General features: G+C 49.3%; 2 protein-coding genes across 4 annotated transcripts; one reads left to right on the forward strand and one right to left on the reverse strand.

Moving 5' to 3' along the window:
- Positions 1 to 543: 543 nt before the first annotated feature.
- On the forward strand, positions 544 to 102,552 carry ACACB (acetyl-CoA carboxylase beta). Of its 3 annotated transcripts, XM_065904097.1 has the most exons (54): positions 544 to 748; positions 11,091 to 11,746; positions 32,554 to 32,686; positions 32,878 to 33,016; positions 35,650 to 35,759; positions 35,957 to 36,038; positions 37,139 to 37,237; positions 38,211 to 38,320; positions 38,433 to 38,543; positions 39,824 to 40,033; positions 40,324 to 40,494; positions 41,098 to 41,259; positions 42,749 to 42,912; positions 44,312 to 44,462; positions 44,568 to 44,671; positions 46,258 to 46,339; positions 47,071 to 47,216; positions 48,772 to 48,946; positions 50,169 to 50,303; positions 52,791 to 52,937; positions 54,331 to 54,519; positions 56,271 to 56,371; positions 60,258 to 60,346; positions 60,439 to 60,563; positions 62,078 to 62,191; positions 62,359 to 62,472; positions 63,062 to 63,151; positions 63,770 to 63,790; positions 64,910 to 65,028; positions 66,554 to 66,691; positions 67,833 to 67,932; positions 68,032 to 68,139; positions 70,264 to 70,320; positions 70,559 to 70,600; positions 71,901 to 72,116; positions 73,934 to 74,089; positions 74,874 to 75,077; positions 75,420 to 75,575; positions 79,187 to 79,309; positions 79,899 to 80,168; positions 81,707 to 81,804; positions 82,993 to 83,113; positions 85,332 to 85,442; positions 86,715 to 86,858; positions 87,511 to 87,631; positions 89,164 to 89,260; positions 91,098 to 91,194; positions 92,572 to 92,707; positions 93,782 to 93,959; positions 97,209 to 97,321; positions 98,672 to 98,826; positions 99,699 to 99,869; positions 100,189 to 100,325; positions 100,957 to 102,552. In XM_065904097.1, exons 2-54 carry the CDS (start codon positions 11,175 to 11,177, stop codon positions 101,081 to 101,083), a joined length of 7,341 nt encoding a protein of 2,446 aa, XP_065760169.1. In that variant the 5' UTR covers positions 544 to 748; positions 11,091 to 11,174; the 3' UTR covers positions 101,084 to 102,552. The 3 variants fall into 3 exon arrangements, with proteins under 3 accessions (XP_065760169.1, XP_065760170.1, XP_065760171.1); XM_065904098.1 differs by lacking the exon at positions 63,770 to 63,790; XM_065904099.1 differs by lacking the exon at positions 63,770 to 63,790 and having other exon boundaries at positions 48,772 to 48,922.
- Positions 102,553 to 106,222: 3,670 nt separating this feature from the next.
- On the reverse strand, positions 106,223 to 129,730 carry FOXN4 (forkhead box N4). Its single transcript, XM_065904384.1, has 9 exons — positions 129,645 to 129,730; positions 116,645 to 116,790; positions 112,134 to 112,258; positions 111,926 to 112,039; positions 111,492 to 111,619; positions 110,763 to 110,859; positions 109,904 to 110,111; positions 107,784 to 108,176; positions 106,223 to 106,737 (listed from the first exon to the last, which is right to left on the reverse strand). The coding sequence occupies exons 1-9, from the start codon at positions 129,728 to 129,730 to the stop codon at positions 106,478 to 106,480; spliced, it is 1,557 nt and encodes a 518-aa protein (XP_065760456.1). The 3' UTR covers positions 106,223 to 106,477.
- Between the last annotated feature and the right edge of the window lie 12,356 nt (positions 129,731 to 142,086).

Consider the following 142,086-nt stretch of genomic DNA (forward strand, 5'->3'; position numbering starts at 1 on the left):
CCCCCCCCCCCCCAGCTCTGGCTCAGATCTGGATGTGACCTTTGTCCTACAAGCCTCTGGCCCCCTCCCTCCACACACCCCCCCCAGCTGCGGAACACTCTGTAACTGTGGCACAGAGCCAATTTATGTCTTCTCTGCCAGTCCCTGAGACAACCGTCTGACCCTGCATGGGAACGGAGCTATTTGGTTCTGAATTTTTTTCCCCTGAGTCCTGAAAAATAGGAGACACTTCATCAGGTGGCATCTTCCTTCAGAGGGTTTTACAGAATCTCTTGGGGGGAGAGAAGCCAGGAGATCTTTTGAAAGTGATCGTATTGAGCCTTCACTGTGGGCTTGTTCCAGAAGACATTTCACGAACACCCCATGACCTGCTCGGGGTTAATTTTCCGCACGTGTCAGGAGGGCCAAAATGACTTTGTATTGCTGACGGCAGCTTGGACTTTAAATGACCCGTGGTTTAGACGTCTAGGGATTTTGAAATAAAGTGAGGAATGGGATTAAAAAAAGGAGACAGAACTTTCCCCACTCTGCCTGGCTTATGCCTCCCCTTCAGAGCCTTGGAAGTGGAGTGCCCTGGGGATATTTTTAAACAGCAGGAGTTAGTTCATCTGAAAGTGACATTTATAGTCACCACAGTGAGCAGCTGGCTAGCTGACATTCAGGTCCTCAGCAAAAAGGGAACCCAGAAAACTCAGTCTGGATGCCCAGTTGAAAGGACATGGGGAAAGGAAAGAGGCAGAGAGAAGTGGTAAGTGAGCTCTCCTCTCCCTGGGGTCATTGGCCACACAGCCAGTGTCCAGGTGGACAGGAATTTAACGCGTAGCGAGGGCAGCCTGCGGACAGAAGCATGGCTGACTGTGCGAAGCTGGTGGAAAGGGCTGGAAATGCAATGGAGATGAAGGGCCTTTCTTTGCTTCTATAAATGGTTGTGTTGCTGGGGATCCCTGTGCAAACTTTTATCAGAGTTTAGGTTTACCTAAAAGGCAAGGGGGGAGATTTTTTTTTTTTTTTTTTTTAAGATAGTGGAGTACAGTTTATTACACCGGTGGGCCCAAGGCAGAGTCTCCTCTTAGCCAAGGACCAAGGGGGGAGATTTTTGACTCCCAAAGCTTCTGTCTTCAGGAAGAGAATTCTGTTTCCTATAGCTGTCTGATCTCTCAAACTTACTCTTTTTTTTTTTTTTTTTTTAAACGCAGACTCTTAAGAGTCAAGCATTTCTGGTGTCCTCTGTGGCTAGAAAGACATGATTTTGTTGCAGTTTTAAAAAGTGTCGTACCAAGGAAGTCTTGAATCAGCACGTAGTAAAATAGGGCGCCTCCTTGAACCATCCTTTGGTCTGTCTCGCCTCCTTCCAGGGAGCCTTACCTTTAACAATGCACGTGTGTGCATGCTCAGTTGCTTCCGGGTCCGACTCTTTGTGACCCCATGGACCCCATGACCCCGCCAGGCTCCTCTGTCCATGGGATTCTCCAGGCAAGAATACTGGAGTGTGTTGCCATGCCCACTCAGGGGATCTTCCCGACCCAGGGATCGAACCTGAGTCTCTTAGGTCCCCTTCTTAGGCAGGCAGGTTCTTTGCCACTAGTGCCCCCTGGGAAGCCCGTTTACAATGCACAGTTTAGGATAAAACTTCCCAGACCTCACATCCTTCAGACTTTTTGTTCTGAACGTGTACTGTGTTCTTGATCCTGTCTCACGTCAGCCATTGCTGTTATTTTGACACGCACAGGCGCGACTGAGGGGGAGTTCCCAGGAAGCAGGTCTTTTTCAATTTAAAAACTGGAAGGTATAGACATTGTTTTCTAAATAATTTTTGCTTCTAACAGTGTCTTGGGACATCTTTGCCAAGATGTGATTTCTTTACTGACCTCTCCAGGTTTTAAATGGAAAGACCCAGCCCATCCTAAGTCAGGTGATCAGAGTTGCAAGCATCCCCGTATTGTGACTTTATTTGAAGAACTCTGGGAAGGTGTTTTGTGTTCATGCAAAAGAGTTTTATGTGCCCCTGCTTGGGTGTTGTGTGAACTCCCTCAGCCTCTTGTTACCTTCAGATCTGAGATAGAAATTAGAGTATGACTTTATACCAGATACTTGATCTTTATGGGAAAATAAACACTTTAATTAGCCAATGCAGGAGACCCAGGTTTGATCCCTGGGTCAGGAAGATACCCTGGAGAAGGAAATGGCAACCCATTCCAGTATTCTTTCTTTTTAAATTATGCTTGTTTGTTTTAATTGATTGATGATTGCTTCACAATATTGGTTTGATTTCTATCATACACCAGCATGAATTAGCCATAGGTGTACATAGGTCTCCTCTGTCTGGGACCTTCCTCCTACCGCCCCACCCTTCCCCACCCCTCTGGTTTCTTACAAAGTCCTGGTTTGAGTTCCCTGAGTCGTATAGCAAATTTCCATTGGCTGTCTATTTTACATATGGTAGTGTATATGCTTCCGTGCTCCCCTCTGCATTCATCTCACCCTCTCCTTCCTCTCCCCTGCCCTTGTCCATAAGCCTGTCTTCTATGTCTATATCTCATTGCTGTCCTACAACTAGATTCATTAGTACTATCTTTCTAGATTCCCTGTATGTATATGTTAATATACCTGTTTCTATTTTTCTCTTTCTGACTTACTTCACTCTGTATAATAGGCACTAGATTCATCCACCTCATTAGAGCTGTTGTTATTTCTTGGCTGTTGTTCTTAGTTGAAGAATAACGGAGAGCAGAATCTGTTCCCAGAGGTGGAGGCTGCAGTCCTCTCGCTGCTCCTCTGGGGGTAAGGAAGCGTGGACAGAGTACAGGCCCTCAGCCACAGTCGCAGGGAAAGGTGAGGTTTGGGGATTACACAGCTGGTGTGATTTCTCAAGTCTCCCCATTTGTGGGGAGCTATAGCTAAATATCTTCTTCAGATGCAAACATGCTAAAGAAAACAAATGATTATCCCTCCACAATAGTACTGTTCTGCTAGTCACTGCTCCCAGTTTAGTAACTTTGGCCGAGTCCCCATCTTCAGCCAGTAGGGTTAGAAACTTGCCATCCCACAGGTGTCGAGGGCAAATTCTCTTTGAGATTTCCTGCCCCCTTGGCAGCCTGGTGAACTCCTATTCTGCTTTCAGAGGCCCAGAGCTGATGTCGCCTCTTTAATTTTTCTCCTGTCCATCTCCACACCTGGAAGGCATTCTTTCTGAACTGCCTTCCAGAGACTTCCTTGGTGGTCCAGTGGTTGAGTCTGCCTTCCAGTGCAGAGAGCATGAGTTCCATCCCTGATTAGGGAACTAAGATACCATATGCCACACAGTGTGGCCGGAAAAAAAAAAAAAAGAGAGAGAGAGAAAGAAAATGAACTACCTCCCAGATGTGACTTTTCCTGATTCTGGGATTCTAGTGGCTAAATCTTGATTTTAAAAGGTTATTTTTCCCTTTGGGTAGAACTCTCCCATCTCTCCCAAAACCCTTCCCAGGAGAAGGACCCCCAAGGCTAAAGAAGTCATTTTGTTATTTATTTCTTGTTGCATTTTAGTTCCTTAAAGTTGCATTTAGTTTCTTTAGCAGAGATTTAAAAACAAACCCACAGCTCTAAGAACCCAAGCAGTGCCCCTAACAGTCACTTCTCAGGTCTGGGTATTTAGGACCTTTCCTGGGGCTTATGGAGGGAAATTATGCACAGACAGCAGGAGGGTATGAAGATCAGGAGGGTATGAAGATAAGGAGCGTGGGCTTCAAAGCATGGCCACCTGGGTCCAAGCAGTGTGAACCTCGGAAGTGGTGGAGCCCACAGAAGGTGAGGAAGAAGTGGTACCTTTGTAGAGGGCTTCAGGGAGCCCCTCTTGATGAGATCACGTGTGTGAAAGTCTCAGCACAGTGGCTGCACGCTCAGAAAATGCTGCTGGCAGGAGGACACGCCCCTCTGTCCCATACCATTGTCTCTGGGACTTCCCTGCCCATCCAGTGGTCAAGATTCTGTGCTGCCCATGCAGGGGGCGTGAGTTTGATCCCTGATCAGGGAACTAAGGTCCCACAGCCACGAAAAAAAAAAAAAAAACAACCAAAATAAATAAATTAAGAACCTCATCTCTCGGAATAACATAAAAAGTCATACATGTACACACACACACAGAGTTCTCAGGACCATCTCCATTGGATCAGGAACAGACAGAATTTAATTAACAGAAGTGAATTCAGCCTGAATTAACATCTGCTGCAGCCCCACAGATGGCCTCCTCGTTCGAAGAAACCTCCCGTCCCACAGGCCTGCAAAGCTGAAGGGAGTCCAGGGATGGTCTCTCTGTGAGGGTCTTCCTGTCCCAGCTGGGCACCTGAGCAGCATCAGACTGGGGCCGCCACCCATGTAGAAACTCCCAGTCTGTTTCTGTCCCTTGGTGGAGGAGAATCCCTGCTCGCTGTCACCAGCCATGTTCTTTCCATTTTGGTTCAGCAAGAAGGGGAGGGTGGTGTTTGACAGGTCTGACAGGTCTCAGTTGATCCTACCAGTAATCCTATGATGTGGGTGAGCCTGGGGCTTTTCCCTCCTTTCCTTGATGGGGAAACAGATTCAGAGAAGGGACAGGATTCATCAGAGACAACCCTCTGTGGGTGGCAGAGTGTCACCGGGCGGTGGTCCATCCTGCCTGAGGCTCTCCACTTGGATGAACTGTGCTCGGCGCCCTGCCTAAGTGACCGCTCTGGACTCTCGACACTTCTGTCTGGGAGCCCTGCCCTTACACTGTTTTGCCGATGAGCACGCTGAAGCTCCTTTGCCCAGAGCTTACCCCGTGTGAGGTGAGAATCCACATCAGTGTCCAGGGCACCCACGAAGGTACCCGAGGACAGTGGGTCTTTACAGTGACTATTGTCCCACACTGGCCTGGAGCGGGGGGTCTTGGTGCCACTCATGGCAGTGTCGTTAATTTCACATGTGACCTCTGGCCTGTGCTCACCTACCAAGCAAGAACACGACCTGCCAAGTGTCCTCCTCTCAGACTGGCAGGTGGGAACCTGAGTGGCTTATGGGGAAACACAGGGTGATCTGTGACACCCCAAACCTAAGGGCTGGAGTGCAGGTTGAATTATCTACTGGCAGGTTTGACTGCCTTGGCGGCCTGGCATAGCTTCCTCTATCACTGTAATGATCTCTGAATTTGCAAAAGGATGTTGCACCATCGCCTACTAGCCTGAGGGGCCTTGGACTTCATCCTGATGCTTTTGCTTCTGTTTCCATCAAGCTCACCTTGGCCAAACCCAGGTTGTGCTGGGACGGATGCCCCCCTCCTACCAGGTGTCTGACAGATGAACACATGGAAGCAAGAAGCTGGCATGATTATTGGAGTGTTTTCTCTTTAATTTTGGCTGCACTGGGTCTTCCTTGTGGCTCTCGGGCTTTCTCTAGTTGCAGTGTGCAAGCTTAGTTGCCCCTTGGTATATGCGATCTAAGTTCCCTGACCAGGGAGGGAACCTGTGTCCCCTGCATTGGTAGGTGGATTCTTAACCACTGGACCACCAGGGAAGTCCCTACAGGAGTACTTAAAACTCTAAAGACTTGGAGTTGGGCGAGAGGGTGGGCGATTGCATGAGCAGTGAAGCAGGCTCTAAATCTAGGGTGGTGGCAAGCTGGAGGGAGGTGGCCCTGTGGGCTGTAGAGCCCCCAAGAGCACAGAGAGCTTGTTAAGTACTCAAGTTTGAACCTGCAGGAGGGAGAAGGGCCAGGACCTTGGCAAATGGCTTATATTTACAGATGGCAAATAAGGGCACCTAACTTGGGAGAAAGCTCACTCGTGTCTAGCATGGGCTGATCCAAACTCCTCCCTGCCCCTGGCCTGATGCATGACACCAGGCTCCTGCCGAAACGGGACACTCCACGGCCCGCTAGACTTAGTCACCCCATGGGTGCCTGTTGGACCACATGAGAATGGAGCCGGCGGCCTGGCAACGGGGGTAAGTGGCAGTGAGTGCTAGGGAGTTCATCTCGGTGGGAGGGCAATGCATGGCTGGTTTAACACTGACTTGCTGCCCTTCTCTGCCCCTCGAAGGCCCAGCCAGGTATGGTTGGGCGTCCTGCGGCAGGGGACGCGGGGGAGAGCTGGAAAACAAACCCCAGACCCGTCTCCCTCTCCAGCCCCGTCTGGGTGCCAGCCTGCACCTGTTGGAAGTGAGCGGTTTCCTGCCTGCGTTACGGTCAAGGCCACGATTGTCCTGGCACCAAGCAACTGTTGCTTGTGTTCAGTTTGCAAGAAACAAAAATAGCTTCGGCCCTCGCTGGGTTTTCAGGTCAGCTGGGTTGCTTCAGTGAAGGGCAGCAGCTCACCGTGGCCTGTCTGCCAGGGTTCATGGGAAGGACATCGCTGGCCTTGCGTGCCCGTGGGTCTGAGCCACATGCTCAGTGCTCCTTCTAGACGGCTGTGCACACCTGGGTCCACCCTCTAGGTTCATGGCTGGGGATCTGACTTTAGGATCGTATCCAGGTGTTCAGGGGAACACCCTCCACTTTATGGGGTTTACTTATATCCAGTTTTGATGGTGGTGCAGTGGGAAAGGTACCGGCATGGGGCCTGGGTATAAGCAGAGTCAAGGAATTGAACTCTGAGCCACAGTTTACTGGCTTGTAAGATGGGACTGAAATAGAGACCGTAGCAGTTGTACGGGACACCAGGTTGTCCTGAGGATTGGAAACTTGAAGGCACTGTACATGCTTGATGGCTCCTTGATGCCTCTGATAGCATTTGCACAAATGCTATCTAGGTTATTCAAAGAGCAACGGTGAGGCCTGTAAATGGGGCAAGAATTGGTATCCCCATTTTACAGATGAGAAAACTGAGGCTCAGAGGAGCTTTCTCAGAGAGTTCTGTGTGTGTCTCTATGTACTTGTGAAAAGTGCTCAAATGGTGGCTTGTGGACCATCCCCTTCCCCCCAGTCATCACACTGGCAAGAGTAGGGAACACGGGGATTTCCCAGTTGGTCCAGGGGCTAAGACTCTGTACTTCTAATGCAGGGGGTTGGGGTTCGATCCCTGGTCAGGGAACTAGATCCCACATGCTGCAACTAAAAGTTCACATGCTGCATGTAAAGATCCCACACGCCACAACGGAAAGGTCCCTTGTGCCGCAGCTAAGACCCAGTGCAGCCAAATTTAAAAAACAAACAAACAAGCAAAAGAATATAGGGAAAGACTCTGAGGTTTTTTGTGCAGGTAGCCTCTGCAAGGTAGGTTTGGGATGTTAGGTCCACTGGCCCCTATCAAAATAACAGCAGATCTTAAAGTGAGAAAGGAGGCCAAAGTGGGGAGAATTGCTGATCCCTTCCGTTCATTATGGTGCCCAGTTTAGAGCCTGGCAGCTTTACCCACCACTCCTCAATTGCTTACCGTGCATGTTTCTCGCCATCTTGCCCGCCTGCCCATCCACTTGACCCCACTCCACGCACCACCTCTCGTCCTTCTACCTGCAGCCCCCATCTGCCATCCATTCACCCAACCAGCAAGTTATCAGGGTGCTCGTGTCATGTAAAACCAGAGAGTGACTGGTTTGCCAATGGGAATCAATGTGAAGACTGCACCCTCAGGGTTCTGAAACCTCGAACCATTACAGCATGTTTTTGCTCTTTTATTTTCTCAGCAATAATGCAAGTGTTTTTCTATTTATAGTAGTGGGCAGCTCAACATTTCCATGTAATATCTTAAAATTTCTTATTTCTCAGAATCTCCAACGTGTACATTTATTTTTAAAAAATATTTATGTATTCAGCTGTACTGGGTCTTTGTAGTTGCGGCACATGCACTTTTAGTTGTGGCAGTTGTTCCCTGACCAGGGATAGAACCCCGGCCTCCTGCATGGGGAGCATGGAGTCTTAACCACTGGATTCCCAGGGAAGTCCCAACAGTGTGTACATTTAAAGTGTACCTAAAATCAGCCGCGTTTGTACAAAGTCTTCTGCTTGGCACTCTTCTTTAGAACTGCCATGGAGACACCAACTGGTGTTCCTGAATGCAGCTTCAGAAATGACATCCGAAAATAAAAATTGCAACCTGCTTCAAGCCATCTCTCCCAAACCCATATGGTGAAGAGACTCTTGCCTTTTCCTTCTCCAGGGGATCTTCCCCAAAGTGAGGTGAAGTGAAGTGAAGTGAAGTGAAGTGAAGTAAGTTGCTCAGGCGTGTCTGACTCTTTGTGGCTTCGTAGACTATACAGTCCATGGAATTCTACAGGCCAGAATACTGGAGTGGGTAGCTTTTCCCTTGTCCAGGGGATCTTCCCAAGCCAGGGATCGAACCCAGGTCTCCCACAGGGCAGGCATATTCTTTATCACCTGAGCCACCAGGGAAGCCCGAATGGTCTTAATACCTTTGTCAAATATCAGCTGGTCATAGATGTATGGGTTTACTTTTGGACCCTCAATTCTATTCCATTTGTCTATATGTCTCTTTATTCTCATACCACACTAGTTTTGTAGTAGGTTTCAAAATTGACAAGTGTGAGTCCTCCAACTTTGTTTTGCTTTTTTAAGATTGTTTTGGCTCTTTGGGGCCCCTTGCCATTCCATATGAATCTGCAGATTGCTTTGGGTAGTGTGATCATCTTAACAAAAGTAAGTCTTCCAGCCCATGAGCATGGGATGTCTTGCCATTTATCTGGGTCTTCTTTAATTTCTTTCAGCAATGTCTCTAGTTTTCAGTCTATAGGTCTTTCACCATTGTGATTAAATTTATTCCTAGGTATTTTAATTCTTTGGAATGTGATTTTGTAAATGGAATTATTTTCTTAATTCCCTTTTCAGATTGTTAATTGTTGGTGTATAGAAACAAAACTGATTTTTGTCTATTGATCTTATATCCAACAATCACTTAATTTACTACCTTTATTAGCATTTCTTGGTAGTTCTTCAGGATTTTCTGTACATAGGCTCATGTCATCTGTGGACAGAGGTGATTTTATGTCTTCCTTCTCAATTTGGATGCCTTTTATTTCTTTGTCCTCTTCAGTTGCTCTGGTTAGAACTTTCAGTAGGATGTTGAACAGCAGTGGTGAAAGTGAGCATCCTTGTCTTGTTCCAGATCTTAGGGGAAAGCTTACCATCTTTCAACACTGAATATATATTTGTTGTACTTTTTTTCATCAGTGTGCCTTACTCTGTTGAGGTTCTTTTCTATTCCTGCTTTTCTGAATGTTGTCATCATTAGAAGGTATTGGATCTTTTTTTTTTTTTTTTGGCCATGCCATTTGGCTTCTGGGATCTTAGTTCCCCCAACCAGGGACTGAACCTGGGCCCTTGGAAGTGAAAGCTGGAAGTTCTAACCACCAGGAATTCCCAACGGTGTTGGATTTTTCTGTGTTCATTGAGATGATCATTTTTTTCCTCTTTGTTCTATTAAAGTGGTTTGTTACATTGATTAACATTGAACAACCCTTAACTGATTTTTCTTTAAAAGAAAACTTGAGCACATGAAAAGAAAAACATTTCCTGACCCTGTGTGTTACCTAGAAAATAACCCAAACCACATTTTAGCAAGTCCTGATGATTCTAGAAGCCAACAATCCCTTTCATCTGTAAATTGGAATATAATAAAGTCTTTAAAAAAATATTGATTTATTCATTTTTGGCCATGCTGGGTCTTTGTTGCTGCTTGAGGGTTTTCTCTAGTTGCCCGACCAGGGGGCTATTCTCTAATTGCAGTGCTCTGGGCTTCTCACTGCAGTGGCTTCCCTTGTTGTGGAACATGGGTTCTAGGCACATGGACTTCAGTAGTTGTGTGCAAGGGGTCCATTGCTCCTCGGCATGTGGGATCTTCGCGGATTGGGGACGGAATCTGTGTCTCCTGCATGAGGTGGATTCTTTACCACTGAGCCACCAGGGAAGCCCCTGAAATCTTTTTTGCCTTTTTAAGTGCTTATCTATTAAACGTTTGTTAGATCTTAGTTCCAGCACGTGGGTTTTTACCTAGTTGTGGCTTGTGGGCTTGGGTAGTTGTGATGTGCATGCTTAGTCGCCCACATGCTTAGAGGTGTTGGGAGTTTAGTGTCTCAACCAGGGACTGAACCTGTGTCCCCTACACTGGAAGGCACGTTCTTAAGTACTGGACCACCAAGGAAGTCCCCCCCCCCCGCCCCCCGCTTTTCTTTCCCCCCTTTTTTTTAAAAGAAGAAAAGTTTTATTGAGGTATAATTCATATACCATATGACTCACTCATGTAAAGTGCACAATTCTGCAGTTTTTAGTCTATTCACAGAGTTGTGAAACCATCACCACAATCAGTTTTGGAACATTTTCATCACTCCAATCAGAAACCCTGTACCCATTAACCTTCATCCCCACCCCATTAGCCCCAGGCAACTACTAATCTTTCCATATCTATCAGTTCTGCCTAATTCAAATGTATTGCCTACGTAATATGGAATCATACAATATGTGGTCTGTCGGAACTGGTTTTTTCACTTAGCATGAAGTTCATTCCTTTTAGTGGCTGAACAATATTCCATTGTATGGACAGACCACATCTTGTCTGTGCTTTTATCAGTGGGCACTTGGGATGTTTCAGCTTTGGGGATGTTATAAATAATGGTGCTATGAGTGAAAAGTGAAAGTGTTACTCCCTCAGCTGTGTTGACTCTTTGTGACACCATGGATTTTAGCCTGCCAGGCTCCTCTGTCCGTGGGATTCTCCAGGCAAGAATACTGGAGTGGGTTGCCATCCCCTTCTCCAGGGGATCTTCCTGACTCAGGGATTGAACCCAGGTCTCTTGCATTGCAGGCAGATTCTTTACCAGTTGAGCCACTAGAGAAGCCCAGTGATGCTGTAACAGTCTTTTAATGTACCTAATCTCGTTGAGTTCTCTCTCACATGCATGTTCATGCTTTATGGTAAGCATAAACTTCTCTAAATTAGAAGTTAAGAAACATGCCGCAGACCCCAGAGCTCATGATGGGCAGAGCTGGGGGAGGGGAGCCCCTTCTCTGCTCCCTGTCTAGTGCTTCTCCTTTCTAGCTCTCTCTGCCGAATATACAGCACCCCAACTGGCTTTTGCCACCAGCTCTTTTAAGAAGCCAGGTAACACGATTACATAGATCCTAAAATGGCTCTCTTGTTCTCCTTACAGATTTTCTGAGTGATTCTGCTTCTTTTCCTATCTTGTCTGATTTTCTCCTGCCTGACCCTTTCCTGATTAAAAAGCTGGGGGAAAATGTCAGACTCCAAGCAAGTCACCAAGAGTAAACGGAAAGTGAGCTTCACCCCCAGTCAGGAGCCGATTCCAGCCTCAGTCAGCTCCCAGGAGCCACCACAGGAAGACTGCAACAGCAATCCTTTGCCAGAGACCCCAGGCCAGGCTGAGCCGGCCTCCCACAAAGGACCCCAAGACACCTGCCAGCAGAGAACCTCCCAATCACCCCCGCCGCAGAATCCCCAAGGAAACCCCCTCTCGTCTGAATACGCCTCCCCAGCATGCCAAGCCAACGGGTCAAGGACCGAAGGCCTGGAGATCCCAAATACCAATGACCTGTCCACTCCAGCCAGGCCCCATGGCCAGCGAGCCAGAACCCTCTCCAGAGAAGACAGGAAGCAGGCACACATCAAGAGACAGCTGATGACCAACTTCATCCTGGGATCCTTCGACGACAACTCCTCCGATGAGGACGCCGCTGCTGGCTTGTTCCGGCAATCTTCTCGGAAGGGCAGCCGGGCCAGCCTGGGGACCCTGTGCCTGGAGACTGCTCAGGCCGCAGGCGAGGCTGAGACCTCCACCTCCGTCATAAGGTAACACACACCCTGTCCTTGTAACCAGGAGGTGCAGTGTTGGGGTGGGGTCTACACCCTTCCCTGCCCAGCTAAGCAACCGGCGATGCCAGTGCTTTGAGGGTGGCTATGTGGCAAGCGGGAGACATGAGCCTTCCTTCCCTCCTCTCAAAATCATTCGTTGAGTATGTCCTGTGAGTACAGGGCTCCAGGCCAGGACACTGGCTTTCCAGAAGACTCTGGTCTAGTTGGGGCAGGTGACCTTGTATGGAACAACTAGTTATAATCTGTCACGTGAGTGTACGCTCCTCGGTTCTTTGTCTCATCACAACAAAAATTTGGAGTGACGGACATTGAAGTCCCCTCGGCGGGTCGCAGCTCTCGGAGAGCAGACCGTGTTATAGCTCTTAAATAAATCAGTGTTACAGCTCTATTTATTTAGATAATAGCAGGAAAATCCATCTTCGAGGCATGAGGGCACGTCGATCCAAAGACGCCAAGAGAAGATCGCCCCATCGCGCGGGAGAGAGAGAGAGAGAGGACTTTGGCTCCTCTTTTTACATATTTCTCTGTCTCTGGGCCTGTCTTATGTAAATTGGGCCAGCCAGGAATGTTGTTTGTTTTATCTGAGGTTCTCACTCAGGTCCTCAGACTTTCCTTTGTTCTATTTTCACGGGCTTTCCCTTCCAGGTCTTTTAGCCACCGCCATTCTGGACTCTTTTTCCCCTATTCTAACTACCTAACTTTCCCCCCTCAAGAGATGGGAGGCCCAATTCTTTGGGAATAGGGGCGTCGAGGTCTCTCTGGCTACTTCCTGCTGAACTGGGATGGCGAGGGGCATTAGGCCTCCCCCTCTTGCTAGTCTCAGGCCTCAGAGTCCTTATAACGGTGTCCATCTAAGGGTGACTGATATTTTCTGTGGTTGGCTGTAGTTTTATATCTTTGTTGAACTGGTGCTGCATGTCGTAGCTTGACCTGGGCAGAGACGAGACAGGTTACACAATTGACAGTACATGGAACAATCATAAGCAGCATCAGTATGGCATAACAAGGACTGCTAGGGGCATTAGCTAATTTTAAATTTACATCGCCAGGATGGCTCAAGCCCCTCCTTGTTCAGGGATCAGAAGGTTTATCTCCTGTCTGTTTTGGAGTACAATCTCTGCCAAGCTGTGTTGGCTCTTTAGAGCTGTCTTGAGAAGTCTTATCCCCAGAGATCAGATTTTGGGGTTGTTTATTAGAAGGGCAGTCACTTGTAGTTCTGAATAGGTATCTGAGATCTCCTAGGGGCTCACAGGTGTATTGAGTATCCTCTTCTGTTTTCTTCCATGGCTTGATTCGTGAGTAGTGAATCCAGGAGTCATGTCCTGGCACCGTGACCGCTGTGGGAGTAGAAAGTATTACAGGGGAGGGGCCCTTCCATGTGGGCTGGAGTTGAGCCTTTGGGGACCCATCTTTCCAGACTTTAATTAGGACTTGAGTCCCTGGAGCATACAGTGGTGACTCCTTAGAGTCTTTTGGGTCCTGGTTCATACCTCACAAGCGTATATCCTGTTGGAATTGCCCAATGGCCATGGTATAAGACTGGAGGGTCTGAACCTCTGGATCTAGGAAGAGGTCATTGACATAAACAAAAGGTCTCCCATATAGCATCTCATAAGGACTAAAACCAACCTGTTCCTTAGGGGCAATACGGGTACGGAGGAGAGCTATTGGTAAAGTCTCCTTCCATCCCAGGGAGGTCTCTTGGGTTATCTTTTTTATCGCTGATTTTAAGAATTGGTTGGCTCTTTCTACTTTTCCTGAAGACTGAGGCCTCCAGGCACAATGGTGTTCAAAGGGCAGCGTGCCTTTCAGCTGAATCCCCAGAGGTTTTTGTCCACGCTGAGAGCCTGTGAGCAGGCAGTGCAGTTCTGAGATTCTGTCCTGCATAGGGAAGAGAGGCGGGGAACCAAGAAATATTTTCGAATTAGCTCTTCCAGTTTATCATGGCCTAGGTGTGTTGCTTGGTGTGTTTCGCTTATCAGAGTGGTGCCAGCCCCTCCGGTACCAGTAATTTGCCACTTGGCAATCCCCACAATCCCTTTTCTAGCTTTGGCTAGTTGGTTTTGGGGTTCAGTGTATTTTGGGTAGTCTAGAGTTAGCTCAGGCAGCTCCGCCAATATGAGAGCTTTAATAGGGGCCTCACCTGTTACCCTCAAGCCCTCGACTGCTTGTTTAGCAGTCTTATCTGCCAGTCTGTTTCCCTGAGCCCAGGGGGTATCTTTTTGATGTCCTCGGCGGTGTATGACTACAACCCTTTCTGGTTTCCAGACAGCATCTAATAGGGTCAGAATTTCTTCCTTAATTTTGATAGTCTTTTCCATTAGCTGTCAAAAGGCTTCTCTCCTTATACAGAGCCCCGTGTCCACGCAGTGTGTCAAAAGCATACCTGGAGTCAGTGTAAATGTTTGTCTTCTTGCCTTTTGACAGCTGGAGGGCCTGGATGAGAGCATATAGTTTGACCCGTTGAGCAGACCAGTGTGATGGCAGAGAGCTAGCCTCAGGGATGGCTTCTTCCGTGACTCTGCATATCCCGACAGTCATTGTCCTCGTTTCACCAGGCTGGTGCCTTTGGTGTACAGGGCCAAATCTGGGTCCGGGATTGGCTGGTCTCTCAAGTCAGGTCTGATGGCATATCTCCTTGCAATTATGTGAGGGCCCACCTTCTCCCACAGGAAGGAGAGTGGCTGGATTCAAGGCCTGACAAGGCTCAATAGTAACATGGGGGTTCTCACATAACAGTCCCCGGTATTGAGTAGTCCGGGATGTCGACAGCCATTTGTGGGGGTCTCCTCACAGGAGGGTGTGTTGACCTCATGCGGGACTTTTATGATTAAATCTTGGCCCACAGTCAGCTTGGCTGCGTCCTGGATCAGTAAGGCAACCATAGTAACTGCCTGTAAGCATCCCAGCCACCCAGTGGCCACAGTGTCCAGCTGATTTGAGAGATAAGTCCCTGGTCTGTCCCAGGTCCCCATAGTCTGGGGACAACATCCCATAGCCACCTTGTCCTTTTCAGTCACATAAAGAGTAAATGGCTTAGCAAGGTCTGGCAGGCCCCAGGCAGGTGCTGAGGTCATTGTACTGGGGTTTGAGTTCTACCAGTGGGCCTTGTTTTGCAAGCCTGGAGGGGTTGTCTTCTGCCCGAAACTCAGAGAATATGTTGACTTAACTCTGTCTCTCCACTGTTTAGCCTGTCTGGTTTCCCTTCCGGGAGGTTGTGCAACCTCCATTCATCTTGAGGGGTTACCTAGAAGAAGAGTAAATAGGGGGTTGAGCCCACGAGAAGAGTGGGTCTTTCGTGGGGGGAAAGGTCACTTGTGCCCCCAATTTAGACAGCAAGTCTCTTTCCAGCAAAGGTACTGGCCATTTAGGGATGTATAGAAATTCATGAGTCACTTGGTGTCCCCCCATCTGACATTTCTGGGGTAGGCTTGAGACACAAAGGCTGCATTTATCACCATCTGAGACCCAGCAGCCTCTGGATCTATTGGCGAATAAAGTCCATAGGCGTGGCACAGTCTTTTGTAGAACTCAGAGGGTGACTGGCTTTCCCTTAAAATCACTTCGGAGGGTTCTGCCATCCTCATAGGCTTTCGGGCCCACCCCCCCCCCCGCCCCGAGGCCTTGTGAAATAGCTGCCCGGTGTCTCTCCAGGCGGCCCCTCCCTCGCTCTGTGCTACAGTGCCAACCGGGCTTCTCACCGGGGGTGGCGAGTTCTGCCATCGCTGCAGATTTGCAGGACCCCCAGGTGCCACTTCTCTTAGCCATTTTCTGGCCTCAGTGCTGAAGAGGGAGACTAGAAGTTGGATTATGTCATCCCATGTAGGACGGTGGGTTCGAAAAATAGTCTCCATTACCCTAATCTGGTAATAATAGGCTATGGAGGGCTGACGGTGGTGGCCATCTGTCCCCTGAACCAGAGGCTGCTGTAACTCTCTGAGGGGCATTTGTATCGGGGCCCTTTCCCCTGGCTCCTTGGCGGAGCGCAGCCTCTGTTTGGCTCTGGTGTCTCCTTTCCCCTTCCTGTCGGTACTCACCGGGAGAGGAGAGACGGGTATAGCTTGGGCGGTTCGGCTGGAGCCGGATCCAGGAAGTGTTGGACAGAGGCTTCTGCCACCGGGACCGGAGCCTGCCGAGGTGGCAGCTCTACGACCTCCGGGAGAGCTGGCGGAGGAGCAGCAGCTGATGCAGGACTTCATCTGGCCCTGGATCGGGCATTAAGGCGGCCTCCGGTCCTGGTGGAGCACTGGGCCGGCGGGCGCGTCATCATCCAGTATGGGGGAGGGGCAGGTCATCCTTGTCCAAATCCTGCCAGATCCCAGAGGGAGAAGGGGGATCGGCGTGTCTTCACCTGCCAGTCAGCATGGCAGAACCAGAACACCAGGTGGTCCAAGACTGTTTCTCCCTTAAAGTCTGTTCTGCCTTGGTGGGCTTGATCAGGTGAGGATGAAAACACAGACGGGTTAAATATCCCATGTCCCAGGCCGCCTCTGGAAAAGTGAATTCATACTCACTTATGTATCCCCCTCCTTCTAGCCTGACAATTCCGAGGGGGTCAAGAATTTCACGGCAGGCAGGACACCTCCTGGGGGAGGGCAGAATATGAGCATACAAGGACCAGTTTCCTATCCTAAAAATCCCCTGGTGATTGCTTGGTAATAATTTTCCCCGAGGCGGCGTGGATACACCTCCTAAATGACCTTCACAAATTTCCTTCCTAAGCCCTAACACGCTTGTCGACCTCTGTACCAAGCAATCGCTGCCACCAGCCTATTCCAGGCTCCTGTGGGTCCCTGCCCCTTCTAGTCCCTCCCAGGGGGGTGGTCAGGCCCCCTTTTCCACCCTGCTGGATGGGTTCCTCCTTACCAACAGAGGGAGCGCTCAGTTCCCCTGCTGCTGTCCACTACCTGCTAACGTGAAAGGTCCGGGCATTGAGAAGAAGAATCCTTCCAGAAGGGTGGGGCGCCTTCCACCCTCTAGAAGATTCAAGGCACAAGGCCTCGGAGTAGTCCCAAATGGGACTCATCTTCTCAAAGTGAGGAGTTTCCCGGCCAATGCACCAAATGTAGCCACATGTTCCGGGAAACAAACTCACTCAGAAGGACAAGGCAGATAGTCGAGTGAAGTTTATTACACCGGCGGGCCCAAGGTAGAGTCTTCTCTTAGCCAAGGACCCCAACCAGTTTTTGTGAAAACCTTATATACCATAAGTGCATAAGGGTCCCTGAAACTAGTCTGAACAAAGGAAAAAGAAAGATGCAATCAAAGTTAACTGGTGATTCATATGCCTTACACCTAGGTAGTTAACAGTGGACAATTATCAATAGGCCTGTGGTCATACCCCAAGAAGCATAAAATAATGTATGATTCTGTTTGGTTACGCAGATAATTAGGGTATTCTTTTAGCGATAGAGAGCCCTGGGGTTCTTCCATCTAGGGGGGGCCTGGTTTTCCAGTTGGTATGTCGTTTCCATAGATAGTGGGCATATAGCTCAAAGTCCACAGTCCAGCCCAAGATGGAGTCCTGCTTTCAAGATAGAGCCTGTTCTGTTTCCTCCTTCACCTTTAAGCAGATCATGTGTGTACCCTGTCAAAATGAGGGAGACCTGGATGAGGAGACAGGCTCTTCCAAAGGCACCATGTTCCTGGTGAGCTTAACTTTTAACCCTGGGTACTGGAAGTGAGAAAGAAAATATTCCCTAACTGATGACCTTTACGGGAAGGCAGTTTTGAGTTTCTGGAAGGGTTAAAGGAATGGCCAGACTTCAGAGCTGAGTTCCACTCTGGTTCTGCCACCCTCCACTGTATGACCTTGGACGTGGTGCATCATATACCCTGGCCCCAGTGCCGCATCTGTAAAATTAAATGGGATAATGTTTATAAAGTATGCAGTCTGGTACACAGTAGGTGCTTAGTAAGTAGATTCACCCCCAGTCCCTTTCCCACCAGCACCCACTTCATCCAGCACTCAAATTTACCCAGAACTTCCCTACTTCTACCTATAGTTTATGTAAATTACCCATTTATCCTTCATAAACACGGTACAATGCTGGCAACAGATCCCTATTTTACAGATGAGAAAACTGAGGTTCTGAGAGGTGAAATAAATACCACTCAGCGTTAAAAAACAATGAAACAGGGACTTCCCTGGCGGTCCAGTTGCTAAGACTCAGAGCTCTCAATGCAGGGGGTCTGGGTTTGATCCCTGGTCAGGGAACTAGATCACGAATGCCATAACTAAGATCCAATGCAGCAAAATAAAATAAATTAAAAAATAATTAAATAAGGCCATTTGCAGCAACATGGATGGACCTAGAGATGACCATATTAAGTGAAGTAAGTCAGACAGAAAAAAGACAAATATGATATCACTTATATGTGGAATCTAAAAAAAAAAAAAGGATACAAATGAACTTACAAAACAGAAATGGACTCACAGACATGGAAAGCAAACTTATGGTTACCAAAAGGGATAGCAGGGGAGGGTATAAGTTAGAAGTTTGAGATTAACATATATATATGTCCGCAAAGAGCTGGACACAACTGAAGCAACATAGCACTTATGCACGCTATATATTTAAAATAGATAAACAACAAGGACATACTGTATAGTATATCCTTACAGACTTTGTACTGAAAATATTGTTATAAGATGTTTTAATGATGTTTAATCACAAAACAGTGTAAGAGTTATGGGGAGGAGAAAGCGAACCAGTCATTTCACTACATATATAAGAAGCTGAAGCCCAGAGAGGTTCAGGGGTCTCCCCGAGGCCTCCCAGCATTGGTTGGGAAGACCCGAAGCCATTCAAACCCAGACCCTGAGCAGATGCAGATCAGAAAGTGGTCTCTGAACTCCCAGTGTCGACGCTTCCGCTTAGCCTGGGCCCCAGGAAAGGCACCTCCGTCCTCCTTCTAACTTGTTCTTTCCATTAATGGGAAGCGCTGTGCTGTGCCATGATTAGTCACTTCAGGCGTGTCCAACTCTTTGTGGCCCCATGGACTGTAGCCCACCAGGCTCCTCTGTCCATGGGGATTCTCCAGGCAAGAGTACTGGATTTGCCATGTCCTCCTCCAGGGGATCTTCCCAACCCGGGGATCAAACCCAGGTCTTCCGCATTGCAGGCAGACTCTAGCATCTGAGCCACTAGGGAAGCCCAAGGAGAAGAGTTAGGAGATAGTATTACCGACCAGGGTTCTTGGCCTTCCTCAACCAATAGAAGTTCAGGTAAGGCTTTATCGGGGCTCCTGTGCTGGCAGCCTGCAGGAGGGAGAGAAAACAAGTAACAGATTCCTTTGTTTGTTCCCCCAAGAGGGGGCGGGCGAACTCATTCCTTATATGGGGTGAGGGTAGAGGTGTGTCCAGGGGTCAGGTTGGAGGGGTGGCTTAGGTGGTCTGCCCACTCCTCTGTGTGGATGTGTGCAGGGGGCATGCACAATACCCTGAGTTTAATCCCGATACTCACTTTTTGCTCCCAGCTCTTCAGAAATGGCAGCTGGGTGTTTTTGTCTTTTTGTATCTGAGGAGCCTGGCAGGCTACAGTCCATGGGGTTGCAAAGAGTAGGACAAAACTGAGCATGCACACAGTTTATTTTTAGATTTTTGGTTTGCTATCAATGTAAGTTACATTTATTATTACTGCAAAGTTTGCTAGGCAGTGTTTTGGGTTCTTTCAACTACTTGGAGAAGCATTCATTCGTTCATTCTAACTGGAATCAGTTTGTCTGGGTCCAGATCTCCAGCACCTGTATATATTCTATCTCTGCATCCTCTTTCCTTATCTGTATAATGATAGGAAATAAAACCAGTAGGGTTGTTGCCATGATTAAATGAGACAAAGGCACCAAGGAGCGCCCTGTAAAAGTCTTAGAAGGAAACTTACTTAGGGTCACAGGGCAGCTGCGTCCTTCCTGTCTTGGAGGTCCTCATTTTAGCTGGGGACCCAGATGGTTCCAAGTGTGTGCCAGACGATCACGGGGAAGGGGTTGGGGGGATGGGGGGTGGGGAGGAGAGGTGGGTGGGTAGGGACGAGGCATGGAGCAGACATGTCCCTGGCAGCAGAGATGAAAGAATAAGCAAAAGCCGGAGCTTGGAAGCCAAAAGTTGACTTGACTCCGGGGGCTTTTACCAGGCACCGAGGTAACATTGAACTCACATTTTATTTATTTATTTTTTTTTTAAGAGCTACTGACCTCCCTGTGAAAAGTTGCTCAGTCATGTCCGACTCTGCAACCCCATGGACTGTAGCCCACCAGGCTCCTCCATCCATGGAATTTTCTAGGCAAGAGTACTGGAGTGGGTTGCCATTTCCTTCTCCAGGGTGAACTCACATTTTAAAGAACCCGTATTTTCCACCACTTCTCTACTGTGTGTGTGTATTCCAGCATGTGAATTGCTTGCGAGTTTTTCCCAGCTGCCAGTGTGTAGGGGATTGCTATCCTGGAATTGTTCTACTCCAGTCGGGGGAGCTGGGGAGCCTCGAGATTCTTTTAAACTCTCGGGCCGCAAGTTCCGGGCGCCCAAGGTCAGCGGTGGCTGCGCGGCTGGCTGCTGGCTGGGCAGGGGGAGGTGGAGAGGGGACTGACGCGGGTGGGAGGGGGGAGAGGGCGGGGTCCGCGTTCAGTCCCGGGGTGGGAGGCAGGAGGCGGGGCCCGGTCGGGGGCGGGGCCTGTCCGGAAGGCGGGTCCCGCCTGGTGGGGGCGGGGCCTGGAGGGCGCGTCTGCCCCCGACACTCGCGTGCCGGACGCTTTTCGGGATGGAGGAAGCCCGGCCCAGAGTTGGGCTCTTGCAGGCTGGTGCGCCACTCGGCCCGAGGCACTCTAGGACAGCGCCTCCGCCTCCCTGTCGCGACCTGGCCGGGCCCCAGGACCTGGGTCTGCTTCACGGGGTTCGGGGGTGCATGCTCTGCGTCCCAAGAGCAGCCTGGTGAGCGGCAGGACGGTCAACATGAGCCCTGCCAAGTGCAAGGTCTGTTCCCCTGACCGCAAAGTAAAGTAAGTAAATCTTAATATAATGACCGTTATCTTCTTTAAGCTTGTGCCGAGTCCCTCCCAGCCGACCCCCAACTCCCCGCCCCGAGTAAAGACCGGTTGCACCACCCAGTCTTCCCCGCCCCCACCCAAAGAAACGCCGGCTTCAGTTTGGCAGCTGGGGAGATGGAGCCCTCCTTGAAGACGCTAGCTCGGCTTGGCATTTGAAGTGGAGTCGGTTTTGTCAGTGGTGTTGATTGGAAGAGGCAGCGCAGGAGCGCACAGGTGCCTCTAGTTGACAGGTTGGCGGAGGCCGAGCTTTCCGCCTCGTCCTCCGCTTAGCCTTGATAAAGATGCTGGTTGCACACGGCAGGTGTTTTTGAAACCTTGTGATCGTGAAGCCCAGGGGGGATCTCACGTGCCCCTGGGCAGGCATCCCATCTAAGGTGGTTTGCTAAGCAGATGAGCGCTGCCATTTCTGTGCCTGAGTCCTTCTTGGTGCCAACTTGTTTTATCTCCTTTCTTTGTCTCATTTTAATTGCTTTTTTTTAAATTACCAAAGTGATGCTAATTATTTTCGTTGTTAAAAATTCAGGAAATTATAGAGAAGCGAAAAAAGGAAGAACAAACTCAACCGTACTTCTGCCCCACATTTGCTATTTATTAGCAGTTGCTGTATATAGTCTTGCAGCCTTTTTGTGTGTGTGCAGATGTATTTTAATTTATGAACTTGAATCATACTGAACGTGCTATATCGTAACTCACATTTTCATTTTATATCTCATTCTTTTATAAGTGTTCTACCACCAGGCTCAGCACCCTGTGGCCCACTGTTTGTTTTTGTGTACCCTGTGAGCAGAGAATAGCTTTTACCTTTCTTTCCTTCTTTATCTATCTATCTGTCTGTCTACACTGGGTCTTAGTTGAAGCACACGAGATGTTTTAGCTGTAGTATGTAGGATCTAGTTCCATGACCAGAGATCAAACCTGGGCCCCTGCAATGGGAGCACGGAGTCTTAGCCATGGACCACCAGGGAAGTCCCAAGAATAGTTTATAACTTTTGAATGGCTGAAACAAATCAAAAGAAGAATACTATTTGGTGAGTTGTGAAAATTACACGGTCAGATTTCAGTGTCTACAGATAAGGTTTTATTGGAACATATATAGCTGTTTTTGTGCTTCAAGGGCAGAGTTTAGTAGTGGAGCAGAGACTGTGTAGACTCTAAAACCTAAAGTATTTACTATCCATTCTGAACAGAAAACATTTGCCAACCCTTGTTCTGCAACATGCAGAAGGGGTCTATTGTGTTCCTGTAAATGGATACACTTTAAAATGTTTAAATAATCTCCTACAAAGAATGGGTATTTGGGCTCCTTCTCCCTTTTTCTTGTTATAACCAACACAACAAAAAACAGCTTCATAGCTAAGTCTCTATCACTTGTTCTTTTCCCAAGGTATATCCATCTGGCCCATAAATATTCCTTGAATATCTCCCGAGTGTAAGGTCTGCACCTAGGAGCAGGAAGGGACCCAGAAATCTTTGGTAAACCTGAGCTCTGCCTTCTGGGAACTCTTGATCTAGTGGGGAAAGCAGGTGTTTTCTTAGTAATTCAAAATCAAGGCCCCCTGGGGCAATAGTAATTAAGTACCTCCTTTATGAGGTGCTTTCAGGATGCCAGACTGAACACTCTGTATGTGTGAGCTCATGCCAGGTCTGCATCACCACCATGGGACACTCAGTGGGTGCTGTCACCCCCATTTTACAGATGAGGAAGCTGAGGCTGTCGGGGCTGGTGAGAGGATAACCAGGATTCACACTCAGGCTCTTGCGCAAAGGGGTCTCTATGGGCAGTCATGTTCTAATGCTTGATGTGCTTGAACAGACTCTAAATGTCAGCCCTTCCTCATGTTGGACTAGTCAGAAGACAAAGGACTCAGCTGGCAACTAGTGACTGTGGCTGGTGAGCATACCAGGGAAGTAAAGACGCCTAGAGCCAGAAGGACCTCAGTGGTTGTTGAGTTTCTCAGCTGTGGGCTTCAGAGAGAGCAAGAGACACTTCCCAGACGAGCGGCCACTCCTCCAGGTGGGAGGCTGACCCTCCAGTTTTTGGTCCTTCCGCAGAGCAGACTGTCAGAGCCTTCAGAGAGACTTGGAGGGCTCAGAGGGTGTCTGAGCAGAGGGCCCACAAAAAGGCAGGGCTCCCAGATTTGGGTCAAGGTCATTCTTGTGCACTAAGTTTTTTGGGGAATATGGGAATCACATTTCTTCCACATTTGGAGCCCTAATGTACCTGTCTGGCCAAAACACTCAACTCCTAGAGTAACAAAAGCAGGTCAGGTGGTCTGGAAAGGATACTTTCTTTTTTTCCCCTATTACCACAAAAAGTTTAGCCTGTGACTCTTTTTCTTTTCTTGCTGCACTGGATTTTCATGGTGGCATGCAGGCTCTTAGTGGCGGCTTGCAAGATCTAGTTCCCTGACCAGGGATTGAACCTGGGCCCCCTGCATTGGGAGGGTGGAGTCTTAACCTCTGTACCACCAGGGAAGTCCCTAACCTATAACTTTTGTTGTTCATTGTTGTTCAATCACTAAGTCATATCTACTCCTTGCAATCCATGGATTGCTGTGTGCCAGGCTTTCCTGTCCTTCCCTATCTCCTGGACTTTGCTCAGACTCATGTCCACTGAGTTGGTGATGCCATCCAACCACACCTTAATCCAAAAGAATAGCTTTCACAGACACTTTAATCCAAAGGAATGAACTTGCAAGAAATTGGACTTGTCCTGGCACGTTCAGAAGGCCATGTGATCACAGTGTATATAATAAAGCAAAAAGTGAAAGTGAAGTCGCTCAGTTGTGTTCGACTCTTTGCGACCCCATGGACTGTAGTTTACCAGGCTCCTCTGTCCATGGGATTTTCCAGGCAAAGGTACTGGAGTGGGTTGCCATTTCCTTCTCCAGGAGATCTTCCCAACCCAGAGATGGAACCTGGGTCTCCCACACTGCAGGCAGACACTTTACCATCTGAGCCACTGTGATGGTCACGGCATGGTTCCTCTCTTAGCTTAGAGTCGCTAAAAAGATGGAGATAGACAGCCCCACTCTGCCACTGAGCTGTGTAACCTTTAGCAAGTGTCGTCCATCCTCTGAACCTTGGTTTACTCATCTGTCCCTGAGGCTGATCCTAACTTGACTTTTCAGGCTTCTTATGCACAGAACTTGGGGTCTTGAGTGCTTTCCTGAGTCAGCACAGACATTTGCACAGCTGATAACAGTGGTGACAGGATTTGGTTGCAAAAGAGGCCTGGGGAGTCATGAGGTGTTCGGAACCCTGTCCTGAAGGCCTAGACGATCTACTGAGGAGCCAGAACTAGCAGGAAGGCAAGGTCCCAAATGCCAGCCAGCATCCTTGCAAACAGGACTAGAGTTCAGAGAACAGATGAATGAATGTGGGTCAGAGTGGTTGGAGAAGAGCTTCTCAAGAGGAGTCTTGAGTGGAATAGAATGAAATAAAGTTGAGGACCATGAGGCAGAAAATCTGGTCTTCAGTGAGCCCCACAATACAGCATGATGACATCAATGAACAGGGAATCTGGCTCAGCACCATGGCCAGCTGCCCATGTTGACCTGTTGATTGTTGGTCTGTGGGTGGGTCTCACTCCTGCGTCGTGACATTAGAATTTCCTGGGGGGGCGGAGAGGGTTTGAAAAATGTAGATGCCTGAGTCCCCCCTCAGTCGCTCAACCCCCAGGGATGCTGACTGATTAGTAGTCTGGGCATCAGTTTTTTGGGAGATGGGGCTGTGCTGGATCTTTGATGTGGTGTGTTCACAGGCTTCTCTTTAGTTTCGACACATGAGCTTCTCTTATTGCAGAGCTTGGACTTCTCATCATAGAGGGCCAGGAGCCAGGAGCATGGGCTCTAGAGTGAGCGGGACCTCTGGTTGTGCCATGGCATATGGGGTGTTCTTTAGCCAGAGATCACACCATCCCCTGCATCGAAAGGCAAATTCTTCACCACTGGACCACCAGGGAAGTCCCCCATTAGGATTTTGAATGTTTGCGTCTTATCAGGAGCCAAAGCACAAAGTGTGGAAACAACTTTCCCATGACTCCCCAGATTGTAAGTAGTAGATTCTGATTCAAAGCCTGGAAGGATGGCTCTAGTCTGCTGGGATCTCTCAGCGGTGGCACTGTTGACATTTGGGGCCCTGCAGATGGTGACTGCAGTCACGAAATTAAAAGACACCTGCTCCTTGAAAGGAAAGCTGTGACAAGCCTAGACAGCGTATTAAAAAGCAGAGCCATCACTTTGACGACAACAGTTCATCTAGTCAAAGCTGTGGTTTTTCCAGTAGTCATGTACAGATGTGAGAGTTGGACCATAAAGAAGGCTGAACCCCGAAGAATTGATACTTTCAAACTTTGGTGCTGAAGAAGCCTCTTGAGAATCCCTTGGACAGCAAGGAGATCAAACCAGTCCATCCTAAAGGAAGTCAACCCTGAATATTCATTGGAAGAACTGATACTGAAGCTGAAGCTCCAATACTTTGGCCATGTGATGCAAAGAGCTGACTCATTGGAAAAGACCCTGATGCTGGAAAATACTGAGAGCAAGAGGAGAAGGGGACGGTAGAGGATGAGATGGTTGGATGGCATCACTGACTCAATGGACATGAGTTTGAATGAACTCTGGGAGATGGTGAAGGACAGGGAAGCCTGGCATGCTGCAGTTCATGGGGTCACAAAGGGTTGGGCATGACTTAGTGACTGAACAACAATCTTTGTGGAGGGCTTTGCAGGATGTTGAGCAGCATCCTTGGCTTTTATCCACTAGATGCCAGGAGCACGTTCCACATTGTGACACCCCAAAATGTCTGCAGACATTGCTATGTGTCCCCAAGGGAGCAAGGTTGCACCCAGTTGAGAACCCTGGCCTACAAAATTGTCTCAGATGCAAGTACTTATTTTTCAAAGTCCAGGCCGTAGAGTTACTTCCATTGTTCTCAGATGGCTTTCTGCCTTGAAATTAGCTTCTGGGGGTCAGGTAGAGTCAGACTGGAAGCCCAGCTCTGCCACTTGCCAGTGGTGTGACTTGAGGTCCAGGGGCCTCTCTGAGCCTCAGTTTCTTCATTGTGTGCAGGAGATGATGGCCTCCCCTGTGTAAGGCTGTGGTGATTCAGGGAGTCACCCTCTGGGCCCAACCTATGGCGACACTTGAGGATGTTTATTCCTTCCTTCCCCGTGCAGTCCTGCCTGGTCTCATGCCTGGGCAGCTGACGGTGTTTGGTGTTTCGCTGACAGCTCTCTTGCATAGTTGACTGCACCTGAAGCCATTTCCAAAGTCACCATGGAGTATTTCAGCCCCCACACTTGTCTTGGAACGAATGCCGGCCAAAGGTCAGCCCCCCAGAGCTAATGTTGATTGGCCTCCAGCTTCGTCAGAAACAGACTAAAAATAGCCACCGGCCCTGGGGCTGGCCCTGAAGCAAAGCCACAGCAGCAGCACTGTCTGTTCACCCACCTGCTTTGCTGTGATGGGTTTGGGGCCTGCCTGATGGCGGGGCTGTGTCACCCATTTTAAATCAAAACGGCGGCCATGAATGGTTTTCCCCAGGTCACAGAAAGGTGTTTTTCTAGCGGTTGGGTTTTTCTTTGTTTGCACTTCAGGTCAAATTGCTGAGTTTTAAGGTTGTGTGTATAAAAATGGGATGTCTCAGATTTTCTGAAGCCAGAGGATCAAGCTAGCCAGTCGGGGAAAACCATGGACAGAGTGGGGAGAGTGGGTGGGTGGGGAGGACGCCCTGGGCAGAGCAGCAGCCTGATGCCATTCTGGGTTAATGGGGAAATCAGTAGCCCCTGATTCTCTCGGCATCACTGCACTGAAATAATAGAGCTTGCTGTGCACCCAGTGCTTGCTTTTACCTTCTTTCAGTTCAGTTCAGTCACTCAGTCATGTCTGAGTCTTTGCGACCCCATGGACTGCAGCACGCCAGGCTTCCCTGTCCATTGCCAACACCTGGAGCTTGCTCAAGCTCATGTCTATCGAGCTGCCATCCAACCATCTCATCCTCTGCCGTCCCCTTCTCCTCCTGCCTTCAACTTTCCCTCCATCAGGGTCTTTTCCAATGAGTCAGTTCTTCACATCAGGTGGCCAAAGTATTGGAGCTTCAGCTTCAGCATCCCTCCTTCCAATGAATATTCAGGACTGATTTCCTTCAGGATTGACTGGTTTGATCTCCTTGCAGCCCAAGAAACTCTCAAGAGTCTTCTCCAACCCCACAGTTCAAAAGCATCAATTCTTCAGTGCTCAGCTTTTTTTTTTTTTTGGTCCAACTCTCACATCCACACATGACTACTGGAAAATGTACTAGCTTCTTTAATCCTCACAATCCAGTGAGGTACATGTTAATATCCTCACTTTACAGTGGAGACTGCTGAGTGCCTTACCCGATGGATACCAAAGTGACCATGGCTTTCAGCATCCCTGTTACAAAGTTAATAGCTTTCTCTTCTTACTGAAAATAATAATAGCATGACAGAAAATTTAATGGATGTAGGCAAAGAGAAGAAAACAGGAAAGACCCGTTGTTCAACCACTGTGAGAAAATTGCTCATTTTGGGGTCTGCATCCCTAAATGAGGGGTCTGCTAATGACGGCGCTGAGGCCAAATCTGCCTGTTTTCTAAAGCAGGGGTCCCTAGCCTCTGGGATCTAATGCCCAACGATCTGAGGTGGAGCTGATGTAGTAATAATAGAAATAAGGTACACAGTAAATGTCATGTGCTTGAGTCATCCTGAAACCATCCCTCCCCCCTGCCCTGTCTGTGGAAAAACTATCTTCCACGAAACCGGTCCCTGGTGCCAAAGATTTGGGGATTGCTGTTTTAAAGAAAAACAAGCTGTTGTTAAATAAAAACTGAACTGCTTGCTCGCTCATGGAATGTGATTTTGACGAAAACCCTGTCCACATTTGCAAGATGGTATTGACCTCCAGAGTCCTTTTCCAAGTCCTGTTTCAGTTTAGCACTTCAATCCTAGGAGGTTTTAGAAGAGAGGCTACTTGCTTCCAGCAAGGCAGGAAGGCCAGCTCAAGGGCCGGAAATCACTTGTCCATTTGTTCTTTCAGGCAGCGTGCAGAAGCCCAGTTGAACTAAGAAAGTCTTCATTGAAAAATACAAGTCCTCTTATGGCGTAGCCTCATGCCCTCATGATGGGTTTCTGTCATTCATTTCTGGTTTTGTTCCCTGGCCTGGAAGTCTGTTTTTTCATTTCTGATAGGCAGAGCCTGGAGGGGGTGAGGGGGACAGACTGCAGGTTTCTAGAAGGCTTTCCCCATGGGGAACTATCCTGGATGCAAAGATGTTATATAGCAGGAAATGCCCACACCCAACATTTCCTGATGTGATGGCAAGAGCCCCAGTCCTGTTTACTTGCTGGGTGGTTGCCTGGTTGGGCCTCAGTTTGCCTATCTGTAAAATGGGATCTCTTTCCCCCAGCGGCTTATTGGCCTACAACTTTGCTGTTCCCAGTGGCCTGCTGGCAGTGTTCCTTAGGCCCGTCACTTCTTCACCAAAACTTTTTGGCCCCTCAGACCCACTCAGCCCCTCCCTCCCAAGATGCCTGGTGACAGTTACTGGACACGTCCCTGGGTGGCAAACCTCTAACTTAATGCTGGCAGGCAGCTGTCTCCCTGCTTGATGGCCTGTTGGTGGGATGAGAGAGAGTGGACAGAATGCCTGATTCCACGCCCTCACCAAATGACAGTAAAGAGCCTTTTCTTTTAAATTTTATTTATTTTTGGCTGCACTGGGTCTTCACTGCTGTGCGCATGCTTTCTGAGTTGTGGTCAGTGGAGGCTACTGGCTGTTGCGGTGCGCAGGCTTCCCACTGCGGTGGCTTCTCTCGTCGGGGAGCACGGGCTCTCGGGTGCTCGGGCTTCAGTAGTTGCAGGATATGGGCTCAGTAGTTTCGACTCATGGGCTCTAGAGCGCAGGCTTAGTCATTGTGTCACAAGCTTAGCTGCTCCGTCCATGTGGAGCAACTTAGTTGCTCCGCGGCATGTGGGATCCTTCTGGCCCGGGGATCAGCCCTGTGTCCCAGCCATTAGCAGGTGGATGCTTCACCACTGGACCACCAAGGAATTCCAAGGTTTTTCTTAAAGAGCTGGAAACCCATCAGGCCCTGGCAGAACGGAACCAGGAGTTAGCAGTGACATTTTGGAAGCCGGAAAGCAGATGAACAAGCGGTCACTGGTTAACAGGACCAAGAGGACTGAGCCCTAAGGTGGCAGAGAGAGGAGCTGAGAACCTGGATCCCAAAGGCGCCGGGTCCTTCTGCATCTGGGGACCCCAACGTGAGGAGGGCAAGGTGAAAGAATCCCAGGTCCCCTCATCTGCCCAGGTGGCTGGGGGCTGCCCACTTCCACCCCAGCTGCAGGCAGACGGTTTGATTTCTGGAGGGTGGGAAGTAGAGGGTCTTTGGACAGGACACTGATGAGCGTGGTGGAGCGTGTGGGGCCTACTCCCCAAACCAGAGGATGGGTGCTGTGTCAGTGCTGAATCCTAAAAGCTGTCCTGTCCCCAAGACCTGTCCCAGCGCCTGGCCAACCTTTAACTTCCAGGCAGAAGGCTTGAGTACCGAAGAATTGATGCTTTCAAACTGTGGTGCTGGAGAAGACCCTTGAGAGTCCCTTGGACTGCAAGGAGATCAAACCAGTCCATCCTAAAGGAAATCAACCCTCAATATTCATTGCAAGGACTGATGCTGAAGCTCGAATACTTTGGCCACCTGATGCAAACAGCTGACTCATTCGAAAAGACCCTGATGCTAGGAAAGATTGAGGGCAAGAGGAGAAGGGGATGACAGAGGATGAGATGGTTAGATGGCATAGCTGACTCAATGGACATGAGTTAGAGCAAACTCTGGGAGATAGTGAAGGACAGCGGCACCTGCTGCAGTTCATGGGGTTGCAAAGAGTAGGACACGACTTAGTGACTCAACAACAGAAGCCCCACAGACTTGTCCTCGCTAGGGGAACTGGACCAGCCAGCGAGGATGACTCTAAAAGTACTTGAAATTCCCCAACACACAGCCCCCCAAGTCACCCTGCATTGAGCTCAGGGTTCAGTGACTTCACCACATGCCCAGTACTTTTCATCAACTCTCTGGTTCCTGCTCTTGGTCCTGAGAAAGCAACCACGGCTTATCATACATTCGAGTGCGATTTCTAAGACGGAAGGCAAACCCCAAACACCCAACCAAAAGGGACACAGGAAACGTGGGAGGTACAGAAACCACATCAGGAGAAGAGAGCTTGGAAAAGCTATCGTAAATACCCTCAACGGGGGTAGGGATAGTGCTGCACACGTGGGGTCAGGGTGCATGGGAAAGGGGACATTTACAGCCCCAAACCAAGCTCTTGGACATTAAAAGCATGTTATTAGAACAGTTAGGAGATAAGGCTGAGGGAATAGCCCGGAAGGAATAAGAAAAGAGTAATCAGAGAGGGGAAAATACATAAACTCGTGGGCCAGTTCAGGAATTTCAACATCCAGATAATAGGAGAAGGTGAAGAAAAAAGAGGCAGTTAAGTCACTAAGGAAATTTTGTTGTTGTTCAGTCACTCAGTTATGTGCACCTCTTTGTGACCCCATGGACTGCAGCACGCCAGGCCTCCCTGTCCTTCACTGTCTCCTAGAGTTTGCTCTAGCTCATGTCCACTGAGTTGGTGATGCCATCCAACCATCTCATCCTCTGTCGTCCCCTTCTCTTCCTATCCTCAAATCTTTCCCAGGTTCAGGGTCTTTTTCAATGAGTTGGCTCTTCACATCAGGTGGTCAAAGTATTGGAGCTTCAGCTTCATCATCAGCCCTTCCAATGAATATTCAGGGTTGATATCCTTCAGGATTGATGGGTTTGATCTCCTTGTTGTCCAACGGACTCACGAGAGTTTTCTCCAGCACCACAGTTCGAAAGCATCAATTCTTCAGTGCTCAGCATTCTTTATAGTTCAACTCTCACATCTGTACACGACTACTAGAAAAACCATAGCTTTGACTACCCAAATCTTTGTCGGGAAAGTGATGGAAAATTTGCAGATAAATCTCCCCACTTCAGTTTCCAGATTGAAAGAACCTGACAGCTTCCCAGTGTTACTGATGGAAGTAGACACATACCTCAGCACATTCCTAAAATTGTTCCCTAAACTTATAGAATACTGGCGCAAAGAGAAGAACATACAAGCTTCTGGATAGGAAAAAACAGGTCACCTACAAAAGGACCAAAGATCAGCATAGCTCTGGTTCTAGCATTCTTGAAAGCCACAACAACAATGGCCTGAGGCTTCCAAAATTCTTAAGGAGAAGGCTTTCCCTCCTAGGATTCCATGCACAGCCAAATGATTGGGTCAAGTGTGAGAGCAGAAAGAAGACAGCTTTAGAACATGCAAGGCCACAAAACATTTGCACCCCCGAACATTTTCTTAGAAAGCTACTGAAGGATGTCTTCCATTGAAACAAGAGAGTAGATCAAAGAAGAGCAAGATATGGAGGACGGAAAAGCAAAGGAAGCTAAGAGAACCAAAGGAGGTCTCTGGAGTGATAGTGACAAAAGAAGCCTATACAGCCGGGACCAAGACAGGCATGTTGAGGCATCACTGTCACGTGTCCTGCCATTTGTCATCTTTTAAGCTGGATGAAACTACTGTAGGATATGCCCTAGCAAGACAAAGGGACCTGTCAAAAAAGAGGGAGCCGTGTGGCACCCTGAATTCAGGGGATAAAACCCCCAGGAAAGGCATAGGGGATCCTAAGGATGTCAGTAAAGGGAAGTCCCAGTTGATGGTTGTACAGGGGTTTAGTGGACTGTGTCCAGATGAAAGGAGTGTCGAGGCCTCCAGGAGGGATGTGGCCAATGAAAAAGTAGTGGAACTGATTGTCTTATGTGTCCTAGGAGGCTGAGGAGTGAGATGACGATGCAAGGAAAACCAAGTTTAAAAAAAAAGTCGTTAACTCCGGGGCGGGGCGGGGGGGGGGGGGGCGGAGAAAAAAAGCAAATAGAAAGGGACATCTGGTATGCCACAAACCCTCACCTGTGAATATGATCCCAGACTCATAAAACACCATAAATTTACCAGATTGCAGGATACCTGTACTACAAGGTTGGGGAAAGGGGATGGGGTGGCTGCTTAAGAGCAGTAATTCCGCGTCTGCTAAGATAAGAAGCTCATAGATAGATGGTGTCTTAATGAATGACTCACAAGATAATGTGCACACATCGTTCAAAACCACCGAAATGTATAAATGCCAGAGTCAAACATGATTTCCTCTGGAGTGGGGTCCTAGAGGGGCGATGGGACAAGGACCTTCTATTTTGTTGTAATACATTTCTTTATTGTTTTCAGTTTTTTTTTAAGCTTGATATACAAGTACAGAAAAGCACACGAAAGGTAGAAACTGCTTCACAAGTATAAAGTATTAGAATGTGTACTTCTCTGATCTTAAACTTGTACCCTGTTGTAAGCCTATTTTTTTTTGTATTATTTGAGTTCCTAAATTGTGAGAATTTATTAAAGAGTGAACCGAAGATGAAAAACCTGAACATACAGCTTAGGACAGGTCAGAGGGTCTCTTCTGCTGCTTTTGTGATCTGACCTCTTGAAGTCTCCTCGTAGAGTGTTTCAAGGTCCCCAGAGAGGGCCTGCAGAGCTACAGGAGTCTGATGGACTTTGGCTTCTCTGTGGAAGTGAATTTCCTAGGGGCCTGCGCGTCCCCGACCTGCTTGCTCATGGGCCTGTCCTGTTCCCTCACAGGCCCAGCATGTCGGGGCTCCACCTGGCAAGGAGGGGCCGAGAACAGAAGAAGGTGGACCTGCACAGAGACTTCACCGTGGCTTCCCCTGCCGAGTTCGTCACGCGCTTTGGGGGGAATCTGGTCATCGAGAAGGTACAGGTGGGGTCCCGGCACTCGGGGTGGGGCGGGGTAGGCCAACCTGCCTCAGGCTGCAGAGAAAGGCCCACCTGTTGGTGAGCACTTGCAGAAGCAGGAGGTACCCTTGGAGGCTCTCAGAGGTGGGATGAACCCTGGGGTAGCACATAGCCTCCAGCACAGGCCCCCTGCCCTTTCCCTCTGTCCAGGTGCTCATCGCCAACAACGGCATCGCCGCCGTGAAATGCATGCGCTCCATCCGCAGGTGGGCCTATGAGATGTTCCGAAATGAGCGGGCCATCCGGTTCGTAGTCATGGTAACGCCAGAGGACCTCAAGGCCAACGCAGGTACTCGGGCCCTGACTCCCTCCCTCTCTGCCACGCCCCGTCCTCACCTCTTCCACTCAGCCTGAGCCAAGTCCATCCTGCACCCCAGAGAACATCACAGGGTACCTCTCCCGATTCCATATTTATTTCCCAATCTTCTCTATTTAATTAACATATCTGTTGCTAACAAGAGTGACCCACATGCCTTATAAAAATGCAAATGGTTAACATGCAAAGTGGAAATCTCACCTTTGAGGAACGTCCATATTACAGTAGCTTGGCATCTCTTCCTCCAGATGCTTTCTTCTTGCACAGGTATGTGCTGTTTTTCAATCATTCCTTCATTTTTCTACTTATTTACCTCTCCATGTCTATCAGTATAGATCATTCTGCGAATAACTATTGGGCAGTTTGATTTTTCCCCTGAACAATCGTGCCTCTTTACAGATCCTGCACACAGCAGCCAAACAGATCTTTTAAAACACAACTCAGGTTCCATCAGCACACCCCATCCCCCACCCCGTGTCCAGCACCAGCTCCCTCACCCGCCGAACTTCCCCATAGTGAAGGCCCTGGGCTCTGCTCTGCACAGATGGAATCTCCATTTTACAGTAAAATCTCCATTTTACTACAGTGAGGACAGGTTTACTCGTTAGCCCCACTTTACAGATGAGATAATCGAGGCACAAAGGTGTGATTTACTTGCCCAGGGTCCTGGGGATTGGAACCCTGGGCTGAGTCCGCAGCCCGATGCTGTGGGGTCACTCCTCACACTCAGGCTAAAGTTTGAGAACCTCACCAAGGCCAGTTAAGGCCTCCCATGAGTTGGCCCCTGTGGCCTCCCAAGCCCCCATCTCCTGCCCCTCAGCCTCCATCCCTGGGTCCCAGGCACACTGGCCTCATCAGTGCTGGCCTCGCGCTTTCCTGTTGCAGAGGCTTGGGAAGCTGCGGGCCGTTTGCTGACAGTGCTTTCCGGAAGCTCTCTGCACAGCAGGCCTCCACTCCCCCACGCACAGTTGAGTGTCGTAGCTCTCCTGGCCATCCCTGTCAGCCCCGGAACTGCCCACAGTCTGTGCTTACCCTGATTGTTTTCTTGTTTATCTTCTCCAACACGAAAATAAAATTCAACAAGGAGCGGGTCATGGCCTGACGCCTAGATCTGTAATCTCTGGGACCTCTCCCATCACCGACACACCATCTTGGGTCAACATCAGAGGCCGGTGGGCTGGAAGGAGGCACTGCTCTTGAGTTTTTTTCCAAGTCTGCATGTAACATTTGACATTGTTCCTTCTCAAGGTCCTAGAGAATGTCATAGTGCAGATGTACTAACTCCCGACTTTTGATTGAATCTGCCTTTGCACAGTTCAAAACACTGTCCTATGAGGAGGGACTTCCCCAGTGGTCCAGTGGTTAAGACTGTGCTTCCACTGCAGGAGCCTGGGTTCAATCCCTGGTCAGGGAAGTTCCACAGGCAAAAAGTAAAAACACACTTCCCCGTGAACACCCTTTTACATGTCTTTGGCCTTATTGATGAATATTTTTTTAGAACATGTTCCTAAAAGTAGAATTTCTGGATTTGAAGAGCTTGAGTATATTAAAATCAAAGCATTATATTGTATTCAGCTATGAAAAGGAAGGAATCATCACATTATAACGTAGGTGGGGCTTCCCTGGTAGCTGAGACGGTAAAAAAATCCACCTGCAATGAGGGAGACCTGGGTTTGATCCCTGGGTGGGGAAGCTCCCCTGGAGGAGGGTGCGGCAACCCATTCCAGTACTCTTGCCTGGAGAATCCCATGGACGGAGGAGCCTGGTGGGCTGCAGTCCATGGCCATCGGGTTGCGAAGAGTCAGACACGACTGAGTGACTAAGCATATAACACAGGTGAACATTGAGGACATTACGCTCAGTGAAATAAGCCAGTCACCAAAAGACAAATACTGGATGTTTGCACTTAGATGAGGTCCTGAGCAGTCAGATTCATAGAGACAGAAGGCAGAAGGTGGGTGCCAGGGGCGCTGGGCAGTGGGACGGGAAGCTGTCACTTCATGGGTATCGAGTTTGAGTTGTATGAGATGAGAAAGTTCCAGAGATCTGTTTCACAACAGTCTGAAGATTCTTGACACTTCTGAGCTATATACTTAAAAAGTGATTATGATGGTAGATTTTGTTATGTGGCTTTTTTTTTTTTTTACCATGATTAAAAGCAAACATTGTATTTTTAGTGGCAAAACAGTATTAAGATAACACCTTACTTAAGAATTTTTAGGGAGTTCCCTGGTGGCCTTGTGATTAGGATTCCAGGCTTTCACTGCCATGGCATGGGTTCAATCCCTGGTCAGGGAATGGAGATCCCACAAGCCACATGGCCCTGCCAAAAATTAAATATATATATAATGTTTTAAAACCCACTTCTAATCCAACTATGTTGATAGCTTGCTTCCTTCTTTTTTGTTGCCTTCCAGGCCATGACACACATATTTTCATACAATTAAAGTCAAACTCAGTTCTTTTTTCAAACTATCATATATGTTCCTTCATTGTGACCCTAGAATCATCACGGTTATCCTTTCAGGGGCCATGCATGGTTGTGTCCTGTCCTCAACTTAGGTCCGTCAGTTCTTCTGATTGCCTCTCTCTTTGTTTAATTCCAGAGTATATCAAGATGGCAGATCAGTATGTCCCCGTCCCAGGAGGGCCCAACAACAACAATTACGCCAACGTGGAGCTGATTGTGGACATCGCCAAGAGGATCCCCGTGCAGGTAAGTCAGACGGGGCGTCCCAGTCTGCCTGTGAGCTCTGGAGCAACCTGATTCCGCAGTTTGGAAGGGATGGAGGCGCTGGGTCCTAGGAGACTCTGAAATCCAGGGCTGGTAGGACCCAGCAAGGAGTTTTTGGGGTGTGATGGGAGGCGGACTCTTGAAGAAAGACCTCTATTTGTGCTTCTGTGTGTTTGCAGGCGGTGTGGGCTGGTTGGGGCCATGCTTCTGAAAACCCCAAACTTCCGGAGCTCCTGAGCAAGCACGAGATTGCTTTCCTAGGTAGAGTGCGCCTCCATCAGATATGCGGGAATGGGGGTCTTGATGGAATTCTTGCTAGTGCAGCCCTGTAAGGAGGGGGCCTGTTGATGTTCCCACATCACACATTCATGGTCAGGAGCAACTGAGTCTAGCAGTGGGAGGGCACATGGAGAGGTTGGCCAGCCCAGGGAAATAGCGGTTACCATGGTTACCACAGCAAAATGATGCTGGGGCAAGCAGAACCCTCTGCTGGTGTCCCTGTTGGTACTGAGATACCAGCCATGTCCAGATTTCTAACTCAGGTTGGGAATCTTTAGGCCACACCTTTGCTTGGGCTGTTCTTAGGCCTTTGGAATGCCCTCATCCCCTGGGACCAGAACCCCTCATCTCTGCTACTTATTGGGTACAATGATACTTATTGTTTCAGAATTCAGATGTATAATTTGTAAACTTTACTCAGGTTGTCTGTCATCCTCGTGTGTAAATTAGGATCATTTACCGTTCTCAGTAAATCCCTGTTGCTGCTCCCTAACCTCTGGGCCCACAATGCAGACCCCTGAATGCAGCAGCTTGGTGCTAAGTCAGTACCTGATATTCACCTGGTGACCTGTGCTCACTGATGTGTTCTTTTCCATGGCCTCTCATTGGCTGTCACGTGGGACTCTCATCATCTCTCATTTTTAGTTCTGGGAGTTGATGGTCCAGCCCTAGTGCCAGCCAACTACAGCCCACAGGCCAGATCCAGCCGGCTGCCTGCTTTTGTAAATAAAGTTTTATTGAAACACGGCCCTGCCCATTCATTTATGAATTGCCTATGGCTCATTACAGAGAAAGTTTGCTAACCCATGGTCTAGTGTTCTGAGGTGCTTGCTTGCCCCACTTGGTCTAGTTTTTTTCTGGTGAAATTTGTATAGGCCACTCAGCTTAAGCTATAAGTCATGTTTACAGTCCACATGTATTGAAAGTTGACTGATGAAATAGCAGACTAATAGATCTTTTTTCTTCCCCAACTTGATGTTAAATCCTCGAAAACTGGGACCCGGGGACTTTTCTTTTGTGTACCTGATCAGCCCCCAGGTTCAAGGGCCTGAGTCTGCCTTCCCCCTTGCCCCACCCCTCAGGCCCTCCCAGCGAGGCCATGTGGGCGCTAGGAGACAAGATCGCCTCCACCATCGTGGCCCAGACTCTGCAGATCCCAACGCTGCCCTGGAGCGGAAGTGGTAAGGGGCCCTGAATGTCACTTTGGGAGGACACCTGGACCCAATCTTGAGAGCAGAAGGGGTGACAGGAGTACGCTTCTTTAATTCTTTCATTTAAAAATTTAAATTATCAAGAAAGTGGTATGATATCATAGACATCTTAGAAAATAGGAAAAGTCTAAGAAAAAGAAATATAAATTGTTTATAATCCAATGACCTGGTTTTGATCATGTGTTTTATTATTTAAGCCCTTTTTTCTAGGCACATCCGTTTAAAAGCCAGAGCTCTTGTAGTTAATAGTTCGTGACCTGTTTTTTTTCTCACTAGTCTTTCTGTATCAAAAAATATACTTCACAGCACTTCCGGTGCCTGCAGAGGATTGTATCATACAGATGTACCTTAATTTACTAACAGTCCTCTGTAGTTATACTTTCAGTTTGTTTCCAAGTAATTTTTTTCTAAAAATGAACATATTTAAAGCCTTGATAATCCTGTAGCTAACTCTCTATGTACATTTTAATCATTTCTTTAAGGTAAATTCCTTAAAGTGGAATTTTTAGAATAAGTTAAAAAAACAGGAAAACATTTCAAGAGTTTTTAAACAATTTGATTTTTTCCTACAAAGATTGAAATTTTAAATTTGGAGTGAAAAGTTTGTTTTTCTTTTGTTTGTTGTTTGTTTTTGAAATCTTCATAGGATTTTAGAAAGTAGTGATTGACATACAAATGACTCCATAAGAGAGTTGGGATTTTTTTCTTAATTCAGATCAATATGGCTGTTCCTGGTGGACTCAGTCTGAATTGTCTTAAGCTTGGTTTCCCATTCAGGGTCGAGTGGGTCCTTAAGGAAATGAAAACGTACAGTGGGAAACTGAAGGGCTGTGTCTGAATTCTTTTCGCCCAGAGGCCAGGTCTAGAGCCGCTGTGGTGGGAAGAGGCCCTGTTCATTTCTAGGCTCTTTGGGGAGGCTTCTGTTTTCTCTGTGACCCTCCAGGTCTGACGGTGGAGTGGGCGGAACACAGTCTACAGGAGGGGCAAAGGATCACCATCCCAGAGTCCGTCTACAGCGCTGGTTGCGTGAAAGATGTAGATGAAGGCTTGGAGGTAAGTGCAAATCCTGGAGGCTAGGGGGCAGGAGCCAGAACCTTCGCATAAGCCTGGTAGCGGCAGAAACTGTCTAAACCTCTAAGCAGGTTTGTTTGTCTTTTGCCCCCAGGCAGCAGAAAAAATTGGTTTTCCCTTGATGATCAAAGCTTCTGAAGGCGGCGGAGGGAAAGGAATCCGGAAGGCGGAGACTGCTGAGGACTTCCCCATCCTGTTTAGACAAGTGAGCTTCTCACGCTGTGTGTTTTTCCACGTGTCTTTGGGAATTGTGCTTCTTCGGTTGGTGGCCACCAGATTCTTTCCACTAATGTTATTGTGTTACAACCAAGAGGACCCCTGGGGGGAGCTGAAATATCACTGTGTTGTGTTACAAAGTGAACGTATGCATCTTTCCTCGAAAAAGTCCAAGGCTTGGGTTGATCTGTACACTGTTTCCTTAGATGTTTGATTCTATGAACCAGTGTGTCTGTAAAGGATTTCAGAGATACCTGTTTGTGAGAATATCTATCTGTGACTGTTTGTCTATTGAGAGATGGAATATTTCGTACAGTTTAGCAGTTTCAGTATTTTTAATGTTTGTAGACGATCAATTTTACCGTTGGAACAAATCGTGTATTTACTTATTTGTAGCCGGTTTTCTACTTTTAAACCATTCTGCCTGGGGGGTGGGGGAAGGAATACATTAGAAAAAATACATCAGGAGACTGGGATTAAAATATGCACGCTACTACGTTTAACATAGATAACCACAAGCGCCTACGGTGTAGCCCAGGGAACTATACTCAATATTATGTAATAACCTATAAGGGAAAAGAATCTGGAAAAGAAAAAAAAAACTACCAAAATAACTCCTGTTAGCCCCTGGGTTTCTTTCCAGTACTCTTACTGTAGTATATACTTTTACATAGACCTTCATATAGTTCTAGACTTTTTTGTTTGCTTTTTAATTACTTTATTTATTTTTGACGGTGCTGAGTCTTCATTGTTGCATGCTGGTTTTCTCTGGTTGCGGCAAGCATTCTCATTGCAGTGGCTTTCCTTGTCTCAGAGCACAGGCTCTAGAACATGCGGGTCAGTAGTTGTGGTACATGGGCTTAGTTATCCCGAGGCGTGTGGGATCCTTCCAGATCAGGGATCGAACATGTGTCCCCTGCGTTGGCAGGCGGATCCTTAACCACTGGACCACCAGGGAAGTCTCCATAATTCTGTTTTTTTATTTTTCACAGAAGTGGGATCTTCCCATGTGTTATTGTAATCTGCTTTTTTTTTTTAAATTGTCTTACAAATAACTCCATATGAATCCTTATTTTTACTCCATCTTCTACATTATGTACTTTTGATCATATTTGATTTTGAGAATGTTATGTCTTTGAGAAGAGGTAAAACTAAAAGATCAACAAGACCATGGGTATCCCTGCCATTGTGGCATGCTCTCCTTGGAGAGCTTCCTGCTCCAGCCCTGCTTCCCCAGGGAAGAGCCCACCATCCTGCCATCCCCCCCAGGTGCAGAACGAGACCCCTGGCTCCCCAATCTTCCTCATGAAGCTGGCCCAGCAAGCCCGGCACCTAGAGGTCCAGATCCTCGCCGACCAGTATGGGAATGCAGTGTCCTTGTTCGGGCGCGACTGTTCCATCCAGCGGAGACACCAGAAGATCATAGAGGAGGCGCCGGCCACCATTGCCACACCCGCCGTGTCCGAGTTCATGGAGCAGGTGAGCTCTGGGGAGCTTGGGTGGGGGAGGCATCTCAGCTCAGCGCCAGCAAGAGCTCTCAATGCCCAAGTGGCCAAAGTGGAGTGGGTGTCCAGGAAGAGGTGAAGGGGCAGGGAGTGGAGGGAGGAGATGAATTCAGCCTCACGCAGGTTTGTTGGGCTATGATCTTTGCGGTCCTGAGGTCATTTACACACAGTAGGTCCTCAGCCTGCATTCGGTCAGGGAACCAGGATGTTTCCCCCACCCCAAGAAAACCACCGGCACCCCCTCCTTCCCCATCTTGTCTGCAGTGTGCCGTGCGCCTGGCCAAGACGGTGGGCTACGTGGGCGCGGGGACTGTCGAGTACCTCTACAGCCAGGATGGCAGCTTCCACTTCTTGGAGCTGAATCCCCGCCTGCAGGTGGAACACCCCTGCACGGAAATGATCGCGGATGTCAACCTGCCTGCTGCCCAGCTGCAGGCAAGGAGACGGGCTCTGAGCCCCGGGGGGGGCTTCTGCCCAGAGTGGGGGCTGGGGCTGGGCTCTCCTGTCCTGCTTAGGTCAGACCTCCCTCCATTTGGACTGACCTGGTCATTTCTTCCTGCTGGGAGTCACTCACACACTTTGGCGGGATATGACACAGGTGCTGGCGGGTCCCTTTGAGTGGGCCACATCCTAAGACCCAGTAGACTCAGTGTGGTCCTTTGGCTCAGCTGGTGTCCCCGTCATCTGCTTCTTCCTCGTTCCTCCAGATCAGCTTTCCCTGCGTCCTTCACAAAACTTTCTTTATCTCTGCCTCTGGATGCTGTTTCCTCTCCCCTCCCACCTACTAAGAATCTGTAACTTTTATCTGATACCCATTAGGTGTTGTGACTGTTGCTTCTTTGCCCAAGGACACTGCTCCATGGGGGCAGAGGCAAGCTGTCTTTTTCTTTCCTGGCATCTCCCTTGTTGTACCGTCTTGTGGGCCCAGGAGGAGCTCAGTATATTCCAAATCATCCAGTGCACCGCTTCCTCCATCACCTCTAGCTCTGGGCTCTGTGTTTGAGGACTGACCCTCTCACGGGATGGACTTGATTTCAGGTCGCCATGGGTGTGCCGCTGCACCGGCTGAAGGATATCCGGCTTCTGTACGGAGAGTCCCCGTGGGGGATGACCCCCATTTCTTTTGAGACCCCTAGCAACCCTCCCGTTGCCCGAGGCCACGTCATTGCAGCCAGAATCACCAGCGAAAACCCAGATGAGGCAAGTCGGGGGTGGTGGTGGGGAGGGGCTGCGTTTTCACCACCTCCAAGCTCCCAGCTTAGCTCCGAACCTTAGCCTGGAGGAGACGCCCAGGCCTCACAGTTTACAGACGAGGAAACTGAGATGCAGGAAGGGGAGGAATGAAGGGGTTTATCCACAGGTGCTGTATGCCAGGGACCAGGCAGATGCCTGCTGTGTCAGATGGCAGCCACACCTCTGGGCATCGTCACCCTATATCGCAGCTCCAGAGGTCGGTGCGGCCGGCCTGATGCCCAGGACCTGCTGAGCCCATGGCCGCGTCCCAGTGGTGGACGACGAAGGTCACATGTGTCCATCTTTGGGACGGGCAGCTGGGTTTAGAGTGCAGATCCTTGGATTTCTGGCCCCATGAACTTTTTACTACAACATACAGTCTAAGGCAGTGGTCCCTAGCCTTTTTGGTACCAGAGACTGGTTTCACGGAAGACAGTTTTCCCGTGGACCAGGGTAGGGGGAATGCTTTGCAGGCGATTCAGGCACATGGCATTTATTGTGCGTTTTCTCTCTATTATTATTACATCAGCTCCACCTCAGCTCATCAGGCATTAGATCCCAGAGGTTGGGGACCCCTGGTCTAAGGAGTCCCTCTGTGACTTGTTCTTACTTGTACCTTAAAGTACCAAGCAGTTGGCGTCTGTCACAGTGTACGTCTGTATCAACAGTGGCCACATAACCACCATAATCTACCACGATTTAGTTATCTAAAGACTAAAGTTATCTAAAGACTAAAACGTCTAAAGAAGTTTTAGCCCCTCTCTCCCATGGTGACTGTGTTAGTTTGGGATCTTTGGCTGAGAGCAAACAATCAATTCCGGTGGTGGGCAGGCAAAATGGGAGACTTTTAAGGGGTGGATGGTTTATTCACAGGATGGAGGATCAAATATAGAAAAAACCCAGGCGCCTGAAACTTTGCATCTCTCGCCTCCAAGCATGTCTGCCAAAATGAATGCCTTTATCACAGGCAATCCCAGCCAGAGCATCAAGCCCACCTCTCCCCTTTTACCAGAATTACACTCAGAAGTGGATGGGTCATTCTCACAAAGGGAGTTTATGTGTATATTAGCATCAACAAGGGCTAACGTTGGATTTCTGTATCTGCCATAGTCTAAAATTGGAAATCCCTCTTCTCTTTTATTTGAACATTTTCTGATCAACAATGGCAAGCATTTAAAATCAGTAGGTATTGTCACTCAGCTCCATCAAGTGATGTGATTACCGGTCCTCAACTTGGTTGTTATCTTTCAACTTTTTTTTAAGAATAAAAATTCCACACCTTGACGTGCTCACCTGGATACAACTACACTGCTTGTGACAAGTATCAATGTTTTATTTATCACACTAAGCTCTTGGGTGTGGGAGGGGCTCTTGGGTTTTCCTAAGGTTTAATTCTGATGAAAATAGATTTGGAGTAATAATTTCTTCTGTTTTGCTTTTTCTATCTGGGCTCCAGGGGTTTAAGCCAAGCTCCGGAACAGTCCAAGAATTGAATTTCCGGAGTAGCAAGAATGTATGGGGTTATTTCAGCGTGGCTGCGACTGGTGGCTTACACGAATTTGCGGATTCCCAGTTTGGGCACTGCTTCTCCTGGGGAGAGAACCGGGAAGAGGCCATTTCGTTAGTATCTCCCTCCCTCCCTTCCTTCCACCCCTTCCTTTGAGAAACTAAAAATTATTGGCCTGTGGCTTCAGATGCAGAGCAGTTTAGGGGATGAGTAGCAGACCCGATCTTAAACACCTTACGCCGAAGTAAAAGAACACAATCTGTCCTCTTCCCTCGTTTGAGACCTGTGACGACATACATGGAATCAGTTCACCAAGGTCACTGATCTTGAGCTTGTTACAGGTTGAACTTGAAGGTGATCCAAAGAATGTTCAAGGTGATTCCAGGAGTTTAAAAGGTGCTGAGTGCTATAGCTTTTTATTTAAAAAAAAAAAAAAAGGTGCAGGGGGGCCCTCTTTAAATTAAAGTCTCTTAAATAGTTCCCTGAGAAATGCACATTGACAAAGAAGCCCTCAATTGCCAAAACACCTCCATCTTTTAAAAAATTGGAGTATAGTCGATTTACAGTGTTGTGTTAATTACTGCTGTATAGCAAAGTGATTCGGTTAAACATATATATATGTACATTTTTTTTTAAAATATCCTTTTCTGTTATGGCTTATCATAGGACAGTGAATGCAGCTCTCTGTGCTATGCAGAAAGACGTTTCTGTTTGTCCATCCTAGATAATAGTTTGCATCTGCTAACCCTAACCTCCCACTCATCCTTCCCCCACCCCCTTCCCCCTTGGCAACCGCAGTCTGTTCTCTATGTCTGTGAGTCTGTTCCTGTTTCATGAATACGTTCACTGGTGTCATGTTTTAGATTCCATGTGTAAGTGATATCATCTGGTGTGTTTCCCCTACAACACTCTCCCTGATTTCACAGAGAGTGGGGTTTTCTGCCCTTTGGACTGGACACCGTGTTTGATGCGGGGGTGGGGGGGCCCTCTGGGAAACAGGAGGTGGTTACAGCCAAGCAGGTGCAGGCTGGTGACTGCCCTGTGCAGAGTGGGGTACTGGTGTCAGCCATCTTTCCGTGCACCCCAGCACACCGGGCAGCTGGGTGGACAGCTAGAGAGTGACTCCTCCTTGGGACACTGAGCGATTTTGACAGGTCCAGCAGGAGAGAGAGTCAAAGTGACTGGCAAGGTTGATAACAATTATAGTCACTGTAATTAATCATTTCATAGCAGCTAACATTTACTGATCAGGGACCATGTGCTTTATATGGATCGTCTCATTTGAATCACCAAGTACCTGTGAGAAGGCAGGGTTATCCCCCCATTTTCCAGATGAGGAAACTGAGGCCCGGGCAGTTTAGTCACTGGCCCAAGATTTGCTGGACCAGTCCATGCTGGAGGCTGTCTGATTCGGGACACTCTCTTCTCTGGGTTTTGGCTCATTGGGAACCATGCTAGAGCTGATAACACCTACGTTAATTGGGAAAACAATCTGTGTGTCTTCCCCTCAAGGAACATGGTGGTGGCTTTGAAGGAACTATCCATCCGGGGTGACTTCAGGACCACTGTGGAATATCTCACCAACCTTCTGGAGACTGAGAACTTTCAGAACAATGACATTGACACCAGCTGGTTGGATAACCTCATTGCAGAGAAAGTGCAGGTAGAGGGCTGCACGCCTCTCCCCTGGGGGTCCTGGAACCACCACCCTCCCCGGCTCCCTCTGGCCTTGGTCCCTGTGGATACTGACTCACGGAGTCTCTCCCAGGCTGAGAAGCCAGATATCATGCTCGGGGTCGTGTGCGGAGCCTTGAACGTGGCTGACTCCATGTTCAGAACCTGCATGACGGATTTCCTACACTCGCTGGAAAGGTAGGGCGTAGGGGTACTTCCTTTCCCCTCTTGGGAAAGGTAGCAAGTAAGTGGTGTTGGTGTTGGTGGCAAGTAAGGCAGAGACATTCTTTCTTTGGGTGCAGATCAGTCACCATGCAGTTAGTGAACCCCTCCTGTCGTCACCTTCTCCTCCTGCCCTCAGTCTTTCCCAGCATCAGGGTCTTTTCCAGTGAGTCAGCTCTTTGCATCAGGTGGCCAAAGTATTGGAGCTCCATCTTCAGCATCGGTCCTTCCAATGTGCTTGCCTCTGTAGAATTCCTCAGATAAACCTGGGCTGCCCTGGAAGAGGCTGGATGATTGGGGTGGTGGGGGCGAGAGGGATTCTCAAGGCCGAGATAGCCATCATCCTTCAGACAGCCGTGTGCATACTCATACTGACCTGTGTAAGTTAAGTTACAACAGGCAGGAGTTCAGAGAGGAGGATGTGAACTTGAGAAGCAAAGCAGATTATAGGTCACCTCTATAAATGGCTCTTTCCCAGGTTATAGGTCACCTCTATAAATGAAACAGGTGACCAGTGAAATGGACCCCATGAAGATGGCCAGGAGGTCCCTCTTAGGATGGACCAGGGTTTCCCAGCCTCTGTACCACTGGCATTTGGGGCTGGGTCATCTTCTGTGGTGAGGGCTGACCCTTGCCAGATGGAACGTTAGCCCATCCAAAGCATCCCCTCCTCCTCCTCCGGAAGTCAGGACAGTCGCGTGTCTCCAGATACTGCCATCTATCCTCTGGGGAGAGGCAGAAATATCCTTCCCCCCTATCCTGCCCCCCATTGAAAACCACCGTGATAGGCAAAGGAGACTACCAAAAGGGAACTAGAAGGATGAAAGTTTTTAGTCCTTGGATCATATGCTTTTTAAAAAAATATTCTTATTTGGCTGCACTGGGTCTTAGTTGCAGCCTGTGGTATCTAGTTCCCTGACTGGAAATCATACCCAGGCCCCCTGTATTGCAAGTGCCAAGTCTTAGCCACTGGACCACTAGGGAAGTCCCAGATAATATGCTTTTGAATGGTAATAGAGTCCCAACATGGGCTTCCCTGGTGGCTCAGCGGTAAAGAATTCTGCCTGCAATGCAGGAGACCTGGGTTAGATCCCTGGGTCGGGAAGATCTCCTGGAGGAGGGCGTGGCAACCCACTCCAGTGTTCTTGCCTGGGAACTCCCATGGACAGAGGAACCCAGCAAGCTGCAGTCCATAGGATTTCTACAGAGTCAGACATGACTGAAGCATCTAAGCAGCAACAGCTGAGGCCCTGTCCATGCACCGGTTTCTTTCACAAGCAGGTGGCAGGATTCCCACGCAAGGACTTTTTCCGAGAAGCAGCAGCGTGGAGTTTGCTTCTTGGGAAGCCCTTTTGAAATTTCACATCCTGCAGCAAGACCAGTTTCCTTCAGTTCTAAGGAATATCAGGTTCCTTGGGACTGTCCATCCCTTGCCTTTATCAACCAACTGTGGTGATGCTTAGGAGAGGCAAAGAGTGGGTGGTTTTTACAATCCAGAGAATGGATGGCTGCAGAGTTCTTGGTCACTCCCAGACTCACTGCAGGTCTGTCTTCTCTCCCAGGGGCCAGGTCCTCCCCGCAGAGTCTCTGCTGAACATTGTGGACGTGGAATTAATTTACGGAGGCGTTAAGTACATCCTCAAGGTAAAGGTCTCTATTTCTGGGATGTCTCTAACACTCTGGGGTCTCAAGGGAGTTTTACTTCTGCGACATGCCACCCCTGCAGTGGATTTTCTCATACCTGGTCCCGGGATTCCCCCTGCAGTCCTATGACCTTGAAACCTATGGGCTTTGGATTCCAGAACCTGTAGGCTTGGACCACATGCACAAACAAGTCGTGATAGAGCATGTATTGGTTTCCCACGGCTGCCAAAATGAAGTTCCATAAACCGGTGTCTTCAGCAGTTTCACCAGAAATTCATTGTCTCTCAGTTCTGGAGGCCAGAAGTCCAACATCAAGGTGTTGGCTGTGCCGTGGTCTCTTAGGCTCCCAGGAACCACCCTTTCCTAGCTTCCGGTGGTCGTGGACATTCCTTGGTGTTCCTTGGCTTAGAGGTTGTCACTCCAATCACTGCTAGTCTCTGGCTTTGTACGGCTACCTGTGAGTGCGTCTTTGTCTGTCTGTCTGTCTTCATCTTCCTCCTGTGCCTGTCTGGGTCTCTTCTTGCCTTACAAGAACACCAGTCAGACTGGATTCAGGGCTCACCCTAATCCGGCCTGACCCCTCCTTAACTGACTACATCTGCAAAGACCCTGTTTCCGAGTAAGGTGACATGCCAAGGTTCCGGGAAGGATGTGGACTTGGGGGGACACTGTCCAACCCCTCAAAGCATGCAAGAAGAACCACGGCTCAAGGGCAGAACCTGTCCCCACAGGTGGCCCGGCAGTCTCCGACCATGTTCGTCCTCATCATGAACGGCTCTCACATCGAGATCGACGCCCACCGGCTGAATGACGGGGGGCTCCTGCTGTCCTGCAGCGGCAACAGCTACACCACCTACCTGAAGGAGGAGGTGGACAGGTGTGTGGCCGGGGGCACCCAGAGCCAGTTCCCCCCACCCACCCACCGCGGGGTCCATGTGCAGGCTCAGGCTCTTAGCCGAGGCACCTTCTCTGGGACCTTCCGGGGCTGCTGGGGAGGTTCATCTCGAGGGTGGAATCCCAGGCTGCAGGCTGGCATCCGTGGGAGGTCCGCAGGCATCCCTTGTCTAGTGATGTGGACGGATTCAGGGCTGCCAGCTCCGCAGCCTGTGAGGTGTGCGCTGAGTCCCAGCAGCTCTGCTCTGAGCTCAGTGTCCATACCCATCGGAGCAAGGCTGGGAGAAGATGCAGTTATCCAGTTGGGGTAACAGCTATTTATCTGAGCATCTGTTGGGTTGGCCAAAACGTTCGCTTGGGTTTTTCTGTAAGATGTTACCTACGAATAAACTTTTTGGCCGACTCAATACTCACCCCAGGTGTCAGACTAGGTGTCAGCAGAGAGCCGAGGTCACAACTCATGGAGTCTTGTCGGGGACGAGATGCATCGAACAAGCAGATGGCAGCAGGGAAGGTTGCTGTGTGTCAGGACGGGTGGAGCATGGAGTGACCCGGAAGCACTCAGTGCGGGGGCCTCACGAGACAGACTCAGAGACCCTGTTGGTCTGGGGTGTCTGACCAGCCCGAGCTCACACAATGAAACAGACCCCTACTCCAACCCCCAGCTGAACAGGCAGCAAAGGCCCCTGGCCAAGAAGAGTGAAATGGGGGAGGGATGGGCGGTGGGGGTCCCAGAGGCCCCAGGCCTGAAAAAGCTCCAGTTAGGGAATGCAGGTTCTATTCCCAGTCCTCCATGGAAGAAGGCGGACAAGATACACCCCACATCGGCTTTGTGTTACCTCTTTTTAACCCATGTTCTCTCTGCCAAGAACATTCAGGGTGATTATAGGCACCACCCCCGGGGCAGGCTCCTCCTGGTTCTGTTACAGAAAGTGAAGGTGTTAAGTCTCTCAGTCTTATCTGACTCTGCGACCCTGGACCAGAGCTCCTCTGTCCGTGGGGATTCTCCAGGCAAGAACCCTGGAGTGGGTAGCTGTTCCCTTCCCCAGGGGATCTTCCCAACCCAGGGATAGAACCCAGGTCTCCCGCACTGCAGGCAGATCCTTTACTGTCTGAGCCGCCAGGGAAGTGGTTCTGTTATAAGGAGAAGCCTTTCCCTGGGTCAGCATGTATTGAATAATATCGATATTGCTTGATTGCTTTCTCTGTGCCAGGGCCTGTTGGAATTAGGAAAAGGAGCTAGTTTTCTGCCAGGAAGGGGCCCCACCCCAGCTCACCCCCAAAGTCTTTGGGGTAATTATCAGACAGCACCATTTGGGAAGAGTGGAGTGAGTCGCTCAAACCATCCCAGGGTGATGCTCCTGGCTGCCGTTAGGGAGGGAAGGCACCATTTGGGAAGAGTGGAGTGAGTCGCTCAAACCATCCCAGGGTGATGCTCCTGGCTGCCGTTAGGGAGGGAAGACGCTGTCAGAAGCCTGACTCCGGCACGTGGGTAGATGGTCCCCCCCAGTGTCCCCACCACCTCCTTCTCTTCCCAGTTACCGAATCACCATCGGCAACAAGACGTGCGTGTTTGAGAAGGAGAACGACCCCACGGTCCTGAGATCCCCTTCGGCTGGGAAGCTGGTGAAGTACACAGTGGCGGATAGGGAACACGTTGAGGCTGGGGGCAGCTACGCCGAGATAGAGGTGACCGCAGAGCTGGCCCCCAGGGTGAGGCTGCAGCTGGGCCGCCCTCACACCCCCTCCCCCAGGGAGGGCCCTAACAGACTGCCCCTTTCTCCTGAGCGCTCACCTGCTGATCCCTCAAAGAGCCAGTGCGTGGGGGGTTCAGCCCTGGTTCCCTGCCTTATCCCATGAGGAAAAAAAATCTCAAAAAATGTATCCCTCCCCAAGTGATGAATGATAATAATGCTGGCAATTAAAAAGTGGTAACCCAACACCTGCAAAGCACTTAACACATGGCAGGCACCCTTCTAAGCATTTTCTCTGTCTTTAATTCCTTATTTAATCTTCCTAGCAATCATGAGTTGGACCCAAACAGAACCTCCATTTTGCACATGAAGACATGGGGCCCAGGCAGCCTAAGAAACTCACTCAAGGTCACACAAAGCCAGGATTCCAACCTGGTCATTCTCTGCTGCAAGGAAAAGAATGATTCCTGTAATGAAAATATAGCAGTGGTGGGAGCTGACACCTGTTGGCCTCTTGCTATGCGCCCTCCAGCTTATCCTTCTCAGTGCCCTATGAGACTAGCCTGTCATTTCCCCCCATTTTATAGTTAGGGAAACTGAGACTCAGAGAGGGGACATCATGTGCTAAAGATCACAGAGTGATGGGTGGGGTGCAGGGGTTCCAGCCCAGGCCTGGCTGACCTGAGTGCCCAAGCTATGAACTTTTAGGCATGGGCAGGATAGTCCTGTCTGAAGCCCATACATGCTAACAACATTCATCGCGTCCACACAGCCAGACTCTCAGACCAGTTAAAGGGGCTGCTGACTGGACTGGAAGCACATTCTTCATTCCCCAGAGGGTTTTCTCTCTACCTTTAAGAAAAGGAGCCAGTCATAAAACACACCTCATTTTAGGAACATGTGTATCAGTCACCCTACATCATATGATTTAGCTGTGTTTCTAAGAGAAAGGCCTTCCTTTGGAAATAAGGAGCAGTTTCCACATCTGTAAAATGGGTACAGTGAACACCTGCCTCCCTGGCTGGCTTTGCAGATGGTAAAGATGTATGACCAGCACTGTGCCTGGCACATGATTGATTGTGTAAATGCCGCTCTCCTCTCCCTGCTGCACTTGAACTCTGCCCAGGGGGTCATTCTTTGTAAGTGACACGGTCCATGCTCCAGAATTGCTAGTTTGGGGTGAGCCAGGCCAGACCCTAGGGGCCCCACCTAAGTAGAAATCACTTCTTTGTGCAAAACAGGTCATGAAGATGATCACGACCCTGAATGTGCAGGAAAGTGGCCGGGTGAAGTACGTCAGGCGTCCGGGGGCTGTGCTGGAAGCTGGCTGCGTGGTGGCCAGGCTGGAGCTCGATGACCCTTCTAAAGTGCGCCCGGTATGTGACCCCTGGCAAGGCTACTCTGTGGGCCGGGCAGGCCGGCGGCTGCGGCCCTGCGGCCTCACCCACCCCGATGGGCGCAGGAACGTGCCTGCCTGTGCCTACAGCCTCCTCAGCAGCTCCCCATCCCACTAAGGGCAAGACCCACGCGCTTCCGATGATCTCCAGGGTCCCCCAGGGGCTGTGCCCCGCTTTCTGCCCTGCATTCACCCTCTGCCTCCCTCTCCCCCTTAACCACACACTCTGGACTCCTCCCCCTTGGGGCCAGCTCCCTCTGCCCAGAAGAACCTTCCCCCAGATGTGCACAGGGCTCTCCTCTCATTTCCCGTAAACTTTGAGGCAGCCCTCTTCCCCGCGGTGCATTATATAGCATTGTCACATTTCCATGACGTGAGGTGACCTGCCCTCCTACAGTAAGCCAGGCCTGCAAGGAGGTGGCTCCCCTTTCGTGCAAGTAATGTTTGTTTGTTTGTTTGTTTGTTTTTCTTTATGATAATTAGCATATATACCCAGGAAGGAAAAAAGTTAGAAAAGCATTTTTTTTTTTTTAAATCAAATTGTCTCTTTTCTCCGGACTATCCTATCAGTTTCATTTCTTTTCTCCTCTTTCTTTTCATTATTCTCTTTCAAGGGTTTCCAAAGGTAGAAATAGAGTGAGCTTTGTTAGATAACAGGAAGTGAATCTGTGCCTACCTTTGTGATTCGTTTTAGCAGACCTTTCCTGCGGGGCTGAGTTCTGGAGACAGGAACGCAGCCACCAGTGCCAGCAGGCTCATGATTGCCAATGAGAAAGATAAGCAGATAAGTCTTTGTAATTCAGCTCAGTCAGAGGGACTGTCCTTGGCCGCTGGCTGTGGGGGTCCAGAGGGAGAAGCAGCAGCAGACTGTGGAGACAGGAAGCCCTCCAGTTGATCTTGAAGGGCGAGAGGAGCCTGCAGGGCTGGGAGCGGAGCGGAGGGGATGGGAAGCTGAGGGCTCTGGGCCGGCAGAATAGCACGCCCCCAACTCCTGGGTCCCAGTGCCTCACATGGTCAGTGATGAGTGGGTGTGCTCAGTCGCTCAGTAGCTCAGTCGTGTCCGTCTCTTTGCAACCCTGAGGACTATAGCTCGCCAGGCTCCTCTGTCCATGGGATTTTCCAGGCAAGAATATTGGAATGGATTGCCATTTCCTACTCCATATTGAGTGGATGTTTGTAAAATAAATTAAGAGATGAATGAATGCATGAATTCAGTGTTTGCCCTTTTGGGGAGCTTTTTTAAAAAAAAGTTTTGGCCTCACCTCACAATATGTGGAATCTTAGTTCCCCGACCAGGATTTGAACCTGCACCCCCTGCATTGGAAGACGGAACCTTAGCCACTGGGCCACCAAGGAAGTCCCTTTGGGGAGTTTTTTGTTTGAGAATCCTCTAAGGCCAAATGTTTATGATTTACAAAAAGCACGTACATTTGTATGAGAGTTTCCTAAATTTTCCTCAGTGCTAGGCATTCATCTTTGGGATTCAAGCAAACCTGAAAAGAAATAGGAAAATAGGGAGATGATATTGGTTAGAAAGCAAAGCCAAACAGAAACATCTGTCAGCAAAAATAATCAGCAATAGGAAAAGAATTTTATTTGAGCCAAACTGAGGACCACAGCCCGGAAGACAACCTTTCAGATAACTTTGAGGGACTGCTCCCGAGAAGCATGGTTTTCAGCATAGTTTTATGTCTTGTCGGAGCAATGAACATGAAACAAATCAGGAAGACTTTCCTCTAAGATTTCAAAAAAAAAAAAAAAAAGGAAAGGAAAAAACCAGACCAGTGTATGCATAGCAAGTCACCATGGCCTTGGCACCCAGGAAGGGAGTCCTGCTAGCATCAGGGGAGAACCAACATTGGCATTCCAGGAAGGGAGACATTGCATCTCTATTTTATTTATTTACTTTTTAGCTTTTTATTTTGTATTGGAGTATAGCCAATTAATAATGTTGTGATAGCTTCAGGCAGACAGCAAAGAGACTCTGCCATACTCATCTTTATTTTTAACATGGACTTTCTGTACTTCTGGTCAATGTGCTCTTTTCCTCAATAATTAAAACAGATGTCCATTGTATGTTTGGCTACAAACAGGCTGCTTAGTTAGCATGAAATTCAAGTTAACTCATGTAGAAGCCACAATGACTTTCCCTGACCTCAACATGTGAACATTTAAAATAAAAAAAATCACATCTAACACCCTCCAACAGTATTTGGAAGACGTAATTGACTACGACATTTACCAAGGGGAGGATTTGGAACCCTCACACAGGGGCGTGTATGAGTGCTTTTAACTTTCCAATAGGATGCTTTCTTCTGTTCCCCCTCCCCTTCAGGCTTCATCCTAACCACACTGTGTGCATGGGATACATATTGTGTGTTGGTGGCTCTGCCTTGGCCCTTGGCTGGTCCATCTCCTTCGGAGGCCACGGTGGCCTTGACCTCTGGCTCCTGTTGTGTCTCATCAGGCTCAGCCGTTCACAGGAGAGCTCCCCTCACAGCCAACACTGCCCATCCTCGGAGAGAAACTGCACCAGGTTTTTCACAGTGTCCTGGAAAATCTCACCAACCTCATGAATGGCTACTGTCTGCCGGAGCCTATTTTTAGCATCAAGGTGGGCCACGTGTGCAGGGTGGGTGTGTATCACACACACATGCATAGGTGCAGGTAAAGAGCCCAAAGATCCCAGAGATCTTTATTGGGGTAAGAAATGGGAAAGTCTGTCATTTCTATCAAGGGCCTGTTCTCAGGGGATTCCTCAGTTTCATTGTAGACATCGGAGTGCATTTCCCTCTGATTATAAACCGGTATAAAGGTTACATTGCTTTTGGGGAGTCAGTTCAGCTCAACACTGAGAATGTTCACCGTAAGAGAACAGTCGATGCGGGTCACCTCTTAAAGAGACAGTAAGGAAGCGACTTTGTCCAGAGACACAGCTCTGTTCATCCAGGGTCCCATTGTCTAGAGAAGTAAGTCCTCAAATTTGCAGACCTCTGTGAAGGATCCATGCTGCTGAACGTGACATCAGTAGCTATAAAACTACTGCTGCATCACCTTCCATCCCAGAATAGTCCATCACAGTGATGGTGGTCATGGTAATAATGGCCAGCTCTAGCCTGGTACATTTGCTAGCTCCCACACTAAGCACTTAACACTTATTAAGTCATTTCACTTCCTCAACAACAGGGAGGTGGGAACTCTTATTATTTCCATTGTACAGGTGAGGAAACTGAGACACAGAGAGGCTATAAAACTTGCCTATTTCATCCATACGGAGGCAAAGAGGGGGTTTGAACCCTGACCCTCCAGCTTCAGAGTCCATGTGCTTAGCCCGTATGTTAGGCTGCCTAATGACCAGCATTGCAACAGTTTTTTTAGCCTCTGCACTTGCCAGTATGTGCATGGTTTCAAGTTCAAACCTTACAACCTCATTACGGGGTTGACAACCTTCTCCTTCCCATTCAAAAACCATCAACAGTTCCGGTGACCCAGAAGCAGGGCACTGCAGCTATTAAGAGTCTCTGCGTTTGCATCCTGGCTCTGCTTCCTACTAGCTGGGTGACTTTGGGTAACTTAATTAGTCTCTCTGTTTCAATATCCTCAAACAGAAAATGGGAATACCGATTATACCTACTCCCTGGGTTGTTTCTGAGGATCAAATGAGAACAGGTCAATTTGGGTTCTCCAACAGTGTCTGGCACAAAGCAAGCGCCCCACAAACACCTGTGCTTCGCAAAGTCTGATGTCCTGACCCCGCACCAGGCTGGCAGTTTGGATGCACAAGGCGGGCAGTGGGGCCGTCCTGGGTGGGGAAACCGGGTGGGTGTTGCTCCCTTCCGTGGCCATTCCACCCTGGACTGTTCCAGAGGCTACCAGGTCTAGATCTTTGGCTGCTAGAGTGCATGGGGCCTGGACAGCTTAGTGTGTGGGGTGCCCCCCACCCCGTGCTGGGTGGCTGCACCCACGCCCCCTGCAGGCCTCGGGCCGACACTCTGGTCCCACCGCAGCTGAAGGATTGGGTGCAGAAGCTCATGAGAACCCTCCGGGACCCGTCGCTGCCGCTGCTGGAGCTGCAGGAGATCATGACCAGCGTGTCGGGCCGCATTCCCGCCCCCGTGGAGAAGGCTGTCCGCAGGGTGATGGCCCAGTATGCCAGCAACATCACCTCGGTGCTCTGCCAGTTTCCCAGCCAGCAGGTAGGTCCACACCCGCACCCTCCAGGAGCTCAGCCCCCAGTCAGTCTGGACCTCCAGCCTCTCATCAAGTTGGGCTTTGTGAGACCCACACCCACAGCACGAGATGCTGGGGCCTGAGAGTTTTCTTTCATGCCTTCTCTGCAGAATCCCAACATTTTCTCCCAAAGCAATAGTTTTAGATGGATATAAGCAGTTATCAGTAGTCCCTGGGTTCGGATTGGGAGTAGGCGGTTGGTACGAATAGTCACCATTTTCCAGAACTGCACTGTCTGACATGAGAGGAGAGTGTGAGTTTTTCTCTCTAGTGTGTAGTGTTGCTTCTTCCTCCTTGGGTTTGTGTAGGGTGGCAGTCGTAGGGCTATATGTATATATCAGATTTTCTAAGAATGGAAGTCATTCCCGGGGAGTCTCAGAAACCTCTAATAATTCTACAGTGGCCTCATTTTGTTCTTTTTGGGGGGTTGCTTTTATCAAGCATGTTACAGGAAACCTACATCTGGAAGAGCCCCCTCTTTTTTATTTTCATGCCCTCGGTCTGGTGAGAAGGGCTTCCTTGCACCATTAGTAATTTGGGAAACTCAAGGTCAGTGTGAGTCAGTTTATTCCCAGAAGTCAACTTCTGCTGCTGCTACTGCTAAGTCACTTCAGTTGTGTCCGACTCTGAAGATGGCAGCCCACCAGGCTCCGCTGTCCCTGGGATTCTCCAGGCAAGAACACTGGATTGGGCTGCCATTTCCTTCTCCAATGCATGAAAGTGAAAAGTGAAAGTGAAGTCGCTCAGTCGCGTCCGACTCTTTGCGACCCCATGGACTGCAGCCTACCAGGCTCCTCTGCCCATGGAATTTTCCAGGCAAGAGTACTGGAGTGGGTTGCCATTGCCTTCTCTGAGGTCAACTTCTAGATTGGACTATTGTTCAGCTGTAAAAAGGAATGAAATGATTCACACTGCCCTGGGGATGAGCCTTAAAAACTTGAGTCTCAGTGAAAAAAGACAGTCACAGAAGCTCACATTGCCCAATTCCGTTTATATGAAACGTCCAGAATTGGCAGACCCATGGAGAAGAGACAGTAGATTAGTGCCTGCCAGGGGCTCGGGGCAGGAGTGACTGACTGCCCATGGTTATAGGATTTCTTTGGGTGGTGATGAAAATGCTCTAAAATTAGTGATGATGGTTGCATATCTCCGTGAATATAGTACAAACCACTGAATTAAATATACACTTTAAAAGGAGGGAGGGGAATAGGATAGTATATGACTTCTAGCTCAACTAGAAGAAATAATGAAAATAAAGCTCTCAAGGACCCCAGTGGAGAATCATACGTGTTGGAACTTTCTGGGAGTTTGTTATTGATGCAGGTTTTTCATTAGAGGTGTTTTTGTTTCCATGAAACAGTATGCCAATAGCATTCAACCTAATTGTAAAAATAGGACCTACCCGACACCCTCATGCTCCCTGGTGTTGGAAATTCGCTTTTCCTCCTTCCCTGGAGTGTTTGTGAAGAGGAATGGTGTGAATACGCATAAGTTTTTATGTGATTGTTGTCGTCCTGAGCTCTTTAGTCCTCAAGCCACACGTTGAGTGGGGCACACAGAGCCATTTCTGGGGGGCCAGAGGGCTTTGGGTGGGAGTTTTTGAATGATCCTCTGCTGGGCTCTGCGTGGGAACCTGTGGTGGGTCCTTCAGTGACTTCTGTGTGGTGGACAGATTGTGTGGTCTGAGTGGCCAGACCTGTCCTGTCTTCCCGTTCAGATAGCCACCATCCTGGACTGCCACGCGGCCACCTTGCAGCGGAAAGCTGACCGGGAGGTCTTCTTCATGAACACCCAGAGCATCGTGCAGCTGGTCCAGAAGTGAGTCCCAGGCCCTCCACGGGACGTGGTGGTCACACTTCCTCATCCATGTGTTGCCCAGGGTGCTGCTATCTTAAGGGCAGGCTCAAACCAAGAGACAGTGCCTGGGGTCTGAGACCCCCGTTCCAGCCCTGGCACAGCCCTGCCTAACAGAAGGACAAAGCAACGCCCTTTACCTCCTAGTCTCAGTTTGCTAGTCTGTAAAACGGGAATTAAAAACACTTCACACGCTGAATCATTTTGCACTACCGGTAGATTAACTTTTGTAAAGTGCTGAAACACAGCAAGTCCTCATGGTAGCTTTGCTTATGAGACAGTGCAATGAAATGATTTTACAAGCCATAAATGATTATAGAAATTATTCTTGTGATTTGGGGGGATCCTTGCAAAGGAGGAATTGGTAAAGAACTTGTTCAGTTGCTCAGTCATGTCCAGCTCTTTGCGACCCATGGACTGCAGCCTGCCAGGCTCCTCTGTCCTTCAGCATCTCCCAGAGGTTGCTCAAATTCATGTCCGTTGAGTTGGCGATGGTTAGATACCATCTCATCCTCTGTCACCCTCTTCTCCTGTTGCCTCAATCTTTCCCATCATCAGGGTCTTTTCCAATGAGTCAGCTCTTCGCATCAGGTGGCCAAAGTTTTGGAGCTTCAGCATCAGTCCTACCAATGAATATTCAAGGTTGATTTCCTTTAGGATTGACAGGTTTGATCTCCTTGCTCTCCAAGAGACTCTCAAAGAGTCTTCTCCAATACTACATTTCAAGCATCAATTCTTCAGACCTTCTTTATGGTCCAACTCTTACATCTGTACATGACTGTTGGAGAAACCATAGTTTCAACTATATGGACCTTTGTCAGCAAAGTGATGTCTCTGCTTTTTAATACGCTGTTTGAAGTGAAGTGAAGTGGAAATGTCTCAGTCGTGTCTGACTCTCTGCGACCCCATGGACTATACAGTCCATGGAATTCTCCAGGCCAGAATACTGGAGTGGGTAGCTCTTCCCTTCTCTAGGAGATCTTCCCAACCCAGCAACTGAACCCAGGTCTGCCGTATTACAGGTGGATTCTTTACCAGCTGAGCCACCAGGGAAACCCAATACACTGTTTAGGTTTGTCATAGCTTTTCTTTCAAGAAGCAAGCATCTTTTAATTTATTGGCTGCAGTCACCGTTCACAGTGATTTTGGAGCCCAAGACAATAAAATGGGTCACTGCTTCCACTTTTTCCCCTTCAATTTGCCATGAAGTGATGGGACCGGATGCCATGATCTTGGTTTTTTAAATGTTGAGTTTTAAGCCAGCTTTTTCACTGTCTTCTTTCACCCTCATCAAGAGGCCCTTTAGTTCCTCTTTACTTTCTGCCGTAGGAGTGGTATCATCTGTTTATCTGTGGTTGTTGATATTTCTCCCAGCAATCTTGATTCTAGCTTGAGGTTATCCAACCTGGCATTTCACATAAAGTACTCTGTATATAAGTTAAATAGGCAAGGTGACAATTTACAGCCTTGGGCATACTCCTTTCCCAGTTTTGAACCAATCAGTTGTTTCATGTCTGGTTCTAACTGTTACTTCATGACCCACATACAGATTTCTTAAGAGTCAGGTAAGGGGGTCTGTATTCCCATCTTTGTAAGAATGTTTTAAAAGAATTTTCTTTAAGAACTTGTATTTTATCTCACATAGCTCTTGAACAGGGAGAATTATTCTGATGATAAAAAGAACTGCCCTTTTGTATGAAAACTCTACCCAACAAGAAGCTTTGCCTTCTTGGACAGAATTCAAACATTTTCAGACTGGAGTGAGTTAATTTAGCACATATTAGCCAGCGTGCCAAAACCTGTAAGAGATGCAGAAGATAGATGGCTATAGGAAAATGCCCTTCTCTCCAGGGCACTCCTTGGCTTGTGAGGACTCATAGTGACAATATAGGATTGAAGTTGAGGAAGGAGATTTGCATTTGGATTCCCCACAAAGTGAGAGTTCCATAGCCAAGGGCTAATCCTTTCCTCTGAACTCTTTCAGCACTAACCCTAATCCATCCTTTAGTGTAGGAAAAATGACCAGGAGGTATGAACAAATGATAAATGAATCAAATTCCCTAGCAGGCTCTTTTTTGTGTTAAATACAAATCTCAGAGGTATATCCTATGTTGTGTGCGTGTGTTTTTTTAAAAATCACATTTGAACAAAGGAGCCTTTTCGGCTCGTACTCTTGTTATTATTTGCTGGTGCTGGCGCAAAGCTGGTTTCAACTTTCCTGAAACTCAGCGTCCCATTCCTCGTGTTCTGAAATGGTTTAGAAGAGGAAACAGTTTAAGGAACCTCCAGGTTACCATTTGTTTTTTTTTTTTTTTTTTTTTTTTTTTTTTTCTTTCTGGTAACGTTTTATTTTATTTTATTTTTTTTTTTTAATATTATTTTATTAGTTGGAGGCCAATCACTTTACAACATTTCAGTGGGTTTTGTCATACATTGACATGAATCAGCCATATAGTTACATGTATTCCCCATCCCGATCCCCCCTCCCACCTCCCTCCCCACCCGACTCCTCAGGGTCCTCCCAGTGCACCAGGCCCGAGCACCTGACTCATGTATCCCACCTGGGCTGGTGGTCCGTTTCACCATAGATAATATACATGCTGTTCTTTCAAAACATCCCACCCTCACGTTCTCCCCCAGAGTTCAAAAGTCTGTTCTGTATTTCTGTGTCTCTTTTTCTGTTTTGCATATAGGGTTATCGCCACCATCTATCTAAATTCCGTATATATGTGTTAGTATACTGTAATGTTCTTTATCTTTCTGACTTACTTCACTCTGTATAATGGGCTCCAGTTTCATCCATCTCATTAGAACTGATTCAAATGAATTCTTTTTAACGGCTGAGTAATATTCCATGGTGTATATGTACCACAGCTTCCTTATCCATTCATCTGCTGATGGGCATCTAGGTTGCTTCCATGTCCTGTACCATTTGTTTTTAAAAGGAAAGTGAAATGTATACAGGGATCATTTGGTAAATGTCTTTCAAGTTTTGTTTTATTTTCCAAATTGTCTTTATCCATTGGATGATTAATCGAAAATATTTATTTTCACTCATTCATGCAAGGCTGACCCCATTCAGCATCCCAGCTCTGTGGCTGTTTTTCCTTCTCTCTGGGGACCTCTGGTTGGATATGTGACCTTGGGCATGTCGTCGCTCTCTCTGACTGGCAGAGTTAGCACAGATGGACCAACTCATGCATCCCTCCCAGACCTGAGGATGAGAGGGTGCAGCCTCTAGGTTCTTTTTTTAACTATTTATTTGTTTGGCTTGTCGGGTCTTAGCTGTGGCGCGCGGGATCTTCATCGCGTCACGCAGGATCTCTGCTTATGGCTCCTGGACTCGCTGGTTGTGATGCGTGGACTCAGCAGTTGTGGTGTGCAGCCTCAGTTGCTCCACAGCATGTGGGATCTTAGTTCCCAGATCAGGGGCCGAACCCATGTCCCCTGCATTGCAAGGCAGGTCCTCAACCACTGGACCATCAGGGAAGTCCTCCTCCAGATTCTTTATTAGTGTTTTCTCTCCAATACTTTGGCCACTTGATGTGAAGAACTGACTCATTTGAAAAGACCCTGATGCTGGGAAAGATTGAAGGTGGGAGGAGAAGGGGACGACAGAGGATGAGATGGTTGGTGGCGTCACTGACTCAATGGACATGAGTTTGAGTAAACTCCAGGAGTTGGGGATGCACAGGGAGGCCTGGTGTGCTGCGGTCCATGGGGTCGCAAAGAGTCGGACACGACTGAGCAACTGAATGAGCTGAACTTTTTCAAGTCTTGAAAGTCCTGCTGGAGACAACAGGCACCCCAGGACATGAAACTGATCACTCAGCGGCCTTCTCCTCCCCAGGTACCGCAGTGGGGCCCGCGGCTACATGAAGGCAGTGGTGTTGGACCTCCTGCGGAAATATTTACTGGTTGAGCACCATTTCCAACAAGGCAAGAGTCACCACCCCAGGCACTGGTGATGAGTCCACGAGGGCAGGAGGGGCCTGGAGCCTTACCCCACGTGGCTTCTTGTCCCCCTGCAGCCCACTACGACAAGTGTGTGATAAACCTCCGGGAACAGCTAAAGCCAGACATGCCTCAGGTGTTGGACTGCATCTTCTCCCACTCGCAGGTCGCCAAGAAGAACCAGCTGGTGATCATGTTGATCGTAAGCAGGAAAAGTCGTCCTTTACCCAGAGTTGGACAGGGCTCCACTGACTTTCCCTGGAAAGATTCTGGTAGCCAGATTTTAAAATACTTCATACCAAACTTGTCTTGGGTCTCTCCTCTCTTATTTATTCATTTGGCCATGCTGCACAGCCTGTAGGATCTTCCCTGACCAGGGATTGAACCTGGGCCATGACAGTGAAAGCCAGGAATGCTAACCTCTAGACCACCAGGGAACTCTCGAGTCTTTCCTATCTTAGAAAACCACTAGCCTGGCCGTTGGACAGTGCCTGCGTTCCGTGCTGTCCTTGGAGGCACAGGCCAGGGGAATGATAGAGACTAATGTCACCACCATTTGATAACACAAAGGAAATCAGAATTGGGGAGGGAGAGAAGGTTGAGAATAATTTCCCATGAGATTTTTTCAGCACAGACCTGCCTGTGTGTTTGTGTGTGTATGTGTGAAATGTTAACACGTTAAACAAATTTCCTGATTATAGAAACAAAATGTGGGCTCATTCTAATTAGGGACATGCAGAAGCAGAGGTAGAAAAGAATGACACCCCCCCCGCCCCGGCTCCACCATCTGGTGACTGCCTGCAGAATGGCCTGGTGCGGGGGTCGGGGCGTGGTGCCCATGTATTCAGGGTTCCAGCAGTCACTGTTCTGTCTTAGTGGGTATTGAGGGAGCATCGACTGTGAGCCTTTACTAAACCCTTCTTGCGTTTAGGGCATAAGAGTAGATGCAAAGATTGGTCGCACCTAGCCCTGATCTCCAGCAGAAAGGTCCCTTGTTCCAGAAGCGGAGAAGAGGGTTGCCCATAGGAACTGGCATCCCTGCCTTGTTGGCAGGTTTCACCTCTGTATCTTCTCTCTGGCAGGACGTCTCCAGGCCCTAGATACTCCCCTCATGCCAAGGCTCCTAGAGTTGGCTTGCACACCCTCACTAGAGCCTCACATAGCCCTTACTCTTTGTTCATACCTGCTTCTATTTCCCCTCATCCCTCTTCTCTGAAACTGAGCCCCTTAAGTCAGGCAGTGACATGCAGAGGAAAGAGTGAGAGGGCCTAGGGATAAGAGAGTCTTGGGTTCAAATCTGGCTCTGCCTTGCACGGGCTTGGTAGCCTGGGGACAAGGCACATTGCCTCTCCGAGCCTCAGTTTTCTCATCTGTAAAATGGGAATCATATAATAACTCATCAGTGGGTGGAGGGCATTTGAGGAAATAAATGGAAAGGATCTAGCTGCTTGCCTGGCCACAGTAAATGCCTGTTTCGTGCTGGCCAGTAATAGTAATGCAAGCAGAGACTTGGTTCTGTTTTCCCTCGTGCCAGGAATTTAGGGCATGTTTTGGGGTGGATGCATGGGTGAGTGAAAATGCAGTGGAGGGTTTATGTATTAGACTGCAGAGGTTGGCTGGGGAGGCTGGACCCCTAGCCAAGGGCCAGTGAGTGCTGGCCCGTCTCCTTCTGGTGGAACAGAAAACCCCCTTGGATCTTGTTTCTGTCCCCCAAAGGATGAGCTCTGTGGCCCGGACCCTTCCTTATCCGATGAGCTGACCTCCATCCTTGATGAGCTGACTCAGCTGAGCAAAAGCGAGCACTGCAAGGTGGCCCTCAGAGCCAGGCAGGTAGGTGGCCGGCTGTGGTCCCCACCGCGCCTGGCGCTCAGGGGCTGCCATCCGCCGCCACGCCCAGCCCCCTGCACGCACAGCCCCTCTGCTGCAGGACCGACCCTTGGAGTCTTCCCTGCGAGGATGTCTCACCCCAGCCCCTCCATCCCCTCCCCCCACCGCAGGTCCTGATCGCCTCCCACCTCCCCTCCTACGAGCTGAGGCACAACCAAGTGGAGTCCATTTTCCTGTCTGCCATCGACATGTACGGCCACCAGTTCTGCCCGGAAAACCTCAAGGTGAGGCCGTCTGCATCCTTCCACAGTGCACAGAGCACAGGCTATGGCCCAGGTGGGGCCTGGGGGTGGGCAAGAAGGCTCTCCCTGCCCTCCATGGGCTGGCGTCGGGTGCAGAGCACAATCACCAGCACCCGTGGTTTAGTTCAGCGTGGCCAGGGCTGCGCGAGGGGGCCCAGGGGCAGCTCTGGGAGAGGTTGGGTCCTGCAGGATGGATGGCAAGGCAGCAAGGCGCTCTCAGGAGGCATGATGTTAAAACTCCATGTGTGATGGAGCTTACTGGAAGCTGCGAGCACTCACATGGCTGGGTCTTGGCTTCATTTTCCCAGGGCCCCCTCCTCACCCCCTAAATCTGCCTTGTTCACAAGCTTCCAGGCACCCCCTCCATGTCTAGAGCTGGGAGCCCTGGGAACAGTCACCCTAGAACTGCCTGCACATTCAGATCTCATGGGCCTAGGGCCCGGGCAGCATTTTGTGATAACAACACAACCAACCTCTCTTCCCTGCCACTATCCCTCCCCTTCTCTGACTACTGGTTGAAACTTGTTAACTTTCTCCTTTCCTTCTTTATTTCCCTTTCCATTTCCTGTAGAAATTAATACTCTCAGAAACAACCATCTTTGATGTGCTGCCCACTTTCTTCTACCATGCTAACAAAGTGGTTTGCATGGCTTCCTTGGAGGTAAGTAAGTGAGAGGTCCCTGGAACAGCTTCAGTACTGACCAGTGCCAATCCTGGCATCCGCTGCCTGCACTCCACATGCCTGGCCCTGGGCCATGTGCCTGGCAAACATGGTCTCAGTGTTTTCTCTCCAAGGTAGGTCCTTTTACTTATACCCATCTCACGGAAAAGGGAATGGAGGCTCAGAGAGGTGAAGCAACTTGCGGTCACACAGCTAAGAAGTGACAGAGCCAGGATTTATATCAAGTCTATCTTGGTCCAATAGCTCAGTTGGTAAAGAATCTACCTGCAATGCAGGAGACCCCAATTTGATTCCTGAATCGGGAAGATCCACTGGAAAAGGGATAGGCTACCCACTCCAGTATTGTTGGGCTTCCCCTGTGGCTCAGCTGGTAAAGAATCCACCTGGAATGCGGGAGACCTGGGTTCAATCACTGGGTTGGAAAGATCCCCTGGAAAAGGGAATGGCTACCCACTCCTGTATTCTGGCTTGGAGAATTCCACGGACTGTGTAGTCCATGGGGTCACAAAGAGCTGGACATGATTGAGTGACTTTCACTTCACTGTCTTAGTCCAAAGTTCTTGCTGGTAACCCCAGATATCTTGTGTGTTATTCCAGCCTCCTCTGGGCCAGGCACAGGTAAGTACTAACCCCCCAAGGGCCAGGTCCAAGGCGCTTCATGTAAACTTTTAGTTCCTTGAGCAATGAATTATGGCAACATGTGAAAGTTGTCTACCAGGGAAGCTCATTAGAGACTGAGTGTCCAGAATTTTATTGGGTCTGGTCACATAAGCACCTTCTGCTTGGCACATCCCAAAATTCCAAACTCCCAGGAAGAAAGCATATGCTCAGCATAAGTCATACTGTTTGCTTAGTTAATGCACTGCCAACCATTCTTATCTAGGAATGGTGGGAACCCTCCCCAAATCCAAGTTCTCACATGCTAGCCAAGGGCCAGCCTTGCAAGCAGGAATTTCAAAGGATAGCAGTTAATCCCCAGATTCCCTATCCAGTTAAAGAATTCCCAATGCTTAGTCTACAGAACCATGCCATTCAGTATGGCAGCCGCTGGCCACATGTGGCTTAGGATGTGGCCAGTCTGATTGAAGCTGTGCTCAAAGTGTAGGATACACAGTGGATTCCAAAGGCTTGGTATGGAAAAAGAATGGAAAATATCTCAATTTTTAAAAAATTGATTGCATGTTGAAATGATAATATTTTAGGTGTTGGGGATGAAATAAGGTATGTTATTAAAATCATCTTTACCTGTTCCTTTTAAGTGTCTACTAGAAAATCTCAAATTAATTCAAAACTGCCTCCATGGCCTGTGTTATATTTCTATTGGACAGCATTACTCTAGAGCAAGAGTCAGCAAACTAGAGTCTGTGGATCACACCTGGCCCCTTGCCCAGTTTTGTAAATAAAGTTTTATTGAAACACAGCCACACCCACACATCTACATATTGTCCATGGCACAAATTCGTGCCTCCTGTAGTGAGAGCTCCGTCAGAGTCTTTATCACTGGACCATTAGGGAAGTCCCTACAGTAGCAGAATTGAGTAGTTGTGATTTGTGATAAAGATGATATACTCCACAGAAACCTAAAATATTTACCATCTGGTCTGTTGCAGAGAAGGTGGCATCCTGAAGAGGGAGCACATTTACTCTTCACCACTTTAGGGATCATATTTCGGGCTTGTTTCTGGGACCCGCCAATCTGGGTTTTCTCAGGTGCAGTCTGTGCTTCTGTTTCATTAGGTTTATGTGCGGAGGGGCTACATTGCCTATGAGCTAACCAGCCTGCAGCACCGCCAGTTCCCGGATGGCACCTGCGTGGTGGAATTCCAGTTCATGCTGCCCTCCTCTCACCCAAACCGGTACAGAGTGGGACCGACCTGGGGAAGGGGGTGGCTTATGTTTCTCCCTGACCACTGTAGTCCTGTCTCTGGAGGGACCCAGCAGAGATGCCTGGAAACCGCTGGGGAGACATTAGGCACGCCATTCCCCAGCCTGGCATCTCTCCACACCTCCATTCTCTCTTCTGTAGCGTGGAGATAACCCCGTGCCTGCCTCATAACTCTGTACTGTCTGGGCTGGTAGGTAGCTGCTACCTACGGGATATTGAAATTAAAATGCATCTAAACTAAATTAAAAATTCAGGTCCTCAGTCACACCAGCTCATGTGTGACTTGTGGCTGCCATATTGGACATTGTGGTTCTAGAACATTCCATCACCACAGAATGTTCTCTTGGACAGAGTTGTCCAAGACCCTGATGAAGAATAAGGCACAGACAGCATTTAGACCCATGCCCAGCACACAGAAAGTTGATGAATATTGAGGATCCCTTCAATGATCATGACAAATACTGTTATTACTGTCCGATGGGATGACGTGTGTTGGGCCCTATGCTGAGTGCTTCCACACTCTACTTTATTCAGCTTTGTTCCCTATCCCACAAAATAAAGATTGTCAGCTTTGCCCAGTTGAGAGAAAAGGGGACTGACTAGAGGCCTGGGACCTTTTTGGGGTCTGTGGGAGACGTGGTATGAGAACTTTTGAACTTGTTCCCCGCTGAGGAGGCAGTCTTTGCCTTTGTTTGTGTATTTATTTGGCTGCACTGGGTCTTAGTTGCGGCACAAGAGAGCTTCAGTCCTCGTTGTAGCACGTGGGGTCTTTAGTCGTGGCATGCACACTCTTAGTTGTGGTGTGTGGCATCCAGTTCCCTGACGAGGGATCGAACCCGGGCCCCCTGCCTTGGGAGCACAGAGTCTTAGCCACTGGACCACCAGGGGAGTCCCAGAATTCTTCGCCTCTGGAGTTCTTTGTTGCAGCCGTTCAGCGCTGTTAGGAAAGAAGGCTCGGTGGTCACCCACACTTTGTTTCTGGGAAGAGCCTACGTGAGTGCCCCGGTCATGGTTGTGACCCTTAGTATGTATAGGCACACGGCATTATTATCAGCCAGGGAGGCACTGAGGACCCTGGAGGGCTTCCTTGACCATCTCAGGCCCTCGCTGTTGCTGTTGACTAGCAGGGCCAGGAGCTCACCCGGGACCTGTGGCCTCGGCTGGCCCACGGCCCTGCTCTCCCAGGCCTCTGGGAAGGTCACAGGGGCGACATCTCACCCCCCGCCCCCCCGCAGAGCCTGACTGACCCTCCACACCTGTGTCTGTAGAGCCAGGTGCATTGTGACCATAGGGAGGTCAGGTGAGAGACCAGCAGGGCTGAGGGCCAGGCCCCTGGTGCTCTGTGCATGGCCGCGCCTCCACCTCCGATTCTAAGCCCCCCTCTCTCAGAAGACTCTGATGCGGGGCTGGCTCACCGAAGCTTCCAGGGCAGGAACAGCTCCTGGGGCCAGATCTGCAGGCGGCGACCTCACCCCCCACCTCCCACCCCCCTGCAGGGTGACCGTGCCCATCAGTGTCACCAACCCGGAACTGCTGAGACACAGCACGGAGCTCTTCATGGACAGTGGCTTCTCCCCCAAGTCCCAGCGAATGGGGGCCATGGTCGCCTTCCAGAGATTCGAGGATTTCGTCAGGTACCCAGCGGGGTCCAGTCTCCCCAGATCACCCCACCCACAGGGCTTGAGCAAGCTTCCCCTGAACCCCTGTTGACTGCACACAGGTGGGGGTGCCCTAGACGCACGGCACAGCGAGTTACTAATAATAGAACAATATAGCATCAGAAGTGTGAGCTTTCATGTCAGCGCCTCCCGGTTTTGAATACTGTCACACCCTGCTTCTTGACTCTAAGACTGGACAAATGATTTCTCTCAGTACCTTTGTTTTCTCATCTGTATAAGGGGCACAAGAGAACAACTTACCTCATAGGGTCACCATGAATGTAAAATGAGATAATTCATTAAAGATATTGTATGTAAACAGTTGTTAGTATGTAGATAACGTGCTCAAAAATGTCAGCATCATGGCCCTTTTTAAAAATATGGGGTCCCCTTTTTACTGGCTGGGAGACTCCTGAAATCTCATCTCACTTCTCTGAGTCAACTGAGGATAAGAAAAGTAATCCCTACACCTCCCAGGGCTGTTGTGAAGATACGAGATAATGTACGTATCCAGCTGTGTCGGGTCTTAGCTGCGTCACGCAGGGTCTTTGGCTGCAGCACACGGACTCGCTAGTTTTGGGACACAGGCTCAGTGTTGCGATGCCTGGGCTCCACAACATGTGAGATCCTAGTTCCCTGACCAGGGATCAAACCCGCGTCCCCTGCAAGGCGGATTCTTAACCACCGGCCCACCAGGGAAGTCTCCATTGCCCTTTTCTCAGCCTGCCCCCGTATATTATGCATCATGCTTGGATTATCTCGTATCTTTACAACAGCCCTGGGAGGTGTAGGGATTACTTTTGTTATCCTCAGTTGACTCAGAGAAGTGAGATGAGATTTCAGGAGTCTCCCAGCCAGTAAAAAGGGGACCCCAGCCATGTCCCCAAAGTATCGGAACCCTTTCCGTTACTCACCATCTCAAACCACATAGGTTCATTCTAGTTTTGGGGGAAGACCCCGTCACCAGTACCTTGGACCTAGCCAGGAACCACAGGAGCTCTGCACAGACTTGGATGCGCTCGCAGCCTGGTGGTTGGGAAGGAGGGAGGGTCCGGGTCTGACCCACGACCTCGTGGGGCAGCGGCCCCTGAGCCCTCCCTCTCTGCCCGCACCCCAGGAACTTTGATGAGGTCGTCTCCTGCTTCATCAACGTGCCCAAGGACACCCCGCTCTTCAGCAAGGCCCGGGATTCCTTATACTCCGAGGACGACACCAAGGTGAGTGTCTGAGCAGGGAGCCAGCCGGGCAGGGGCGGACTGGGGCCCCGGGCCCTTCTACTTGGTTTTCTTGGCGCCCCCCTTGGTTTCCTGTCCCAGAGCCTCCGAGAAGAGCCGATCCACATCCTGAATGTGGCCCTCCAGTACGCGGACCACCAGGACGATGAGCAGCTGGTGCCCATTTTCCGAACATTCGTGCAGTCCAAGGTGCGCTGGGCAGCCTCTGGTTCTGGTTCCCTGAGGAGGAGGAGGGCTGTCTGGGGGAGGTGTCCATGTGCCCGAGTCCTCTTAAGAGCTTCAGAGTCGCGGGCCTGGCTGCCCACGCCGGCTCTGCTTTGCCAGTGACCTTGGGCAGAGGAGGCTGAACAGGCCAGAACTTCGGCTTCTCCCCCCAGTAACACGGGGGTGGTGTTTCTCTCTCCCTGGGAGTTGCCGTAATAAGATGACACAGTGTATACACCACCCTATGCGGATGACACAGTCAGTAAATAGTTTTGGAATTTAGGGCAATGTTTTCATTGGGATAAGCCAGAAAACTCACGATTTTATTTATTTGTTTTTGGTTACACGGGGTCTTTGTTGCCGTAAGCGGGCTTTCTCTATCTGTGGACAGCGGGGGCAGCTCTCTAGCTGTGGTGCTTGGGCTTCTTGTTGCAGTGGCTTTTCTTATCACGGAGCACAGGCTCAAGGGCATGAAGGCTTCAGTAGTTGGGGCACACAGGCTTAGTTGCTCTGCGGTGTGTGGGATCTTCCCCAACCAGGCATCAAACCCCTGTCCCCTGCATTGGCAGATGGATTATTTACTGCTGGGCCACCAGGGAAGTCTAAAACTCCCGATTTTAAAATGGTCACTTACATTAACAAGCATGTATGCTAATAACTGGGTTGGTTTTATAAACATGTGGTGTCATGTATAATAATGTGTGTGTATATATATTTTAATAGCTGTATTGAATGTAATTCATGTACCATACCATTCCTCCATTTAAAGTATACAGTTCAATGCTTCTTGGTACCATAGTCCTCTTTTCTGCAGTTTGGTTTTCCTTCGTTTCAGTTTCCCATGGCCAACTGTAGTCCGAAAACATTAAATAGAAAATGCCAGAAATAAGCAATTTGTCAGTGTTAAGTCATGTGCCATTCTGAGTTGCTATGAGGAAGTATTGCACCATCCTGCTTGGTCTGACTCAGATGCAGATCATCCCTTTGTCCAGCGCATCCACCGTTTGTCACATGGTAGATGGCTGGGTCGTCCCTTCAGTTGTCATGGTATTGCAGTAGTTATGTTCAGTCACCCGTATTTTACCTAATTATGCCCCAAAGTGCAAGGGTAGCGATGCCGGCAATTCAGACATGCCAAAGAGAAGCCATAGGGTGCTTCCCTTAAATGAAAAGGTGAAAGTTCTTGACTTAATAAGGCAGGAAAAAAAACACATGAGTTGCTAAGATCTACAGTAAGACTGATTCTTCTAGCCATGAAATTGTGAAGGAGGAAAAAGAAATGTACCCTTAAACTGCAAACATTATGGCGACAGTGAGTGATAACTGCTATGTTAAGACAGAAAAGGCATTAAACTACAAGAAAATATTTTGAGAGCCCACAATCAAATAACTTTTATTACAGTAAATGGCGATAATTTTTCTATTTGGTTAACCTCCTATTGTGGGCTTCCCTGGTGGCTCAGATGGTAAAGAATCTGCCTACAATACAGAAGACTCGGGATTGATCCCTGGATCAGGAAGATCCCCTGGAGAAGGGAATGGAAACCCACTCCAGTATTTTTGCCTGGAGAATTCCATGAACAGAGGAGCCTGGTGGGCTACAGTACCTAATTTGTAAATTAAACTTTTTTGTAGGCATGTATAGGAAAAAAAACAACAACAGCCTAGTATATATAGGGTTTGGTATTATCCATGGTTCCATTCATCCAGTGGGGACCCTGGATCATATCCCTGGTCAATAAGAAGAGACTGCTAATATATTCATAGAGTTGTGTAACCATCATTATGATCATTATATTTTAGAACATTTTCACCATCCCCACCAAAATACCCTATACCCATTAGCAGTCTCCCCGTTTTCCCTCAACCCAACACCCTTTTCCCTGCCCTCGGGAACCACTCATCTACTTTCTGTCTGTGAATTTGCTCATTCTGGGTGTTTCCTATCAATGAACTAAGTGGAAATTCATACAATGTGAGGCCTTTGGGGACTGGCCTCTTTTACTCGGGGTGTTTTCAAGGTTCATCCAGGTAGTAGTAACATGTATCAGGACTTCATTCCTTTGTGTGACCAATGTGATCCCATTGTATGTTTGGTTTTTAATGCAGAAAAACATCCTTAGCGAGTGTGGACTCCGAAGAATCACATTCCTGATTGCCCAAGAGGTCAGTCCAATGCTCAGTGCATCTGAGTTCTTCACATTCTTCAAGACTTCGTGCCATTTATTTGAAGTTTGTTCTATAGATTGGGGTGGGAAAGATCAATGGCTAGAGGAGAGATGGCTTTCCAAATGATTTGTTCTAGCAGTGGACTTGGTAATGGTTAAAAATCGTAAAACAAGTCTATAAATATTTAAATGAGTCTTGCTTGACTTAGTTGTCTTTCATATGTCTTTTTTTGCAGAAAGAATTTCCCAAGTTTTTCACATTCAGAGCAAGAGATGAGGTATGGTGAAGAGCAATGAAGTGGTCCTCTCTTCCGTGGGACCTTTGATATTCAGGAAGAATATTGTCCCCAGTCCTTATGATCCCTGTATTCTAGAAATGCAACTGAAGTGCAGACTCCAGCCTTCCCTTGGGCTGGTATTTCCAGTGACAGCCCCGTGTTTGTATGTGGGCCTCAGACCTCACGTTTCCCACCCTTTCAGCCTTTGCTATACACGTTTCTGTCTCACCTGGAGAATGTTTATACTTGCTGCTGTAACTCTAAGACAGGTCTCCCAACCTCTTTTGCTTATATTCTTCTAGAACAGTGGTTTGCAAACTATGGCTTGCAGGCTGGCTCCCTGTTTTTTAGGGGTTGATTGGTTGGTTTTTGTTTTGTTTTTTTGGTCATTCCACACATGACTTGTGGAATCCTAGTTCCCTGACCAAGAAACGAACCCAGGCCCCCTGCAATGGAAGCACAGAGTCTCAACCACTGGACCACCAGAAAATTCCCCAGCCCCCTGTTTTTATAACCAAAGTTTTGGTTGGGACACAGGTCATACTCATTAATCTCTTTCTGCCTCCGATGGCTTTCTGACTCCAGCAGTAGAATCAGGCAGAATCGAGTACAGTCAGCCCTCCATGTCTGCAATTTCCACAGTGGATTCACCGAACCACAGATGGAATCTCTGTGATTGATCTTATCCACAGATGCAGAACTCATGGATTCAGGAGTCAGACTGTGGTTGTGACCAACTGTATACTCTCATCTGTTCTCTGAGAAAAAGTTTGCTCATCTCTGTTCTAGAACAGGCGGTCTCATTCCCAGCCTCCAGCAAACAGTATTTTAATCTATCCAGAGCCTCACTTGACTACTTAAGACCCATCCTTCCTTTAGCATCTTCAGTTAAAACTCTAGCACCACCAGTCGCTTCCTTCTAGGGACCCATCTCCGCAAGGAAACCAGGGCTTAGGGGCTTCTCGAGAAGTACTCTGTGTCGTGGCTCATAGAAAACAGCCTGGTGGGCTGGCAGGTGCCGGGGACTAACTGGGCTCCCCCAGGGCTGAGAGAGTGGTACCAGCACAAGACTGCGTGCTCGTGGACCTTCCTCTTGGCTGGACCTTCACAAAACCTCTAATCTCCCATCTCTTGAGTTCACGGTCAGAAGACACCATGACTGCCTCATTCCCGAGCACCAGACCCGCAGCACCAGGGGGCGTGCAGGGCAGGGCATGGATCAAGCAGGCACGCCACCTCGGTGTCCAGCTCCACATGTGTCTGTGTGTCTGTCTGTTTTCTCTCCCCGGTCGGCCCGCAGTTTGCAGAAGATCGCATCTACCGTCACTTGGAGCCGGCCCTGGCCTTCCAGCTGGAGCTCAGCCGGTTGCGAAACTTCGACGTGACCGCCTTGCCCTGCGCCAACCACAAGATGCACCTGTACCTGGGCGCTGCCAGAGTGAAGGAGGGCGCAGAGGTCACGGACCATAGGTTCTTCATCCGGGTCATCATCAGGCACTCGGACCTGATCACCAAGGTCGATGTCAGCGGGTTCTTGGGTCTCCCCCTGAGCTTGTCCCTCGGGGGCCGGCCTCGCCGGGGCTGAGTGCCACTCGGGGCAGGGCCTGGGCTGCATGCGGGGACCACAGGGTGAATGGGGCACCCACAGCCCTGGCCTTGTGACCGACAGTCCAGTCTAGAGGGGACAGGAGGTAGATAGTGGCTTCTTTTCATGGGGTAACATGCTGATTCTTTCTTCCGTCACAGAGATGTGTCTGCATGAGAGAATCAGGAGGATAGAAAAGGAAGATCCTGGTTTGTTAAGGGGATTTTTTTGAATTTGCTGATTGTGTCATCATGTCCCATTGTCTCTTGCATTTACAAAAGTAATTCATGAATATCCTGTGAAGATTGCAAACAATACTGAAAACACTTCCAAAAATCAAGGAGGGACTTCCCTGGTGGTCCAGTGGTTATGACTCTGCTTCCAATGCACAGGGCACAGGTTTGATCTCTGGTTGGGGAACTAAGATCCTACATGCCATGTGGCTTGGCCAAAAAAAAAAGAAATCAGTGGCTTCTCTGGTGGCTCAGTGGTAAAGAATCTGCCTGACAATGCAGAAAAAGAAATCAAGGTAAAGAACCCAGAATCCTGCCACTCAGCGGTCAGTCCTGTTGGTGACCCTTTGTCGGCCTCATTCCATGGAATTGGGTTGTAGGTACAATGTTACAGATGGGAGCTCAGGCTGCACGTACCATGTAAAGACTTGGTTTTTACTATAGACCTCCTTTTATGTTACTGAAGATGATTTCCTCCCTGCAGTTCCCAGTGTGGAAGTATCACATGTATGTAACGTTTTTAAGGAATCCTCCAGTGATGAATGCTAAGCTAATCTCAGTGTTTTACTGCCTCGGGTGTTCTAATAGCTTTTATGATTGTCTGGGTTAAGTGCAAGTCCCTCAGTCATGTCCGACTCTTTGTGACCCCATGGACTAGTCCATGGAATTCTCCAGGCCAGAATACTGGAATGGACAGCCATTCCCTTCTCCAGGAGATCTTCCCAACCCAGGGGTTGAACCCGGGTCTCTCGCATTGCGGGCAGATTCTTTACCAGCTGAGCCCCCAGGGAAGGCCAGCAGACCAGGAGATGGTTGCCATTGTAAAGATGGTTTGAGTGAGAACTCACTACCGTCTCCTCATTGAAACTGAGGTCCAGCACGTTGAAAAAAAAAAAAAAAAATAGAAAAGATGGTTTGCCTGTCACTCACAGATCCCAAGGGGAGGGGGCACTCTGTATCATGAGGACCATGTGGGGAAGTGCCAGGGCTGCTCAGGAGGCCGTGGGAGCGGGACTTTGTAGACAGGGGCCTTTATTGTGGGTTTCGCAGGAAGGACCAGGTGAGGCAGGTGGACAGGCTTGGCAGTGGCTAACTTAAGTGATTTCAGCAGGCTCTGAACATAGGGACTGTCTCTAGTTGTCTGATGCCTGGCCCTGGGGTGATATAGGGCCCGAGGACAGTAGCCTGGAGCGTGAGCCTGATGAGGAATAGTGGGGTGTGGACCGTGGATTGGTTGGATTGGTTGGTTTGCCTGAAAAGCAGGCTCATGGGAGAGTTGTTTACAGTATCTTGGTAGAGACTGTAAGACCCCTCTGGGTCAGCACAGCAGAAAACACAGAAAATAAGAGAGGTGCCCTGTACACGAGATGGCCTTGGACAGCCCTTTGCTTGCAGAGGTGGGGCTCTCGGATCTTACCAGGCACACCTTTCGGAGGAAGGGCTATTCCCCTCTCTCTCTGACTCTCTGAGCCCTGCACCCCTGCCCTTAGCAGCTGCCCCCTCCCGCTTTGACAGGAAGCCTCCTTCGAGTACCTCCAGAACGAGGGCGAGCGACTGCTCCTGGAAGCCATGGACGAGCTGGAGGTGGCGTTCAACAACACCAGCGTGCGCACCGACTGCAACCACATCTTCCTCAACTTCGTGCCCACCGTCATCATGGACCCCTCCAAGGTCTCCCCTCGGCAGGCGGGGCTCTCACCAGGCTCTGGGGGTTCACCTTCCCTGGGCCCTCCTGCTTCGGCGTATTATCTCCCGGTGTTTGCGACCCAAGTTGCAGTGTGCATACATGTGTGTCTGATTGCTGCAAGTGGAGCACAAAGCTTCCATCAATTAATTCTAGAGCCATATTCCAGCCACCCCCCTGAGGACTGTCCCTAAGGATGTTCCCCCTCCATGGGCATGCTTCACTTTTCAGGAAACACGGATGCCCAGAATGTCCTCTGCTAAACACAGTTTTGGCCCCTCCCTGGTTCCAGGTTCTGCTGTGGGCTGCCTGTGGGTGGGGGAGGGGAGTGAGAACCTGAGGTCTGAGGCTCAACCATCCTCCACGGCTGGTTCTTCACGAGCAGGCAGAGTTTGTGGTGGTGATTCTGGGATGAAAGAAGTCCTTTCAGTCCATCAGCTTGGCATGTGGGGGTGCAGAGGCTCATGCTGACTCCCCAGCTCCATCAGTTCATGTCATTCCCAGAAGAGAAAATGCCTGAGTTTCCTGCTCTGTCAGTGGGGGACAAAAATGCTAGCCTCTCTGGGGAGTTGTGGGGACAGAGTGAGGTACTGAGTTAAGTCAAAGATGCCTTTGCTTCTTATCAGCTAACAGTGATACACGCAATGTGCTGTATACATGCAGTGCATTTTGCATTCGGTATATCTCACTATTCTGTCATCATCAGAGCTAGAACTGTTATGAGTGTGCGCAGTTTAGGTTCTGAAATTGAACCGCTGTGGTTTGCGGCAGATCGAGGAGTCGGTGCGGTCCATGGTGATGCGCTACGGCAGCCGGCTGTGGAAGCTCCGCGTGCTCCAGGCTGAGGTCAAGATCAACATCCGCCAGACCACCAGCGACAGCGCCATCCCCATCCGCCTCTTCATCACCAACGAGTCAGGCTACTACCTGGATATCAGCCTCTACAAGGAAGTGACCGACCCCAGATCTGGAAACGTAAGGCTGGGCTGGGTCATAGAAGTCGAGTCGGAGTGGAGGCCCAAGCCTCTTCTCTGCGTCTGTGGGTCTGTGTCTGTTTCAGAAAAGTTCATTTGTGTCATATGTTAGAGTCCACATAGACGTGATACCATATGGTACCTTTCTGACTTACTCCACTTAGTATGATAATCTCTAGGTCCATCCATGTTGCTGCCAATGGCATTATTTTGCTCTTTTTTTTATGTCTGAGTAGCATTCCCTCTGCATTTTCATTGAGGAGCAGGAAGAAATAAGTTGAGCAGGAGCGTGGTTCTCTGAGACTTGCCTCCCTCACTCTCTGTTTTTCTCTTTCTGGTCCAGATCTTGTTTCATTCCTTTGGCAACAAACAAGGCCCCCAGCATGGGATGCTGATCAACACTCCCTACGTCACCAAGGATCTGCTTCAGGCCAAGCGATTCCAGGCCCAGTCCCTGGGTACCACCTATGTGTATGACTTCCCAGAAATGTTCAGACAGGCAAGTCCTGGGGCTGAGACTCAGCACTGCCCGGGGTCCCCCTTTAGAGACTCCACCAGCATCCACAACCTCCATCCTCAGTTACTTTCCTAAAGACCTCACGCTAAAAAACAGTCTTCATGAACAAAAAGAAACTATCATTGGGAATGACTTCGTAGTATATTTTTCTAAAACAAGACTTATTTCATCCCAGTCATAAAAAGAATAAAATATAGAAACTTTGGACAACAAAGGAGAGGGGAAGGAATAAAAAATACCTCCTAGTTCCATATACTAAAGACAAATTGCTTACCATTTCCTCCTGGTCTTGTTAATTCTTATGTTTAGTACCTGCTATAAACCAGATACCATTTTAAGGGTGGCTGGACCATGAGGAAGAGGATGGGGTCACTACCTTTGAGGAATTTAAAAAAAAAGAATGTTTTTATGTTTTGATGAATTTTGAAGTATACACTGGATACAGAATATATACTGGATATTTCCTTCAAGTATGTTTTCTATGCTTATATTTTTTTACGTAAAAGGGCCTTTCAAGGAGACTGAACACACTGGCATTGGTGACGAGGATGCCTTTGTACATCTTCTCTGTGGCCTCGTGTGTGACGTTCATGAAACTGAGGCCGCGGACTTCTGCTGTAGACAGGAAGGCAGCAGTGTACTTTAAGCATGAGAGATGCAGGGTAGTAGGAAAAGCTGCTATTTAGGGTCAGGAAGTCCTGGGCTTGAATCCCAAATCTGTCCTTTGCTTCCTGTGTGTCCCCAGGTAAGTTCCTTCACCTCTCGGGGCCTCTCTTTTCTCCTTTGTAAAATGAGAATAATATTAGTGCCTACCTCCCAAGGTTGTAGTAAGGAATACATATTAAGTATTCAGTAGAGGCTGTTTTAATAAATGGAAACTTTTATGATTAAGAATGTTATTGTCTGTATCTTTCTGCCTTGTGGACATCATGGGCCACAAGAATAAGAAACAGACACATCAAAAATAAACCCATTCACTTTTCTTTTAGATAAAGAAAGAGTACTGTGGACTACCCATAAATTTGAAAACAGATGAAAAGGAAAATTTCCCAGAAAGTACATCTTATCAAAACTAACTCAAGAAGAAATAGAAAATATAGATTATAAACATTAGTGAAATTGAATTACTCCATCTATTCCACCCGTTTCTTTTTTTTAATTGGGTTTCTTAAAAAAATATTGGGGTTCTTGATCAATGCATTAAAATAAGAAAAAGAAATAAAAGATACAAGAATAGAAAGAAGCAAAGTGGTGTTTCTTGTAGATGGTAAAATGCCTATACAAGTAATCCAAGAGGATTTAAAGAACCAGCAAGATAATATAGCACGATTACTAGATACAAGTGTATGCTTACTCATTCAGTCGTGCCTGACTCTGCAACCCCATGGACTGTAGCCCACCAGGCTCCTCTGTCCATGAGATTTTCCAGGCAAGATTGGAGTGGATTGCCATTCCCTTCTCCAGCTAGATTAGTATACAAAAATTAATTGTGCTCTCACAGATGAGCAATAATTCTAGAATCTAATTGGAAAAATGCCGTTTACAATATTAAGATCAACTCTAAAGTTTCCCTAAGAATAAATTAAAACAACATCAAAGGCCTTTACAGAGGAAATTTTGAAACCTTATGGAAGTACTTTAAGCCTAAATAAATAGAGATATATCATGCTTATGAATGATGGGAAGATTCAATATTGTAAAGTTAATAGTTCCCCTCATAATGTATTCAGTATAATTATGGAGTTTTGGGTTCAACTTAAAAGTTCATAGGAAAAGTAAAAGTTTGTTAATAGCAAAAGCAGTTTTGAAAAAATAATCTGGAGGACTTGTCTTAGCCGTCATTTAAAATAAGTCACTATTTTCAAGCAGCTGTACTTACTGTAATCATAATATTATTGTAATGGAGCTAAACAGATAAACCAATAGAACAGAATAGAGTATAGAATCAGACCCACTCCTAAGCAGAGCCTTGACAGAATGTAGAGATAGAATTGTGAATGAAGGGAACTACATCTCACTAAAAGATACAAAGAGATTTTTTTTTTTTACAGAGATTTTTATCTAATTGGGAAAATAAATTTTTATTTCTACCTCATCTGGTGTACAAAAATAAATTTCAAGAAAATTAAAACCACTCGGAGAGAGTTAAAAACATAAGCACAGGAAAGCCCCATAAATTTGACTACATTAAAATTTAAAAGTTATTTATGTACAAACATCCCAGATTGGGGGACCCAAATCTGGTGCTCTGGGACAACCCAGAGGGATAGGGTGGGGAGGGGAGGTGGGAGGGGAGTCCTGAATCGGGGGACACATGTACATTCATGACAAAAACCACCACAATATTGTAATTAGCCTCCAATTAAGATAAATAAATTAACTTTGCAAAAAAAGACCCCAGCTTGGGAGAATGTGTTTCGATGTCTGTTACCGGCAAGAGATTAGAGCAATATTATGTAAGAGAAACTTCAATCAACATATTCTAAGGTGCTTACCTAGCTGGCAATCAGTGAAATACAGATCAACATGACAGCGAAAAAAATCACAGTATAATTTCACACCCAGCAGGTGGGGAACGTGAAAATACTTGACAAAACCGAATGCGGACCATATATGGAGCCAAGGAGCTCGCACACATCCTTGCTGTGAAGCAATTTGATAATATCCAGTAAAACTGAAGTTTCACATACGCTATGACCCAGCAGTCCCACTCCTAGATATATGCCCATGTAAAAAGACCATAGGAATGTTCATTGTAGCGTTATTGGTAATACTGTAGAATTGGAAATCTAAATGTTTTTACTAAAAATTATGAGTAAATAAATTGTGACATATTCATACCGTAAAAAACTGAACACGAGGGAAAAGGAATAAACCAGAGCTAAATTTATCAACATGGATAAATGTCTCAAATGTATTGGAGAGTTGGAAAAATAAGTTGTAGAAGGACATATCTGATGTGACATCATGTATTTAAAATGGAAGTCATGCAAAATAATGCTACATGTTTAATGTCTGCACATATGATGAGATAAAAACGTAAACACATACAGAGGACTTGACTGACACTAAATTCAGGATGGGCTTCCCTAGTGGCTCAGCTGGAATCTGCCTACAAAGAAGGAGACCTGGGTTCGAACCTCGGGTTGGGAAGATCCCCTAGAGAAGGAAATGGCAACCCACTCCAGTACTCTTGCCTGGAGAATTGCATGGACAGAGGAGCCAGGCGGGCTATGTCCATGGGATCACAAAGAGTTGGACATGATTGTGTGACTAACTTTCACTTTCTTTCAAGTTCAGGATAATGGTTACCTGAGGGGAGCAGGGGGAAGGACGGACGGGAATGGGATGGGAAGGGGCACACCAGGGGCTTCAACTGCATTTCTATTATTTCTTTTTAAGAAATTCTTAAAGCAACTTTGGAGAAATTATTATTTGACAAAACTGCAAGATAGATGCATGGGTATTTATTTTTTCTGCATGTTTTTGCTGCGTGCTTTAAATAGTTTGTGATTAAGAAAGAAAGGCAGCCCTAGAAAATGTACTTCCTTACTGGCAGCTTCAGATTTTTCTCTTTACTTCCTTCTCTGTAGGCTCTTTTTAAAATGTGGCACTCCCCGGACAAGTACCCCAAAGACATCCTGACGTACACTGAACTTGTGCTGGATCCGCAGGGCCAGCTGGTGGAGATGAACCGACTTCCTGGAGGAAATGAGGTAAAGAACTGAGTCAGTTTGCTTTACAGAAGAAATTAACACAACATTGTAGATCAACTATACTTCAATAAAATTAAAAAAAAAAAAAAAAAAAAGCAAACCCACAGAGCCCAGCTCCTGGCTGGAATCACCCTTTAACAAATTTTCTCCCTAGGGACTTCCCTAGGGGGTTAAGACTTTGCCTTCCAGTGAAGGAAGGGCTTCCCTGGTAGCTCAGTTGGTAAAGAATCCGCCTGCAATGCAGGAGACCTGGGTTCGATCCCTGGGTTGGGAAGATCCCCTGGAGGGGAATGGCTACCCACTCCAGTATTCTGGCCTGGAGAATCCAGGTTTGCAAAGAGTTGGACACGACTGAGTGACTTTCACTTTCACTTTCCAGTGAAGGGGGTGCGGGTTCAATCCCTGGTCGGGGGACTAAGATCCCACATGTCTCGTGGCCAAAAAAACAAAATATAAAACTGAAGCAGTATTGTAATAAATTCAGCAAAGACTTTAAAAATGATCCACATTAAAAAAAAAAGCAAACTTAAAAAACTTTTTCTCCCTGAAGAAGCAAACCTGTTTTCTTGTGCACTCATCTCCTTTCCAGGTGGGCATGGTGGCTTTCAAAATGAGGTTCAAAACCCTCGAGTACCCAGAAGGGCGTGACATTATCTTCATCAGCAATGACATCACCTTCCGTATCGGATCTTTCGGCCCCGGAGAAGACCTTCTATACCTGCGGGCGTCTGAGCTGGCCCGGGCCGAGGGCATCCCCAAAGTCTACCTCGCGGCCAACAGTGGGGCCCGCATCGGCCTGGCAGAGGAGATCAAGCACATGTTCCAGGTGGCTTGGGTGGACCCGGAAGACCCCCACAAGGTACAGTGCGAAGCTGTGTGCTTCCACCTAGCTCCTGCTGTGTTTTCCGAGGGAGTGACAGTACCTCTAAGGGAGTGGGGAAAAAACCTTGCTCTTTGGGTAGACAGCACGGATACACACGGTGGTGGTGGTTTGGTCGCTAAGTCCAGACTTAGCACGTCCGACTTTTGCGGCCCCATGGACTGTAGCCCTCCAGGCTCCTCTGTCCATGGGATTCTCCAGGCAAGAATATCGGAGTGGGTTGACAGGCCCTCCCCAGAGGATCTTTCTGACCCAGGGATCGAACCTGCCTTTCTTATGTCTCCTGCATTGGTTAGCGGGTTCTTTACCATTAGCGCCACCTGGGAAGTCCTCACTCCCCCTCGGCCACTAGCAAATGACTCAGGTTCCTTATCTGTAAAATGGGAATAATCGTAGTGGTCACTTCATAGAGCTCTGAAAGTGTTAGTCAGTCATGTTCAATTCTTTGTGACCCCATAGACTATAGCCCGCCAGGCTCCTCTGTCCATGGGGATTCTCCAGGCAGGAATACTGGAGTGGGTAGCCATTTCCTTCTCCAGGGGATCTTCCCGACCCAGGGATTGAACCCACATCTGCTGCATTGGCAGGCGGATTCTTTACCACTGAGCTACTTCGGAAGCCCTCAGAAGGATCCTTGGAGAACAATAATGAAAATAGTTATTTCTTATATAAACATGTAGTTAATACATACTGAGCATCTTCTGAACACAGTACATACCAAGGATGCAGAGGTGAGTGATACATAATCCCTGGCCTCAAAGTCCTTAAAATTCATCCAGAAGACCTCGGCAGAATGTCTTAATAAAAGGCAGAATGAATAAAGAAAAACACACATCTTGTGATGTGAAAATGCAGGGGACTGAGGCATTCTTTGCAACCACAGCACATGTTCTCAAGGAGGTGGTATTGTCCCCCCAAAAGGGACAAAAAGTATTATTTTCATGTAGAAGCACACACACACACACACACACACACACATTTATTACATAACCATTATATCTATGATAAAACTTTCCTGGGGCAAAGGGGTTGGTAATCAGGGAAAAAGAAGTATCGGAAAGGCTCCTTTGGGGAGAGAGAATGAAAAGATGATTAAAGGACACTGAATCAGTGACTTCCCTGGAGGTCCAGTGGTTAAAACTCCCTCTGTCAATGCCGGGGTTGAGGGTTTAATCCCTGGTGGAGGATCTAAGATCCCACATGTCTGGGGGCCAAAAAAACAAAACGTAAAGCAGAAACAATATTGTAACAAACTCAATAAAGGTTTAAGAAAAAATACAGTGAATCAGAGAGACCAGGGGAAAAGTGAGGCTGTGCTGTAAGGGTGCGTGGCAAGCACAGAGCAGACATTCGGTTAATTGGTGCCATTAATACGGTGTTAACATCAGACAGTGACTGCGTTATTAACACAGCGTTCTCCCTGCATCCCTCAAACACAGTGTTGGCATTAAAACAGTGTCTGTCAAGTACACGGAGCTGGACTCATATCCTCACTGAAGTATTTATATGTTTTTAAGGGAATTAAATACCTGTACCTGACCCCCCAAGACTACACCAGAATCAGCTCCTTGAACTCCGTCCATTGTAAACACATGGAGGAAGACGGAGAATCCAGGTAAATAACTTAGCAGGCAGCTCCCACGTTCTGACTGTGGTTCATTTCAGCTGCTCGTGGGGAATCTGCCTCTGGGCTGCTAACAGTTTCTCAAGCAGGTGGGGGTGTTTGTACAGGGGCACCCCCCCAACTTCCATTGTGGGCACTGATAGCTCAGACCCCTCGGGCCCCCTGTAGGGTGACCCCATCCTTGCTGTCCCCACATGAGCCACGTCTCACAAAAACAGCACATCACTCGGGGACAGTTAGGTTGGATTCCCACATGTCCCCAGAGCTTGCGGGCTCACAATTTATGACCAAATGAGCCAAACTGACTCACTGGGTGAGCTGGGAAGACGTGGACAGGGTCTGCTCCATGAGTATCGCCCTTGATACTGGTGTCTTTTCCAGGGAAGGTTGTAGGTTTTTAAAATCAGATTCTGATTTAAATCAAAATTTCCCAGGCTGAGTTTCCTGGGCTGTTAATCATTGATTTGGGGGGAGAGAGGGAATGAAGATTTTCCATAGTCAAGTAAGTCTCGGAAATTCTGGGTTAGATGAGATCCAACAAGCATCTTTACTGCAGGCCTCCTCAGAGTATTTAATGCACTAAAATGCCTTGTGAATCTCCAATGGGTTAGGGCCTAACCCAGCCTTTTGGGCACCAGGGACTGATTTTGGAGAAGACAATTTTTCTGTGGACCAGGGAGGCAGGGATGGTTGTAAGATGATTCAGTTGCCACATTTGTGCACTTTTGCGCACTTTACTTCTATATTATTACATCAGCTCGCCCTCAGATCAGAAGGGAGGTTGGGCTGTGCATTGGACTCATGTGGCCATGATTGATTGGTCATGAACCAAGTGCCTTCACCTGGCACACGCCCATCTCTCTGCAGACCAAAGGCTGTTCTAGATTGTCTCTGGAGGAGTACAGGGCAGGGGTGATGCTTTGTTAGGACAGCCTCTGAATCAGCAGACTCTCTTTGGTTGGAGGGGTGATCATCATTGAAGCTGTCCTTGCCCTTCTGGAAACTTTAGGGCCAGTCATGAGGGTCCTAGACCCCTGCCTTCATCTCACCGTGGGCTGCTTTCTCACCCTCCAGTCCCTCAGCTCGCTCAGCTTCCTTCCCCGGCTCCTTGGGAAGCGCATCAGCATTGGCTTGTCCTGGGCTGGAGCTCAGTCTGTAACACTCATTTGGTTCCTGAAGGTATGTCATCACGGACATCATTGGGAAGGAGGAGGGCCTGGGCGTAGAGAACCTGAGGGGCTCAGGCATGATTGCTGGGGAGACCTCCCAGGATTACAACGAGATCGTCACCATCAGCATGGTGAGTCCCCGCCTATTTTCTTTTCCAACTCAACTTTGTATTGTAGAAACTTTAAAACAATCACGAAAAGCCTGTCATATAAAGTGAAGTAAGTCAGAAAAAGGGAAAAGCAAATATCAAATATTAACGCGTATTTATGGAATTTAGAAAACTGGTACTGATGAGCCTATTTGCAAGGCAGGAATAGAGACACAGACAAAGAGACAGACTTGTGGACACAGCAGGGAGGAGAGGGTGGAGTGAATTGGGAGAGTAGCACTGAAACATCACCATGTGTCAAATGGATAGCCGGCGGGAAGTTGCTCAGCTACGTGCTCTGCAACACCCTAGAGGGGTGGGGGTGGCTAGAGGGAGGCAGGGAGGTTCAATAGGGAGGAGACATATGTCTTCTTATGGCTGATTCATGCTGTTGTGCAGAAACAACCAACACAACATTGTAAAGCAATTATCCTCCAATTAAGAATAAATTTAAAAAATTAGTCGCGAAAGTAAAGAGAATTGATAATGAGACCCGTGTACTCATCACCGGCTCCAACAGTTGTCAGCGTGTAACCATTCCTGCATCTTCAGCCCATCTGCCCACTCTTCTGGAATATTTTAAAGCTGCCTCCACTTATATCTTTCCTTCTATTAAGTACCCTAGTGTGGCTCTTTGCTGGATAAATGCTCCCCCATTAAAAAGATAACATAACCATGATACTGTTACACCCAACAATATCAACAGAGATTCCTTAATATTGTCAGAACTCAATTTTTGTTCAGTTTTCATAGTTATCTCAGAATGTCTTATTATAGTTGGTTGGCTTGAATCAGCATTCAATCTCTTCTTATTTAAAAGATATTGAGTATTTAGAAGAACTTTGGGGTTAAGACTCCACACTTTCTCTGCAAGGGAGCAAGGGTTCATTCTCTCGTCAGGGAACTAAGATCTTGCATGCCCAGAAGTGTGGGGAAAAAAAAAGAACTTCTGTCTGATTTTAACTGGTACTAAATGACTATCTTCTCACTCCCCAGTTTGGCTTTTACAGAAATATCTTCTGTTTCTTGTGGAGCCGTAGGAATAGTTCCCTTCAGTGGTGAACTGTCACTCAGGTCCTAATTTTTACCCTTGGTGTTGGCCCTTCAGTTTCCAAGGTGGAAAATGCTGGCCTTGAGTGTCTTCCTTCGGCTCATTGTCTAGGTGTCATTATGTATGTTTCATACCTATTTCAAAATAAAAAGACATATGTATATTTACATATTCCAAAATATGTCATTTTATTTTGAAGGATATAAAAAGATAGGGATATTTTTATATATTTCAAAATAGATAAACACATATATATAAATATATATCTTTAATTTATATTTATATATATATATATACACACAAACAGGTACACCTCAGAGATGTCACAGGTTTGGTCCCGTCCCTCTACAATAAAATGAATGAATATAGCATTGAAGTGGAGATTGCAGTAAAGTCACATGGATTTTTTGGTTTCTCAATCCATGTAAAAGTTATGTGTATACTTTACTGTAGTCTGTTAAGTCTGCGATAGCATTATGTCTTTTAAAACTGTATACACTTTAAAGTTCTTTATGGCTAAAAAATGCTAACCCTCATCTGACACACAGGATTGCCACAAATTTTGTTTAAAAAAATAAATAGACCTTAGCACCCATGAAGTACAGTAAACGAAGTCTGCCTGTATAAATCTTTCTATTTTGAAATAGTTTAGGATGCATCGGAAGTTACTGGATGGGTTAGGCAGGTCCTGGGCGCCCCTCGTCCAGCCCCGTGTGACGGTGTCTATGTAACGTGATCAAAGCAAGGACACGGGCAGGCACGACACTGTTAACTCGACACAGACCTCGATCATCTTTCCCCAGTTTCACCTGCCCTCCTAGGCTTCCTTTGGTTGTGTGAATGTGTGCAATGTCTCAGGAGTGACCGAACTCAGAAGAGCCCCAGAGATGCCTCTTAAAGCAAGAGCCAGAACATTGCACGTCTGCTGTGTCTTTACAACACTCTTCCTCGCCAGCCCCCTTCTTTCTGGACAGGAGGTCGAGCTCAGGCAGCCGAAGGACAGGCTTGTGCCCACGCTGTCCGGCCACCAATCAGGATGCCCGTGGCCAAGCTTAGCTTCCATGCATGCTCAGCGGTTCCTGGACCGTCCCCACTGTGGGCAGCGGGGCCCTGGCCCCGAGGAATGCAGGAGGGGTCCTGTCTCCGCAGGTGACCTGCCGGGCCCTCGGGATCGGGGCCTACCTGGTGAGGCTGGGCCAGCGAGTGATCCAGGTTGAGAATTCCCACATCATCCTCACGGGGGCGACGGCTCTCAACAAGGTGACCGCCTTGAAGGAATGGCCGGGGAGTGGACATGTCGGGGTGGGGGCGGGCTCATTCTGACATTCCCAGTGTCCCCAGTGGGGAATTTTTCTCAAATGAAAGCAGTTCCAGGAATTCCCTGGTGGTCCAGCGGTTAGGACTCCACACTCTCACCGCTGAGGGCTCAGGTTCAATCCCTCGTGGGGGAACTTAAGACCCCACAAGCTACATGATGCGGCAAGAAAAGGAAAAAAGAAACCAGCTCCATCCCTGTTATTATAAGTGCTATTCTTTCATTTGGCAGTTATATGGGCCTCTTATGAGCTAACATATATTATAGATAGATAGATAGATAGATACATACATACATATATGTGTGTATTGGGCTTCCTTGGTGGTTCAGCGTTGAGTTTGCCTACAAAGCAGGAGATGCAGGTTCGATCCTTGGGTCAGGAAAATCCCCTGGAGAAGGAAATTGCCATTTCCCACTCCAGTGCAACCCACTCCAATATTCTTGCCTGGAGAATCCCATGGACTGAGGAACCTGGCAGGCTACAGTCCATGGGGTCAAAAAAGAGTCCGACATGACTGAGTGACTTACCAGCAACAATGTATATGTTAGACTCTTCTGTTGGAACTAACTCTCTGTGTTACTGTAATTGAAATTTTAAAAATTATTAAAATAGCATTACACATTGCAGAAAATTGGGAAAAAGACCCCCCCCCAAAAAAAGCAATTTTGTGTAGTTTTCCTCTCATCTCATGTCTTTACATAGTTAGACTCTTAGTGAACATAGTTTCATGTGGCTGTTTTCACTGTCTTGAAATGCCTTCCACAATGCTGTGAAACGTCCCTAACACCAGGTCTGCTAAAAATCCCACAGTGGGTCTCAAAATCTGGCCCCTGAACCAGCAGCATCAGCATTACCCGGGATCGTGATAAAAATGCAAAGTTCTCTGGCCCCACCGTAGACCTGCTCCATCAGCAACACTAGGTTGGGTTTTGCCTGGAGATGACCAGTCACCAGCTGGATCACTGGTTCTCAAATTGGGCCACATAATGCAATTATCTGGAAGTTGGAAAAAAAAAAACCAAAACAACAAGTACCCGAGATTCTGATGTAATCGGTCTGGCTGCCTGCAGCCTGGACATCAGGACTTTTGAAAGCTCCCAGGTGATTCTGACATGCAGTCAGCCAGGGTTGAGGACCACCGAGGGAGGTGACTTCTGAACAGATGGAAGGGCCCCGGGTCAGGCAGGACCTTGCTAACCGTGTCATGTCAAAGCAGGTCCTGGGCAGAGACGTTTACACGTCCAACAACCAGCTGGGAGGTGTGCAGATCATGCATTACAATGGCGTCTCGCATGTCACCGTGCCGGATGACTTCGAGGGTGTTTGTACCATCCTGGAGTGGCTGTCCTATATGCCAAAGGTGCAGTATCCTCCCCCCCTCCCCCTTGAAGCTTGGAGCCTGGAAGACTGTTATCTGGTTCATCTGCCAGGTGATGTGGAAGGGTAGGGAGTAGGTAACACTGAAATTGTGCCTAGGGTTAATTTTTCTTTTCTCTTCCTTCCTTCCTTCCCTCTCTGATGCCCAGCCCTATACTCACAGTTCTTTGCTTTTGTTTTCTAATTGACTTTGTAAGGAGGCTGTGTGTTGATCCCTTAGAAAGAGGTGATATTACCTGTCATCAAAAGAGGTAACGTGGACAACAGAGAACCCTCAGGCTTTGCAGCAGGCTGGATTTGATTCCTGGCTTCCTTCTCGTAGCCATGAGACCTCAGGACCATCTCTTAATCTTTCTAAGTCTCAGTTTCCCCATCTGTAAAGTGAGAATAACAATGGCACCTGCCCCAGGGTGTTATCGTTGATGACTCAGTGACATGATGTGTGGAGCGCAGCGCTTGGCAGGCCCTCAGCCAAATGCTATTCCTAATTGTGATGATGACCTACTTTGGGTTGGGCTTCTGCCATGTAACTAGGCATCACCATAGTCAAAAGGGGAAAGGAAGGCAAAGAGCGAACCGTGGATGTTATTGATGAGCCCGAAGGACCGAGTGGGAGACCTGACTTTCTTTCCTAGGATAATCGCAGCCCAGTCCCAGTCATCACACCCAAGGACCCCATTGACAGAGAAATTGAATTCCAACCGTCTCGCGGGCCCTACGACCCCCGGTGGTTGCTTGCAGGAAGACCTCACCCAAGTAGGTCCCTCCAGGGTTTTGCCTGAGCCCGGGGTCTTGGGGTTTCTTTTCTGCCACCAAGATAAAAGAACGAGTCAGTAGAAGATTATCCCCAAGGGATACACCTGAGGCCAAATGCAAAAGGGGGTGGAAGAATGGAGATTTTTTCTCTGTGCTTTTCCCAAGCTGATGACTGAGAAGGGGTGGAAACAGCCTGCGATTTCTGGAGCTGATGGATGGAGGTGAAAAGTAGCAGAGGTCATGACCTCCTTCCCTGAAATTGCCCCAGATATGGTCACATAGGTGGAAACTCTGGGGCTGAAACCTCAGGGTTTCAGAGAGAAGAGCGCTTCTCTCACTCTGTCCCTCTGTCTTTCTTTTTCTTTTTGGCTTAAACCTTCATAAGGTAACTCTCCATGAGTTTACCCAGGATGAGCAACTTTGCCTTTTCTGCAGCTCCATTTGTAGATGTACATGTGGATGTGCACACATATATCCAAACACACCGTGTGCATGCACATGCTTGCACGCGCACACATTCTCTCTCCCTGTCTCCCCTCCCCGCCCCAAGGGACAGGTTGGCCTCCTGGAGGTATCTGATTACATTCTGAGCAACCAGGACAGAACTGGAAAACTGAGCTGCCCCTGTTTCCACAATCCTGACTCTAGAATTTCACATGCTGCCCCGTTTAGAACTCAGCCTTAGAACTCAGCCTCCCCTTCCAGCTGCGTGGGGCAATGGAGGTGCCGCCAGGAGCATGCCAGGCTCCGCCAGCGAAAGATGCCCCATGGCCTGATCCCCCCCTCTGCCGTTTCTCTCAGGCTTTCTCGCCTGTGAGCGCTGGCTTTAGCTTGATTTTTAAAAAATGTCTGATGTGTTACCGACCGTTTGCTCAAGCTAGTTGGGCTGGCCCTCAGGCAGACCCTGAGGCTGGGGTGCTTTGTTCCCAGGGGCCCAGCCCCCCTACACCTGCAAAGTGAGATCTCTCCCGCTACCTGCCTCCTCGTGGCCAAACCGCAGTCAGGTACACCGTGGTGTGGATCCCAGGCACTGCGTCCTCCCCAGGATGGCCGCAATTGACAGCCGCTGTTCACTCTCCCTTTCTCTGCCTCTCTGTCTCTCAATGGAACACGTTCTTCCCAGTTAAACAGTTTTGGGCTGCGGCCACCGGGTCCGGGATGAGTTTTTTTCTGGGCAGGTGGTCCCTTCTGAAATCGTGCCTTCCAAAGGCAGCCATCTGCTCTTTTTGGCTCCTGAGAAGAAAAGGCAGAGACTGTGACTAGGGTCTCCTCGTGTTTGGCATTGAAGGATGTTGATGTGGTTGGATGTTCTGTATGGACCGACTTCCTGATTTGGTATAGTGTTTGGCAGCCCTGGTTTTGTGTGTTGGGGGTGGGCAGGGGAAATGTTGTCGTTTTCCAGGAATAAAGGTATCTGGGCTGTCAACGTCAGGCTGTCCTAGAGAGACGGCAGAGGAGTCTGCCCTCCAGGTGGACACCGGGGGCCCTCAGCCACCAGCCCCCGGCCTGAGCTTCCGCCCTTCTGCCCACAGCTCTGAAGGGATCCTGGCAGAGTGGATTCTTCGACCAGGGCAGTTTCAAGGAGATCATGGTGCCCTGGGCCAAGACTGTGGTGACGGGACGAGCAAGGTAACCCTGAGGGCCGGCCCAGGTGGCCGCGGCGATGCTCTCTCCCTGACCCTGGATTTTCTGAAAGAAAAACCAATGCAGGAGGGTGTTTCTGGCTGATGAAATTCTTCACAGAGTCTGGATTTGTCCGTAACTTTAGAAGACATCTCCACCAACTTCTTCCTGGGGTCCAGGACCCTTGCCCCTGTGTCTGCCCCTGGCCCAGGGCGCCCGCGCCAGGGGGCCCATGAACCCCTTTGGGAATCAGAAGGTGGCCCAGGTACTCTCTGGGAAACCACACAGACAGTCAGAACTGTGAACTCCATTTAGGAGGGCCGTGGGCAGGAACCGCTGTTAGATATCAGAGCTGGCGGAAGGCATAAATGCTTGGATTCTTTCAAAGCTGAGCTCACTCCTTCTCTTTGGGATGAGTCCAACTGCCCCAGAGTTCTTCCTTTTATGGAGCCCAAAGCAACAGCCTCATAATTTACCACTCAGATTCCTGGCACAAGGCTGTTGCTACAAGTTCAGGTTCTGGAGTCAGACCTCTGTTGGTACTCACCCTCTCTGGGCCTTTACATCCTCATCTGTACAATGAGGCTAATAACTCTACCCCTTCCCACTCCCGAAGGATTGTTGTGATGACTAGAAGTGGTAATGTGTCAGCACTTAAAATATTGCAAGTGGGGAATTCCTCTGTGGTCCAGCACTTAAGACTCCTTGCTCCTAGACTCCCAGCACTCCTTGCTGGGGGTGCGGGTTTGACACCTGGTTGGGTAACTGAGATCCCAAGTGCCACATGGTATTTAATATTTTTTAAATAAATAAAAAGCATTTAAAAAATCATAAGCGCTCCATAATGGTATTAACAGCAGCTGCCATTATTGTTATTTACTTCTCTGTAATAACTGTTAAAATACTAAGTCTGTTACTGGGATTGCTTCTCCATAAGTGTTTTACTTTTTTCAAATGTCCTTTTTTGGGGGGGCTGCACTGTCTTCATCCAGTATGTGGGCTTAGTTGCCCTGAAACATGTGGGATCTTAGTTCCCCACCCAGGGATCGAACCCATGGTACCTGCATTGGAAGGTGGATTCTTAACCACTGGACCATCAGGGAAATCCCCTGGAATGTGTTCTTTAAACCTGAGATGAAATCTACTCCCCCTTCCACATGGAAGTGCTTAATTTGAAGACTGCTGTCCCCAAACCTGCCCCGTAAACTGTTGGGAGCGTAACCGAGAGGAATCAAGTGACGCAGGTGGCCAGGGGCAGCCGGCGGCGGTTGCTGATGGAGACTGATGCCATGGGCCGCCCATAACTGAAGCTGCTCAGGCTTAGCATACCTCCATCCTTTCCCAATGTAGCGTGGTGTCTGGACCCGTGCTGTCCACCGTGGTGGCTGCTGGCCACGCGTGACAGCGCAAATTCAGATGAATCTCACAGTGAAAGAGCCTGTCACATTTTCAGTTCCTCAGCCGTCCCCGCCACATTTCAGATTCCCCATGGTCACGTGCAGCTCACAGCTCCACACTGGTCAGGCCGCTAGAGGACATGGCCATCATCACGGAAAGTTCTAGGGGACGATGCTGCTCCCATCCTTGCCTCGGCCTGATCCTCCCCACACCCCGGCAGCTGTTGCCCCAACACGGGCACCCAGAGGACCTTTCCAGCCTGCTTGTTTGTGAGGCTTTTCACCGCTTCAGGGCCAAGTTGAAAACAGCACACTTTTCTCTGTCCACCCTCATCCCGGCCTGTGAGCCTGTAGAATTTCAGCCTGGGCTGGCCGGACCCACCTGCCCCCTGAATCAGCCTGGGGTGCTGCCCCGTGCTCCTGCCCACTTGTGGTCCACCTTGCAGGCTCGGGGGCATCCCTGTTGGAGTGATCGCTGCAGAGACGAGGACAGTGGAGGTGGTCGTGCCCGCCGACCCTGCCAACCTGGATTCCGAGGCCAAGGTTAGGGGCCAGGGAGCTGGGCTGGCTCTTTGCATGTTTGGTTTTTTTATTGAAGTGTAGTTGACTTACAAATTATATTAATTTCAGGTGATTCATTTCAGCAGAGTGATTCAGCATTTCTACAGATTGTACGCCATTAAAAGTTATTACAAGATAACGGCTATATTTCTCTGTGCTATCCAGTATATCCTCGTTGCTTTTGTATTTTATACATTGCAGTCTGTATCTCTTAATCCCATACCCCTCATTTGTCCCTCCCATCTTCTCTCTCACCTTGGGTAACTACCTGGTTTATTTTTTGTCTGTTTTATTTTTGTAAGTCTGTTTCTGCTTTGCATATATGTTTATTTGTATTATTTTTTAGATTTTCCATAAAAGTGATAACATACAGTGCTTGTCTTTCTCTGTCTGACTAATTTCACTATGTATAATGTTCTCTAGATCTATCCACATTGCTGCAAATGTCAGAATTTCATTGTTTTTAGTGGTTGAGCAGTATTCCATTGTATATATATATATATATATATATATACCACATCATCTTGATCCATCCACCTGTTGTTGGGCCCTCGGGTTGCTTCTGCATATTGGCTACTGTAAATGGTTTTTCTGTGAACATTGGGGTGCATGTATATTTTCAGATTAGTGCTGGGTGCTATATATACATGTGTGTGTGTGTATATATATGCATACCCAGCAATAGAGTTGCTGAGTCGTATAGCAGTTCTGTTTTTAGTTTTCTGAGAAAGCTCCATCCTGTTTTCCATAGTAGCAGCACCAGTTAACAGACCCACCAGGAGCGTTCCAGGGTCCCCTTTTCTCCACGTCCTTGCCAGCATTTGTCTCTGCAGACTCTCTGATGATGGCCATTCTGACGGCCATGACTGTGGTTTTGCTGGGTCTGCTGTGTAGGCCGGTTGAGCTGACAGGAGCGGGTCCTGAGTGCCCACATGTCTGTCTCTCCAGCTCAGAGACTCAGAGGCGTCCTTGGCTCTGGAGTGGGGCGGGGTGGGGGCCCCGCACGGCGTCTGCAGGATGCACGGTGCTCCACACCGTCTTCTTCAGAGGATGACGGGTCCCTAGGAATCCCTCCCTCCTCCTGCCCCCGTCACTGTTGCTGTTCCTAGGGTGGGCCACACTGCACCCCGGGAGGAATTCAGAAGTCAGAGGGCAGGTCCTGGGACCCTGCTCAGGGTGGCCTTTACTAGCTTGGCACCTATCAGCAGGCGTCTCCCCAGGCTGCAGCGTGAGAGTCATGCATCTGAGCCCCATCTCTTGTGTTGTCACTGATGCCAATCAGACTGCCTGCCCTCCAGGGTGCTGTGTGAGCGGCCATCCCACTCAGAGGAGTCTGACACAGCCTGCTCTGTGTTCCAGATAATCCAGCAGGCTGGCCAGGTGTGGTTCCCAGATTCGGCCTATAAGACGGCCCAGGCCATCAATGATTTCAACCGGGAGAAGTTGCCCCTGATGATCTTTGCCAACTGGAGGGGGTTCTCCGGGGGCATGAAAGGTAAAGTGGCCTTCCTGTGGGTGCCCTGAAGCCCCGGGATCAGCACCCTGGACAGCTCCCGTGGGGTCGCAACGTCATCATCTTAGCTGAGCTTTCTGCAGCCCTGCAGACGGGAGCTGTCAGGAACTGAGGGCTTCCAGTGTGAATTGCCAGAGGTCCCCATCATGCAGGGAGGGGCAGGGGAAGCAGGGGTGGCCCCGGGAAGCTGCCGAGGGACCTGGGCTGCCACCTCCCTCTTTGGGAGGATGAGAAGGCGCCTGCCCTCCTTAGGGGGCTACTGTGAGTCTCAGTGACGTGACACTCAAATGCAAGTGTTTCTTAAGGCACTGAGCCAATTTCAAGAGACACAGGCTGTCAGTGGGATGTTTCGGAAAGAGCTGGACTGAGGCCAGGCAGACCTGGTCTGCGTCCTTGCTGGGTGGGTGATTGCTCCAAGCCGAACTTTCCCTCCTCTGCGAAGAGGGGTAAGAATAGAGCCAACCTCAGAGGGCCAAGGTGAGGTTTCGTTGGCACGTGGTGGTTACTCTCAGTGTGATTTTCAGTTATTAAAAAAAATATTTGTCTATGTATTTGGCTGTGCCAGGTCTTAGTTGCAATGTGTGAGATCTAGTTCCCTGACCAGGGATCGAACCTAGGCCCCCTGCATTGGGAGCTCAGAGTCCTAGCCCCTGGACCACCAGGGAGGTCCCAGATTTTGTTATTGTGCTGTTGTTTCCATGTACCATGCGTAACTGCATGTGTCTTGGTAGAAAATAAGGACCATCTGCCTGTGGGCGGAGGGAAGAGACTGTGTTATCCTTGGAGAGGGTTCTGTTCTGGAAACAGTGGGACAGGCCAGGGGCATCTCTGAGCCAGGACTGGAAGGGATCTTAGAGATGAGCCTATGCCTCCTTTTCTGGGTGGGAATGTTGAGGCCCCGGCAGGGAGGAGGACCTGGTCAAGGTCACATGGGCCCCTAAGGAGCCTTCTGTGCCTTGATCCTGCCTCCTGGCCCCAGGACAGCCTTTCCACAACCCCTGGGCAGTGAAGGGTGGGCCTGAGGTCATCTCAACGGGTGGCTGCCTTGCTTTTCAGACATGTACGACCAGGTGCTAAAGTTCGGAGCCTACATCGTGGACAGCCTCCGGAAGTACAGACAGCCGGTCCTGATCTACATCCCGCCCTACGCGGAGGTCCGGGGGGGCTCCTGGGCGGTCATGGACACCTCCATCAACCCGCTGTGCATAGAGATGTACGCGGACAGAGAGAGCAGGTGGGTGCGCCGCCCCAGCCCCGCCCCGCCTTTCTTGCTCCCACTCCCAGGCCTGAGGCCCCATGCCCTTTGGGTCACACTCTGGGGATCTCAGGGGTGTTCTGAACTTCCAAAGGGATGGAGAGACTCCAGTTTTCCCAGTCTGACACCAGCATCCAGCATGCTACTGGATTTTCTCAGTATAATTAGTGACTGGAGCCCAGAAGTAGTGGAGGAATTGTAGTTTGTTCTTTCACAACTTACACTTGCCTGTTTTCCAAGGAGATTTGGAATCACTTAAAGAAAATATAAAAATAATAATATATAATTATAATATGTAATTAATATAATAATATATTAATTATATATAATATCTATATAATTAACATGTAATAATATATAATATATGTTATATGTTATATATAATTGTTATAATAAGTTTATATGTTATTTATAAATTTATATATATATTTATTAATTTATAAATATATTTATTTATAAATTTATATATATACATGTATTATATATTATATATAATATAATATATAGCATAGTCAATAATATATATTAATAATATAAATATAATATATGATTATAATATATAATATAATATATATTATATATAGAATGATATAATATATAATATATAATATATGTATATAATAGTATAATATAACTTATATATAATTATATATGTTATATATAATTATATAATTATATTATGTATTATATTATATATTATATTTATATATATTATATAATATATACTATACATTATATATTTATATATAATTATATTATATACTTTATTATATATAATATAATATATAATAATATATGTAATATAATTATTTTCTTATTTAATTAATATATAATTATAATACATATTAATATATTAAAATATAGTTAGCCAATTGATTGATTATTAATTAATTAGGACTTCCCTGATGGTCCAGTGGTTGAGAATCTACCTGCTAATGCAGAGGACACAGGTTTGACCTTGGTCTGAGAACTAAGATCCCACATGCACGGGACAGCTAAGCTCACAAACCACAACTGGTGAGCCCATGCACTCTAGAACCCATGCTCCACAACAAGAGAACCCACCACAACGAGAAGCCTCAGCACCATATCTAGAGAGTAGCCCCCACTCATCACAGCTAGAGACAGCCTGTGCAGCAACGAAGGCCTGGTGCAGCCAAACAAAAAAGAAAGACTGAAAGCACCTGAGCTTCCTGGCAGCCAAGATGAAAAGGGAAATATGACTAGGCATCTAGTTCTTACTGGACTCTGAGTCTTCCCCAGAACTGTTCTGTAGAGGCTATGTTTTATTCATTTTTATTTATTGTTACAGCCTAGGGCCTAGTATAGTACCTGACTCCTAATGGGTGCTTGGGAAATATTGGACAAACAAATGACTAAAATGTATACTTGCATGAGAGGACACCAGTTCCTCAGGGGAGAGAAACCTTCCTGGCATTTTTTTTTTTAAGTGGGAATTTATCCCAGATAGATTCTTCCAGAAAGGAAGCTGATGATAATGCTTGTAACTTGGTGTTTGAGTGCCTTCAGGATGAAGACTATGCCAAATGCTGTGCAGAATGTGAAGGCCCCAAGAGTAGTTCTGCCCAGGACTTCCCTGGTGGTCCAGGGGCTGAGACTCTGTGCTTGCGATGCAGGGGACCCAGGTTCTATCCCTGGTCTGAGAACTAGATCCCACATGCCATGACGAAGAGTTTGCATGCTGCAACTCAGACCCAGAGCAGCCCAATAAATGAACAAACATTTTTTAAAAAGAAGAGTTCTGCTCAAGGTATCGATAGGCGCCTTCCTCCTGTGTCTACTCCCTTATTCGTTCCTCAATTCAGTGGATATTTATTGAGCACCTACCACGTCTCAGGCCTCGTGATATGGTGCAAATGAGCCAAGCCTGTCCTGCCTTCAGTGCCCTGTGACCTTCACGGGAGGCTGCTGAGCTCAGACTTCCAGAAGACTCGGGACAAGAGCAGCCCCAGATGGGGTCGCGTTAACTTTTCACTCTGGTCACCAGGAGGCTCAGAGCTACATGTAGAATTGGTCAGGGCTTCCAAGCTGTCAGGAGAGAAAGGGGCAGGGGGAAACCAAGGGGTGGGGTAAGAGGGTTGGGAATGGAGGGGGCCACTCATATCTTGGATTCCTCCATGGGCCTTTGTGTGCTTTAAGGAGATTAAAGAATACCTTTTAGCCACGAAATTAAAAGATGCTTGCTTCTTGGAAGGAAAGCTATGACAAACCTAGAGGACATATTAAAAAGCAGAGACATCACTTTGCCAACAAAGGTCCATATAGTCAAAGCTATGATTTTTCCAGTAGTCATGTATGGATGTGAGAGTTAGACCATAAAGAAAGCTACGCACCAAAGAATTGGTGCTTTCTAACTGTGGTGCTGGAGAAGACTCTTTAGAGTCCCTTGGACTGCAAGGAGATGAAACCAGTCCATCCTAAAGTAAATCAACCCTGAATATTCATTGGAAGGACTGATGCTTAAGATGAATCTCCAGTACTTTTGGCCACCTGATGTGAAGAACTGACTCATTGGAAAAGACTCTGATGCTAGGAAGGATTGAAGGTGGGAGGAGAGGGGGGCGACAGAGGGTGAGATGGTGGGATGGCATCAGTGACGCAATGGACATGAGTTTGAGCAAACTCTGGGAGATGCTGAAGGGCAGGGAAGCCTGGCGTGCTGCGGTCCATGGGGTCGCAAAGAGTCAGGCACGACTGAGTGAATGGAGAACACCATCACCACCACCCTGGCCTGGGGAGAGCAGAGATTAGGAGAGCCAGAGAGGACTGAGGCTGAAGAGCTGGTGGGGCATGCTGTTCTGGAAAAAGTCACACTCTTGTTGCTGAAAGGGCCTTCCAGAGTTCAGAACATTTGGTTTTATTTTTTAGCTTTCGGCCGTGCTGTGGCATGTGGAATCTTAGTTCCCTGAGAAGGATTGTCCCATGCAGTGGAAGCACAGAGTCCTAGCCACTGGACTGCCAGGGAAGTCCCGGAACACTTTATTTTAAAAGCTGGTTTAATCTTCATTCTCTGGATAGAAAAGCAGATGACCAGAGAGGGGAAGTGACTCGGCCAAGCTCATACAGAAAGTCAACTACGGAGCAGGGGACTGACACCAGATTTCCTGGCGGCCTTGCCTCCCCCTGCCGTGTCCTCTAGCCGCCGCTTGCTGGGGAACACCTCATACATACCTCCCCTGCTGCTGTTTTTTTTTTTTTTTTTTTCAGAGCGGGTGTCCTGGAGCCCGAGGGAACAGTGGAGATTAAGTACCGGAAGAAAGATCTGGTGAAGACCATCAGAAGAATCGATCCCGTTTCCAAGAAGCTCGTGGAACAGCTCGGTGAGTGGGTCTGAAACGCATCACCTCTCAGAGCTCATGGACGGTCTCAGCCCACTCATTGCTGGAGGCTTCTAGTAGGTTAAAAACAGTGAAGACAAACCCAAACTCAGCAGCAACAGCTGTGAGATGTTTCAAACGTTCCCACACATCCTATCAACCCCTTTAACATTAAAAAAGATACACAGTGCCTTAGTGAATGTAATTTCTCAAACACACACAGTATAGAATAGTTGAAGTATTTCAAGCCAATGAGAAACATTTGAATTTTGGTAGCAAAATTACCCTTTAGAATTTTTCCATCAGGCATTTCCCTAATTTTGTTTGAGTGATAGGTTTGCTTCACTTGCAACTTATTTGTAATTCTCTTTAAAAGTCCATATGAGGTAGTATTGCTTTTATAACTGATCTGTGTCCTCAGAAATTCACAAGATTTATGATGATGGGTATATAATTTCTTTGGTTTGGTATCAGGGTAATGCTGATATCATAGGGTGAATCAGAAAGTGTTCCCCCCTCTGTTTTCTGAGTCTGAGTTGGCATTATTTGTTTAAATCTTTGATACCAAAGATTTACAATTCAACTACGAATTCAATTCCTTTTTTATATATAGGACTGTTCAGTTTAATCTCTTTGCTCTTAGGTGAGCTTTCGTAGTTTGTTTTATTTCAAGGAGTTTGTTTCATTTAAATTATCAAATTGGCATAGACTTGTTTATAATATTCCCTTATTAGATTTTACTATGTAAATTAAAAATGGTAACTGATGTGTCCCGTAAGCGCAGTGGGCCTGATGAAAGGGAACAAATTTGAAGTTGAGTGTTGAATGCTGTCTTGCAAATCTGGGTGCAATTTTTTTTATTGGAGTTGGGTTGCTTTACAACGTGTTAGTTTCTGCTATACAACAAGGTGAGTCCTCCTTGAACATATGTCTCCTCCCTCTTGGCCCTCCCTCACACCATCACCCCCCTCCCACCCCTCTAGGTCATCATAGAGCACTGAGCTGAGCTATCAGAAAAAGAAAAGCAAATATCGTATATTAAAGCGTACGTGTGCAATCAAAAAAATGCTACAGATGAACCTATTTTCAGGGCAGAAATAGAGACCTAGAGAATGGACGCGTGGACACAGAGCAGGGAGCGGAGGGTGGGTGAATTGGGAGATTGGGGTTGAAATACATTTCCTCCCGTGTGTAAAACAGGTTGCTAGTGGGAACCGGCTGTTTAGCCCTGGGTGCATTTTTTTTCCCCACTGGGTGCATTTTTGAGGGCACGGGAGCAACTTGGCTTGGGAGCACCATCAGGGCTAAAGCTCGGGCCTGTCCTGCGAACCCTGGCTCTTGCCTTGCCCGCAGGAATGTCTGAGCTCTCAGACACGGACCGCAAGGAGCTGGAGGGCCAGCTGAAGGCCCGGGAGGACCTGCTGCTGCCCATGTACCACCAGGTGGCGGTGCAGTTCGCCGACCTCCATGACAAGGCGGGCAGGATGCTGGAGAAGGGCGTCATTTATGTAAGAGCCTGCGGCGCCGGGGTCTGCGTGAATGGCCGAATCTCAGGTCACCTGGTGTCCAACACACAGAGAATATTTGCACTCAGGCCTGTGGGATGAGGCAAATTCCACCTGTGAGAATCACCTGGGGATCTTTTTTTTTTAAAAAAACAAAACAAAAACAACTCCAGTGGTTAAGAATCCGCCTTCCAATGCAGGGGACGTGGATTCAATCCTAGGTCAGGGAACTAAGATCCCAATGCCACAGAGCAGCTCAGGCCACACACCTCTCCACAACTGGGAGGAGGCCTGCATGCCTCAACTAAGACCCAATGCAGCCAAAAATAAATCAGTATTAAATACCCTCGTGCCCAGGTGGCTCGCCAATTGAATCAGAATATGGGGGTGGGGGGCGGGGAGTCAGGCGTCAGTGTTTTTTTCCCCAAATCCCCAAGAGATTCCGGTAGGTCGCCAAGTTTGGGAACCTCCAGTCCAAGCCCTGTGTGTGTTCAGAACCTCTGGGCTGGATTTGGGACCGTTGTTCCCACAACGCACTCCCCCACCGCTGATGGTCACAACCCCATCCCCTTGCCCTGTGCCCACGAGGTCACCCCCAGTCCTGAACACCCCTGTGTGCTGGGCTCCTTCCTGCCTCTCCAGGCGCTCCACACCCCTCGTGAGCCCGTGTTCTGGGTCTGGAGGCGGAAGTGGGCGCTGGGTGTATACCAGGGGAGGTGGTCCAGAGACCGGGCGGTGTCCTGTCTCTGCCGCCTCTCCGAGCCTCAGTTTTCCGGCCTGTGAAATGGGAGTGATCGCAGGGCCGGCCCCGGGCAGCTCCCAGAGTCCCCCTCCCGCATTCCGGGGGGGCGCTCAGGCCCGCGGCTTGTCCGCAGGACATCCTGGAGTGGAAGTCAGCTCGCAGCTTCCTGTACTGGCGCCTGCGCCGCCTGCTGCTGGAGGGCCAGGTGAAGCAGGAGGTGCTGAGCGCCTGCCCCGAGCTCAGCCACATGCACGTGCAGTCCATGCTGCGCCGCTGGTTCGTGGAGACGGAGGGCGCCGTCAAGGTGGGCCTGGGGCAGAGATGTGCGCGCGCAGGGGGACCCAAGGGTTCCGCCCAGCCATTAGGGGCCCCTCGCTGATGCAGCCTCAACCCCCACCCCAGGCCTACCTTCTGCCTTCCCCGGGGCTCAGATGGTAGAGAGTCCGCCTGCAGTGCAGGAGACGTGGGTGCGATCCCTGGGCAGGGAAGCGCCCCTGGAGGAGGAAATAGCAACCCACTGCAGCATTCCCGCCTAGAGGATCCCACGGACAGAGGACCCGGCGGGCTGCAGTCCGTGGGGAGGCAGAGGTGGACACGGCTGAGCGACTGCCGCTTTCTCTCAGGCCTACCTCTGGGACAACAACCAGACGGCCGTGCGGTGGCTGCAGGAGCACTGGCGGGCGGGCGAGGGGCTGCACTCCACCATCCGCGAGAACATCGCCTGCCTGAAGCGGGACTCCGTCCTCAAGACCATCCAGCGGTGAGTGGCCGTCCCGCCCGCCTCACCTCACCCCAGAGCGGCCGCTCCAATCCACGCATCTCACGGTCCACAGCCCAGCACCCCAGCTAAGAGGCCGCCACTCCCCCCAAGCCAGGTCTCCCGGCCCGAGTACTGGGGACGCCGTCGGCGTGGGGTGGGGGGGAGTGCGATGATCTCAATTCGTTATCCTGGTTAGACCTCATCCAAGGTCACGGCCAAAGGGGGTTTGTTTAGACAACCACGTTCTGAATGCCCAGTCCTTGCACTGCCAGCTCCTGCTGGGTATGATCCTTTCTGGAGGGCTTGCTCCCGGCGTCCCCATGGGGTAGGGAGCAGAGAGCATGGGACCCCATCTGGGGGATGAAGCTGAGGTTCAGGGTGAGAGTGTGTGTGTGTCAGGCACACAACCCATGAGCAGGAGGGTTGTCCCTTGAGGTTGTGCTGTGGCCTCCCTGCCCCACGAGACCATCGCTCCTTTGTGACTGTGACAGGAAGAGGGTTGGGGGCTCCGGGTGGCTGGTTGCCCACCCAGGATGGGACAGGCCCTGTGCAGGGCTCTGGGGCTACCGGGGGGCTGCCCACTGAACTCAGTGGTAGAAATGACCTCGCCCTCCTCCTCCCGCTCCTGCAGCCTGGTTCAAGAAAACCCCGAGCTGGCCATGGACTCGCTGGTATACATCAGCCAGCACGTCAGTCCGGCTGAGCGGGCCCAGATCATCCACCTCCTGTCCACCGTGGATGGCCCGGCCTCCACTTGACCCCCCGTCCTCCCGGTCGTTCGCAGGACCTCGGGCAAGAGAAACCACAACGATCCACTGACTGCAGGCCCTCTCCAGGACCACGGGGGTTTGCTTTTTAAAACTCCTGGGCAGTGCTGCAAGGCTGCTGACCCCCAGCTCACTCCTGTTTTAATAAAAGACTCAGGAGCGCCCCCTTCCAAGCAGAAACCGGCCCCTTCTCCATTTCTGGGAAGTCTGGTTTTTAGCTCTTTAAGACATTTCACTCCATCGCTGAATCGAATTGAACCCAAACACTCCAGTTTCCGTCCACTTTCTGTTGCCTTGCGGATCCAGGTGTTCTTTTAGACTCATTTTCTATCAGAATGTGGAATCTTTTTTTTTTTTTTTTTTTAACTCCAAGACCAGCTCTTGATGTAAGCCTCTCACAGGTTTCAGCAGTATAACAAGGAAAGCAAAATGAGAGATGAGGAGAGAGAAAACCTATTTTTGTAGTCTGCTTATTTGAATCCTTATTTGAATTCCTCTCACCCAGAAAAGGGTATGAATGATTTTTTTTTTTTTTAATTAAGAGTACAAAATGGTGTTTTGTTCCCCACGAGACTCCTAGGTAATCACTAGCAAAGTCCCATTACTGGGCTTAGTTCTCTCATTAGCGGAAAATTGCGTAGCCCTAGGCTCAATGGCGTTGGGAGACTTTTTTTTTTCATGTGGTTCACAGCCCTCTGCCTGCCCCTTCTCTCCGAGGAGAAGGGGACTCCAGCCCGGGCTGGGAGGACAGAGAGGAGAGGCAAGACCTTCTCCAACCTCAGTAGCCCAGCTTGCTCACAGGTGTCACCCCCTGTGGTTGCCATCACCTGCCTCGGAGGCCCCTCCGGGCCCCCTTCACTCTTTCGCCTCCTGCCTCAGTGTCCACAGTGGGCTGTGGCCCGAGGGACAGGACTGGTGGTTCCCAAGGACTGGACTGTGAGCACCATGCGGATCCACTCAGGGAGGGCTTTGCGGGGCCACCACCAGCACCCAGCCCCAGAGACCACACAGCGCCAGGACCTGCGCTCCTCCCGGTCGCGTCCATCTGTCCCCGGTGCCCGTGATGGAGGGAGCCGGCCACCCTCCACTGCCGTGACGGGCAGTCTGCCTGAGGACACTGGGCGTTAACACCTGGCCAGCATGGAGGCCAGAGAGGTTTCCCGGGGAAGCCCCTACAAGCAGGAACGCTGGGGGTGTCTGAGGCCATCGGCCAATGATGACAGCCCTGGCCAGCGTAGGTGGTGTGGGCGCAGTGAGGGGTGGGAGAAAGACAAATCAGCCTTTGTCGTGTCCCGAGACTGATGGGGGTGGGTAAGAGTCCATGCAGCTTTGGGAACCGAATTCTTTCCGTGTGGGGAGTCTCTGTGGGTTTGGGAGGGAGGACACATCAATGACTAGCTGTGACGCAGGATTGGTGGGTGGAAGGATCTACCAGGAAGTGTGTGGAATAAATTATTTTTGGAAGGAAGCACTTTGGCCTTGGCTTATTATCTGGAGTAGAGCAGGCAGGCAGACTGGCAGGGGATTCCCTGGGGATGCTCCCTCCTCCTGTCGCCGCTGAGATCTTGTGCCAGCCCCCATCTCAGGAGGATGGAGCCCTGATGTGAGTTCCCCTCCGGAAGGCCACAGGGAGACTGCTTCATCCTTGCACCTCCATTTCACATCTGGACACAAGCGGCTGTCCACCCGCTGGTGATGCCGAGTTTAGCATGAACGGACTTTCCCGGGTGAGATCAACTTCCCTCCTTCGGGAGACTGAGCACAGGCGCCTCCAGAGGAGAAAGAAAGGATCAGTCCACTGAGTGTGCCCAGAGGCCTGGGCTGCCTACCCAGGCCTACACTGAGCACTCAGGGTCATGGCCGCTGGCCACCTACAGTGCCCTGGCCTCCGTCCCGGGCAATCCCGTGAGCCTTCTGAGGGTGGATGCTACAGTTCTTGGAGAAGGCAATGGCACCCTACTCCAGTACTCTTGCCTGGAAAATCCCATGGGCACAGTAGCCTGGTAGGCTGCAGTCCATGGGGTCGCTAAGAGTTGGACACGACTGAATGACTTCACTTTCACGCATTGGAGAAGGAAATGGCAACCCACTCCAGTGTTCTTGCCTGGAGAATCCCAGGGACGGGGGAGCCTGGTGGGCTGCCGTCTATGGGGTCGCACAGAGTCGGACACAACTGAATCGACTTAGCAGCAGCAGCTACAGTTCTAGCCTCACTGTTACAAACAAGAAAACCTCAGCTCAGAGATGAGCGGACTTGATGTCCAAGGTCACACAGCTGGTGAGACGTGGCCATGCTGATCCAAACCCAGCCCTGCAGTGTTTTATGTGTGTGTGCAGCAGGTCCTCAAAGGGTGGCAGTGAGTCCATTTCACCAGGTAGTTAGCCAGCTGCAGAGAGACTCTCAGCGAAGCCTTACTCCTGTGTCTCCTCCCTGCTTTCTTCCAATGTCAGCGCGGTCCCGGCACAGGCAGTCTTCCAGCTGTGACCCAGGCTCTTGCCCACAGTCCATGACCCTGTGACCTTGGCATTTTCGCTTTGACTCTGTACATACCAGCCCCACTTGCCTATGGTAAGGAATGGATGTCAGACTCAAGAAAGGCCTCCCCAGCCCTCAGCACGTGGTGATCCAGCCACTGGAGCTCCATCCGCCCAGCTGGGCACCCCTGTGCCTCAGAGGGTCTGCAGACCGTGTGGGTGATGCTCTTTCGCTGTGACCCATGTGGCCGAGCCCTTGCCCACAACCAATCCCCGAGGGTGCCTGGAGGCTGGGAGGCAAGTCACAGAGCCCCCCGGGAGCCAAGCTGAGGAGGAGGGGTGCTGGGGAGAGAAAGGCAGCACATCCTCCCCACTGCCGGCCTGTCCTCTGAGGCGGGGCCTGGTCAGCCCTTCCCGGTACCACCTACAGCCCCATCAATCGGCCCCTGTCTTCCCTACTGGCTGATCATCGCCTGTGTGTGAGTCTGGTCTCCCGGCGAGGCTGCAAGCCCCTTCCTGGGTGAGCTTAAAAGTTCGACAGACTTGTAAGTATTTATTTATTTCTATTTTTGGCCGTGCTGGGTCTTCGTTGGTGCGCGGGCTTCTCATCTCAGTGGCTGCGCTTGCTGTCGAGCGCAGGCTCAGCCACTTTAATAATTGCGGCTCATGGGCTTAGTGGCCCCAGGACCAGGGATCGAACTCATGTCCTCCGCACTGGCAGGCAGATTCTTAACCGCTGGACCAGCAGGGAAGTCCCAGACTGCTAATTAAAATGCCCTTCTGCTGTTATCTTGGGTGGCAAGTCACCTCCTTTAGTCCTGGGCCTCAGCTTCTCCATCTGTAAAATGGGTGTAGCAAATAGTAAGACATGCCTCTCAGGATTGTCACGAGGATCGAATGAGCTGATTTACAGCCCTGACTGGCACCGGGCCTGGTGCTGGAAAGAGTGTACCTCCTCCCGCCTCGTTGCCCTCCCTGACCCCAAGCAGGCACCGAAGACAGCTCTGGGGAGCACCGCTGAGCTCCGGCTCTGGGGCCTGGCACACGTGGGCTCAGTCCTGCCTCCTCACTGGGCCCCGAGTCGGTCCACCCTCTCTGAGCCCCGCCTTCTGAGGAGTAGGCAGGGCTCACATCCCTGCCTGGGCGAGTGCTTGTCCAGAGCCCGGGCATGTGGGGTGGGGACTGGCGGCCCGACTAATTTTACCGATAATGACCGAGTCCTTCCAGTGTCTGGCACGAGGGGAAGCAGGCATCAGAGGACCTGGGTCCAGTGTTTAGTCTCTGGGCCTGTTTTCCCATCTGTAAGTGGGTCTCCACTGTGAGGGGCTGGAGGCGCTGTTGTCCTCTATCCCTCCCTTCCCTGTTTGGCCCTCCCCCCCAAGCCACAGAGCTGCGTTCAGCCTTTATTGACAGAAGATGGGTCTCCAACACTACGATACACAGTCCTGGGGTCGCCCAAACAGTCTTCATTAACAATGACTCAAACAACTTATGGGAGGGGGTGTCATGTCACACAAAGCAGGTGAGCAGTGCTGTTCCGACAGGTAGCCCTGGGCTCTGAATAATGATGGTGATGCTTGGCAGAAAGTTCCAGAATTTGGAAGAAGTTAGAGATGGTCCTTCAAGACAGGCCTGAACACCAAGCCTCTCAGGTGGCTGGCAGACCTGTGGATTACTCAGAAAATTCTGGCTCTAGGGTTTGGGAACTCCCAGATGGAGGAACTGAACATCCGGTGGGGCCAGAGAGGACAGTGGTTTAAGCAGTTGCCATGGTTTCTCATCTCAGCTTAGATGGATGATCCTTGGTTACCAACTTTTTTCCCAGCCACTCACCTGGCTCCCCTGTAAGTCAACTATCTGTAGAAGCTCCCACCTGGAAAGTCGGTCACTGGCAACAAGAGAGGGAATAAGACATAAAGAAGGTCATGGGGCAATGAGACAGGCCAACAAGTGCCAATAAATACTCTGCATTGCAGCTTCTACAGCCCCACTTGCCACGTGGGCCAGGCTTTACCTGGTTCACAATTCACTTTCTTTTCATCAGGGGTGTCTTCATTTCCAGTACAAAAAACCCCTTCCCATTCCTCCCATCATATTCTGACTTAAAAGCCCCCAAAATCCAAACTAGGAGTCTCCCTTCTTAGGTGCACATTTCAAGAGGTTTGAATCATGACTAAGCATGAGGACAATATCCAGTCTCTAATTTTAAAAAGGATGTTTCACTGTATCAAAAGTGCTTGCTTGTTCTAAAAAAGCAGCCCAAGATTGCAGAGGGCTTAAGGGTCAGTTCGAGATGGGGCCACGGGCAGGGTTTGAAGAGGTGGCGTGAATGGGCTCCAATAAATATAAATAAAGGTACGTAGGGTCACAGTGCATGGTGTGGCTCAGGAATCTGCCTACGAAACCCTAACAGACTATGAGGCAAGGGGGCCTGCAGGCCAGTGGGGCAGGTGCCTGGTTCAGCGTTCAACCTGCTCTGGTCCACGAAGGCTGGACAGTCTGCCAGCCCACCCCAGCCTCGGGGCCTGTCTGCTGGAGGCTGAGGCAAGAGTTTCATCCCAGGAGAATAAATTAAAGGCCTTCCCACCGGGGTGTTTCTGTGGAGCACTGGTCCCAAAGTGGGCTGCAGGTCGTTCGGGAACCAGTGAGGAGGCAGACTGGAGAGACCTTGTTCTCAGCTTGGCCAGGCCTCGCATCTTGAGCCTCGGAGGAGCATCACGGGGGCCTTGTCCACTCTCCTCTGTCCTGCTGACTTGAGGAGGGCCCAGAAACTTCCCCTGGAGGTCAGGCAAGGTCAGCCAGCAGCCACGGTTCAGAGGCCCGTGGGAGGGTAGGGGGCCCTGCCGGGAACACCTGGCCCCATGAGCATCCTTCCAGGGCCCACCTTCTGGGGCAGGCGAGGCATTCAGCTCAAAGAAGGGCTATCGGCTTGTTCCCCGCAGCGCCCAGGTACTGAGAGGAGGAGGTGGTGGCTGACGTGGCCACACTGCCAGGGGTCGAGTAGGCCGCGTAGAGACCGGTCACCTGAAGGTCTGGGAAGGACTGGTCGCTGCCACCAGAGACGGGGGTCAGGCCTGAGGCCCCTAGCTCACAGCCCAGCGGGGAGTCTCCGAAGGCCCCCAGTGTGTCCAGGCTGAAGCCTTCATCCTTGATCTCCTCCCAGAGGTTCCCTTCCAAAGACAAGAGCGTTCATGTCAAATGGACGGGAGTTCGAATCCCATCCTAGGGATGCAGCAAAGACCACGCGTGGGGCTTAAACTCACGGCATCACAGGACAGTAGGGAGGAGCCAGCATCCAGCCCTGGTCCTCTCCTCCCCACCCCCACATCCTTGGGAACATCACCACTGTCTCGGAACCTCGGGCTCCTTGGATGGAAGTGAGCTGATCAGAGAACCCACCTCCTAGAACTGCAAGGCTTAAACTAGGGGTGCATGGGAAGCACTCGGCCTGCATTAAGTGGCACCATTGTGGTCAAAGTCAGGGGACAAAAGCATGATTTCCTTTTAGCTGCACTGTAATCCGGGGGAGAGGCGGGGCAGTTCAAACATACCCATTTCACAGCTACAACTGACCTAGTTAGTAATTTGCTAACTAACTCACCTGCTAACTTGTCCCGTTCCCTCACTAGACATGCAACTCCTTGAAGGGCAGGGGATTTCTCAGCCCTTGGCGGGCTCATAGTAGGTGCGCCAGTGCATTGGTGGTTTATGAGGCCTCATTGAATCTGAACTTCCCTTGTTCATTCATTCATTCCCTGTGTCCTGAGGGTGACCATGTGGGTCAGAGCGTGACCTGGCATGAGGCTGGCACATGCAAGATGACGCAGTTTCTGACTGAAAATGTGGGGTCAGAGAGGGCTGGGTTGAAATACCAGTTCTGCCACATATAGCCGGGCAGCCTCAGGCTGAATGAAGTCTGAATGAAGAAATGGGACTTCATTCCTCTTGGTCTAAGTTTTCTCAGCAGCAGAACAGGAGTGTGAAATGGCAGTGGCCTCCAGGCTGAGATGGGATGATGCCTCCGAAGTGCTTGGCACAAGGCCTAGTATACTGTAGGTGCTAACTAAACACCTGCTGTAATTCCCTATGCTAGGCGCTTGGAGGTGTTTGTTGAAGGAATGAGAGGTGGGGTAAATGCCGAAGGCTCTCCTTTCCCCCAGTCTTTCTGGCTGCCTCCCTCCCTTCCGTTCCCCTCACCCCCTCCCTCCGGCCTCACCCTGCAGAGCGAAATCCATGATGCTGGGGTCCAGGGCATCCACCTCGGTGCTCACGTCGGTGCCGATGTTGATGAAGTCCACAGGCACACTTCCCACGGCGGGGTGGGGGAGGGGGCTGGGGCTCAGGTCTGGCAGGGCGTGCAGAGGTGGGGTCTGGGCCGGGGCCGGAGAGTCTGGGGCCAGATGTGCCTGGGGCTGTGCCTGGTGGTGCAAGGGGACAGACTGCAGGGAGAGGGTCATCAGCGGTTGGGGTGGGAGCTGCGAGACGGCCAGGCAGCTGTGGGCCATGGCCACCGTGGTGGCGTGGGTCGGCACGGGGGCCTCAGGCTCCCCCGGTTTGCCAGGGCGTCGGCAGCTTTCCGGCCGGTCGGAGATCAGCTTGTCCAGCTCCTCTGCAGGCAAGTGGGAGAAGTCATTCATCAGAAGCCACCCTATAGCTCCTGGGCCCCCAGCCCAGGCCTGGATTCAAACCCAGTGTTATCAGCTGTGTGATTTTAGCAAGCCTCTTGGACTCTCGGAACATCAGTCTCTTCATCTGTGAGACAGCCTCACACACTCTACACGGGGTCGTGGAAATGGGAATGAAATCACAAATGACATAGGGACTTGGAACAATGAGATGGGTCTCAGATGACACTGGCTCCCCTCTTGGGGACAGTGCTTTAGAGAATAATCCTATAACTCTAGGACTTCACTAAAACCTCATAACAGGCCTACAAGAGGGAAGTAAGGCAGAGATTACAAATCCCATGAGACCGAGACAAAAGTTATTACATACAGCGGGGCCTAGCCAGAGACATGAAGCATTGCTGTGGACTGAAAATTGGATCCTCCTCCCTCAGTGCTCTTCCATAGAAATAAGATGGAAGTTACTCAAAATTATTTTTAGTTGTTGGCTTGTGTTTTATTGACTGCAGCAGTTCTGAGACTGGACCACTAGGTCCGCACATGTTTTAGAAATGAGGACTCTTAGAATCTAGAAGGTGAAATGGCCCACCCAAGACCTCACACCAAATAGGTGTCAGGATGAGCCCTGGATATCAAACCAGACTCCAGAGCTCGCAGCCAAGGGCCTACTGGGTCCTGCTATGGTCCTGCTCAACTTATTGAACTGTTCATCTCTGAGCTAGACTCCCATCCCCCTTCACACCCAAACCTCAAGCGTGATGCTATCCACAGGGCCAGGCCAAATATTCCGAAGGCTGGCTGGCATTAGCCTCCCAGGTCACTCTGTCTATTCACATGTCACCTGTATATCCTCAGCTTCACATCTCTTAATTAAAAAAAAAAAAGCAGGTGTGATTTTTTTAAAATCTAAAGTAACTCATGAACAGGGTAGACAGTTTGGAAAATAGAGAAATGTGAAGAATATAAAAATTATCAGTGGTCTCTCCATTCACAGTAAAGATTTTGATATATTTCTTCTAGTCTCTGTGTATACATATATATTTATATCTATATAGATATACATTAATTGACAAATGGGTGTGGATACATATGTATTTTAGAATGTGACTACACTAGGTATATTGATTCATAACCTGCTTCTTCATTTATCATATTGGGAACATTTCTTTTTAGAGATAGAAATATTTTTGGAATACTAATACTTGCATGGTATAATATTATATCTATTTAATCTCCTATTGTAGGAAGTCTAGGTTGCTTTCTGTTTTTTACTATCAGAAATCACTTCATGATGGATAACTTTGTTCATAAACTTTTTACTCAAATCTTTGATTTCTTCAGCATAAACTGCCAGAAGTAGAATAAAGGAACCAAACTGGGGACCAAATTTGCAGAGTTTCGTGATATTACTTTTCCCTGGGAAAGTTTCACACTTTACATTCCCATCAATTGTACATGACAGTGCTGATTTCTCCACATCATAGCCCACACTGGGTGTTACTGTTTTATTACTTTTGGGAGTCTGTTCCAATATGGTAAGAAAGGTAAGGAAGCCTTGCTTTCCCATGGTTGTTTTGTGTGGCATGTCTGTGGGAGACACTGGGGCTGTTAGTGAGATTCTATACTCATTGCAGGATGGGCAGGGTGCAAGCGCGTGTGTGTGCGTGTGCACGTGCGTGTGTGTGCGTGTGGTGGGGCGCCTGGGCCTCACCGGGGTTGGCCATGCTCCGGTGGATGGCAGCCAGGTCCTTCCTCTTCCACTTGTGCATCTCCTCCTCCATCTTGTCGATGCGGGCCAGGTTCAGGGCCCACAGGCAGCCCTTGCGCGAGGAGCCGCTCATCTTGTTCTCCACCTTCTCAAAGCACTTGTTCAGGGACAGGTTGTGCCGCACAGAGTTCTTCCAGCCGTCAGGAGCTGTCTGGGGGCAGAAATGGGCCCATGGGAGACCTCTCCGCAGGGACCTCTCTCTAAACCCGGCTCCCTAGGGGCAATCTCAGACTTGGGCCTAGAGGAGTAGTGGGGACACTGTCCAATGCTTAACCTTGATTGGGAAGACGAGAGAGAGCAGTGAGGACTGTGGCAAACAGGAGGGCCCAAGGCTTCCAGATCTGCTCTTTTTCTCCTACTCAGGAGACAAGCAAGTGAGATGATGCTAATATGTGGGTAATTTGTCAAGAGTATTAAATGCCTATCATTTTTAAGTGCTCATACCTTATTGTAAGGTAACCAGACATTGCAATGCACCTCACACCCTCTTCGTTATACACACAGTTTCTCTGTGTTTACATCATTATATTTTACCGAGTCTGAGCTGAATAGCTAGACTGGCCCTCTAGCCTTTGCCCCCTGGGATGCCTGGTGAACTCCTATTCATCCGTCAAGGGCCCAGCTCAAATGCCGTCTTCTCTTTCTGGATTTCTTGGCCCATGTCTGTGTGAGTGCACATTGCAGGTGTCTTTGGACATGACTAGGGGACTAAAAGGGTGGTTTAGTTTGGCCCAGGTTCTAGCAGTGCCAGGGAGAGACCAGAGCCACTCTAGCCACCCCCAACCTGGCTGAGGTCCCTCACCTTGAAGTAGGGGAAGTGCTCCTTCATGAAGCTATAGATCTCGCTCACAGGCAGGCTTCCTGTCTTGCTGTTCTTCAGGGCCATGGCGATCAGACAGCTGGAGGCAAAATGTGGGGCAGGCCAGATGTGAAGGCATCTCAAGCTGACAGCCCAAGGTCCCCTCTGCCAGGAAGTTGGCCCTGCTTAACCCTGCTGGTACCAGCCCCTAGACACTCACAATGTTAGCTCTAAATACCTTTTCATGGCTCTATGTCTTTCCCACCCTCTGACCTCGACCTTGAGCTCAGCTATTGGTAACAATTTGAGAAATCTTGTTGTTTCCTCCTTTTACCCCTTTCTCGTCATTACTGGGCCTTTAGACATTAACTGGGCTGTTTAACTGCCTTCCCCAAATCTTGTGAAGTGCCCAATACTATTATTTGATGACCTTCTGCATTAGAGGGAACTGAAGCTCAGAGAGGCCAAGTCACTTCCCCAAGGTCACACAGCTAGCTTGTGAATGACAGAGTGGAGCACTGGGCTCAGGGTCTGGAGTGGGTTCTCAACCCTGGGAACTGACTGACCACATGACAATCCGTCCTAAGAATGGGTCCCGCCCGGGGGTTCCCAAAATCTTCCCCTGGGAAGCCTAGACCACCACACCCAGCTTTCTGAGGTGCCCTTAAGACAGCCCTCACCCCTCTCTTCCCCAAGTCCCCCCCACCCCGTCCCAGCCCTCCAGAACCTCACCTGTAGGAATAGATGGGCTTGGGATAGTGTTTGGGGTGCAGTTCCTGGGATGAATGCACAGCCATGCGGGGCTGGGGATAGGGAGGCCGTGCCCCAAACGGGGAGCCATACAGGCCCACAGGAGCACACTTCCCATGGGGGTGGGGGGGTGAAGAAGGGTGGCAGGGAGAGAGATGGTGAGAGAGAGCATCAGTCACTCACGATCACCCCGCCGTACCCCCATCTCAAAGACGCAGGGTTTATAGCCCTGGCAGACCATCTTGTCTCTGCCCAGCACAGGGTTTTGGGTGGAAATCAAATGAACAACCCCATGACATGGTGAAGAACATTCTTCTCATGTTCCAGGTGGGTAAACGGAGGCTCAGAGCAATCCTTAGCCAGCCCAAGTCAGGAGTGTCTGCCTCTGAGTCCAGGCCCACCCCAGCCCCCAGTACCTGCTGGACCCCTGGGGCTAGCGGGAACTGAGGTTGCGAGGCAGAAGCGTACAGCTGCGGTGGGCTCTGCAGGCTGGGCGAGGGCTGGCCCCCCACAGCGAACTGGTTCATTTGCTGGGGCCGGGAGAGAAGGAGACGGAGGGTCGAGGGCGACCCCGGCCCTGTGGGACACCGCCCTCGCTCCCCGACCCACGTGGGGGGAACTTACACTGGCTCCGTGGCTGGTCAGGGGACTCAGGCCCAGCACACCTTGGGGGGCTATGCCAGGTGGGCCTTGGAGCAGGTGGCCTGGGGTGGCTGCCACGTGCAGGTCAGCCGCCCTGGCCAAGGCACCTGGAAAGGGAAGCACAGAGATGCCTGGGCTGGGGGGTGGTGGCCGTGGACAGGGACAGCCCTGCCCCTGGGCACCTCCGGAGAATGAAGCCGTCCCCCACCCTGGGGCTCGGTGCATAGTCGATGCGTGGCAAACCACACCTCTGGATGACAGTGGTAAAGAGCGGGTTCCCACCTTCTCTTCTGCCAAGGATCAGCCCAGGAAAAGCAGATGTACCCCCCTCTCCTGTGCTGGGCCTGTGACAGGCATTGCTAATCTATCACAGAGTCTCGCTGCACCAGCCTGACTTTAGGTAGACACTGCCAATCAAGCAAAGCTGATGTACAAGATGATCCTGCCCTGGGGCCTTCAGCTCTCCTTTGAGCTCTGGCCGCCACCTGGGCTCGTCCTTTGTGCTTTGGTCTGTCTACTTTGTCCTTCCATCTCTGACCAGACCCTTAGTTCCCTGAGAGCTGGGACCACATTTTAAATAACTCAGTGCTGCAAACACTTTGCATGGTGACAGGCACGCAGGAGAAATGCCGTGATGCAGTGAAGGAAGCGGCTTCCTTACTTCACAGTTCCCATCTACCGAATGCCTACTGTGTGCAAGGTACTTTCTGCATTGAGTCCTCCAACACCCCATGAAGCCAGCTCTGTTATCTTTCATCGTAGGTGAAGAAAGAAATTCAGAGGCAAAGGCATCTGCCCAAGGTCACATAGCTGTCCCCTCAGGGTTCTAGATCAGGGATCAAGAAACTATTGGCCACCAGACCAAATTGGCCCACGACATATTTTTGTAAATAAAGTTTTATTGAAACAGAGCTACAGCCATTCATTTACATATTATGTATGGCTGGTCTTGCACAGCAGTGACAAAGTTGAAATGTTTCAACGGAGACCATCTGACTCAAAGGGTCTAAAATATTTACTGGCCCTTTACAGAAAAACTGTGCTGACTCCTGCTACTGATGTTTTCAGTTCAGTTCAGTTGCTCAGTCGTGTCCGACTCTTTGCGACACCATGAATCGCAGCACGCCAGGCCTCACTGTCCATCACCAACTCCCGAGTTTACTCAAACTCATGCCCATTGAGTCGGTGATGCCATCCAGCCATCTCATCCTCTGTCATCCCCTTCTCCTCCTGCCCCCAATCCCTCCCAGTATCAGGGTCTTTTCCAATGAGTCAACTCTTCGCATGAGGTGGCCAAAGTACTGGAGTTTCAGCTTCAGCATCAGTCCTTCCAATGAACACCCAGGACTGATCTACTTTAGGATGGACTGGTTGGATCTCCTTGCAGTCCAAGGGACTCTCAAGAGTCTTCTCCAACACCACATTTCAAAAGCATCAATTATTTGGTGCTCAGCTTTCTTCACAGTCCAACTCTCACATCCATACATGACCACTGGAAAAACCATAGCCTTGACTAGACGGACCCTTGTTGGCAATGTAATGTCTCTGCTTTTTAATATGCTATCTAGGTTGGTCATAACTTTCCTTCCAAGGAGTTAGTGTCTTTTAATTTCATGGCTACAGTCACCATCTGCAGTGATTTTGGAGCTGTAAAAAAATTTGGCCAAGAACAAGTTGTCCAATGAAAGAAATACTCCTAGGCGATAAGTTTTTAACTATGGGTCCTTTTAATGTACTGCAGTGATTGTTTTTCTTCTTAGGACACACTTTCTGTGTCCCTAAACATTTAACCCACTTGCCATGACTGCAAACTGGCTGCCATTTGCTGAGTACCTACTGTGTGCTGGGCCCTGTGCTCAGTACTCCTTAAACAAATATTTGTTTATTTATTTATTTGGCTATGCTGGGTCTGAGGTGCAGCACACAGGATCTTTAGTTGCAGCTTATGAACTCATAATTGCAGCGTATGGGATCTAGTTCCCTGACCAGGGATTGAACCCAGGCCCCCTGCATTGGGAGCTCAGAGTCTTATAGCCACTGGACCACCAGGGAAGTCCCTGTGATACTTTCTTTAAAGAAGTCAAAGTACTTAGAAAATTTTTTGTGGTAACCATTTAAAAAAATTGAAGTATACGCCATGGAGAAGTAAATTCAGCACCACCTTGAATAACATTAATATTAAATCACATTCTTCTAAGGTTCTCTTCTGCCTTAAGACTGATATTAACTTCTGGGACTTTCCTGGTAATCCAGTGGTTAAGACTTTGCCTCCCAATGCATGGGGTGTGAGTTTGATCCCTGGTCAGGCAGCTAAGATCCCATGCGCTAATCCCACAATATTACTTCCGTTTTAGGTTTTGCTTTTTGGCCGCCAAAACCCAAAAAGCCAAAGCATAAAGTGGAAGCAATATTGGAACGAATTCAATAAAGGCTGAAAAATCGTTCACATAAAAAAATCTTCAAAAAAAAATTGAACTATAATTTACAATGCTGTGTTAGTTTCAGGCATACAGCAAAGTGATTTAGTTTTATATATATAAACTTTTAATGTATAATCTGAAAATCTTTTCCAGATTCTTTTCCCTTATTGTTGTTTAGTCGCTCAGCCGTGTCCGACTTTGCAACCCCATGGACTGCAGCATGCCAGGCTTCCCCGTCCATCACTATCTCCTAGAGTTTGTTCAAATTCATGTCCATCGATGATGCCATCCAACCATCTCATCTTCTGTCACCCCGTTCTCCTCCTGCCCTCAATCCTTCCCAGCATCAAGGTCTTTTCTAATGAGTCAGCTCTTCGCATCAGGTAGCCAAAGTATTGGAGCTTCAGCTTCAGCATCAGTCCTTCTAATGAATATTCAGGACTGATTTCCTTTAGGATGGACTGGTTGGATCTCCTTGCAGTCCAAGGGACTCTCAAGGGTCTTCTCCAGCACCACAGTTTGAAAGCATCAGCCTTCTTTATGGTCCAACTCTTACATCTGTACGTGACTACTGGAAAAACCATAGCTTTGACGATACAGATTTTTGTTGGCAAAGTGATGTCTCTGCTTTTTAATACACTGTCTAGGTTGATCATAGCTTTTCTTTCAAGAAGCAAACGTCTTTTAATTTCATGGCTGCAGTCACCATCTGCAGTGATTTGGGAGCCCAAGAAAATAAAGTCTCTCACTGTTTCCATTGTTTCTCCATCTATTTGCCAGGAAGTGATGGGACCAGATGCCATGATCTTAGTTTTTTGAATGTTGAGTTTTAAGCCAGCTTTTTCACTCTCCTCTTTCACCTTCATCAAGAGACTCTTTAGTTCCTCTTTACTTTCTGCCATAAGGGTGGTGTCATCTGCATATCTGAGGTTATTGATATTTCTCCTGGCAATCTTGATTCCAGCATGTGCTTCATCCAGCCCAGGATTTAGCATGATGTACTCTGCATGTAAGTTAAATAAGTAGGGTGACAATATACAGCCTTGACGTATTCTTTTCCCAATTTTGAATGAGTCTGTTGTTCCATGTCCAGTTCTAACTGTTGCTTCCACCTGCATACAGGTTTCTCAGGAGACAGGTAAGGTGGTCTGATATTCCCAACTCTTTCAGAATTTCCCAGTTTGTTGTGATCCACACCGTCAAAGGCTTCAGTGCAGTCAGTGAAGCAGAAAATGTTTTTCTGGAATTCCCTTGCTTTTCCTATGATCCAACAGATGCTGGAAATTTGATCTTTGGTTCCTCTGCCTTTTCTAAATCCAACTTGTACATCTGGAAGTTCTTGGTTCATGTACTGTTGAAGCCCAGCTTGAAGGATTTTGAGTATTACCTTGCTAGCATGTAAAATGAGTACAATCGTGTGGTTTTTTGAACATTCTTTTTGGCATTGCCCTTCTTTAAGATTGAGTATAGTTTCGTGTGCTATATTTCGTGGACTAGATCCTTGCTGTTTATCTATTTTATATATAGTAGTGTGTATATATTAGTCCCAAACTCCGAATATATCTCTCCCCTTCCACCCTTAACCCAAAGTACTTCTAAAGAAGTAAAGGAACTGAACTTCTGTAAAGAGTCAGACAGCAAATATTTTAGGCTTTTGCCAGCCACAAGATCTGTCTTGTCTGTTTTGTTATAACCTTTGAAAAATGTAAAAGCATTCTCAACACAAGGGCCATACAAGAACAGGCCATGGGCTGCATTGGCTCCCAGAGATGGTCGTTTGCTGACTGCTCTAGGTGTTCCAGATGTCCCGGGGTGAGGGGAGGGGCCGTCTTTATTCTTTGCTGAAACCTGAGCTCACACAGGGCCTGGCACACCATGATGAGCAAAAGAGCGAACCACATCCCTCTGGGGAAGGGAGAATGAGTCCCATCTTACAGAGGCAGAAACTGAGGCCTGGAGAGAGAGAGAGCGAGCCTGGCCTGGCCACAGCTTCCCCGTGGTTCACGGAAGCATTCGCCGTTGCCCTTCCCTGTCTCCCCACCCTGCCACCACCCCGCCCCACCCTGTGCCTACCTGGGTGCGCATGTGGTACACTGGGGCCGCCCAGGTCCACACGGCCGCTCGCCATCTGCTGCAGCCTTGGCACATCCACGGCCGTGAGCCACGACAGAGACTGCAGGTCCCCGGGAAGGTCATCATCGCAGGTGGTGGCCAGGAGCCTGCAGAGAGGGGCGGGGAGCTCAGGCCAGCTCCTGGGGCTCCTCCACCTCTGCAGTCACCCCAAAAGCTTCTCACCTCCCCCAGGCCACCTCATCCTCCAATCTGCCCATCCCTAAGGAGCCCCCTTTAGCAGCCAGATTGCACATCCTCAAACCTTCTCTTCATTTATTCACTAGACACATCTTACTCAGGCCCTACCCCAAATGATAAACATTAGTGTTTGTTAAGCACTTACTATGTGCCAGGCACTGTATCAAGCCCTTCCCAGGTATTAACCCAGGGAACACCCCCAGTCACCTGATGAAGCAGGTGTTATTATTCCCATCTCATAGATGGGCAAACTGAGGCTCATAGCCCCGAGTCACTCACCCAAGGCCAATCCGGAACAGGAAGTGGTAGGGCTGGAACCCCAGCCTGAACTCCTCACCATGACCCCAAGCAGCCCCTGGAGCTTTCAGTTAGGATACATGCCCCCCACAACTCACCCAACACCAGAGCAAAAACATTTCTTTCTATGCAAAGAAAGAGTATCCATCAAGGATAGCAGGCAAGTACTCCCAATCTGGGGTAACCATGGCTCCCCAGTGTCCTTCAAGTGCTCACCCCACACCTCCAGGGCCCTGGACCCTACAGCACCATCCTGTCTGGGTTATAATGTACTGTGTCTGCAAACCGGCCAAGAGCCCACGCCAGCCCCACCACACGCCAGGCACTTTCTGGTCTGTTGACCCGAGGCCCACCGTCCAAATTTTAAGCTCCAAGTTTCAAAAATAGGTGTCCTGGGACCCCAGAGAGAGAGAGGGGTGCAGCCTGGGGTTTTCTCGTGCACGGGACCGTGGGCCCAGCTCGGGCATCAGCCTCCACCCCCTCCTGCCATCTGCATGGCCCCCCTCAAGCGGCTCTCTCTCTCCATCTCTCTCACTTCCTTGTGTTTTAGGGCCACAATTAGTGTTGCCATGGCACCGGCTGCTCGGTTGTCGCGGGGCCTGGGCCCTCAGCCCACCAAGCTAGCATCAGGTGACTGCCCAGCCGCCCTGGCGATTGGCTGCCTCGTAGGAAAACACAGCCTGGAAACGATTTGAAAACTCGGCCAGCCCGTGTCGGTGGCAGCAGTTGGCCCGGCTGCTGTCCCCTGGAGGTCCATTGTGTGACAAACGACTGTTGCCCCCATGGCACGTGGCTCCCATTGTCCTGTGGTCTCCCTGCAATTGTTTCTACAGCCCCCCCCCCACACCCCCGGCTGCTGCCCATTCGACCCGCTCATAACTCATCTGGATGAGTGACAGCCACGGGCCAGGCCTGGGCGATGCCATCTGTCCCCTCGGGCCCGTGGAGACCATGGGGTGAGGCTGAGGGCTTGATGTGCCGCTCACCCAGGTCCCCTCCTCACCCCGTGGCTGGCCGACCTTCCAGCCTCTGGTGGTGGGAGCCCCACCCCTGCTCAGTAACCTGCTGTGGCTCCCCAGTTCCCTTACGGCTCTTCCTGGCATCGTCCTTGTCTCCTCCTGCTCCAAGGAGGATTGGAGGTGAAGCTCTGGTGCAGGTTTCTCAAGGTGGGGGCCCCACCAGAGCCCCCTGAATGGTAGCATGGGGCTTGTAGACACACCAGGGTCCTGGGCATCACTGTGGGGCAGGATCTCTGGAGGCAGTTGAATCTGTTAGGTGATATGTTATTTAAGAGCTTGGACTCTGGGTTCTAATCCTGGTCTTCATTTACCTGTGTGCCCTTGGGCCGCTGACTTAACCTCTCTGAGCCCCAGTTTTTTTGATCTACCAAGTTGGTAGACTTCCCTGGTAGCTCAGTGGTAAAGAATCCACCTGCCAGTAGAGGAGATGAGGGTTCGCTCCCTGGGTAGGGAAGATCACCTGGAGAAGGAAATGGCAACCCACTCCAGTATTCTTGCCTGAAGAATCCCATGGACAGAGGAGCCTGGCGGGCTACAGTCCATGGGGTCTCAAAGAGCCAGACATGACTTAGCAACAACAATGGTTCCTATCACACAGAGTATGGTCAGGATTAAATGTACTGTTGCATGAAAAGACTTGGAACCATGTCTGACTTTGCTGTCATTAATATCAACATTAATGATAATATTAGCCAGGTCCCCTGGACTTCCCTCAATCTGCCTGCAATGCAGGAGACCCAGGTTCGATTCCTGGGTCGGGAAGATCCTCTGGAGAAGCAAATACTGGGTTATTCTCCAGTTACACTCCAGTATTCTTGCCTGGAGAATCCCATGGACAGAGGAGCCTGGCGGGCTACAGTCCACGGGGTCGCAAGAGTCAGACACGACTTAGTGACTAATCCACCACAGGAGACTGAAAGTACATCAAAGCTTTGGGCTCTGGGGTCACCCAGACCTGCCCCTGTTGCTGCTACCACTAGCGGCTTCCACTTACTGAGTGCTGCGTGTGTGCTTTGGCAGGCCCATTTTACAGGTGGAGAAGCTGAGGCCCTGAGCTTGTTTCCCCGAGTGAGAATCACAGCTGTCCAGGTGGTAGAGGCTGAGTTAGTGGTGCTCTTCCGAGCAGTCTTTCCTCCTTTTCCTGCTGCTTGAGAGCCCCGTCAGGCTTCCCCGGCCCTCACAGCAGCGCACGCCCGCCCGCCCGCCCGCCCCCGGCCCCGCAGTGGCCCGGAGTCGGTCCTGCCCCCACGGCGGAGCACAGTCCCGCCCCTGGGACAGGAAAGCCCTTTGGGCTCTCTCCCCCACCCAACTGCGCCCACCTCTGGAGGCTCACTTCAAACGCTATCTTCTGGCTTCTTCACGGCAAATTCCCTCTCCTCATTTTACCCACACGGAGACTGAGACCAAGAGGAAGGAGGCAGTTGGCGCCAATGTCATCCTCCAGGAAAGGAGCAGGGCAGGGACTCCGGGCTCGCTGTGTGGGCCCCTTCCAGCCCAGGGGCACCTTCCCCTCCAGACCCCAAGCTGCAACCCAGACCCCAAGCTGAGACCCCCTCTGCAGCCTGGGTGGGTAAGTCCTGCCCTGCCTCCTCTTTGCCCAGATCCCTCGGCTCACTGAGGGCTGGCCCCAGCCATCAGCCCAGGTCTCAGCACTCAGCGGAGCTACTTCAATGCCTGCTCGGCCAGTCAAACAGGCTGACCCCAGGCCACCGACCCAGAGAACTGGGTCCTCTGCCTCCTTGAGCCCTTGAAACAGCCTCAGGACAGGGACAGGGGACAGGTAGCCCCACTATACAGATGGGAAAACCGAGGCCAGACCAGTGAAAGCAAAATCGCAGCCAGGACTTGAATCTGGGTCTGTCTGCTGCATCTCGGGCCGTACCTGCGGCACCACAGGCAGAGAAGCCCCGTCCTCTGGGAGAGATGCCCCCACCCCGAGTCCGGGGCTCTCAGCAGGGGCCGTGTGGACCAGCGTCACCCAGGAGCTGGTTCCACTGCAGAGTCTAAGGCCCAGCCCAGTCCCTGGAGTCTCACACTGGGGCTGTGGGACCCTGGAAGCTGTGCATTAGTGCCTCCCCGAGCTCTAGGGGGCGGGGGGTGGGGGACAGCCCCGAGGGGGTGTGGCAGGGGCTTCACACAGCTCAGGCTTTGATTGGACAGATCTGGGTTCGAGCCCTTATGACCCCCTGTCTGTGCGACCTTGAACAAGTCACTTGAGGTCCCTGAGCCTCCATTTTCTCATCTGGAAAATGGGAGAGGAACAGACCACTTCTCCCTGGGCTTTTGAGGGCATCAAGTGAGACAGTGTGTGTTCAACTTTCTGCACAGGTCTGACCTCCGCCCTCCCTCCTTGGGGGCTTACTGCTCATTCTGGGGGCGAACAGCCAGACCCTGCTCCCCCTGCCATCTCCGGCATCCCAGAGGTTGTCTGGTCCTCCCTCCCAGTCAGGCCAGAATGCCAGCCTCCGTGTGCCTGGCATGTGGCCTTGCCAGTTTCCTGCGATGGCTGTGGATGCCCGGAGCTGTGCTGGAGTCTGCCAGCCCTGAAGCCTGGCTCATGTCCTGTTGCCCCGTAACTTGCCTGGCTCCAGGCACCTCTTCACCGTAGGTCACAGGAACCCAGAGGTGATGCTCTGGGGCCTCAGTGGGAGTGTCCCATCTCCACTGCCCGGCCTGGGGCCCTGACCATCCCTGTTTCCGTCTCTCCCACTCTCCTCTGCCCCTGCAGACGCACACAGCCCCTCTCTACGGTGCCGTGTGAGGGCCCCCAAAACCTCCCCCTCACCCGTGCCTTGAGTTTCCTCATTCGAGGTGCCCCCAGGGGCCTACTTCCTGCTTAGTTCTAGAGAACTTCAGGTTAAGTGGCCTCAACCATGGGATCCGTGGCAGTTGTGACAAGAGAAAGACTTTGTGGTTTAGGAACCACTATGACTTCTGAGCCACAGGCCCTCGGAAAGGCACTGAATTCCCCAGCCTCAGTTTTCCCACCTGTAAAATGGGCACAAATGATAAACAGAGCTGCAGTGTCTTATACCGCGCCCAGGACTGGCATGTCAGCGTAGAGGTGAAGTGGCTTGTGAACTGTCCTGCCATCTGCGAGGGTTTGGGATTATTGCCACGAGTGAGTGTGTGTGTGAGCCTGTGCCAGTCTCTTGAATGGGTTTCTCGTCTGCTGGAAAATGATGGAGGTTCGCAATGCAAAGAAAGAGGCAAACCCAGTTCCATCACCCTGGGGTCTCTCTGTGTCTTTGGGTGAGGAGGAGAGTATTCTCCCGAGTCACCATGTCACTGATGCCTGCCCACCTGGGGTCACCTCCAGCGAAGGCCACAAGGAGCATGAACCTGCAGAGACCCAGCTCCTTCCTCTGCCCCCTCCACTCTCCACCCCCGTCCTGTCTCGCCCCTGCCCTCTGCTCCAGCTCTCTCCCTCTCCTCCCCAGCGTCTCTGTCTTCTCGGAGTGCTGTCTGTCCCTGGGTCTGAGGGGCCCTGTGATGAAGTCCTGGCCCCGCTGCTCCTGTCTGGTGACATCGGACCTGCTTCCACACCTTCTGAGCCTCAGTTCCCTCCCCTGCAGAGTGGGGTGATACTGACAGAGACAAAGAGCCCATGAGAGGCTCTTGGTAAACCTTTACCATCTTCCTGCAGTCCCTTCTCTCTCTGACCCAGCATCCAGGGCATTCCCCCCCCGCCCCCATCTCCTACAGACTTGTCTCCCTGCCACACACTCACCCACCCATCATTCCTGCGTCCCCACCGGAGGGCTGCCATTGAGCCAGGCTTTCAGGGGATGTGGCTTCCCTGATAGTTCAGTTGGTAAAGAATCCGCCTGCAATGCAGGAGATCCCTGTTTCGACTCCTGGGTCAGGAAGATCTGCTGGAGAAGGAACAGGCCACCCACTCCAGTATTCTTGGGCTTCCCTTGTGACTCAGCTAGTAAAGAATCTGCCTGCAGTGTAGGAGACCTGGGTTCGATCCCTGGGCTGGGAAGATCTCCCAGAGAAGGGAAAAGCCTGGAGAATTCCAGTTGGACATGACTGAGTGACTTTCACTTTTACTTTTTGGGGGATGACAGCAGTTAACCCACGCACCTGTGCTCAGGTAATTCCCACACATCCAGTTTCCCCATCTATAAAGCATTACTGGCTTTATATATATATAAGCATATATAGTTCCCTCAAGGTCCCACTTGCCCTAGGACTCTAAGAAGGTGGAGTAGCACCCCAAGGTTAGAAGGTGTGAACCCCAAGACAGGCCGGCCTGAACACTTCCTGACTGTATGACTGTCACCAGCCCTGGGACTCAGTTTCCCTATGTGTAAAGTGGGAAGAATAATAATAGCACCAACCCTAAGCGGGCTCTCGAGAACACACTGAGAGTTCATCTAAGCATCAGATCAGATGAAGCATCTAGCTTTCTGCCAAAAAAGCAGGTTAAACCATTAGCTCAGGGGCTCCAAAGGGGACCCCAGGCACTGCATCCTTCTCAGACCCAGTGGGGGAAATTTGGTGCCAGCAGGGGATCCTCATTAGCGAGTGGAAAGCTTTGGGGTCATAAAGAAGACAACCTAGGTAGCACTCCAGAGTCCCCTTTTGAATAAAAGTGTTCCCTCACAGCTCTCCACCCATGCAGGGGGCAGTCTTTCTTCTCAAAGCTCAGCCCCACTCATCTTATTCTTATTAAAATACACACACGCACCCCAGGGGGTACCATCACTCCCTTTCAGAGACAGGAAAGGTGAGGCCACGCCCGGTGAGCTGGCCTCAGCCGCCTCCTGGCAGTGGCCCCAGGTACCTGACCCCGCACCTCCCGCCTGTGCCTCCTGGGGCCTCAGTTTCCCCATCTGGAATGTTGAAGTTGAGCCTCTCTCATCTCTGTGGGGCAGCCACTGGGACACACAGCTTGCGGGGCCCGGAGGACTATAGAGGTGGGCAGCCCAGCTCTGCCAGCAAGTGGGATGCCGAAGGGTACTGACCCATTACAAGGGGGTCACAGCCTGGAGCGTCTGAGAGGGGGCAGACCCCGGTTAGGAGCCAGGTGGTACCCGGGAAAATCAACATCAGGATAACCTATTGTCAGCGCAACAGTGCGTGTGTGCATGTTCAGTTGCTCCGTCGTGTCTGACTCTTTGAGACCCCATGGACTGTGACCGCCAGGCTCCTCTGTCCATGGGATTTTCCCAGCAAGAAAACCGGAGTGGGTTGCCATTTCCTTCTCCAGGTGATCTTCCCAACCCAGGGATCGAACCCGCGTCTCCTATGTTGCAGGTGGATTCTTTACTGCTGAGCCACCGAGGAAGCCCCAGTGCAATAGCAGGGCTGCCGTTTTTCAAGTGCTTTCTCTGTGCCCATCACTTCACATGTGTTCCATGTGTGCCATCATGCGTTTTTGCTCTGAAGCCTCTGGGCTTCTCAGAAGGGTCGGGCCCTTTGCTAGGCTAACTTCTGAGCTCACTGCACCTAGAAAACCTGGGCCCAGGGCTCCTGTGTTTCTCTTTTTGTAGCATTTCTGTGTAGTTGGTTGTGAGTGGAGGCCCTGGGGTCCACCAGGCTTGGCTTTGAACCCCACCCAGTCACTTAATAGCTGTGAGATTTGTCTGCAGTCATCTGCCTCTCTGAGCCTCAGTTTGCTCATCTGTAAAATGGGGGTGCTAACACCTGTACCCATCTCATAGGGGTTTGTAATGACTAAATGTAGTTCAGGTGGGACACCCCAGAGCACACATCAATCTGCATGGCGTGCTAGCAGTTCAGATTGGCATACACCTCCATAGCAGGGTATGGACTCAGCGTGAAGCAGGCTCCATGGGGAGGGACACCACAGAGTATCTGGCACTTAGGAAGCATCTGATTCATTCCATAAATACCTCCTGAACTCCTACTTGCCAGGCCCTGGCAGGCAGATACAAAACTCCCTCTATCCAAGGAAAGAACTTTCTAATTGACCTAGGGATGCAAAGGAGGAGAGGTCTGCCCCCTGGCATGCCCACCTTCCTGCCAGTCCAGTCAGGTCTATAACTCCCTCATCTCCTGCCAGCCTGTGGAAAGGCTGCTTACAATACCCATTCTGCAGATGGGATGACTGAGGCCCGGAGAGAGGAGGAGATACCTCTCAGCCACACAGCATGTCAGCAAAGGAGCTGGGATTTAAAGCACCCACCCTGGAGCCTCTTCACTTGGATACTTTGCCAGCCTGGCTGAGCTATATCAAGTTGTAAGCAAGAAGGGCAAGCCCTATTCATGTTATTTTCAGAAGGATCAGGCTGCAAGGTGCCTCCATGGTGCTGGGGCCACTGGTCAGGGGGCCCTGTGGTAGCCCTGGGCAAAGAGAGATACCCCTGGAGCCCACGGCTACTGTTCTGCACTGACCAGGGGGCCAAGCTGAAAACATTAATGAACAGTATCCTTCATCAATTAGCTATGTTCATTGATCCTTTGGAGGGACGGAAGATGAGCCAGGAGAGCGGGGCCTGGGGTGGGTGAGCCCCATGAGACCTGGATCCCAGTCCTGGCCCCGCTCCTAATGGGGGGAAGGGGGGTCCCTGTGCCGGTGACTCACTGCCTTTGATCCTCAGTTTTCTCATGCACAGAACAGAGGTGATGGAAGGGCCTGGCTTGCTTCCTGGCTCAGGTTAGGTAGATCACAGCAGGGCACGGTGCAGTGTTTGGCTCAAGTGCTAGGCACATGGGTGTGGAAGGGATGGATTTCATACCCAGCATTCAAAGCAGCTTTTCAAAAGGGGCATCAGAACCTGTCACTGTCCTTAAAATCCATTAGCGTAGTAAGAGTCAAGCTCCTTGCCATGATCTGACCCTTGGCCATCTCCTCCCCTCTCCCCTTTGCTCTAGCAAACCTGCTCATCTTTCAGGTTCCCCAAACATTCCATGTTCTCTTTGCACATGCTGTTCCCTCTCCTGGGAATGCTGTTCCATGCACTCATTCACAGCTAGCGCTTTCTTTTGCTTCTGGCCACAGCCTAACAGTCCCCTCCTTTGAGAGCTCCTCCCTCATCACCCCCATCCCTGGTGGTCCTTGCAGTGTTGTGTCTGAGGAATATTTAACATTTTGCCACGAGATATTTACTTATACATGTTTCCAGTCTTTCCACTCTAGGAGGGCAAGGACAGAGAGGCCCTCTGCTGTGGTCAGCAAATGACCTGATTTTGTCATCACTTGAGCACGCACCTTCCCTGAGTTTCTCTGGATGTGCTATTTCTCGTGTGATACTTATCCATTCATCTCTCCACCTAAGGCATATTTGTAAAATATCTCCTGTGTGCCTGACAACTGATTCACCAATGAGGAAACCACTGTGCAGAGAGGGCAAGACTTTTGTCCAAAGTCACCTCCTTTCTTAGGGGAGGGACTGAGGGTCTGGGGAGTCAACACCCTGTATAAGCACCCTGTGGGCATTTATTCCACACTTGTTGGAGTAGCAAAAGGAAGAGGGATCACCCCCAAGTTCAACCCAGTTCAGCTCCAACACATCTAACATTCCTCAATTTCTATCCCAGCTTAGACACCACCTCCGCCAGGAAGCCCTCCCAGACCAGCCCACTATCTCCTAGTCCTTCCATCCCCTGGAATGACTACTGTTGCTAGCATCTACCCTGGCATAGACTCCTGAGCTCACTGGTTTATTTTAACCCTCTTATCTACCCCTGCCTTCTCAGTCCAGTTCAGTTCAGTTCAGTCCCTCAGTCATGTCTGACTCTTTGCGATCCCAAGGACCGCAGCACGCCAGGCCTCCCTGTCCATCACCAGCTCCTGGAGCATGCTCAGACTCATGTCCATTGAGTCGATGATGCCATCCCACCAGCTCTCTCTCAATGCAGAGCCCACATTTAATCCTTTATTTCCTATCTTGGGGATTCTTAGAGTTGATATAGCAATTGTGCAGTGGAAGGAACAGATGTTTGAGGTTTAAATCGTATCTCAATCCCTTTGTAGCTGTGTGACCTTAGGCAAGTCACTTCAGGTCTCTGTGTCTCAGTTTTCCCACCCGTAAAATGGAATCAGAATTCCCACCACAGAGGATAACTGTGAGGATAAGATCAGATAACGTCTAAGAAACGGCACGAGGCAGCTACTCAAACCACATTTCTCTGTTTTCTCCTCTGGCCTTTCATTGTTACTAGGAGGGGTTTGCCCAGAAAATATTGTCTCTGTGGGGAGACGGATGGGCAGAGGCACGTCTGTCTGTCCATCCGTCTGTCCACTACGATTGTAACCAGGTTTTACCTGCCTTCTGGAGATGTGGTTAGTAAGAGATTGTTACATCATTACTAACTGTTCTTGTTTCCGATCCAACCTTTACACAAAAGGGATTAGCATTTCATGGAGCTGTTTATTTAGCGAACACATCTTTTGTAAGATCTTCTGTAACCGTTTACAGGAATAAGAAAATCAAATGCCGTTGTAGCAAGCTCAGAAATTCCCCACTGGGCCAAGAGGGAGCATAACATGCAATGATTTGATTAGGAATTTGGAAAAGAGACTCTTTCTTTTCTACAACTTGGCTTGGGACTTGGTGCGCGTGAGTGCTGGGTGTATGTTTCTGGGGGTAGAAACACAAGACCTGGAAGGGGGACTGCACCCCAGGAAGGTTACCTCTCTTCCCTTGCCCTCAGGTAGCCTGATGAGCCCCTGGCCTCCCCCGAACACCCAGAAGGGTGAAAGTTTGTAAAGATGCTTGGATGGTCACTGCCGGATGGAGCACCCCCCACCCAAGGAGGTTACAACCGATGAGCAGAGCCATTCTGGAATGAGGGTAAACCATCCCCCACCCTCCATGCAGTGGGAGGCTTAAGAGGAAAGGCAGGTGGTGGCTGCTCGCCCTGGTCCACAGCACAGGATTTTGTCATCACTTGAGCACGCACCTTCCCTGAGTTTCTCTGGATGTGCTATTTCTCGTGTGATACTTATCCATTCATCTCTCCACCTAAGGCATATTTGTAAAATATCTCCCGTGTGCCTGACAACTGATTCGCCAATGAGGAAACCACTGTGCAGAGAGGGCAAGACTTTTGTCCAAAGTCACCTCCTTTCTTAGGGGAGGGACTGAGGGTCTGGGGAGTCAACACCCTGTTTAAGGCTCTGTGATGATAACCACTGAGCGGCATGGTCCCGGGAGAACCTGAAGTTCCAAGGGTCAGCACCCTGCCTCCTCTGGCTTCTCTGGGCCTGTTTTCCAATCTGTAAAAGGAAGTTGTTGGATCTGATCTCTAGAATAAGGAGTTAGCACACAGGAAGTGCTTAATACCTCTCCGGGTCTCCTGCTACCCCGAAGAGAGTGGATTTCCAAGAGTGTTGAGCCAAGGGGGAGACCAGCTAACCCAGGCTGAGCAGGAACTGTTAGCCGTTGCTCCGGCGGTCCCGGCTGCCTGCATCCCTTGGCCCCAGGCGGACTGGGATGCTGTTTGCCAATTTGCTGTCTAGGCCCAGCCTGACTCCGGACAGCTCCCTGGGGAACAAGGCAGCTGCTGTGCCCCCAGCCCCCACCCGCCCTTGCACAGCCACTGAGAGTTAACGGCCAAACTCCGCCCCTGGGGATGGAAGGGCAGGCGCTGGGTGGGGGGCTGCAAGGGGGCTGGAACCAGGCTCAGAGTCACTCCCTGGAGAGGCGGGAGGGGGAATGGGAAGCCCATAAACTTCTCCTGGGCTATTATCCCGGGAGAAAAATGGGAGTGGTCGGAGAAATGGGAGTGGGCTGGGGGGAGTCGCTATATAATCACAAAAGCTCCCCTCCATGAGAAAGCACCGTCCGCGGGCCTGGCTGAACACCTTTTCGAGATGGATGCACAGGCTCCTCCCAAGGACCTGCGAATCGAGTCTCACAGCTCAGCGTCACAGATGAAGAAACTGAGGCACAGAGGGGGCAGTGGCTTGCCCAGGGTCACACAGCCATGAGGTGGTGGAGCGACTTGCTCTGTTCCAACCCCCCGTGCTCCCCTCCAGTGGGGCATGGGAGTGGCGGCCGTGGTTCCCTCTGAGTGAGGGTTTGAGTCCCCACGGTCCCCATAACTAGCTGCATCATCTTGTTAAGTCTTGTTAGTTTAATCATCTTGTTGGTTTCATCTGGCTAAGCCTTGGTTTTCTCATCTGCCAAATGGGCCCAACAGTGCTCGGTTCAGAGGTGACTGTGGCACAGGGCAGGCAGGCAGGTACTAAAGCGTTAAGAAACCGTCAGCTATTATTATTGTTGTTGTTGTTATTCTGCCTTCTGTTTATGCTGTTTAACATAAGAAAACATCCCTGAATCCCTATGAAAAGGAAAGGCTGACCCCTTCAGGATTTCCCCAAGATCATATAGCAGGCAAGTGACAAAGACAAAATTGTCATTTAATCTAACAACTCTATGCAGTGGGTACCGTTTCTGTGCCCATTTCATGGAGGGGGAAACTGAGGCTCAGAGAGGTCCACACAACCAGAGAAGCTGGGATTCTGACCCCAGAGCCAAGCTCCTGACTCTAGTGTTGCCCCCACTAGAGGGTTTAAACCTGCCAGGGTTTAAACCCTTTCAGCACAGGAAGCCCAGAGGTCTTCTTTGGTTGTCGGATCTTGGGGAAAGCATTCCACTTTTCTGAGCCTCGGTTTGACCACCTGTATTATGGGGGCTCATCAGAGCAGCTCCTCAAGCTGGGCATACAGTAGGTGCCCACAAACTGCTGTGTGCCTGGCACACCTCTAGGCCTCCAGCCCCACCCACAGCAGCCTCTCAGCAAACCCTTGTTTGAATGCATGGCCTCATTCAGGTCTCTGAAGGCAGTCTCCAGACCCACAGCCTCTGGAAGCAGTCGCCCTCTAATTGGGGTCTGTGGTCTTCCCCAAAGGCACTGCTGGTGAGTTGCAGCGGCCCCGGGAGGCCAGACAGCCCCGGGGTAAACAGGGCTGATCCGAGGTGACAGCCTGCTCTTCTCAGGCCAGCCCCTGTCCTGCCCCCACTCCCTCATCTGGGCCATGCCCCCTCCACCCCGGGACACAGGGCACTTGTCTTGGGGGCGGGGCACTGGGAACCGGACGGGCCTTCAGTGGCTCACGGGGGAGAGAGGCTGAGGATTCCTTCTTTTTCTCCTCCTCCCTCCCTTCGCTGATGACCTTGAACAAGCCCTTTCTCCTTTCTTGGGGGACATTTCCTGGAGGCCTGTTAAGCCCACTGGAGGAGAAGCCATAACTACTGTGGTCATCTCAACATCCAACCAGATGCCCAGTCTCTCTCTCACCCAGGAGGGGACTGAAGACTGCAGGCTTTCCATGGTCCCACTGCCCCCAAGCCGCAAGTCACACACCCTCAGGGAGACGCCACCTTTGAGACCAAGATCGAGTTCACCTGCAGAATCACAGAACCGAACGTAACCGTAGTTCTTGGGCAGTTTCAGAAACCATCGCCAGTGCATAAACACTTCAAACAATTCAAAAAGATGTCATTTGTTATTGTCGAAGCCCTCACCTGTATTCCTGTGGAGAGGGGTGGTGATTTTGCCCTGAGTTTCGAATAATTCCTGACATCATGGATGAGATGTCACTTTCTATCATCTCCTTGGGGAAAAGACAAGCAGAAAACAAAACTTCCATCAGCAACGATGTGGACAGGACGGAAAACTCATAGTTTTCCCACAATTCAGAAGGCTAGAGCTCAACCAACAGAACACTTGAAAAGTACTAGAGGATTCCTGGGAGTCACAAGTCACTGTTCCAGGGCAATTCTACAGGGTTTTAGAAGCAAATGAAGAGAATGGAATGAAATTTCAGGCTCTTGCAAATTAATGGGGGAAGGGCAAAGGAAGTCTTTAGAAGCCAAATGTCAAGTTCTGGAAAACGTGTACTTGCAAAATAGGAATCAGAAAAACCTGATTCTCTTCCAAGCCTAGTATTGTCAGCCACAGCTCAGTTATGACCACTTTGGAAAAAATTAAAAAGGACAGCCTGATGAGTCATGGACGTTTCTCTGGGGGAGCCAAATTCCCACTTGCAAAGGGAATAATCTCCGCAGGGCTCCCACCCTGGAAATGGCTTCAGAATGTCACATGCCCTTGCTGGAAAACCAATCCAACCCCCCACCACTACCACCACCACTCCACCCTCAGCCCCCCATCCCCTGCTACACACAAACAGAGCCTTTAAAAGAAACCTCCCTTAAGTTTCCCAAACTCTGAGCCTGAAACGAACACAGAAACCCACTAGACTCTCAGATCCGCCCCCAAAGTCGTCAAGGATTCTTGGAAAGGAGGAAAGGGGAGCAGAGAGAGGCAGCCCCCCGCAGCCCCTGCCCCGAGTCTCCCCCCTCCCAGGAAATGCAATGCCGGGCACTGCCCGGGAAGAGGGAAGCAAAGCCGACCGTGCAAGGCGGTACCTGGAGCCGATCCTGGCTGGGCCGCCGCCGCAGGCGCTCCTGGGGCGGGCCGGGGTTTCCGAGGGGGGGCTCCCTCGCGCTCGCCCCTCGCGTTCCGCAATTTGGCCGCCGTCGCAGCTCGAACCGTTTTTAAATTTCCCTCTCTGGAGCTGTCCAGCTCAGAGCATGCGCAGTAGCTGCGTAGGGGGGCTTTTCCCCAAGGGGTCAGTTACAGGGCAGGGTCAAGGGAATTGCAGCGGGCGTCTCCCAGCAGCAGCGAGCCTTGCACGCCCCGGGGGCCCCGGGTGGGGTGTGGCGCAGGCGGTAGGGACACCCCTGTTCAAACTTTGTCAGCAGTGGCCCCCAAACTGCACGCTCGCGAGCATGCGTTGAGGAGCAGTGAGTGGGAGGGTGGTTTAGGCCCAAAGAATTAAGTTGCAAAAGGATGCTGGGTGCATTAAAAACTTGCAGTCCGTCACAGCCCAGGGGGAAAGCAGAGGGGTGGGTGTGGAGATCTGTTGCAGCCCCCTCTCTCTCCCGCAGTGGGTGTTTGTGTTGGGGGGGTGGGGGTCGGGGAGGGCGGTGCGGAGAAGCTAGGAGGCCGAGTCAGGGCCCCAGGTAAACACGGATTCAGGCCACCTGTCTCTTTAAGAAAGTTGCGCCCGCGAGGATTGGCGCGGCGCGCGGCCGGAGAGGCCCGCGGAGTCCGGAGCGCTCGAGCCGGCGCCTGCACCTGCTGGGACCGCTAGGGCGGGGTACCCGGGGTCCGCCAGCCCCCGTCCCGCGTGCAGAGTGAGTCTGCCCGGAGCGAGCGCGGCGGGTCCCTGGGCCCGGCCGGCGGCGGGTGCGGTGGAGGCTGCGGCGCTCGCGGTCCCGCGCGACCGGCGGAGCCCAGCAGAGCGCAGCCGAGCCGTTGGCGGCCGTGGCCCGCCGGTGCGCCCGCGCTCCCGCCTTCCCCGCCGCCCGGCCGCGCCGCCGGCTGCCCCGCCCCGCGCCCGCCGCGGGAAAGGTGGCGCGGGCCGCGGGCGGCGGGGCCCGAACGCGGACAAAGGTCTCCCCAGCCCCTAGGTGGAGCTTGAGTTAGTTTGATCCTCCGAGGAAGTTTGCCTTTTCGGCCCGCCTCCGTCTTGGGCCTCTGTTGGAATAATTTGCAATGGGTAAGAACCCGCCTGCCAGTGCAAGAGACGCGGGTTCGATCCCTGGGTCCGGAAGGTGCCCTGGAGAAGGGCATGGCAACCCACTCCAGTATTCTTGCTTGGAGAATCCCCATGGGCAGAGGAGCCTGGCGGGCTACAGTCCAAGGGTGACCAAGGAGTCCGACAGGACTCCGCGACTTAACAATAATAATAGTCACAGTCATCCTTTATCTGCTTGTTTCTGCCGCCTGGTTTATCCTTCACACCAGCGCCTTAGGGGACAGGATGGTCCTCTTGGGGAAACTGATGCTCTGAGCGGTAATGAGTGGACGAGGGCGCACGGGCGGAGTGGGGATTGGAACCTCGGCCCCCGCGACTCCACAGCACCTGCCCCCGAGTCTGCGCCTCTGGCGGAGTCAGGCCGGGCATCCCGTGCTTCTTGGGTTTCTGGAGGCTGTATTCACGTGATTTGTTTGTCCCGAAGCGGGCAGGGGAGCCGGGTCTCCGCACCCGTGCCCGGGAAGTCTTTCCGACCCTCTGTTTACTTTTAAGAAGGAGCCGGAGCTCCCTAGGCTGGGTGTGCCTGGGTGTTATCTCTCACTCAGGTGGGCTGTAATCTTGGCCGTGGTCCATGTCCCGAATGTTTTCTTGTAGCACCTGGGCGCCCTTGCTTCATTCTCTGCCCGGAGTAAATAGATCAGCTTGCATTCTCTGGGGGTGGGGAGAATGTAATTTACAGATACTAGTTAAGGTCATGGTCATGAAACTTCTCAGTTTTCATCCCTTCGACACCTGCATGTATTGAAAATATGTATTTTGACCAGTTCTAAAGATGGTTTACATTGCTTTGAATGTCCCCGAATGACCTACAATTAGTTCAGAAGTTAAGTTGTAAGCATTCAAAGCATTTGGGTTTATTTGCGTTAATCCTTAAGGGAATTGTCAGTAAATAGTGGGGGAGGGGGGGAGGGGGCAGTTTGAGGGAGTAGGTAACTTGACAACCTTCTTTTGAAGTAACAGTCCTTTTCATCCAGGTATAATTTTATATCTTTAGGATGGTTTGGAAAGGAAGTCTCTCTTCTGAAAACTGGCAGATTCAGTAAAGCTTTTAAAATAAAAGGCAGACAATCTTGAGTTTCTGCAGACTCATGCACTATGGGAAAAAAAGAGCAAAGACTTCTCACTAAAAGAAGATAGTTGTTTAAGTTAGAGATTCAGGATGTCCTGGGCAGTTCCTTGGAATCCCCTTTTCCTCAGGAACTTTACCTCTCTGCAGGGGTTTTGGTTGGCAACTAACGTTTCCCTAAAGAGTGGAACTTTTGAGTTCTTTGCTCCAGGATTGGTTGATGAAAACATTGCCACTCAAACGCCTACTGTTAGAGTTATTCAGAAAACCCAGGTAACTTGGCAGAAATCCTTCTTTTGTTAGGTTAATACATCTCCCTTTTATAAATGTATGGTAATTCTCAAACCTGCTGGATTAGAGCAGTCACCTGGGGTGAAATTAGAACCATAAAAGGGAAGAACAGGGGAATCCTCTAACAAGACTTTCTGGTAATTCTCTGATTAAGTGTGCGCACCTGTACCAGATGATCTCACTGAGTTAAATAAAGATGACTGATTCTACCCTTTTTTTCTTTTTTGAATGAAAGAATGTGAAATTCACCTGCTTCCATGGCTATATGGCCCCTTATCATTTGCTTCTGGTTACCAAGAGCCTCAGATCGATTCTGATTTTGCAAGCAGACCTGCTTCCCTGCTAGCAAGATGTCCCAAAGCTTCAACAGTTCATCACCCCTCTGACTACCAAGGGAAGACAGAAGAGAGCGAAAACGATAGGTATGCATGTGGCTTCTCTCTTGCTCTCTGGTTTGGTGTAGCAGAGACTGTTTCAACTTGGGCCGGTGTTTCTGAAGTTGTGGTAGTTGAGCAGTATATTATTTGTCTGGTCTGTTCAGAGCTTGGGTGCCCACGACTATGTAAGAAATGTTTGTTTGTGATGTTGATTATGAGCTTAAAACCAACTCAGTCATAGCTGGAAAGACCAGTTCCTCACAACAATGTGTAGGAACAGAGTTGGTACGGAAGGATTAAAAACTACTCAGCAAGCTTCCCTGGTGGCTCAGTTGGTAAAGAATCCGCCTACAATGCAGGAGACCTGGGTTTGATCCCCGGGCTGGAAGATCCCCTGGAGAAGGAAATGGCAACCCACTCCAGTATTCTTGCCTGCAAAATCCATGGACGGAGAAGCCTGGTGGGCTACAGTCCAGGGGGTCACAAGAGTCGGACACAACTTACCAACTAAAACCACCAGCAAGTTTAAAACAGGTTTTGTTTGACCAAGTAGCAATTCCACATTGTTACAGACTACGACTGCTTCTTCTTTCTACTAAGTTCTTGACTTTTGCTTTACTTATTGTTCTGATTTTCTGGCAGTGAAGGGGCAAGGGGAACGTGGTCAGAGATAGATGATCTGTAGCAATAAATAATCACTTCTCTTTCTCCCACTCTGATTCACTGATTGGTATAGTGAACCACGGGGCATGTCCACGAGGCAGAAATATCAAGGTTTTTTTTTTCAGGTACGATTATATTAGAACAACCCCTCCAGGCCACAGCACCCAGGCCTGTATTTGGCACACAGGATGCTTATAGGCTTAAATTTTTTTTCTTGCTTCATCTATTGCCAAAAAAAAACACACCTAATCAGGTGGTATTTTCTCTTAAGAAAGTTTTCAATTGAAAAAGCATACCCGGGGTTCACTACCGATAGCTGATGCTGCCTCTAATAGTAATTTCTGATTCTCATTTCCTAAGAAGTTGGTTCCACGGCACCGTGAAGCGCCTGTTTGATGTCTAAACACAGCTTCCTCAGATGGGGAGGACAGAATGGGTTTTTTTTTTTTTCCTGTGGGAGACCATGAAAGTACCCTGGCTGTTGATCTCTTTTGCTCCTGTTAGCATGACTGATATGTGTATTATGGTTCTTTGGGAGCACGTTTGTAGAGGAACTGCCTCTTATCATTGTTGGCCTATGTCTTATTTAACAAAAGGATGCTAAACCCTTGGATGTTTCCAGGAAAGGAGTACTCTAAGATTTTTGAATCTAGATGATACCCTATTGCCTCCACCCAGATCCAGTTCCATCACTGCCCTGTGCTATTCCTCAGAAAGGTTGTTGGCAGCTAATAAATTCAGCCTTTTGTTGAATGGCACCCTTGAATGTGCTCCAAGCAGGTTGCTGGAGTTTTCTCTTTCCCTTTATAATACTCTAATTTAGTTGTTGTTTGGGTGATGTCTAGGCATTCCTTTTATGAAGTTTTTTTCCTTGGAGTATGTTTTCGTTTGTTTGAAAATTTGTGTGTTGAAAGAATAAAACCCAGAGGGCTTTTCACCTGTGACTCCACCAAAGCTAAATTGACATCACTGGGTTATAAGATTCCAGGGCTTATTTTAACCAGGATAAGAAAAAAAACTTTCTAATAATGACAGCAGCTCCAGGCCAGCCTGTCACCTCTGACTGTAGAAAGTGCCCTTCTCCCAGCTGGTGTTACAGAGATTGAGAAGAGGTGAAAGGGGCTCACAGATCAAAGACAAGTGGGATTAAATCTCTGAGGCCCACCCAGTGCCAAAATTCTGTGGAATTCCACACCTTATCCTTGAATGTCAGTGCCAAGTCCATGTACAGTAGCTATTTTTCTACTAAAGTTGAACAAGTAAGTTTCTGTTGCTTTAACAAATGTATATAGTCCATGGAATTCTCCAGGCCAGAATAGTGGACCGGGTAATGTTTCCCTTCTCCAGGGAATCTTCCCAAGCCTGGAATTGAACCCAGGTCTCCCACATTGCAGGCCGATTCTTTATCAGCTGAGCCATGAGGGAAGCCCAAGAATACAGGAGTAGGTAGGCTATCCCTTCTCCAGAGGATCTTCCTGACCTAGGAATCGAACCAGGGTCTCCAGCATTGCAGGTGGATTCTTTACCAGCTGAGTTATCAGGGAATCCCATAACAAATATAATTACACCTAATTGTGGTAATGGAGAGGAGTACAAAAATAAATGCTTTGAAAGGAAAAAATGCGATATCCATTTCATCGTATATATCTTGGCAACGACCATACTGAAACTATCAGGAAGTTGTCTTTCTATTTGGCTTAAGTTTAAATATCCAAGTAGAGACTAAAACAGACTCCTAGAATAAAAATATTTTAAAAAGCTGGGTATCTCTCTTGGTGAGTATGACTGTCTACATTATTATAATGCTCACTTTCTGAATAAAAACGAAGATTTGTCAGATTGTTTGGCATCATCTTGACTTGAAGTATGTTTTATTTTTGGAAAGCAAATAATTGCAGGCATCTTAACATAGCAATTCCACCTGAGTTAGAATATTTAGAACCATCCGTTTCCTGCCAACTCTGTAAATGGGGGGACAGCACCCTGGGAGGAGGACTTTTATAATGGCTCAGCGGTGAGGCCAGCCAGGGTTCAAGTCTCAGTACTGCCCCTCCCTTGTCAGTGGCTTTGGGATGAGTTATTCCTGTGACTTTGTTTTCCTGTTTCTAAAAAACACCACCCACCCTTCAGGGCTCAGTGAGACTTGGAGACCACACCCAGTGTATAGGGATGCTCAACCAGTGACGGCTGTGTTTCCAGATTGAGCGTGTATTTGTTAAAGTCCTTATTCTGCAGCTAGATTCTCTTGGAGCAAATAAGGAATCAACTGAGTTACTCTGGGAAACTCTCTCAACCTTTACAATCAGTCGAGTCTGTGCTGTATTTAAGATGGGTAACCAACGAGGACCTATGCACAGCAAAGGAACCCCACTCAGAGTTATGTGGCAGCCTGGATGGGTGGGGAGTTTGGGGGAGAAGGGATGCATGTATAGGTATGACTGAGTCCCTTTGCTGTCCCCCTGAAGCTATCATGACATCGTTAATCAGCTATACCCCAATACAAAATAAAAAGTTTAAGAAAAATCAATAGAGTCTGAATTTACCACAGCTCTCTCATAATCAGAAAGGTTGTACCACCTTTTTCTGGCATCTCGGGAGAAATTAGGCTCCCTCAAAATAATGCCATTTTAGATATAAAAAAATTCCCAAGGGGCTTATCTTCTGCCCCCAATCATACTTTTACCCAATCCAAGCCCTTCGTTTACCCACCAGGAAATCCACTTATCGGTCATCATGCAGGGGAAAGCTCTCACCTGGGAATTCTATCATTGATTTAATCTGGCCCCTCTGCATGCTTTGTTGTGTGTGTGTATATATTTTCTCATTTTGTACAGAGTATATGGCTGCAGCCTCTCCATCTGTGTTCTGGGTACAGTTAATGTGCCATTCCACATCTGATCTGAGTCTACATTATAAGACAGCCCTGTGGCGGTTACTCCATTCTACATTCTGATTTCTTTGTATGTCTTTTTCTGTTGGCTTCTAGCAGGCGTCCTCAGCCAGGGGGCTGCAGGCCACATGCAGCCACAAGCAGGCTTTGTTTGGCTCATGGGCTTTCGTTCTAAAAACTTTTGAATTAGAAGCCGGCGTTGGAAAATCTTCAAGCTGGGATTTCCAACTTTTCCTGAAAAATCTGAAAAGTTGGATGCACTAGGCCCATGATCCCATGAGGGAGCCCTCGGCTGAGATCAAATGCCGCTGCCCCCTTCCCCCACCCCTTAGAGGGATGGTCACATGCTCTCCAGGTTGCCACAGGCTCTACCACTCCTTATTGCCCAACCCCAAGCCAAGGTCCTCGCCACTGGCCTCTGACCATGTGTTTATGGGTCTTTGTTGTTTTTCTTACAATAATGAAGACAAAAGTGAAATGGATTTTGTGCCCATGATGCCGTCAGAACCTCAGAAAGATTGTCAACAGCTAATAAAAATAGTAGGTTACCCTTTTTGGAAAACTTACTCTGTTGGATGATATGTTAAGTGCTTTGGGCATCTTTCTTGGTCCTCACAATGCTGTGAAGTGGGTGTGATTGCACCCACGTGAGAGATGAGGAAATAATCCAGACTTGGTTCATGTTGTCTGTTCTACCTGATGGTGTCAGAGGATGGGAAGAAGTGGTATGGGGGGCCCTGCCCTCCAACTCTTCTGCAACCAATGGTTTCTGATGGGCAAGCCCTTTTAGGCATCTTTGTAAATTATACACAGCTTGGGACAAGGCACATCCCACTGAGATGGATGAAGTTCCATCCCAGGGAATTGTTGGTCCCCAATAGGTCCTATAGATGTCATGCATTTAGTTTATGGGGCGGATTATAATAAAAATTGAACAAAGTTTGTAACTTGAATTGCTTCCAACGTCTCAACCATCTGATCCGTAAAAGGAACATTTGAACTCACCCTAAAATGTTCCTGGGCAGAAGGGGGTGGGGGAAGGGAATTTTTGCATTTGTTTCAATCTAGTGGAAAGGCTTCATTCTTAGTAAAATGCACACAAATGTCTCAATATTTGGTATCCTGGCTGCCATTAGATTGCTTTCAAATAATATTCTCTTCTAGATGACATAGTTTGAAATCCATAGCTTTAAAACTTTTGGAGTAACATCTTCTGTGTAACAAACCAAGACATGGGAAAAAATATTCTCCGCACATTTGGAGCCAGCTCTTTCTAGTATCGAAGGCTGATTTTGGAGGCTCCTCATTTGTCAAAAAAAACTTCTAACACTTCTTTGCTTGACAGAGTTTTGTTCTGTTTTTACTGTAAACTCCCTTAGTCTGCAAACACCAAACAAATCTAAGTGGTTTTAAAAGACTGTTCAGACAACTTGCTCCCTTTTATAACTACTACAGGTTCATATACTGTTCCCCAGGAATAAAAAGCAGTGTATTCCTTTCATAAAACCCGTTCCCAAGGTTCTGGACTGCGTTTTTTTTCCATATCTTTATTTGTGTCTAAAACAAAATGAATGTGAGACAGTAGCACACAAACTTTTTGCTTTTCATTGCAAGGTAACAATCCGGGCTGTTTGTTTTAGAAATGGTAATGTTGTATCATTGTAACAAATTATACTTAAAAATCATTTAGTGTGAAATTGCAGATTAATCCCATAGGGACAGGGTATTAACAATCACCCAGCCCTTTGGAGCATACAGATGGTGAATCTGGGATTTACAATAGGAACAATCACTGATTACATGCATGGATGTAACGGACAAAAAGACCTCCACAACTTCAGCCTGGAGAATGCGGTGGAGGTCCTAGTGCCTGACTTGTTTGGGGTGCTCAGCCCCTAAGGATTTCTGCGTTTCAGCACCTAGCCTGCCCCAGATTCTACAGTGCCTCCTGTGTGCCCTGAAACCTACCCAGCGCATGTGAGAGGCGTCCTGTCAGTGCGCTTAGCTCGAACTCTTGTAAATTTCACTAGAATTTGCATACAGAGCGACTTCGCAGTGGGGCATGCAGTGGGAATTTGGCAGAGGACTCGTCAAAACCCAATACTGGCTATTCACTAATTGCTGTGTGGACTAGGGGCTGGGGAGGTTTCTCTGCTTCAGAAATTAATCTGTGTGAGAAATGGAAAGCTCTCTTAAATACAATGCCTCTGATTTTGAAACTGTCAGTCTGCAGAGGTCAGACTGCAAACCCCATGACATGCTTTCTGTTGAGAGTGAAAACAGCACCCTCATACACACATCCTTGGATACAAACCATGTTACAGTAAGGGACCAGCCAGCGTGCCCTTGGCGGTCACTTACTGTAACATGTGGCTTCCCAGGTGGCGCAGTGGTAAAGAATCCACCTGCCAATGTAGGAGATGCAAGAGACTCAGGTTCAATCCCTGGGTTGGGAAGATCCCCTGAAGGAAGAAATGACAGCCCGCTCCAGTATTTTTGCCTGGAAAATGCCATGGACAGAGGAGCCTGGTGGGCTATGGTCCACAGGATCGCAGAGTCGGACATGACCGAGCTATTGATCAGAGCAGCAGAGAACAGTGTGTTCTTGGGACTCTGAACGAAGTAAGGCTGTATTCTTTTTATTTATATTTTTAACAGCTCTTTATAAAGTTAAAAAAAAAAGCATAGCCATTTCAGTGGTAGTTAAGATGCATATGCAACATCTACATAAAACCACGTAAGTTCTCCCCCCCAAATCTCTGTTTGATTTCAGATGTAAAGGTAAGGAATAATTTCCCAAGCAGGAGAAAACCCAAGAACCTGAATGCTTTAAAGAACTTACCATCAAAAAAAAAAAAAAAAAAGAACTTAGCATCATTGTCTTAGCTTTTTAGAATTTGTTTCTCAAAACCAAAGCAAAACCTTTATCCAAATGAATTGTTTAAATATTCTGTTCCCAAACACTGTATTGTTACAGAGCTCAGAACAAAAGTAAGAGTGAACACTGTTATGTCTGACTCCAGAAACTGTCTTGCTTTTAAGCAGATGCATCCCACACACGTTTTTGTTTTTTTTTTTCCCACACACGTTTTATTGCTTTTTCTGAACCCAGGGATCTGTGACAGCCGTGAGTCAGCTGAGTGATAATGACCATGTCCTCTGGACCAGTTAATTACCTACCCAGAAAGGTCTGGCAGCCCCGTCTTGAGGGGACGCTTGGAAGCTTCTCCAGATTACTCTAGAGATGCTTGGCAACTGGCCCTCAGTTCAGTTCTGTTTCTCAGGTGCTGGGTTGGATAGGCACTTGTTCAGAATGATCCATGTGGCCTTTGTGGTCATAAATATCAATGACATTAGTAACACCTAGGCAAGACTCATTCCTTGTAAAAAGCCTGTCAAGTTTGAAACATGTTAAACTATGAAGTTCAAAATGTATAGTTATTGATACACTGTTTAGAAAAGCAAGGGATGGCCCCAAAAATGGATTATAACTCACCCTTTAAATGTCCATGAGTACATACTGACATAAATGATTGAAGAAAAATAGATAAATGGGAGAGACACAAGAAATATTCTTCATGGAAGATCTCAAATATGTATATATTGGGTTGGCCAAAAAGTTCATTTGGAGTTTTCCATGACATTTTACAGAAAAACCCAAACAGACATTTTGGCCAACCCAATACATCATCTGCCCTCCAGGAGGTGAATATAGTTAACAATTCTTTCTTCTTTCCTCCCCCTTCCCTGTGGGGCTGGTCTTAGTGATTTGCCTCCAAATAATAGTGTATAGACGGGAAAAAATAGTAATGTCGTAGGAGAGCATCCTGGTACATACAAGCTTAACCAAGAGATGAAGGTTAGCATCAGCAATGACATGTGGATCCCATGGACCCCTGATGAGATAGGGTTAGAAGACATACAGCATCTTTACCTCTGTGATATTCTTTCTAAAATCACTAATGTCCATCTACTGATAAGGAGAACATTCTACAAAATACCTTACCCGTGCCCTTTAAAACTGGCAAGATCATGAAAAATAAAGAATGAGAAAGTGTTCTAGATCAGAGGGGACTGGGTAGGGATGACAGCCCAAGGCAGCGTGGTGTACTTCCAGGGTTGGATCCTGGAAGAAGAAAGGGGCTTAGTGGAAAAAAACTGGTAAAATCTGAATCAAATCTGGAGCACAGTTAGTAGAAATGTCCCACCTTCAGTTTCTTAGTTGTGATAAATGTACCACAGGAATATGAAATAGTATGGTGGAAACTGGGTGAGGAGTAGATAAGAGCTCTCTGTATAATCTTTACAACTTTCCTGTTAATCTAACATCACCCCCAGTTTATTTTAAATCAAATAAATGTCACACGCATGTTCACAGCCTTCTTGAAAATAGCCCAGAGGTGGAAGCAACCCATGTGTCTACCAATGGGTGAATGGATAAACAGAACTCAGTAGGATCCAGCCTTAAAAAAGAAGGAAGTTTTTAAACAGACATTCCTCCAAAGAAGACATACAGATGGCTAACAAGCATATGAAAAGATGCTCAACATCACTCACTATCAGAGAAATGCAAATCAAAACCACAATGAGGTACCATCTCACACCAGTCAGGATGGCTGCTATCAAAAAGTCTACAAACAATAAATGCTGGAGAGGGTGTGGAGAAAAGGGAACCCTCTTACACTGTTGGTGGGAATGCAAGCTAGTACAGCCACTATGGAAAACAGTGTGGAGATTCCTTAAAAACTGGAAATAGAACTGCCATATGACCCAGCAATCCCACTTCTGGGCATACACACCGAGGAAACCAGATCTGAAAGAGACACGTGCACCCCAGTGTTCATCGCAGCACTGTTTATAATAGCCAGGACATGGAAGCAACCTAGATGCCCATCAGCAGACGAATGGATAAGAAAACTGTGGTACATATACACTATGGAATATTACTCAGCTATTAAAAAGAATGCATTTGAATCAGTTCTAGTGAGGTGGTTGAAACTGGAACCTATTATACAGAAAGATGGTAAAGATGACCCTGTATGCGAGACAGAAAAAGAGACACAGATGTAAAGAACAG

Source organism: Muntiacus reevesi, chromosome 13 (assembly GCF_963930625.1).
Source record: "Muntiacus reevesi chromosome 13, mMunRee1.1, whole genome shotgun sequence".
NCBI lineage: Eukaryota > Metazoa > Chordata > Mammalia > Artiodactyla > Cervidae > Muntiacus > Muntiacus reevesi.

Bases quoted from the DNA above. Each gene is read 5' to 3' on its own strand.
- ACACB (XM_065904097.1), top strand. From the start codon at position 11,175: ATGTCAGACTCCAAGCAAGTCACCAAGAGTAAACGGAAAGTGAGCTTC. The intron at 35,760-35,956 runs GTAAGTCAGACG...GTGTGTTTGCAG, and splicing joins CCAAGAGGATCCCCGTGCAG to GCGGTGTGGGCTGGTTGGGG. The intron at 36,039-37,138 runs GTAGAGTGCGCC...CCCACCCCTCAG, and splicing joins GCACGAGATTGCTTTCCTAG to GCCCTCCCAGCGAGGCCATG.
- FOXN4 (XM_065904384.1), bottom strand. From the start codon at position 129,730: ATGATAGAAAGTGACATCTCATCCATGATGTCAGGAATTATTCGAAAC. The intron at 111,620-111,925 runs GTACTGGGGGCT...CCCCATGGGAAG, and splicing joins TAGCCCCAGGGGTCCAGCAG to TGTGCTCCTGTGGGCCTGTA. The intron at 108,177-109,903 runs GTGAGGCCCAGG...ACTTGCCTGCAG, and splicing joins CCGGAGCATGGCCAACCCCG to AGGAGCTGGACAAGCTGATC.